Here is a 144179-nt window from a genome sequence, read left to right as displayed (position 1 = left end):
TTTCCAATGGCTCCATCTTAAGCATTACCTGTCTTGTCTGAGTGGATCCATTTCCTCTCTTGGAGATCGCAGTGCAAATAATGTTTAGTTCCGGTTATTCCAAAGGTAACTTACACTTCTTGTAACATCCTCTCTTCTAAACCTTCTCTGCTTGCCGTCTACGCTCCCTTTTATGATGTATTCAGTACATCTGCATCCAAAAAGTTGCCACTTCTTCGCCCCGGGACTGTCCTATCAATCTTATTCTGGGTAAACCGATTCCTAAAGGAAGATCTTATCCCGTATCATTTCCTGAGATGCAGGCTATGTCACAATATATCTCTGAGAACTTGCAATGGGTTTTTATTTGTAAATCTTCCTCTCCCACGGAAGCTGGGTTCTTCTTCGTTAAGAAGAAATATGGTTCTTTACGACCCTGTATTGATTATCGTCATCACTATTAAGGAAAGGTACCTATTAACGCTTATCTCAGAATTGTTTGACTAGATTAATGGAGCCAAGATTTTCCTAAAGCTTGATCTCAGAGGTGTCTATAATCTCATTTCCATGGATGAATGGAATATTGCCTTCAATACTCGATGTGGTAATTATGAGTATTTAGTCATGCCCTTTGGCTCGTGCAACACCCCAGCAGTTCTTCAAGCCTTTGTTAATGAGATTTTCGAGGATCTGTTATATCATTTCTTTGTAGTCTACCTAGATGATATCCTGATATTTTCTCAAGAACTACCTTCCCATTGGACCCATGTAAATGAGGTTCTCACCTGTTTATGCCTTTTCGAGTCTTCTCAAGTATCTTTCTTAAAATATCTCATCTACAGTACTGGCCTGCATATGGATCCAGACAAGTTTGTGGCTATTCTCAAATGGCTCCAACCCCAGGGGATGAAAACTGTTCAGCACTTTATTGGCTTTGCTATATACTACCGTCCGTTTATAAAGTGCTTCTCACACTCATCGCACCTATCTAATCTTACACATAGAGGTGCCAATCCCAGGTCTTGGTCCCCTGAAGCGGTAGCAGCCTTTGTATCATTGAATGCAGCCTTCTCTTTGGCCCCAGTTCTGATCCAGCTATATCAACACAAACCCTTCTACCTAGAATTTGATGCCTCTTCGGATGGAATTGGAGCAGTCCTGTCACAAGAGTCCTCTCTGGGAAAATTTCGTCCATGTGATTTAATTTCTAAGAAGTTTTCCACACAATGAAAAGAACTATGTATTTAGCGATAAGGATCTTCTGACCATAAAATCAGCCCTGGAAGAGTGGCGGCACCTTTTAGAGGGGGCTGAGCATTTGGTCAATATTTATACAGACCATAAGAACCTCACCTACCTTCGTTCTGCGCTGTGTCTCAATCTCAATAAGGAGCTTCTGACCATAAAAATCAGCCCAGAAAGAGTAGCGACAACTTTTCGAGGGGGCGGAGCATCTGGTCAATATTTATACAGACCATAAGAACCTCACCTACCTTTGTTCTGCGCAGTGTCTTAATTCACGCCAGGCCAGTTGGTCGCTGTTGTTCTCTCATGTCAATTTCACGCTTTCCTTTGGTCCTGGTTCAAGGAATACCCATTCTGACGCCTTTTCTTGGTCCTTCAATAATTCCGATTTACTCTCCTCCCTGAACCTTGACCCACTAACGATCCCACTTGCATCGTGACTTTGACTGGTGCTTCTGTCAAAACTCCATCTGTTGGTTCTTCCTTCCTGGAACCTCATTTAGCTCTTAAGGCCTTAAAGTGGGCATACAACTCTAAGCTTTCTGGTCACGCCAGAGTCAAGAAGAACCTTGCTCTCCTTTTTCGGCTTTATTGGTGGTATACACTCCGCCTAGATGTCCGTAAGTTTGTTATGGCCTATATCACAATTCTAGCAGATCTAGTGGATTCAATTTCACCCACCTGGATTAGCACTGGCAGTAACAGGATGCGCAGGAATCAGCCACAATATGCACAGGAACGTGCATATTGTGGAGTAAAGGTATGGAGCCTAATATTCTGGCACAGGCCTGTGCACTGAGTAGGTTTAAATAGCTGAGCTGAAGTGCAGGGCAGATTTCAGGACAGAACACATGATCACAGGCAGAGGTGGAAGTAGCAAGCTGTGAACCCCAGTACAGGGAAGAGGGAAGGAGGGAAGCAGAGCCACAGCTTGCTAGTTCCCAGTGTAGCAGGCACGATTATCTCCATGGGCCCTGGTGCACTGCACCTACTGTGGGGATCTAGATTCCAACAAACTACACCCATTTAAACATTTAGCTCTATCTAGAGCCTTGTTTAATACATCTAAAGGATCTCTCTTGATCTATTAGCATACACTGAACATCACTTGGATTGAACACTACTGGGACAGCACCTCATGGTTTATTAAAGCATGGAAGGCGGGAATTACAAACCATCCCAAAGAAGGCTGCACTGAAGTGGGAATCAGTTCCTTTGTGAGATGTGGGTAATTGAAAATTTATTCATCATCATCTGTTCCAAGATGCTAAAAGTGAGATATTATGTTTGACAATCCTGCAAGGGAAATGCTTCTTATCTACCATACCTACTCCTTTGCCTCCTTTACCTATTTTATTTACAAAGGTTTTTGCTTTTATATCCGCTTCATGATATGGATATCAGAATAACTATCATTTTAAAGTGAGGTAGACAGCAAATAAAGTTTTTGACACACAGTATTTAAGACTCAATTATTGTCCTTGTAGAGACGTGATTTCCATACATTTTAAATTTTGGTTTGTGTCACTAATTAGGTTGTATATTTTATTCATACTTAAGTTACGAACTAACTCATGTATCAATCATTGTTATATTGAAGTCACAATTACATAAAAAAAACAAAACTTTTTTTTTTTTTAACATAAATTACTGCAGGAGACTACAAGAAACAGTTTGGTAATAACCTTTTTCCCTTTGTTTGTTTCTTCAGACTGCTATTAATACATGCTAATTCTTCAGATTTCCCACAGTGTTATTGACTACCATGGCAACATCAGTCACATGGCACATGATATAGTGAGTAGAGAGGCTTTAACATACCACTTTGAGTACTCTTTTCACTGTAACATCATCTTTGCTTTTGTCACAGTGCTGGCAGCTCCCAGAAATAACCACTTGGCTGGGGTAGCTATCAGAAACCCATCATATCCGGCCAAGCCGCTTAGTACTGATTGGATTGGTTGTGAGGTACAACCTGAAGTCAAAGGATTTTGGAAGGTAGAAAAGTGATGGACGAAACCAACATCAAAGAATTGGAAAAATGTAGAATTGTGATGTACAGTCAAACAAATCATATCTTCTTCAAAGCACAATCAGAGAAATCCAAAGTAAAACTTTGCTCCTGCAAAGGTTTGGTAGAACTTAGGGGCTTTATAAGGCTACAAACAGGTGCGATAAATTGTTCTGATTGACCTGTATCTGTGTACCAAACTGTCTGTGTCTGGCAACCAATGTGTTTTGTGTCTGCTCTGTGCACTGTGACATCCTCCCTCTGCCATATGACATGCTGAGAGCTTTGACCTTTTGCCAGTCGTTATTGTTTGCCCTCCATGCAATTGTGTGTGTATGTTAGGGAATTTAGACTGTAAGCTCCAATGGGGCAGGGACTGATGTGAATGAGTTCGCTGTACAGCGCTGCGGAATCAGTGGCGCTATATAAATAAATGGTGATGATGATGATGATGAATTGATGCCAGTTGTTTTCATAATTGTTTTTAGACACATCTAAGATGTTATATATGAAATAAAATTTCATATATAACATAAGTTTTTTTTTGTTAGTATACAATTGTTTGGGAATGTGAGTTATATGTTTTTTACAAATAGGTACCTTAGCCTATTTTGCTCTTCCTTTTCTTTTATAAATGGGATTGCTTTTTTAAATGTTAAATTTAGTTTTTACAGAATTATTCCTTAGAATTGTTATAGCACCATTAATTATTTAATGGGCTACATCATCTTACTATATTTTCATATGATTACTATTTGCTACCATTACCTCTAACATATCTATGTTGTTTTTATCATATTGGTATTTTAGTGGGGTTGGCATATCCTGTTTTGGTTTCAGCGACTTGTTTGTTGTGATGCACTAGCGACAATATAGGATGTATTTTAATTTTATTTTTCAACTTGCTAATGGTTAATGACCAGTGGTGTCTAAGATTATATCAGCACTGAACTCTGAGTGAAAAACATTACCAGCAATTGACAAAAGTGAATAATTCAGAATAGTAATATCTGTGCAAGGCAAACAGGTGAGCCACTGAAGATCATTTGGCTTAAACATTAACTGCAAGAATATCCAGTTTCATAACAAACATTCTGAGAACTCTACGGGGCATTATCATAGTTGAGTTGCACTGCATACACCACTTATTACACTTGTCAATGTACATTTGCAAGTTCGGAGGTGCAAAGAGTGCAGGCAATAGACAAATGAGCAGTGGAGGAAGATGAGATGGTCAGATGAATCGTCCTTCATCATGTTTTTGACAAAAAGACAAGCAGTGCTTGTGAAGGGTTGTGGTTGCTCCATAATGTTGCTGGCTACATCCATTTTCTTAGAATGCATAGGAAGGAAAACTAGATGAAGAAACAGAGAGGTGGTGATGGCACTATGTAGGTCATTGGGGAGACCATATCTAGAATACTGTGTTAAGATCTGGAGACTGTATTTCCAGAACAACATAAATAAATTGGAGATTGTGCAAAGAAGGACTTCTAAAATTATACATGATCTACATCACCAAACTTACCAGGAAAGACATAAAGAACATATTGACAAACGAGGACACTAGAACGCTTAAATGAAGAGTTCTGGTTGTTCCATACTGTTGTGTTGCACATTTTTCTGGTGTGCTTTATGTGCCCTCATCCCCTTAGAAGACATGGTCAATGCTAATCACAGTAGGATTTAGTGATCATTTTCACCCAGTGTTGTAGATGGGAAGGCTATCTGCAAGGATAACAATGCCAACAACCACAGAACACTTGTTGCACAATGATTTGATGAGAATAACCTTGATGTTTTCTATGTCATTGCTTTCTCAGACATCTGATCTGAACTGAATTGACAATTTATGAGATGTTCTGAAATGACACATGAAACAATGTTTTTAATCACCATAAACCGGGCATCAGTTGTGTGAGTTCCTTATGGAACAATGTTGCTGCATTCTGACACAGTACATATATATTTTACCAATTGGTAAGAGTGAAGTGTCAAAAGGGCAATATGGAAAAAAAACGCTTTAGGGAATTAGCATGTAGTCAAGTACAAAGGCATTATATTATGCAAGGCTATCTCCTCTGTGTCTCCCAACTTACCCATGTCCCTTCACTTCTCTCCTGTGTCCTTCTGCCTCCCCCACGTGTCTGCCCTTTCTCTCTTAACCTCTCTCATGTCCCTACATATCTCCTTCATATCTTCCTTATCCTTTCATCTTTCCTTCATCGTCCCCATAATAGGCCTTCATCTGATTTCTGTTCACCCCATAACAGATTGCTCTCTTCCTCATATTACATAAACCTTTTCAACTAATATCATTATTATCATCATCACCATTTATTTATATAGCGCCACTAATTCTGCAGCGCTGTACAGAGAACTCGCTCACATCAGTCCCTGCCTCATTAGGGCTTATAGTCTAAATTCCCTAACACACAGACACACAGACAGAAATAGACACAGACACACAGAGACATACAGACACTAGGGTCAATTTGTTAGCAGCCAATTAACCTACCAGTATGTTTTTGGAGTGTGGGAGGAAACCAGAGCACCCGGAGGAAACCCACGCAAACACGGGGAGAACGTACAAACTCCTCACAGATAAGGACATGGTCGGGAATTGAACTCATGACCCCAGAGCTGTGAGAGAGAAGTGCTAACCATTTACTATCACAAACCATCCCATATTAGATCCCTACCTTACCACAAATGGTAGACCCTTACCTTCTGGCACCTGCAATCCCTTCATGAGTCAATGTGAAAACAGCTATGTTGCCATCTTTGATCATAAACAGATGTTTGGCAGTATTTGATAGGCAAGACATAAAGCTGTCAAAGATTTATTTTGCCTCAAAACTTCTATTGATGTGCTGTAGTGTATGATGCTAATAATAACAGGTAAGGTAGTACTAGTGCGCCACTGAGTAGATGATCTATGGCTGGGTTTCTCAGGCTTCCCACTCATGTTCCTACTGATTAAATTGCTCAGTGAGAAAAATGAAAGATCAGTCAGTACAAAATAGTAAAGAGTTGCATGCCTTACATACATTCCAGTGTGCTGTGCAGCCCACTCTCCCACCCCACACACACATAAACACTTCAAACTCACATATTACATGTCCACTACACCAATCTCCTCACCTCCAACCCTCCTCCCTCCTGAAATAAAACTAGATTGTAATTTATACTTACTGCTTCTATGGCAGCAGAGGAGAAAAACAGAATGAACAGAGAGTTGGAAAAGCAGTGGTGGAGTTATAGAATGGGGAACAAATATATATTTTGGATCCCCCCCTTACATCCCTCAACCCCATTCCAAAAAATACATAAACAGTAAAGTGAATTTATTGACAGTATATCAAAGTTTTGAACTCTCAGGTAACTATATAATTTTTATTGAAAAAGTTCCAAAAAAATTAGAAAAATGAAACCCACGATTACATTTTAGAGAATGTCAGTGCTACCCACCATCGGGCCCAGCCCGAACAAATGATTGGACACCTAGAGATTGCTGGCCCAATGCTGAGAAGCACTGGGCTTCTCCTGGTACCCCTGGTAGGTGGGTACCAAGAGAAAATGTTAAAAACTAGGCAAGCATTTGTGACACTACAAGTGTCAGCATGCACTTTAAGTCTGTGAATGTTCATGTATGCAGGCACTAGTAGAACTACAAGCACCTGCATGCATGAACATTCATGTCCTCTTAGCAATCCAATCTAAGCCTTTAATAAATATATTTACTATCTACCCAACTGTTGGGGCACAGATTGTAGCATATATGTCCAGAATAACTGGGCCATTATGATCAAATCAAGTCTGTGATTTTACAACCTAGGAGGTCCAATATTTAGTCTATACTCCCAACATAAGAGATCAAATTCATAGCACTGTTATACAATACAATAACCAGGTATTTGATTAACCACTGTAGCAAACCTTATAATCGATATTCAAGACAATAGTAAAGGTCAGTGGATATGGTGCAGTAATGCGGCTGGGCAATTAATTTTGTCCTTTTTACCAGTCTTTATATCCAGGGCCGGTGCTAGGGTCCATGGCGCCCTAGGCAAAATCGGCGCCCTCTCCCCCCCCCCGCAAAAATCGGCGCCCTCCTCCCTCCTCCCCCCTCACCCCGTCTTTTCTTACCTTGTCTCACCACCACCGCCTCTCTGCTCCGTCTCCTCCCCTCCACTCACTGACACTAGTGAGTGGAAGGGAGGAGACGGAGCAGAGAGGCGGCGGTAGTGAGCAATAGCCCCTCCCCCATGCATCTGAGTGCGGCGGCTTTGACAGGTATGGTCAGCGGTCGCCGCACAGTTTTAAAATTAATTTCCTGTTCTGTGGCGCCCTCCAGAGCCCGGCGCCCTAGGCAAGTGCCTAACCTTGCCTAATGGGAGCGCCGGGCCTGTTTATATCCCATTAGTTTCATCCATTATTCACGTTTTATATTTCACTATTAGAATGTTTTAATTAATACCAATAAAGAAGTATTTAACAGAATCTAATAAATATTTATTATAACTTTAATATTTAGTTCAATTGAGTGCCCCACTTGATCATCCTTTCTTTTCTCTTTAACTGTGATTAGTACATGAATGTCTGCTCACACAACAGTTAATTAAAGAATGCACAAGTTATTTATGACACGGAAGAAATAGTTTTATAAATTGTTTTTCTTGATAATGTGTGGTAACAACTGTATATTGCAATTAGGATTTGCTCAGAGTGTTTTATTAATGTTAGATTATTTTAAAAGCTGCATGAGCGGTACACAGATTTGCTCAAAAGTGAAGTGTGATGGATCCCTCAGTCTAAACACTATAAAGCTCAAATACCAGTTTTATAAACACTGTATGGGCAATGAATGTAGCATGTTGATATACATTATCCATCTGGGGTTTGTAAAAACTGCCATTAGTATTATGAACACAGTGCTTTTAACAGTAATAAAAATATCATTCTGTGTATGTTCTGGTCAAGTAACACACCAGCAGTGGATATACCACCATCTGTCACTACGTACATGAAGACTGTTTTCTTCAAGTACTACCAGATCCTTCTACGTCAAAGATTCATTGAACAAAGTACCATTCAATTCAGTACATTAATTGCATGGATTTTGGGTGCTCAAAGTACCTAACTTTGAATTTAAATTGATCCTCATCTGTCATTTAAATTATAAAGTTCCATCATTTTAAAACTGCTATATGTAGAGGTTGTGTCATCAGGCAAACCCAGCGACATTGCTTTCAAGCTTTCTCTAAGTCATTTATAAACAATTAAGCCTGGCCCTAATAAAGAGCCCTGCTGTATCCCAACAAATCTAGTCCAGTTCCACTATGAACCACTGATAACTACCCTGTATAACATATCTGTCAATGTTTTTTTTTATCAAACTACATGTCCTTAGATCAACAGATTTGTAGTCTGTTGATCTAAGGACACAATTGCCCGTCAGACAGCATTTTAAAAGCCTTTACAATCATCTAAGATCACATGCACTGTAATATAGTGTCCAGATTTTTACTTCACAGAAATCAAGTACAAATGTTTCATAAGGCTCAACTAGAATATTTTCATGAGGGGGTAGTTTATATATTGGAAGATCCTTATTGCATGTAGGAACTCTGTAAGTAACTGTTCTTGCACAAGCATAATGTTGCAGATTATAATTATTTTAACATTTATTTCAGCTTCTTTTTCCTTAATTCTTTTTATATTGTATTCCTCTCCGTTTAGCTCAATTTATCTTTATACGTCTGCTCCTGTTGCCTTTTAATTGTATGTTCTTCCAGTTTTAGTCTTGTCTAACTCGGAGTGTTTGTCAATTGCGATGTTATCAGAACATGGGTAGTACCACATAAACATTTTGTATTGTAAAATCATTTTTATTTCCACTAATATCTCGCTAATTCTATGGTCTACAACCTTCCCCCCTTGTTGGTGATGAAACCAACACAATACGTTGAAGACTGTCCGGGCAACAAATAATTCTGCACATTGGTACTTGAAATTTTAGATCTAGTATCAAGAAATCTTTTTTTTTTTTTAAAAAAATCTTTAATTATGACCTTTATTCCATTTGAATCGGATTCCAGTGCTGGAGTCTCTTTTGCTAAAACAGCCACTTGACTGTTAATCGATCCACTTGCAAGTGACATGCTTTTTTGCATTTGTGTCTGTGATGGACTTTGTGTATATATCAGGTAGTAATGCATTTCTTTATGAAACTGTTATTATTCCCTAAAGGTTTCTCCATAGGGGGAGCTGTTGGGAATGCAGACCTTTGCCAACTTCCATGTTGGGCACAGTGGGCATTTTTTACGGGTGTTCACCAGTTGCATCCTGAGCTACTAAGTTTTCCAGTTTTTTTTGCTTTGCAACAAGCTCGTTCTACACTCCTCATTTATTAGTGCTACTTTGAGAAGTGAGATCTCCTTGTATATAGTGATACCTGGATCCCTTTCCCCAATAAAGAATAAAAATATGCCTGTAACTATACTCACTTCACCACTTAACACCTCTCAGGAATTGCTGTAAAATGCACTTAGAAGCACTAATGAGTGATCCGAAACCAGCCAAGTTTGCGCTGCCTATTCCCCGGGTGTGAAGTTTGTGGCGCCGATGGTCCCCAGAGTAAGCACACCAATAGAGAAGTACTGGAATTAGATATAAGAAAGACATTGGCGGAATAAGGTGCTATAGTAGTAATAACCAATAGGGTACAGTGCCAGCAGGAAACAGCACCAGGGGTAAGCGATGTAGGAACTCCACCAGGATAATGCAAGCAATATAGAACTGCACCAGGATAATGCCAGAGATATAGGACTACATCAGGCTAATGGCAGATATAGACCTGCATCAGGATACCAGCGGTCTGGAGTCTACAATAACTGGAGATACAGGGGAACCAGGTATCTAATATAAATGATCTGGCACCCTAAAGGTGCACAGACAGGTTTATACAGTGCAGGAAGGTACAGGGCCACAAAATGGTCATGTATCCGAAGATATAACAGGTGCATGTGTGCACACCGGAGTCTGGGACCGAGAGCGGACACCACCAGGTGGTACCACGAGGAAACAAAATAATAGTGCTGGATTGCGGTGAGTCCGACGCGTGATACTAGACTAAAAGGGGACAGTTGCACAATGCATTTTCTATCAGGAGATTTGCAGCAGGTGGTCCTACAAGAAACTTTCTTCAGCTGGCCATTAATTGTCCTGTAGAAATATAGACACAAGGTACTATGATACAAGTACCATAGGCAATTGGAAGAAATGCTTGTGACATTGATCGTGTTCTCAGAGCTGGATTAAGGCTTCGGGGGGCCCGGGGCACTTAAGACAGTGGGGCCCCTAAGATCTAAAATTAAGGGCATAGTGACACATCCTGATTTACATCACCTACAGCCCACAGTATGACACTTACAGCTCTCCCAGAGGGCTCGCTTAGGTTGTCTGCATAAGAAAAATCATTGCTTCCACAAACTAAAATACTGTACATTAAAACAATCATCAAAACACCACATTAAAATGGGTATTGACACCACACATTAAAACTAGCAATGATATCACACATTAAAAATACCATTGATAATGTACACTAAAACTAGCAATGATACCGCATGCTAAAACTAGCAATGATACCGCACTTTAAAAATAAAATGTATAATGCACATTAAAACTAGCAATTATACCGCAAATTAAAATACCATTGATAATGCATCACTGGGCATGGCCAGGCCACCTTCCAACAGACAAAAAAACTGCATTGTTGTGTACACCATTGAACGGTCACCAAAAATTGGGATTGTCCCACTAGAATCACAACATTTCACAGACTTTGCTGCTCTCTCCTACCTGTTCTTCTCACTTTCACCACCTGTGCTGCAGGTTTCTTTAGTTGCGGCTTGTCTGGATCCTGGAATGTTAGGGGCCCTATTTGAAAAAAAAAATGGGTACATTTAGAAAATTACAGCCACCCCCGGCGTTAAATCAGTACCACCCATGATTAATAATTAGGCCTTCCTCCAGCCCCAGCATTAAAATAATAGTATTCACATTTAATAAATAAACCTATTTCCCTCCCTACAAACAGCCCCAGCAATAAATTAATAGTATTTACATTTCAGAAATATACCTATTTCCCGCAACCGTCACTGCCATTAAATTATTCATAGGCACATTTAATAAAGGGACCTCATTCTCCCCAAACCACCCTATCTTAAATTAATTGTCCCCACTATTGTGTCTCCCCCCCCTTTTTCCTCATGCTGTGTCTCTCACCCTTTTTTCTTATACTGTGCCTTTCTCCCCCTTTTTTCTCATGCTGTGCCTCTCCCCCTTTTTCCTTACTGCCTCTCTTCTCCCCCTTTTTCCTCCATAATGTGCCTTTCTTCTCCCCCTTTTTCCTCCATACTGTGCCTCTCTTCTCCCCCTTTTTCCTCCATACTGTGCCTCTTCTCCCCCTTTTACCTCCATACTGTGCTTCTCTTCTCCCCCTTTTACCTCCATACTGTGCCTCTCTTCTCCCCCTTTTACCTCCATACTGTGCCTCTCTTCTCCCCCCTTTTACCTCCATACTGTGCCTCTCTTCTCCCCCTTTTACCTCCATACTGTGCCTCTCTTCTCCCCCTTTTTCCTTCATACTGTGCCTCTCTTCTTTCCTTTTTCCTCCATACTGTGCCTCTCTTCTTTCCTTTTACCTCCATACTGTGCCTCTCTTCTTTCATTTTACCTCCATACTGTGCCTCTCTTCTTTCCTTTTTCCTCCATACTGTGCCTCTCTTCTCCCCCTTTTACCTCCATACTGTGCCTCTCTTCTCCCCCTTTTACCTCCATACTGTGCCTCTCTTCTCCCCCCTTTTTCCTCCATACTGTGCCTCTCTTCTTTCCTTTTTCCTCCATACTGTGCCTCTCTTCTTTCCTTTTACCTCCATACTGTGCCTCTCTTCTTTCATTTTACCTCCATACTGTGCCTCTCTTCTTTCCTTTTTCCTCCATACTGTGCCTCTCTTCTTTCCTATTTCCTCCATACTGTGCCTCTCTTCTTTCCTATTTCCTCCATACTGTGCCTCTCTTCTTTCCTATTTCCTCCATACTGTGCCTCTCTTCTTTCCTTTTTCCTCCATACTGTGCCTCTCTTCTCCCCCTTTTTCCTCCATACTGTGCCTCTTCTCCCCCTTTTACCTCCATACTGTGCTTCTCTTCTCCCCCTTTTACCTCCATACTGTGCCTCTCTTCTCCCCCTTTTACCTCCATACTGTGCCTCTCTTCTCCCCCCTTTTACCTCCATACTGTGCCTCTCTTCTCCCCCTTTTATCTCCATACTGTGCCTCTCTTCTCCCCCTTTTTCCTTCATACTGTGCCTCTCTTCTCCCCCTTTTTCCTCCATACTGTGCCTCTTCTCCCCCTTTTACCTCCATACTGTGCTTCTCTTCTCCCCCTTTTACCTCCATACTGTGCCTCTCTTCTCCCCCTTTTACCTCCATACTGTGCCTCTCTTCTCCCCCCTTTTACCTCCATACTGTGCCTCTCTTCTCCCCCTTTTATCTCCATACTGTGCCTCTCTTCTCCCCCTTTTTCCTTCATACTGTGCCTCTCTTCTTTCCTTTTACCTCCATACTGTGCCTCTCTTCTTTCATTTTACCTCCATACTGTGCCTCTCTTCTTTCCTTTTTCCTCCATACTGTGCCTCTCTTCTCCCCCTTTTACCTCCATACTGTGCCTCTCTTCTCCCCCTTTTACCTCCATACTGTGCCTCTCTTCTCCCCCCTTTTTCCTCCATACTGTGCCTCTCTTCTTTCCTTTTTCCTCCATACTGTGCCTCTCTTCTTTCCTTTTTCCTCCATACTGTGCCTCTCTTCTTTCCTTTTACCTCCATACTGTGCCTCTCTTCTTTCCTTTTACCTCCATACTGTGCCTCTCTTCTTTCATTTTACCTCCATACTGTGCCTCTCTTCTTTCCTTTTTCCTCCATACTGTGCCTCTCTTCTCCCCCTTTTACCTCCATACTGTGCCTCTCTTCTCCCCCTTTTACCTCCATACTGTGCCTCTCTTCTCCCCCCTTTTTCCTCCATACTGTGCCTCTCTTCTTTCCTTTTTCCTCCATACTGTGCCTCTCTTCTTTCCTTTTACCTCCATACTGTGCCTCTCTTCTTTCATTTTACCTCCATACTGTGCCTCTCTTCTTTCCTTTTTCCTCCATACTGTGCCTCTCTTCTTTCCTATTTCCTCCATACTGTGCCTCTCTTCTTTCCTTTTTCCTCCATACTGTGCCTCTCTTCTCCCCCTTTTTCCTCCATACTGTGCCTCTTCTCCCCCTTTTACCTCCATACTGTGCTTCTCTTCTCCCCCTTTTACCTCCATACTGTGCCTCTCTTCTCCCCCTTTTACCTCCATACTGTGCCTCTCTTCTCCCCCCTTTTACCTCCATACTGTGCCTCTCTTCTCCCCCTTTTATCTCCATACTGTGCCTCTCTTCTCCCCCTTTTTCCTGCATACTGTGCCTCTCTTCTTTCCTTTTACCTCCATACTGTGCCTCTCTTCTTTCATTTTACCTCCATACTGTGCCTCTCTTCTTTCTTTTTCCTCCATACTGTGCCTCTCTTCTCCCCCTTTTACCTCCATACTGTGCCTCTCTTCTCCCCCTTTTACCTCCATACTGTGCCTCTCTTCTCCCCCTTTTTCCTTCATACTGTGCCTCTCTTCTCCCCCTTTTTCCTCCATACTGTGCCTCTTCTCCCCCTTTTACCTCCATACTGTGCTTCTCTTCTCCCCCTTTTACCTCCATACTGTGCCTCTCTTCTCCCCCTTTTACCTCCATACTGTGCCTCTCTTCTCCCCCCTTTTACCTCCATACTGTGCCTCTCTTCTCCCCCTTTTATCTCCATACTGTGCCTCTCTTCTCCCCCTTTTTCCTTCATACTGTGCCTCTCTTCTTTCCTTTTACCTCCATACTGTGCCTCTCTTCTTTCATTTTACCTCCATACTGTGCCTCTCTTCTTTCCTTTTTCCTCCATACTGTGCCTCTCTTCTCCCCCTTTTACCTCCATACTGTGCCTCTCTTCTCCCCCTTTTACCTCCATACTGTGCCTCTCTTCTCCCCCCTTTTTCCTCCATACTGTGCCTCTCTTCTTTCCTTTTTCCTCCATACTGTGCCTCTCTTCTTTCCTTTTTCCTCCATACTGTGCCTCTCTTCTTTCCTTTTACCTCCATACTGTGCCTCTCTTCTTTCCTTTTACCTCCATACTGTGCCTCTCTTCTTTCATTTTACCTCCATACTGTGCCTCTCTTCTTTCCTTTTTCCTCCATACTGTGCCTCTCTTCTCCCCCTTTTACCTCCATACTGTGCCTCTCTTCTCCCCCTTTTACCTCCATACTGTGCCTCTCTTCTCCCCCCTTTTTCCTCCATACTGTGCCTCTCTTCTTTCCTTTTTCCTCCATACTGTGCCTCTCTTCTTTCCTTTTACCTCCATACTGTGCCTCTCTTCTTTCATTTTACCTCCATACTGTGCCTCTCTTCTTTCCTTTTTCCTCCATACTGTGCCTCTCTTCTTTCCTATTTCCTCCATACTGTGCCTCTCTTCTTTCCTATTTCCTCCATACTGTGCCTCTCTTCTTTCCTTTTTCCTCCATACTGTGCCTCTCTTCTCCCCCTTTTTCCTCCATACTGTGCCTCTTCTCCCCCTTTTACCTCCATACTGTGCTTCTCTTCTCCCCCTTTTACCTCCATACTGTGCCTCTCTTCTCCCCCTTTTACCTCCATACTGTGCCTCTCTTCTCCCCCCTTTTACCTCCATACTGTGCCTCTCTTCTCCCCCTTTTACCTCCATACTGTGCCTCTCTTCTCCCCCTTTTACCTCCATACTGTGCCTCTCTTCTCCCCCCTTTTTCCTCCATACTGTGCCTCTCTTCTTTCCTTTTTCCTCCATACTGTGCCTCTCTTCTTTCCTTTTACTTCCATACTGTGCCTCTCTTCTTTCATTTTACCTCCATACTGTGCCTCTCTTCTTTCCTTTTTCCTCCATACTGTGCCTCTCTTCTTTCCTATTTCCTCCATACTGTGCCTCTCTTCTTTCCTATTTCCTCCAAACTGTGCCTCTCTTCTTTCCTTTTTCCTCCATACTGTGCCTCTCTTCTCCCCCTTTTTCCTCCATACTGTGCCTCTTCTCCCCCTTTTACCTCCATACTGTGCTTCTCTTCTCCCCCTTTTACCTCCATACTGTGCCTCTCTTCTCCCCCTTTTACCTCCATACTGTGCCTCTCTTCTCCCCCCTTTTACCTCCATACTGTGCCTCTCTTCTCCCCCTTTTATCTCCATACTGTGCCTCTCTTCTCCCCCTTTTTCCTTCATACTGTGCCTCTCTTCTCCCCCTTTTTCCTCCATACTGTGCCTCTTCTCCCCCTTTTACCTCCATACTGTGCTTCTCTTCTCCCCCTTTTACCTCCATACTGTGCCTCTCTTCTCCCCCTTTTACCTCCATACTGTGCCTCTCTTCTCCCCCCTTTTACCTCCATACTGTGCCTCTCTTCTCCCCCTTTTATCTCCATACTGTGCCTCTCTTCTCCCCCTTTTTCCTTCATACTGTGCCTCTCTTCTTTCCTTTTACCTCCATACTGTGCCTCTCTTCTTTCATTTTACCTCCATACTGTGCCTCTCTTCTTTCCTTTTTCCTCCATACTGTGCCTCTCTTCTCCCCCTTTTACCTCCATACTGTGCCTCTCTTCTCCCCCTTTTACCTCCATACTGTGCCTCTCTTCTCCCCCCTTTTTCCTCCATACTGTGCCTCTCTTCTTTCCTTTTTCCTCCATACTGTGCCTCTCTTCTTTCCTTTTTCCTCCATACTGTGCCTCTCTTCTTTCCTTTTACCTCCATACTGTGCCTCTCTTCTTTCATTTTACCTCCATACTGTGCCTCTCTTCTTTCCTTTTTCCTCCATACTGTGCCTCTCTTCTTTCCTATTTCCTCCATACTGTGCCTCTCTTCTTTCCTATTTCCTCCATACTGTGCCTCTCTTCTTTCCTTTTTCCTCCATACTGTGCCTCTCTTCTCCCCCTTTTTCCTCCATACTGTGCCTCTTCTCCCCCTTTTACCTCCATACTGTGCTTCTCTTCTCCCCCTTTTACCTCCATACTGTGCCTCTCTTCTCCCCCTTTTACCTCCATACTGTGCCTCTCTTCTCCCCCCTTTTACCTCCATACTGTGCCTCTCTTCTCCCCCTTTTTCCTTCATACTGTGCCTCTCTTCTCCCCCTTTTTCCTCCATACTGTGCCTCTTCTCCCCCTTTTACCTCCATACTGTGCTTCTCTTCTCCCCCTTTTACCTCCATACTGTGCCTCTCTTCTCCCCCTTTTACCTCCATACTGTGCCTCTCTTCTCCCCCCTTTTACCTCCATACTGTGCCTCTCTTCTCCCCCTTTTATCTCCATACTGTGCCTCTCTTCTCCCCCTTTTTCCTTCATACTGTGCCTCTCTTCTTTCCTTTTACCTCCATACTGTGCCTCTCTTCTTTCATTTTACCTCCATACTGTGCCTCTCTTCTTTCTTTTTCCTCCATACTGTGCCTCTCTTCTCCCCCTTTTACCTCCATACTGTGCCTCTCTTCTCCCCCTTTTACCTCCATACTGTGCCTCTCTTCTCCCCCCTTTTTCCTCCATACTGTGCCTCTCTTCTTTCCTTTTTCCTCCATACTGTGCCTCTCTTCTTTCCTTTTACCTCCATACTGTGCCTCTCTTCTTTCATTTTACCTCCATACTGTGCCTCTCTTCTTTCCTTTTTCCTCCATACTGTGCCTCTCTTCTTTCCTATTTCCTCCATACTGTGCCTCTCTTCTTTCCTATTTCCTCCATACTGTGCCTCTCTTCTTTCCTTTTTCCTCCATAGTGCCTTTCTCCGTTATTCCCTTTTTTTTTTTACTTACCTTTCTGTTAGCTTCATTCTTCTCCTCTCTTCTGTCTTATTTTTTCTTTCCTGGTCCTCTCCGCGCTGTTCCTCACTGAAGGACAGGCGTGACTTGATGACATCACGCCTGTCATTCAGTATCAACAGTGCAGAGAGGAGGGAGGAGGAGGGACGCCAGTGCCGCGGTAAGGTGAGTAGTGTATCTTTTTTTTTTTTTTTTACTACCCGGCTCCCCCCACCAACGAAGGGAGCCCCGAACCCCCCCCTCCCGCCGGCGCCGCCACCGCCACCGCTGCCGCCATTAAAAAAAGAGAGTTACATTTTTTTGAAAAAAAAATCTGTAGAAGTTATGCGCGCTGCGGCGGGGGGCCCTCAGAGAGAGGGGGGCCTGGGGCACGTGCCCCCTGTGCCCCCCCTTAATCTGGCTATGCGTGTTCTTACTATTTAAAAGTGAATGCGACTGTGCTACACTTTGAATTAGCGCATTCAATAGTAATATATTAAGGGTATTTGTTGTATAACCTGTTCTGTAATAGTCTCTCATTTGATATCTATTGCTGTTCACCTTGAAGGTGCTGGTCTTCTGTTGTTTGGGGTTGTTTATCCAGCCTCTTGATCTTTTGGCAAATATTGAGTAGACTGAGGTGCAGGGTTAGTACCATAAAAATAACGAAAAAGCAAGAAACATTGTTATGATCTTGGCCGCCATTGTGAAAGGTCTCTTTCCAGTCTATTTCATATTGTTTCTTACCCTGCCTGTCTAATACTTTCTTGCCTTGCGTATCCACTGATGTGTGTACTCCTACTCACAGTTCCTCATTGCTGAAAGCATAGACCAGAATTACACTGTTGCTATTTGTATCATTTCCACTGAAACCTGGGCTGCTACCTCTCATAACACACGTCAGTAACAATACTTATGTAAATTGAAGCCAAAAATATTGCCCAGTTTTTCCAAATAACTCACAATTTCCTCTAAACATATCTTGAAATTATCAAGTGTTTGATTTCCACAATAATTTAATACTATATACCCTTTCAAATCATAAAATTAATTTAAATGACATTGACAAAATTGTTGACACCCTACTTAATATTTGGTAGCACAGCCTTTGATCAAAATAACAGCAATCAGTCACTTCCTATAGCCATGAATAAGCTTACTGCACCTTGCTGCTGGTAGTTTGGCCCATTCTTCCTGTGCAAACTGCTTCACTTCTCCCAGATATGAAGAGTGCCTTCTCCCCAACTAATGTTTTCAGATCTATCACCAGCTGTTCTATGGGATTTAGATCTGGATTCATTCCTGGTCACTTCAGAACAATCCAGTGTCTTGTCATGAGCCATTGTCGTGAGCCATTCATGGGTTCTTCCTGCTGGAAGAACCCATGACCTTCACTGAAGACCCAGCTTTCTGCACCCCAAAATGGCCTGGTAATCTTCATGCATACATTCAAGGTACCCAGTGTCAGATGCAACACCACAACCCCAAAATATCATTGAACCTAAAAATAATTCATATTTGACTGTAGGGAAAGTGTTCTGTTCTTTAAAAGCTTGATTTTGCTTTCTGTACACATATGGATGATGTACTTTACCACAAAGCCCCAGTTTTATCTCATCTGTCCATCAGACATACTCCCAGAAGGAATTTGGTCTGTTCAGGAGTGTTTTGGCAAACTTCAGTTGCTCATTTTTATGCCTCAGCAGTAGGACCCTCCTGGGCCTCTTAATACATAACACCCTTTCATTGACTTGACAATGGATGGTGCTTGTTGAAACTGTCGCACTTTGTCTAAAGGTCAGCTTGAATCTGTTGATCTTGGTGCTTTCTCCACCAATCGAACAATCCTGCGCTGCCATCTACTATCAAGTTTTCTACAGTGCCATGGGCCTTAGGCTGGGTACACACTACAGAAATGTTGTCCCAATGTGTTATCTATAACGATTTTACCAACAACTGATAGAAAAATGTCACGATCAGCATACTGATTCATGTGTACATGCTATTGATGTTTTACAAGATTTACCTTCAGATCTGTGCTCTTCATCTGTCATAACCATCGGCTGAAAAGATCATGACTCTGTAAACTCTATGGAGATCCTGATCATGAGTGCACACTCACTGCAGAACTGGAACGACATTGTTCCATCGTTGAATGAAATTTTTAGTCCGGTTTAAAAATCAAATGAAATGATAGGATGTGCTTTGGAATGATATTCGTTCTTCATTGCAGTGTACACTCTAAATCAATATCGAGCCAAACAGTAGTTTATTGGGTGATTGGCCTGATAATCCTCTGAAAACAGTGTAGTGTGTACCCAACCTTAAGCTTCATAATAACATTGTCTACAATGGGAACGGGAACATTATGTCCTCTGGAAATTTATTTGTAGCCTTGAGATTGTCCATGCTTGACTACAATTTTCTATCTGACATCCTTAGACAATTCTGTGGCTTTCTTTTCTCCATCCTCATTGCAATACACACAGTGACACAAAACTGCAAAATGAGTCATTTTCTCTATTGAAGCTCAATACTTAGTGATTGTTATATTGCAGGAACCTGCTACTTAGCAGATAAGTGTTCAGTTCCAAAGTGAAGAAGAATCACCTACTTGAAATCTAATTATTTCTCACTACGTCTAAAAGGTATCAATCATTTTGTCCAGTTCATTTAAGGGTTTCTGTGTGGAATAAATAGTTCTGCTTTCATAAATTTTTCTGCTTTTTTTGTGTTTTGTTCCACAGCAACCTATATGTGGATAGCTAAATATTTTTTTAATTGAAAAATTTCCAGGAAGAAATGGTGCATTGTTAGAAAAAACTGCAAGAATGACAATGTTTTTGGCTACAACTGTATATGAAGGGCCGTAGGGATAAATCGCATTACACAGGATCTTACATCCTCTTGCCCACACTCTATACATCTGCTTTCCGGAGCATGTGCAGTAGACGGTATCACCCATGGCCATATATGAGATCCTGGTGCCTGAAAGTCTTCTTATTGCATGACATGAGATAAATATTAAACAACAGAGGTGACACTTATTGTTTCCTTTTCAGTGGTAACACCAACACGTCTTTAAAAATTAGGTTACTAGCAGGCACCTCACTCCTAAATCTACTTGAAGTATTTCCAATATGATCATATTGTCATACATCCATTTTGGGGCTATGTAGGTTGAGATTGTATATGATTTTATACTGTCCTTGGACATTCCAACTGTTTCAGACCTTTGCACATTTACAAAGTGTTTATTATACCCAGTAAATATGCAGAAGTGATAAGTGTTAGGGTTGGGCTCAGAGTCAGGTTAATATTTTAATCCGCTATGTCCTAATTAACATTTTGAAGTTGGAGAGTATTTTTTATTCATTATTGAAATCCACGTATCCCCATTGGCAGCTTGTTAAAGCATGGGTTTGGAAGTAAGCGGGCTGTAATGATTCACCCCCCTATTGACTAGGCATGTTGCTCAGTTTCACAGAGTATAAAAGTGATTTGAACCTTCAGATAAATGTATTGACATGTCCTCCTGTAACTTGGACTAAATACATTGATTTATAACTGTGCCATATTTGCATTTAAGCCATATATTTATTTCATCATCATCATCATCATCATCAGCGGCATTTATTTATCAGAGTTTAGTTCTGTTGTTTTGGATTGTGCAATAGTTCTTTTTCCCTGTAAATCAGGAAACTATCTGACGCTCTGACAACGGTAGGTCATCACTGAAAAGCTGGGTACAAATTGATGCAATTATCATGCAGATCACAAACAACCATTTGGTCAGATATTGCAAGAGTGTGTACGCTCCCATGATCATGTTTTATCTTACATCTTACATATCTTACACATCGCATCTGTGGATTTGGTTTTATAAACTTCAAAAAAATCATGATCAATGACAAAATGATGTTGGGCAAATGTGGAAGTGTGTACGCAGTCATGACCAGCAATGTAGGCAGATATCTATGGACTATATAGAGTCACAATCTTTTCAGCAGATGGCTATGAGAGATCAAGATCACAGATCTGAAGATAAATTGTGTAGGTGTGTGATCATCGGGACTTTCAGAAATCATATCTGAGGTAAACTGCAATAGTGTGTACTCAGCTTAAGCTTGACCCTACTTGGACCTGTCTTATGATTGTCAACACTTATCCCTTGTAATCACGGTGGCTTAGTGGTTAGCACTTCTGCCTCACAGCACTGGGGTCTTGAGTTAAATTCCTGACCATGGCCTTATCTGTGTGGAGTTTGTATGTTCTCCCCGTGTTTGCGTGGGTTTCCTCCGGGTGCTCCGGTTTCCTCCCACACTCCAAAAACACAGTAGTAGGTTAATTGGCTGCTATCAAAATTGACCCTAGTCTGTGTGTGTGTGTGTGTGTGTATGTTAGGGAATTTAGACTGTAAGCTCCAATGGGGCAGGGACTGATGTGAATGAGTTCTCTGTACAGCGTTGTGGAATCAGTGACGCTATATAAATATATGGTGATGATGAATTATAATAAAATATTATTGCCTAACAAGTATAAGTGTTCTGTCTTACTATATAAAATGTAATCCCCTCTGAATATAAGAGCAGTAATGGAACTCAAGGAATCTCCACAATTTGCAGAATTTAGCATTTAAAATTTTGTTTGAAACACAATGTAAGCACAAGAACATTAGATCATAGTTTTCAACATTGTTGCAATTAGAAATTGCAAAAGACAAGATTTTATTTATTTTATGAAAATCTATTTTGTCATTAATAATTCAACCCTAGTTGACTGATATTAGGGGCATGTTGACACAACATTTTATATTCCATATTCCCTTCTCCCCTTCCTTATCAGGAAAAAAAAAGAAATCTACATACTGGTCTAAGCTACAGAGGTTTGGGTTGAAGTGACCAATAAGAATGCAGGAAAAGTCTCATTGTGACTGACATCACAATAAATAACATTGTTATGTGATGTAACTTATTATATGCAGGTAACAGAAAAGTTGTGTTCTTGTCACACACCAGGCACATCTAATACTGTCAATGAAATGACAACTCAAAACCAAATGTTTTCTTGTTTTTCTCTTATTACCTGCTACCACGGGAACCATTGCAAGAAGAAAACTGTATATCGGGAAATCATCACTACATCTGGCATCAGCATAATAGATACTATTGTTTCTATCTATAACCATGGTTTTCAGTCATCAGTGCATTTCACAATGATCTCCAAATGCATGCAAATATATATATATATAAAAACCTCTTGCGTCTGTTGAACAAACGCAAGAGGTTTTTGTTTTGGATGTGGATTTAATTTAAAACTGTGAAAAATATGTAAAATAATGTCATTTTGAGTTGTTTTAACCCCTCTATTACTATTTATAGCATAAACATTAACTACCAGTCATTTTCAGTCTTTTTTTCTAATAATTCCTTCACAACAGTCCCTAATTTTCACTATTGTTGGCCAAAGTCTGCAGCGAGCTGTCTTCATGAAGGTTTTGGTAACTTTGCCATCATTGCATTTGCTTTCTCTGATTCAATTAAAAAAAATAATAAAACCTAAGAAGAAAAAAACCCACGCTCGGTATATCCCATATTATACATGGTATCAGCTGCATGACAATAAGCCCACACTCGGTATATCCCATATTGTATATGGTACCAGCTGCATGACAATAAGCCCGCACTCGGTATATCCCATATTATACATGGTACCAGCTGCATGACAATAAGCCCACACTCGGTATATCCCATATTATACATGGTACCAGCTGCATGACAATAAGCCCACACTCGGTATATCCCATATTGTATATGGTACCAGCTGCATGACAATAAGCCCGCACTCGGTATATCCCATATTATACATGGTACCAGCTGCATGACAATAAGCCCACACTCGGTATATCCCATATTATACATGGTACCAGCTGCATGACAATAAGCCCACACTCGGTATATCCCATATTATACATGGTACCAGCTGCATGACAATAAGCCCACACTCGGTATATCCCATATTGTATATGGTACCAGCTGCATGACAATAAGCCCACACTCGGTATATCCCATATTGTATATGGTACCAGAAGCGTGGCAATATAAATGCCCAAATATGTATACAAAACAAAAACAAAAAACAACTGTGTCTTTTTTGTTTTGTAAAAAATAATAAACGTAATTGGGTTGATTTCTCCCTTTCATTGCACCCAAACCTCCTTCACATGTTCAGACTTATTATTATTGTAATTGAATAAACAAATAACCATACAGACACCAATGTAAATTTGGCAAAAGGTCACAGTTTTTATTGAAACAAAAATGGTGGCGGATAGAGTAATACAAATCAGCAAACAACTTATAGTAAAACCAAAGAGTGGAAAGTCAGATTGCCATTACACCACTGCTCCCAGGATATAATCCTTTATGATATTACAGCTTCCTTGTGACTGTCATAAGCTTTTAGAACTAGCTGGGGAAGTCTTCACCTATAGCAGCCGCCTTTCCCATAGAGTTGGACAAACTCACAGGTACTTGGATGCCCCCAGGATATAAAAGCTAATAAGCAGGAACCGGTAGCATGGAGATAGGAGAAATGGGGCCAAGAGCATGTCCCCATGTCCATTTAGAAGGCAGCAATAATTTAATTTAAAATGCCGCACGCCCCTGCTGCTTGTTACCAGCCGGGAAGCAGCCCTGGTGTCAGAGTGAGTACAGCACTTCTTGGAGACAGCCTCTGCTACAAGATTCAGACAGCCCCCTTTACCCCGGAGTTGGACGAAGTTTACCCCGGGGTAATGATTTTTCCTCCCTCCCTCCCACATAAATATTTACGAGTCCCATGGTTTGAGTCAGAATGGCAGCATTACAGCACAAAACATATAAGTAAAACAAGGTAGGAAAGCACTGCTCTTGGCTACTGATAAATGCTCTGGCAATGTAATCTAACTCCATCATATAACACAAATCATCATCCATCATATCTCCATCTATACATGTATTCTTTGTCAGGTCCAAAATCTGTCCTGTTAATTTTTCAGAATTTGGGCTTTCAATTGCATCATCAAGAAATGTTATGGGCATCCAAATCTGCATCAATGTAAGTATTATACATACTTACATGTGTGAGAAGGGCAACTATTGGCCTATCTGAACTGTCTCTTTTATATACAGTATTTTTTACATGTCAATAATAGAACATATAAATATCATTTATATACATGTTATATTTATATACATGGGTCTTGGGGTCCATCTCCGCTGCAAGTCTTGGGCAGTCCACTTTACCCTGGGGTTGGACGAAGCTTACCCCGGGGAATTATTTTTCCTTCCCTCCCCATAAATATATACAAGTCCCCTGGATTGATTCAGAAGGGCAGCATTATGGCACAGAGCATATAAGTAAAGCAAGGTAATGAAAGCCATGCTGTTGGCAATCAATGAATGATCTGGCAATGTATTGTGTGCCTAATCTTTGAATTTTTGTAGTATGGTTGCAGGCCACATTTATCTCTCAGCATCCTCATTTATTTATATAGCGGCAAGGTATTGAAAGCCTTACTCTTGGCAACAGATGGCATTGTATTGTGTGCCCAATCTTTGAATTTTTGTAGTAGTGGTGCAGGCCATCTTGCTCTCTCAGCATCCTCATTTATTTATAAAGCAACAGCACATTAGGTAGCTCATTACAATTGGGTATCTTCCTGTCTAAATATCTACTGATACCTCTGTCCACCTAACAACATTAGGGGGTAAATGTATTAATGTCCAGATTCTTCAACTCCGGCGTGTTCAGCGTCTTCGGCGATTAAATTTAAAGCGGCGCTGCATTGTAAAAGGAAGTTTCCATTTACAATGCAGCGCTGCTTTAAATTTAATCGCCGAAGACGCTGAACACGCCGGAGTTGAAGAATCCGGACATTAATACATTTACCCCTAGATTGTTACTGCCTCTTCACTCTACATAATGCCTGCTGTATAAAATTTCAAATTTAGTGTGTGTGTAGCGTTTCAACATTTTTATCTCTTGCACCTTAAACTAAATTTTGTTTGTTGTTTAATGTATCCATTGGGCTTGCTTCAGTTGGTGGTATGGCAGATGACATTTTTTTTGCAGCCACTGCAATGTTCTACATGCGGTCACTGGATGTCAAAAATACCCATAAAAACCTTACACCCAAACTCCTTTTTAAATATATATTTCACTGAATGACCCTTCCAAAATAGAGAAGTATTGAAAAAATAGAAAAGATTTGAATATATAGCTTTCTTGGGGTGGGAGGAGGGGTTGAAGCTGCGTGCTGACCCTCACAAACAGATTTTTTTAAAAAGAGATTTCACTGAATGATCCTTCCAAAATAAACAAATATTGAAAAATAGAAAAGATTAGAATATAATATTATTGTTAGGAACTCCCAAGCCAGTACAGTGAAACCCGGGGACTACTCTGAAGGCCCGGTGTTCGCTGGAGCCCCTAGTGGTGGGGACAGACTTGGCTGCGGGCCGACCGAGGGTCGAGTAACGTATACTGACTTAAAGGAGAACCCAGGAGTGGAGTGATTGGCAGGCCGTAGTGAGGAGGAGATCCAAGATCAAAGGTCACTAGCACAGGTACGAAATCCAGGGACAGGCGAAAGGTCAGGTGCACAGGCAAAAGGAGCAAAATCCGGAATTCAGGCAAATGGTCAGGGTCAGAAGCGAAGGTTCAATGGTCCAGAAACAAGCAAAGGTCATACACGGGTAGTCAATCAAAGGTAATAATAACCAAACAGGGAGAACAAGCAGGCAGCAGAACTGAGGACAGAACGCTATAACCGGCAATGAGGCATCAGCCCTCATTGCCTTAAATGCAGCCAAGAGCCAATTACAAACAGAGCCACAGTTGCAGACTAATTGCCAGATACTAAAAGGCCAATCAGAGCTTAGCCCTGAACCTCACACCTGCAGGCTAAAGTCTGCTAATTCAGCCACAGGCAGAATCTAACTATTAGCCCCTAATGCGCAGGTGTGCCTGGCTGCCGCGACGCTGCCCGGCCGTTGCCTTGGCAACGGTCGGGAGCTGGAAGGAAGTGACGTCCCGGTCGTCATAGTGACGGCTGGGACTCTGGGACAGACAGGATGCGAGCCGCGGCGGCTGTGAGTACCGCCGCGGCTCGTGCCAATTATATAGCCATTTTTGGGGTGTGCAACTGCTGCTGAATCTCACATGTAAACACTCAGTTTCTTTCAAAATCCTTTCAGTTGTCACTGCCTCACACAAGATTACTTTCACTAGAAAAGTGTCAATTTTAAAAGAAAGAGATCTGATTATCTTTTGTATTCTGCTGCCAATAGTCTGATGGCAAAAGCACACTGTTTTCCTCAAATAATATACAGAATGATAGCTCAGTCTGTATGTACTGTCTAGTACTAATATATATATATATATATATATATATATATATATAAATAATGTGTGTGTGTATATGCAATGCATTGACAACCACCAGTAGCCACTGGTCTGTGTATTTAAGAGTGAAATTAAAAGCAATTGATCAGCAAACTTTTGTGGCTGACTATCCTCTACAGAACTGCTTTACAATGATGACAGGATTCTACTGCTTTCCTATTTTGCTATTTTATGAGCAGAGCATTGCAGCTAACCTCCTCCCTACACACTCTGTTCTAAAATGGCAGGTGAGAGAATGAGGATGGACCTCATATACAAACGATGGCGATTCAAAACTTGTGGGAAGTTTGCAAAAAAAAAATCACAGAAATAACGTTTCGCTGCGTTTTGAGATCCGAGTTTGGTGGGAGAAACTGAGTCATGATTTTGTTTCACTCGTATCCCCAACGTCGGATTGGAAATTTAGAAATGGCGGTATGGAAGTTTAGCAGTAAATTGGAAAACGAAGTGAAAGAAAATGTGAATGGAATTTGATAGTTTTACAATGAAAGCAGTAGGGGAAGTGGTGGTATTGATACCACCGTATATATCCCCACTTCGACCACTGTACATATGTACATATATAATATTAGCAATAATAATAATTTTAAAAAGTCTCATAATACGCATGTATGTTATAATGTCATAAATGTAAACTGCAATTGATAATTTTTATGTACACAGATCTCATATGTGAAAATCTTGGATTAACATGAAATGCACATCATTTGCTGTAAGAAAGAGATTTGCAGGCTATATATGGCACATATCAGTTATCAAAATAATAGGATGCAAAGTACAATAAAAGTAATGGCTGTTAATTGAGTGTGGTGTGGTGTTGATGTTTCATGAAGAACGGGATATTGGTATTTTTCAAATTAATCCATTGCCGGAATTCACATCTTTTGGTTCTGCTCCATTATACATATACAGCAGCAAAACTCATTCCCGTGCTCCTCTGTCTCGCTGATTTGATGTGATCATTTCCTAAAAAAAAAAGCAAAGGAGTTTATAAGCTAAGGTAAATGTGGAGGAAACTGCGGCATATTTCCACTTTGCCAAAGTCCATGAATCCCAATGTTCCTCTCTGCTTCTTTGTGCGGCAATGCCGGGAGTGAGAATGGGGATTGGTTGCGAAGCTAGAGCGCACATGCATGGTAATGAGATCAATCGTTACCATGCAGCGTGTGCTCCGCTCACACCCCTCCTCGGTGCAGCCAAATTCCATTTGAAACTGAGCAGCATTGTGGTACCAAAAATGGAGCATTGCGGTGGCTTATGTACATTAGAATGCAGTCCAATTGTTTGGAGCTTGTTAGAGATAGTGGTCTCGGAGAGGAGCAGTACACATTGAATTGTTATTTTTTTGTCAAATATCCACATTCAGTTGACAGAAGACAAACAATACAAAGCTTCAGGGTAAATAGAGATGCATAGGGAAGCAGCACTAGCAGGATTTCTGAAGGTCAAAGTTATGTGTGTGGGAGCTGTACCATTGTCTATCATTGAATATATGTTTGATTCAATTATGTTTATTAGTTTTTTGTGATGTTAAGGTCATGTCATGTACGTAGCAGAACTTGGCAGCGATAGCTTTGCTTGTTTGTTTATTTACTACTAGTATAAAAGATGCTTGTCAAATTATTTTTTTAAGTGATATATGGCTCTTCATAACTTAACCAATTGGAGTAATGTAAAGCTATTACCTACTTCTACTACTGTTAGCAGTATTATCTACTGCAGCTCTGAATGCCATAAAATAATGGTCAGGAGAAATGTCTTAATTTTTCACTTTTGCATGTCTAATTTTTAGAAAGCAAAGACAGTGGCTTCAAACAGCAGTGTTTTGCCGTACTGCGTAAAAATCCTTACCAGGAGCAACACTGTGTATATCTCCCACTGCTCTGCAGCAAGCACACAGAGCTGCATCTGTTCACTGTGTCCAAGGACATAGCTAGGTCACTGTTTCCGAGGTAGGACTGGAAGAAAGAGGAGTGGCTTGGTAATGATGCCTTTCTCGTTAAACATTTTGAAAATCTATGTTCGCTTCGCATGCAGCTGACAGTAGGTTAAGACAGATTTAGGGAGGACATGTCAGTTTTTAGATTGCTAAAACCAGGGATGCAATTAAAAAGTTGTTTATTTAATATGAGGCAAGGCTCCAGTACAGCAGTGTTCTGTCTTGGGTAACTCTGTTGTACATCGCCCTGAGAAACGCAGCAAAATTAATCTAAATTTGCCTATATTTTTTGGTGACATTCTTTGCTATGATTTTTATAAATGATGACAACAACTGCTTTTATATTTTCCAAGTAATAATATTTTGGAGTGGATTTGTGCAAATCAAAATGGATGCTGAATTCCGTAAGAGTGATAACACAAATACAGTATACAAGAAAGTTCAAATCTGGCCATAGTTAGATAACCATTATAAATCATGATTAAAAATAAACATAATGTCATAGCATAATAAAACCATCAACATGTTAGTTACTGCAGTAATAATGAGCTTCAGATGCATGAAAAGAAATAAATATGCAGTAGTGGAAGTAAGGGGTGTATACTGTGGAATGCTACATCGCCACTTCTCCTATTGTAAAACTATCAAATTCCATCCACTTACATTCCCATTACATTTTTCATACCGCCACCTCTAAATGTTCACTTCGACAACTATATGTATGTGTGTATGTGTAATACTTGCCCACTCTTCCTGAATGTCAAGGAGACTCCCTGAAATAGAGGTGATCTCCCTCACTCCCTGAAGAGTCTGGCATTCTCCCTGATGCTGAGCCAGTACAAGACGTGGTTGGCTTTGCCATCTGTGGCATGATGACACAGTTCAGAAATTGTGTCCTATGTCCATGTATTGATGCCTATGGAGGTGGCCATTTTTATGGAGACCAAGATTTAATCAAAGACTAACAGGTAAGACAACATGACTTCAGTAATGGAGACAGAAATGTAAAAGACACTTCAGTCTCTAGAGATGCATTTGCTACCTTTCTTTAACGCATAGTTGCCATTCTCCCGGGAGGTCTCTCAGAAATGTGGGAGTCTCCCGGGAGAGGAGGGCAACCTCCCTGGTTCTCGCCCCTCAATAGATAAGGGGCGGGGGTAGATTAATGACGCAAATATCGCACCGTCTTAGTCCCTCCCCCTGCTGTAATTGGCTAAAATTGTGACAATCGTCTAGGGGGGCAAGACCAAAATGATGCAATTCATCAAGCCCCACCCCAGTTCGCCCACCTGCCCCAGGATCTTCCTGAAGCCAACAAGGAAATGTTGGCAAGTATTGTATACATATATATATATATATATATATATATATATATATTATATATTACACACACAGTGGTCAAAGTGGAAATATAGACATGGCTTATGGAAAATGAAGTGAAAGGAATTTGTTAGTTTGACAATGAAGGCAGAAGGACACATTGCAGGATGACATTCCATTGCTTACACCCCCACTTTGACCACTGTATCTTTATTTATATGTAAATACCTATAAATATATATATATATATATACACACAAATATATATATATATATATATATATATATATATATATATATATATATATATTTATATATATATATACACACACACACATATATTAGCAATAATACTAATTAAAAAAATACCTATAGTACACATTTCTGATATAATAACGTAACTGTAAACTACAATTGATGATTTTCCTGAACACAGCTCTTGTGGGGAAATTCGATTGCCTGCGGTGTGGTGCGCGGACATTGCGCTGCGCACATTGCCGGCAATTGCGGTAGGAATCTCCTCTCATTTTTGGTGCGAGGTAAAATGAGCGGAGATTTATCTCAAAATCTCCACCGCAAAGTGTCTCTGGAACGTCTGTGAGACACTTTGCGGCTAATTGAATCCAATACCATTTTATCTTAATGACATTGATATTTTGTGTTGTGTTTAAAAATGTGCAAATATCATGTGTGTTTTTCTTTCAATGTGTGTACGAAAAATTTTCAGAAGCGTGTGGAGTTGTGAAACCAATTACCATCTTATTTTATAAAGCAATTTGCTGTGCAACTTGCAGTACATGTGACAATTATGTGCTAATAAAACAAAAACCTGTATAATAACTGACAATTCTAATAAGGTAGATATAAAAAGCCAGTGATACCTAATGATCGAAGAAGTCCATATATATTCATTATATTTAATCAAGTAGTCTAAATACATGTGTTATATTTTTACTTGAACATCTATTTCAATGGCACTCGCACATGGCCTCAGGCCTCATCACCATTTTGTGTGACCATCACACAAGTGTGTATATCAGATGCTAGTTATTATCTAAATTCCTTGCAAGCCTGGTATGTATTTCATGCGGTTTTGAATAGTTTTTTATTTTTTTTAATTGGCGCTGGTCACTTTTTTCCTTCTCCAGCCTATACTGATTATTATTGGAGGTTTCGCGTTCCCCTGTTGACCTATCAGCTTTTACTCTTTTATTTCTTTTGTAGTATCACTGCAGTTATTTTTACTGTGTTTTACACCAATTATTTTATCTGTTTTACAAAGCTTTAACAGCTTTTCCATTGGTCATCTAAAAACAAAAAAGAAAAATTGTTTATCTGTACATCCTCTTTGGACTAGACTACACTAAGGATAGTTTGTCATGGGACATTGGATTAATCATATCACATGGATCACAAGATCTCTGAGTAATTCTTTTTCTGGGATGCCTTGTACATATGCAACATTTATTTAATAGCATCCATTCAAACGAAAGGGAATACACATTTCAGGGACTATTAGATACCAGGAACGTATTGCAGAAGATGACAAAATCCATATGCAACTATTTGCATAAAATATGACATGATTAGATGCATGCGATTTAGTTGTCATGTGTAGTGTGGCCTTTTGAGCTTGCCTATAGCCCACTTTTTTCTAAACCTACCTGTCTTGCATTCTGCATGGTGTAAATCATATGCTGTATCACATCAGTAGGATTCTTAGGGGGGAATTCAATTGACTGCGTTGTTCGCAGCCTCGGACTGGCCTGCCGGGCAGCCGGACTAACCACCGGTAGGCCCCGCCGGATGAAGCTCCGCCCCTCCGTTGTTAGGGCGGAGCTTACCGAACAGCTGGTTCCCGGCGGCGGCGACACTTAGGTTAACCACACTACCGCACACGTGCAGAGAGCCATGTCTGGGCTCTCTGCACCTGCGCGGTAGTGTGTTTTTCCACTTTGCGCAGGGGAGAAGGAGTTCCTGTCCGCCCAGAGGAGCAGGAAGAAAGGACGCTGGCCGGAGCTAGATTGTTGGAACAGTATATTTCTTCAAAGTTTTCCACAGCCCACTAGACCGGTAAGACTGCTCTGTAAAATGTTCAGAACAAACCCGGAACCGGTCATTAGTTTTCCCCTCAAATATTTTTCCCGTCATATTATTTCTACATCCATATGGTTTTAAGTGTTGTTTTCACTTACCTTTCTTTCATGTCCATTTCTTGCCTAACCTCCCACCCAAAAATCTCAATAAATCCTGTGTGCTCTCTCCCCTTTACTGACCCCCAGGTGTACGACATCACCAAGCTCATCAAACCCAGCTCCCATTTTTTGCCCATATTCCCCTCACACCCACTTTCTCCTATCAGTATATTATCTCCCAATGCCTAACCACCCAGAATGAAATCTCCAGCACTATGAGACCACACCCATTCATTAACTCTGTGTGCACTTTACCCTTTAGAACCCTTATATCTATCCTGTGACCCTTATACCACAAATGTATACTATCCATCAGTTCATGCCCAACACCCCAGGATAAAGTCTCCACCACTCCATAATGTCCCCTCCCCTCCATCAACCGTGTGTGCAGAGCATTGTATGCCGTATCCCTCAGTTGTGACCCTTACACCCCCAGTTTACTCTAAAGGTCTACTTACATGACCCCTCTCATTCAGTAATCTAGTGTGCAAAGCATCACACACTTTATCGCTCAGCCACCCTTATACTTTCCTGTACCCCTTTAACCCTGATTTACCTATCAGTATACTTTAACCCCCCTCATTTCATTTTATCTATCAGATACTTTTATTTTACCCCCCGAATAAAATCACTAACACTACTATATGCCCCCCTCCCCTTCATTAACACAGTGTGCAAAACCTTGTACCAAACACCTATTTTCCTTTCCAAGTGTCCTTTACACCCCATCTTTTCTCTATGAAAATCTACACCACTCCTACGTGCCCCCTCCCCTTCATTAATACTGTGTGAGCAGAGCATCACACACATTATCCCTCAGCACCCCTCATTTCATGCCTATCCACCTCCCTGAGGAAGAGATGACCCCTCTCTCAACCCTGTGTGCAGATCTGCCCATCTGTGAACAACTCCAGCCCCCCCCATATAATATCATGCCTAACCAGAGCCAGAATGAAATGATCACGGCTCCTAGGTGCCCCTCACCCCTTTTATTATCCATGTGTGTGCCTTCACCCACCAGGATGGTGGGTGAAGGCATCTCCATCCCTCCATTGTGCCCCCTATTCATTAACCCTGTGTGTGCTGTGGGTAACAATAATAATCCTACAGTCCCGTTTATCGAACCCGCCCAGCGCTTACTTCTTATATACTACGTTTTATATACTACACTATGGTGCTAGCTGTCCTTCGTGGGCTGACCACTTCCCCTCTAGTGTCTGGTCTTGCCTCTATGATGGCTGGCCACACCCCCTCTGGTGGGCCCCTAGCGGTGCAGTCCCCCGGTGGGTCCTTCATGCCCCAGTCCGACACTGGTTGTTCGTGAAAACAGCGTGGACTGCGCACTATTACCGTTAGTACTGTAATTTTAACTCAGATTTCTCCTCGTGGCTCACAGAGATGCGAGAAGAAATCAGCATTGAAATTTCCGTACTTACAGTAATAACGCGCACTATTACCATAGAAACGGTAATAGTGGGCGGGCCGCGTTGTTTATGAGAAAAATGCAGTCAACTGAATTCCCACCTTAAACTGAAAAAAAAAATGCAGGTCTGGAAAAAAAATACATAAATTAAACACAGTAATAATGTAACCAATAGCCCACAACGACGCTACGTATATGGTCTCTGTATAATACTTTGCCTCTTGTGGCCCAGGATGATACATGCATTTTGACCTACCCTCTCTGTTTGTTTTTCATTAACTTAATTAGAGGGAAGGGATCTCTTCCTTGTCTGTATTATATGTTGTCCCCCCTACTGTATTCTTGAACATTTTGTGCTGCAAAATCCAGTGACGCTATGGGGTCTCTTTATTATTCAACAGTGGCACCAATAATTATGTATCGCTACAAATTGCAGCGACACACAAAGCAGTACCACTGCAATTTACCATGCCGGGGCTGCTCTGGGAGCCCCAGGGAAGACCCTCCTCCTCTTCCATGGGCAGTTTTTTTGAATGGAGAAAGTGCTATAGTGCTTTCTCCCAGGAGAGATCCTGCGAAGCTGGAGAAGTTTCAGCTGGATCCCATTGAAAAAGACCAGTAATGCCATCCTGAACTGGCGGTACCTGGCTGCGAAAAAGCTTTTCGCAGCTTGATAAATTGCATAATGCTGCTGTCCCCATAGAGGTCCTCCAATTAGGTTAATGTCAGAGAAATCTATGATTCCTTCAGCATTAACCTTTTGATAAATAAGAATAGTAGTGAAAGAGTCTTTTGCCCGCAATTATACCAGTATTTTGGATCTTTGCCACTTGTTAAATAGACCCCTATATAAGTAATCTTGTACATACAATTGCACAGTTACCAATATAGGTGTTATGCCGAATACAAAGAGATGCTTAGAACTGTAAGCAGGGCAAGAGGTGACACTGTACAGTTGCCAACACATACAGCGTAAATGGTACAACCCTTTCTAATTACTGTTATGCTCAAACTCTGATCCTATATTATGTCCCCCTCCCCCTCCTTGGTTTAAAAATAAGTGCATATATAATGCTCCAGCTGCTGTTTCATTAATTATCAGAGGATTGACTGTACATGTTGTAAGACAGGAACTGTGAGAAAGATTCATTCACGGTTTAAGTCTTTGTAATTACAGGATTTCAACTAAAGAAATCGTAGTGATTTCTGCAGTTTCTTTGAGGTCTAGATTCAGTTTATGGATTGTCATTTGGGCAGGATTGTTTTAGATTATTGATGCCTATGTAAATGTCTCATTGTGCTAATTATTATTAAATAAACATGAGGGGCCTGATTCATTAAGACACACACACTGATTGCAAAATGCATTTGTTTTAAAAACGCTCTCCCAAATACATCAAGGAATGGACCTCAAGATATATGCGATGATGAATTTGGGTGTAGGTCTGTGTACTGTACTACCCAAGACACAGTAGGATACATCCAAAGCCTAGGTGGGTTATAACATAGGCTTTTGGATATAAAATTAATGCCACCAGTTTGGCATTCATGATAAAACAGTAAAATCAAATGTTTTCTCCCCCATGAAATACATTTATTAGGATCTCCTTAACGTCTGCTGAATATAATAAAACATTTTTACAGTTGCTCCTGTTTGCAAACACATGTTATAGCATGCATATGTAACTGTCATCACTAGTGCTGAGGACTTAGACTAGCCCTGTAGGTGGAGCAAGAGATGCGGCAGAAAAACAAGTAACTTTGCGATGGCCAGAGCTTGATTCGGACGTGGCTGCGTGTGCTTGAGTTTGGCTCGCCCTTATTGTAAATTGACTACAGCAAAAGGCCCCTTCCCTGCCCCGTTCACTTCCTGAAATCATAGGCTGTAGTAAGAGTCCTTAGCACTCGAAGAAGGAGCAGACAGGGCGGCATTTACTGGCATATGGTCTGGTTCTGGACAGAGTGATTTTGCATACAATACGCTCAAAATCGGCAGATAAAACGTTTCTCATACTAATCAATAGATGACTATTTTTTGGTCCATTTATATCTGCTCTGAAGGGGAATATGCAACAGCCTTTGACTAGAACACCTGCTTTTTCAGAATATGCCTCATGTTACCTTTAGATTAGTGTTGATTAGAGGCAACTTTAGAACACCCAAGCTCCCTCCTCCCTATCCTACTTGTTTAAACATCGACATGGGGTTGAGTTCGGCAGCACGGACAGCTTTATTCTCTCCCTGTTGTCAGTGTTCTACACCTGCAGCTACTTTCCAGTAGCAGTGGGAGTCCAGTTTTCTCCAATTCCACCAAAGTGTTGCATGGGACTGTCCATAAATTGCTAGGGTTTTTATAGGTCTTTTACTGCTTTAAACATGGTTTTACTTTGCAAATTGTTCACAATTTTCCCAAGGGTTGCTAATTAATGGGTAGGAAAACTTACTATTAAATAAATAAAAATCCTCATCCTCAAACACCCAACCCCACGTCTCTAAAGTTCCCATTTCATTGTTATTTGTCTTTATCTTTCCATTTATATGTTTAGATCTCCTTTCCTCCCTCGCTCTCTCATAAATTAGTACCAAATTTTCGGTAAACGATGAACCAAAGAATACACACTTAACCATGCGGTTTAGATGTTGCTTTATTTAGGTTTTCAACTTTACACATGTTACAATCTTCAAATAAAAAATATGTATTGAAAACATCCATTACCTGTCATATTCCTTGGAAAGTCTCAAGTGTGACCTGATTCAATTCTTAAACTGCCATGTTAGTATGTGTGTGTAGCACATTTGTATTATCTTATTTTGCAGTTTAGATATAACAGTATAACACTTGCATAGGTGGAAACACCAGTGCAGCCTGGTTAGTAGGTTTTGGTGACATTTTCAGAAGCATGTGGAGCCGTGAAAACCAGAACTCTATAACTGATAAAGATATGCCGGTATTTCCATGGCCTTATCTGTGAGGAGTATGTATGTTCTCCCTGTGTTTGCGTGGGTTTCCTCCGGGTGCTCCGGTTTCCTCCCACACTCCAAAAACATACTGGTAGGTTAATTGGCTGCTAACAAATTGACCCTAGTCTGTGTGTCTGTCTGTGTGTGTGTTAGGGAATTTGGACTGTAAACCCCAATGGGGCAGGGACTGATGTGAGTGAGTTCTCTGTACAGCGCTCCGGAATCAGTGGCGCTATATAAATAAATGGTGATGATGAATGGTGATGATTTCCGCAGTGGCTGTGCCCAAGTGCTAGCTACTACTGCACCTGCTGATGCTATGCCACAGTCATCTACCAATCAGCAATTACTAAGGCCCTGCAGCTGATATGTTAGTATACATTACCATTTATCAATAATATGCCCTGAAACCCTCTGTCACTTCTCAGAGGTCAGCTCTCTGAGCTGAGTTACGAAACACATAAATGTTACATATGGAGCCGCTATATACATTAGTACATACAGCCCTAAATAATTCTATCTTGCAAACATTTGTTCCTACCAGTTGACAGAATAGTAACAACACTATGTAAATTTCTATTCACCTATTTTTGCAATGAAGGGTTTTCAGTATTAGCATGTTTAAGGCAATACAGTCATGTATTACGCTATCCATAGAGCTGTTTATGAAAATCTAAATGTAAAAAGTAGATATTGGTTCGTTTGTTTCACATTATTGCTGCACAGTAAAATATCTTCATCACTATACAAGAATAGCCATCAGCTTTTAAAAACTCATGCAGGGAAGCAGCCATGCTTAAATATTAATTACTTCCCAGGCTCCTGAGATGAGATGGTGCTAGTGAATATATTAAGAAGTTGTGATAAATAATACCCAATGCACTGTGAACACATTTCAATCTTTGCAATACAGTTTTGCTTATAATATACTTTTTCTTTTAATTGCGCAGCAATTGAGGACCCAAAGAAAATGAAAATAAAGCAGCTTGATGTTTATTGAAATATTACAATTAGGATGGTAATAATGGTTGAATCTGTACATTGCACTGAATGTGTTATTTATGCTTTTGTGTCACATTTAAGTCTATGTTCCTTTTTCTGTTTTTACAATGAATCAATCTGTTGTAGAATCAAAAGTCCCACAGGACCTGGATCCACTCTTCCCTGATGACTTGGTCCTTTCCCCAGTGTTTATAGACTGGTGGTGTCTATTTCTGCTGAAGGCATCCAACCAACTGCAAAACACAGCCAGATAATAAGATGAATATATCAGTATTCAGGTCAGGAATTCAAGGACATCTTTTACAAGTTCAAGTGTTTGAGCTTGAAGCACCATTAAAAAAATACAGATTTTCATAATCCTTATTTTAGGAGAATGCACAGCCAAAAGCATGAATTATTAAGGTTAATCGTATGAAAATGCCATTTCCATGCCCCTTCTTAAAAGCTTAACACAATTAAATATTTAAGTGGACACCGTAGCAAGATGTAGCCATGTGGACTTTATGATTTAAGATGCAAAATGAATAAGGGAACCGTGTGTTAATCTGGGCTGTTTAATAGATACTTAGAGGGATTGTAGAATACCTTAAAGCTGTTAAATTAAACTGTTTCTCTGTTTAAAGCTGTTTGCTTTTGGTATACTTAGATTGGGGGTCATGTACAAAGCAAAGATTAGCACAGTGCGTATTATTATTTTGTATGCTGTTGTACTTGCATTTATGTGTTAAGCATGACAATACTTAACGCTAGAGGGGAATTGCACAATCCATCTGCTCAGATGCCTTAAACACGTTGAACATACGTGTAAAAATCCTGTTGCAAAAGAAATGTTTTACTTGTGTGTGTAGGTTGTGTTGAGCGCATCTCAAGATATGTTGAAGTGAAAAATCAGCAGTATTTCTGAGTCAGCATACAACTGCATATACTAATACCCCACGATAGGGTAGAGATGCAGGTTTACAGTGTTAGTGCTAAATGTGAACATTGCCTCCCCTATATGCACTCAATGTAATGTAATAAAGTGTCTTATACATCAGGGAGGGTCTTAATGGTGTTATTAATAACTGCGAGTTAAACTTTTCATGTAAAATCTAATTAAAAACACTCCCACATCCGTCGTTTACACTAGGCCTAGAGTACCTACAAAATATACACCTAAAATGCATTTTGGGTATGCGTCTATGTTGGTTATACCTTCTGATATTACTAAAGGTGTCAGCAGTGTTAATGTGGATGTGAAGCCACAGCGCTTTTGAACTTAAACAGGTCGCTGTTTATTGAACTTGAATAACAGTAGATGTATGCAGGTACTCACAGTTGGTTTGTAACTTGTAGTACAGCAGGCAATAACAGTTGAATACAGTTGCACTTTACACTCTTGTATATAGATATGAAGGCAGGTTGGTAATTCACTCTTATATAGATATACAGATGCAGGCTCTCTAATATACTGTACGTCCGTGCAGGTTTATATTGTGGCACACAGACTCTCCTATATTGCTGTAGGGAGCCTCCGGTTACTGTTTTAAACACTTTGAGGGCTTTATATTATACTCGCTACGCAGCTCCTAACGCTGCGTCCGTTCTCTATACAGTCTGGATGGAAGTAACGGCGCAAAGCCGAAGTTCTGGTTTCTAGTGACTGTACATGCGCAGTAGTATATTCTGGACATTAGATTTTGCCCCACTTCTGCCTCCACTAGACCACCGGGGATAGAAAGGGTTGCCTAGGGGATGGAGCATAGCGCTCCCGAATACTAACAGTCCAAGCCTTAGTAGATCGCATCTCCTGGGAGCGTGAACATACCTTTACTATATTCAACCTATGCCTACCAGGTGTTCTGCTTCTTTAGATGTATGGAGCCACAGGTCTAAGATATGAATGCATGCACACTACATATTTATGTCACAAAAATGAATGTTTGCCCAACCCTAAATGAGACCCAATGTGTGCAATAGCTGTTTCATAATGTCACATCGGCTGTTGCTGGAATTTTATACTGTGCCATTGGTTTATAAGTAATCGCCAATGTAGTATATGTATCATTTTAGTAATTGTTATAAAAGAAGTGATATTATGCATGTAGGATAGTAAGGCATGGGAGCCCCATTTACATTATACTACTTGTAATGTTCACTGTAATTCCATCATATTATTATTTTTTTTAACTTGTATTGGAAATATAGCTTTTTGTCTATAAGTTTAAATCCCTGCATGTTATCCACTTGGGTTCGAGTTGATGGTTAATTTAGAATTTAGCTTTTAAAAGTCCAAGTTCGATTCATAGAGCTACTATTATATTTGCAAGTCAAATTCTAAGAAGAGGAAGTAACTGAATTAGACGTCAATGGCAAGTCTGACGTATACATGTCTGTTTCCTTGAATTCCAGCCAATCTAACCAAGTGGACATAAATCCTGTATATCTATCTAGAGCTGGAAGTGTAGTAACTTCAGTGTTCATCAACCCATCTAATCCAATCTGCTATAGATGGGGGTTTATCAGATCTACAATGGGCATGAATAAATACTTTAGAAGCATTGTTTACTTTTTCTAGAAGTGATTTTTTTTTGGGGGATAGCAAAATCAGAGTTTATGTATGTATAAGAAGCCAGAAGCCTGGGCAAAACCTCCTATAATTTTTGGTAATATTTGGATGATGTTTTGCCAACAAGAGTAGATCAAAACCCAGTCCCAGCAATTGTGTATTGAGTTACATCTCCAACAAGTAGCTGAGATGCTAAAGGAATTTTTATTTAACACACTAGGGCATCTATACCATCTAGAAATAATGTTATATTGCATATTTAGTTGTACAAATAAACGTGTAGAGCGTGCATTTATCAATTTAAAGATATTGATCCAATGAATCCCTTCCAGAATTTCCCCCAAGTCTCTATAAGAAGCCCGAATGTACTTGAGCATAGATCTATGTGAGCTCTTAAGTATAATTTAGTAAATAGATACAATGCAATGAATAGGAAAATATTCCCTACCCAGGTTCTATCCTCTGCCCACCATTAGCAGAAAGTGTTTTATTTGTAAGTAAAGCCATTGTTCATGTATAGGTAGGGAGAGTAATCGCTGTATCTCTGAGAATGGACACACACCAGTTAAACTTGCCAACTGACTGACTGCCCGACACCGTCCCTGTGTCTCTGCTTCCGCACAGGGGCGGACACCTGCCTCCTATGAGGTGCCCGTGCCTGGTTCTGGCCACCCGAAATTGTGCTCTGAGCAAGCGCGTCCTGCCAGGCAACAGGATGCTATTCCAGAACCCAGCAGCAGCTGCTTGTGTCACTGCTGCCGGTAATCATGTGGCCCCTCTTTTCTATTTATATTCAGCTCTGGTACCACTAGGGTGCTAGATTCTTTATTTGACCTTGGTTTCCCTGTGATCTCACTTCTGCTTATTCCTATTGGTGTGATACGGACTCCTGTGTTTGACCCGGCCTGCCTGACATGCTTTTGGACCACTCCTGTATTTGCTCCTGCCCACACGCTTTGACCCGGATCGCCTGACTATCCTATTCCATCTGCTGCTGCGTTGGTAACTCTTTTGGAGGACCACGACCTGCGCGTTTCCTGCAGCAAAACCCAAACTCCCTTGAGAAGTCCCTTGAGAAGACCAGAGACTCCGCACCTCACTGTAGGATAGCATCAATCCCAGTAAGCAGCCATCTCAATTCCAGATAGTGTAACACTGACCGAAGTCCCCTCTCTACACCACCACCTTCTGGATGTACACCTGGAGGGAACCTGAGGAAAGTGGTGAGGTGTTTGATAAGATATATTTACATATTTGCATTGAAAAAACAGCAGGCAGTCACTTATGCTCCCAGTGCACCATTCCCAGTAAATTATTGGAGCCAGCCTCTCCCACAGCTGCACAGATCCCATCACAGTTCCAAATGCACTGCTCCCCCTCCATTATGGGGGCCAGACACTCTCAAAACCGCACAGCTCCCTTCAGTCCAAGCAACAGGCATCGGTCAAACTTCTTGGACATCTATAGTCCTGCACCAGTGAGACTCCACCAACCAGGCTTCTGTTCCATTTAGGGCCTGCATTGGACCTCTGCACCATCCAGACCTCCACCTACTGGTATATAGTGATAAGGTATCTCAAGGCGTGGGAAAGACGGGAAGAAAACAGGGACTGTTATAGGGTAAAAGGTATTGTAAGGCACAAATATAATTAGAGGAGTAGCAAGATCATGCAATACGTCGGGAACGTGAATTACACACTAAATTTGCTGGATTTACAATAGGATGATGTAGGCAAATATAGCTACTTTCAATCTAATAAACAGATAATGCACTTCAGTGAAATAAAGTGACACCTAGTACACTTTAAACAAAATCACATAAATTAAATATATAATAAACATAAGCAAACAGAATATATTATGTAAGATCCACATAGTATTGGTAACAAACTTTGGTGATAAGGAGTGGTCCTAAGTTATGTACAGTCAATAGTGAATTCAAAGAGAAAGTCCGATATTCAGGTAAATCTGTTTTTGAAATTGTTAAAATGTTATAGAGATGGTCTACAAAGCTGTTTGCTTATCTTCAATATTCGAATAACATGGAAATGTAAATGCTGCGTGTTAGAACACCTTCACTCATATGTACCTCTGATATCCAACATGGTTCTTTCTTTATTCCTTCTCCCCCGTGGTGGTAGTGGGGGGTGGTGCCATTTTCAAAGAAAAATAAAAGGAAATTGTGGGTCACAGGTCTTAGTGGTTAGTGCTTCTGTCTCACAGCACTGGGGTCATGAGTTTGATTCCCAACCATGGCTTTAACCATGTGGAGTTTGTATGTTCTCCCTGAGTTTGCGTGGGTTTCCTATGGGTGCTCTGGTTTCTTCCCATACTCCAAAAACATACTAGTAGGTTAATTGGCTGCTATCAAATTGACCTTATTATGTGTGTGTGTTTGTGTGTGTGTGTGTGTGTGTGTGTGTGTGTGTGTGTCTGTGTGTGGGTGTGTGTGTGTGTGTGTGTGTGTTAGGCAATTTAGACTGTAAGCTCCAATGGGGCAGGGACTGATGTGAGTGAGTTCTCTGTACAGCGCTTCAGAGGGGCACTATATAAATAGCTGATAATGATGATGGGTCCGTAGGTCAAATAGTGTTTTGTGCTTGCTAGTGATAGTCTACCCGTTTCTAATATCAGTCTCCTGTAGCAGTGATATCTTAGGGGAATTTCTAGACCTATAAAACTATGTTAAAAAAGGTAAACACCAAACGAGGAATTTTATGAAACAGATTTATAGAAACACCTACATCCCTTCTTCCAGCAGTCACCACAAGCATTGATTAAACAACATTCCAAAAGGCCAGTTCATGAGGGTTAGGAGGAATTGCTTGGACATTTCAGTTTTTAACACTCAAGTCATCTCTTTGAAAGAAAGGTTCAAGGGCAAGAACTATAACATCTAAACTGTGGAAAAGGCATATAATGAGATTAGGACACTAGACAGAGAAAGCCTTTTGACATGTAAAATTAAGGAGGACAAAAATAATACCAAGAGTGAAACCCTGACCTTCCTCAAGACATTTAATAACCATTCAAAATCAGTAGAAAAAGTAGAAAAAGCACTGGCCAATTCTACTAAAGGACGAGAATCTTTGCAAAATTCTACTGTATAGACCTAAAGTAATTTATAGAAAGGCTGAAAACCTAAGAAACAAACTAACAAGCAGCTCCGTGCCTCTAAACACCAAAGACATGAATGAGACATAGGCTGGGGGAGCAAAAGAATCGATTATTCTATTGGAACTGGTGGCAAGCATGCAAGAGCACCAAGCAAACAGCCACCAAACCAGTCACGAGCTTCATGTCCAAAAACATGGACAAGACTTTCACAATTAAGGAAAGAATCTCCTGTGAAGCTTCAGAAGACATTTACATACTTGTACCCCGGTAGGCCACACTATTAAAAATCTGAGGAAAGAGGAACATATCCAAAACATAACAAATGAGTAAGAGGCATATAGCGTATCATCGCGCTTCTCCACTGACCACATACATGACCACTATTACATTAAGTTTTTAGACATCAAAAGGGTCCAAAAAACCTGGAGAGGAGGAGACTATGTTGCCACAATTTCTAAAGAAGAGGCAAATGGATATACAATCTAGATACATTAAACATTGACTTTGACCATGGCATATTCCTAGAAAATGAAACCCCTTCTCTACCATCACCACTCCGCACCTACCCCCATATCCCACTGTTCAGCTGTGTCTGTCACCTTTTCTGGTCAAGACTACAGTAACAGAGCTACCTTCCCTCTCCCGAACCTACAGTCATAATAAGACCCACTTTACCAATGCTCCCAGCTAGCCTGTGAAATCTTGAAGTATGCACATGTTCCCACATGATTTGCTGAACCTACAATAAAATGCAATGCCACCGCCCCCTTTTGGGGTTGTTTCATAAAGATTCTAAACATCTTGAATGTATATCCACAATTGTACCAAGGAGCAAGCAGGAACAATGGAAATGTAGCCAAAGTCAGGGTCACAGATAAAGGTACAAACTGGAGTCTGATACAAGGAGACAGATCACAGGAGTCTTGAGAGTAAGACCAGGAACATTAAACAATTGATGAACTGGCACCAGACTGCTGAAAAAGGCAGGCTATAAAGGCGGGACACATGTGTTCAGGGACCAGGACAAATAATGAGGTCTTAATCCCTTGCAGTCAGGATCTGGTACCATCAAAGCAGCGTCCAAAGAGGAGATGATGTATTGCAGACAGAGGCAGATTGTGACACCTACAGATAATTTAACTATGAATATATGAAGAAGTGATAAAACCTGCCTTTTTAGAAGCTACAATAACAAAGTTGGATTACGATTATCTTCAGTTGGAACATCCAAAAATTCCAACTTTCTACTTCCTCCCTAAGATTCACAAAAATGATAATTGTCCTTCCAGATGACCAACAGTTTAGGGAATAGGGAGCTTGACGGAGAAGGCAAGTTAACATCTTCACAAATTTATTTCAGAATTGTCTAACATTTAAGAGATACTCTTGATGAATTAAGTAAGATACAGGATATTATCTTAGGACCGGATGCTTGGTTAGCAACCTGTGACATAGAGAGTCTCTATTTGTGCATTGACCATGACATGGTTATACAGGCCATAAGGTATTTGCTGAACATGGATAAAAACTATATTTAAACACCTTTTTTGCTGAAATTGCTGATATTTATATTAACCAAGAAATAAGATGTGTCTATGAAAGGTTCTTCTCACAAATACAACTAAATATGAACTTCAATGGGGACAACCTGCGCTCCCACATGCAAGCTTATATCTAGGCTGGTGGGAGAGGGAGTAAATCTTCCTAGAGGTTAACAATAAATATACAGACCACATTTTGATGTAGCTAAGGGATATTGACAATGCTTTCATCATATGGGAAGGAGAAAAGCCACTATTTGATGAATTCATAGCTAGGTTGAACAACAATAAACTCATTCTTAGGTTTCCATCCAAAATTAATCCAAGGATATGAAGATTTTAGACCTCAGAACAGAAATCTCTGATAACACAAGACTACTGACAGATGTCTTTCAAAATCAAATGCATTTTTCATCAACTATAAAAAGATTTCCCAAGGGGGAATTCTTATGGATGAAGTGAAACTGCTCATAATCTGAAGCACTTGATGAAAGAGCTATTGAATTACAACGGGGATTAAAAATCAGACATTACAGTAACAGTGAAAAGTGAAAAAAGGTGCCTTTAAGACTTCCTAATCTGGAGATTGGAATTTTCTCATCTTTCTCTCTTGTAAACCTGAAAAGGATGAGGATAAAAATGAAATAAGAATCATGGGGACATTTTGCAGTCAGTGGAAAGACATAAAAGAAGCATAACAAAAGCACTGGTAAATTTTACAGACAGATTCTGTTCTGGCAGAGATAGTGGGAGATGACATCTCAATCTGCCGGAGAAGATCACTGAATCTCAAAGATAATTAAGTCCATTATCTAATGAAGATAAATCCTAGATAGAGAACTCCTCATAATTATATATAAAGGTTTTCAAAAATATGGAAATAGTGGTGCCTCTCAAAATACAGGCCAAGTCGACCCTTATAATAAAAGATGGGAAATCAATGAGTTCATTCATATCGCATATTGCAAAGTTTGTATGGCAAAGTTTACTGTCTCTTTTGCCCATGTAGCAAACATGCATTGGAATGACAAAGAAACTTATGAAATATGTTGGTAAGATTTGCAACACCAAGTTGGACTAATTGAAATGTAAAACTTTAATAAGTATGCGAGCAAAAGTAATCTTAAGGATCTGAAAGCTTTTGGATTGAAGAAAATCAAAATAGGAAGAAAAGAGTCATTTTTTGATGAACATTTTTGCTCCATTTGGTCTCATAGAGAATAACAACTTTTCTGCTTTTTTATAATAAAAATATCGGTGATATTAGAATGTTGGTTGTAAATAAAATAACGATTATAATAAACATAAGGAAAAAAATATAAATTATCATGAGGCTACATATGGGTAATAATTATTCTGTGAAGAAGGTGCGTCTATAATACAGCATTTACATATTTTATACTACACCATGTAATAAATGAAGACAGCATAATGTAACATATACTTATTAAGGAAACTTAATTGGAAGGTTCATTTATTAATAAACCTTTATTATTATAATTATTATTATAACAGGGATGCTATGCATTTCTTGCTATTATGTTTATATCACTATCATCATTTACACAATTTCTGTTTTTATTCTCAACATTTATTACTCCAAGTTATGTATAGCAGATTAAGGGGAATTAAGTAAATGTTGAAAATTTATCATTATGACAATTACAAATTATGCTATTGATTTTAGAATTGCCATGAACATAGGGAACTTACAGTTATTTATAAGGGATGAATCATAACTACAGTGTAAAATATGTTATATCAAATGAATTCATTGATAAGTTTAGCTACAAAAGTGTAAAATGTGAAGACAGAAAGTCTGATGTAAATGTATTTGATGGCTTTGCACATTCCAGTGTGAGAAGATAGGAGTGTCACCTGTGGCAGCTTCAAAGAGCTCTTGCTGTGAGATATATCCTGACACAAATAGGTTTTTGGACTCCTGAATAGCCGGTCACAGTTGGACATCCTTGCAACCCAAGGTAGCATTTTTAAGGCCTATACAGGTATATAGAAATGCGAGCTTCAAAGGAAAATGTCTTCATAGTTCATATGTTGGGGAATCCGGATGCCACTCCATACTGAGGAGCAGAAATCATACCAGAGTTGTGAATGACAGGTACGGGTGGTATCCGGGAACAGCTAAAATCACATATCTTTGGAAAAGGTATGTCACATTGTCAAAATTTCATCATGTTTGGTATCAGTAAATAGACACATTCATAGGGGATTTATTAATGATAAAATTGGATCTGTGTGACGCTCCACAGAAAAGTTAGGTCACATAGTAGAATTGGTTAGTAAATCAGGCAACATGCAAATGGTGATTGAAAAAAGTGTCACAGGCCACAACCCCCTAGGGGTAGAAAGAGTTGTGGAAGTGTCTTTAAAAGGCTGAGACCAGGTATAGCAGATGGCCAGACTTTTTTGGGAAATCAATTCACATTGATAAGCTGTCCATCTTCCTAGCCAATTTCCCATGGCACAGATTATGCATCTCAAGTAAGTGCTATTCTGAATGTAACCCCTTTTAGTTTAAACTGTTTTGCTTGTGTATGTCAATCTGTTAATTGTTTATTCATAATTATTTTTATCTGTATGGCCTGTACTTTTGTATTTTAAATCTATAATTAAATATGTTGTGTCCTTGATACTCTAACAATTCTATTAGCCTGTTAAGAAGAAAATAGCCTTGCCAAGTTAACCCTTTGAGTGCCAGTGTCACAAACAGCACTCACCTGAGCCTGCGTGATGCGTGTGTGACACAGGGTTAACCAAAAAAACAACCATCTGGTCTGTCTAAAATGATTAAATCCTTCCCAATCTATGTCACACACTAGCTTTGCCACCACCAAGTTTTTTTCTGAGAAGAGCTGGCACTCTTATTTAGGAAGCCTTCGGTTCTCCCTAGAATTAATCTAGCACAATTTACTTTAATCAGAGTTCACATCAACCACAATGTTCTCCCCGTTTCAATTATGTAGCGTCTTGACCAAACTGTCTCGTGAATTTGTAAGAACACAGAGACTTGCACTTATTAAGTGCAATTTAATATGGAAAATACATCCACAATGCTTAAGATAAAACAGTTAATAAAAAGGCATACAAATATAACGCAATTGTTTCTTATAAAATAAAAAGGATAAAACACAGAATTGATACCTCACTTATAATCAAGTTTCTGGTGCTGGGAGAAGCGGGAAAAATGGGACCCTCTTCAATCTGAAATTGACTACCCAAGAGTGAACCAAAACTTACATTTACACTACAGTTATAAAACCAAGCTGCAGGCCCCCCAGCCCCCTTTCAGTGAGGTCAGAACCAGCAGGACTGTAGAATGCAAATTAGGGTTTTATGATTCTGCTGTAAAAACCTTCTAAATCAGGTTTTTGCCACTCTGTCCTAACTTTTCACTGGTATGACTTACAAACATGATTTTACCTCCACACGACTAGTCATAAGTTTCCCTTCATCTGCATAACACACATGCCTCTGGTAAGTATGATATTGGAGAAAATGATATAATATTTTCCTGTGACCCTATTCAGCTTGAAACTGTCATCAACATACAACCCTGTCTCTGCAGTCGGTATGTCTGGGGCCTCCCAAACATGTGTTAGATTTCATTGTCTTGAAAGAGATATCCTCAAAGGCTTTCACATTTGCGATCTGCCATAAATGGTACAAGGTGCTACCCTTATCTACCATTCACCTATAGGTAGTTTAACATAAACAAAACCCATTGATCTAAACAGCTTCTCTGAGACCTATGTCACACTATTTCTAGGAATTAATTCACAAACACATATTTGCAGATTTATGCCTAAAAATTAGCTTGCACATGACAGCCAGTGTGTGATTTGTTGATACATTTGATTAACAAGCTGTGTGTGCTTGCATTTGCATTTGTGTAACAGTCTGGAGGTGTGAAGAGTTAACCCTTTGCCTGCTGTTGTGGGTCTTGCTAGTCTGTGGATAGCTAAAAGCCTTGTGTTCCACTGTGGGACAGTATATTGGGGTCCTATTGCCCGTATTCAATAGGTGGTGGCTGTACCTGAAGTGTCTGGGGGTGTGAGAGCGCTGTGTTTGGGGGCGATTCAGTAGGTCTATAACCTGTGTGATAGGTAGAGAGAAACCATGGGCTGGAATTGTGTGTAACCTCATACAGCAATTCCCCCCCTAAAGTCACGGCAGCTGGGAGCATATTCGTGACAAGAATGATGAAGGCTTCTGATCACATTTAACGCACATTTTATAGATAATTGATTCACTAAATATTGTAGTTATTAATATCTTAGGATAATGAAATTAACACTTCAAGACTTTCAGCTGTTTTATCACTTTCATACCATATGCCAAGTATGGTTCTATTTTAGTTACAATAAATGATATTAATTACACATCCAGGGTGGATATTATATTTTATTACACACATTGTTAATAATAAACAGCATGACACCATAAGGGTTAATTTATAGTTACGTTTTTTTTTAAAAGCGTAATCATTTTTATTTTTCATAAATACTATATTTAATGATGAAATTAATTATTTAATTATTAAACAAACAGAAAAGAACAATAGCACTGTAAAGAATTTTGCTATTCACATATAGTATAATATAAATTAACCTAGTGCAGTCCATGAAATCATGGCGATGCAATGTTGTCACGTAAACAAACTTGCCCCATATACTCATCAATCTGATTGTTCAGCATATGTAAGAATAAATAGGTCTAAGAGACATGGATAGAATGAGATCTATACATTATACCAGTGGTTCCCAAACTTTTGCAGTTCGCGGCACCCTTAGAGTCTCCAAATTTTTTCAAGGCACCCCTCCAAAATAATTATTGAGCAGTCCTGTTTTAGAAGTAGTTGGGTCAAAAAATTGTAATAAGTGTTTAGGTCAGGACAGAAATACTTATTTAGTTGTATACAAAAATGCCCCCTCTGCATCCAGACACTCTGCCCTCAGGCACTCTGCCCCCTCTGCATCCAGACACACTGCCCCCTCTGCATCCAGACACACTGCCCTCTCTCACACTGCCCCCTCTGCCACGCTGTCCCCCCTCCTCTGCTCTGTCACGCTGTCCCCCCTCCTCTGCCCTCTCTCACAGTGTCCCCCTCCTCTGCCCTCTCACGCTGTGTCCCCCTCCACTGCCCCTCTCACGCTGTATCCGCCTCCACTGCCCTGCTGTGCCCCTACTCTGCCCTGCTGTGCCCCTACTCTGCTCCTCTGTCCCCATCCTCTGCTCCTCTGTCCCCATCCTCTGCTCTCTGTCCCCATCCTCTGCTCTCTGTCACCATCCTCTGCCCTGCTGTCACCATCCTCTGCTCTCTGTCCCCCTCCTCTGCCCCGCTGTCACCATCCTCTGCTCTCCTCCTCTGTCCCGCTGTCACCATCCTCTGTCCCACTGTCACCATCCTCTGTCACCAACCTCTGTCCCGCTGTCACCATCCTCTGCTCTCCTCTGTCCCACTGTCACCATCCTCTGCTCTCCTCCTCTGTCCCGCTGTCACCATACTCTGTCCCACTGTCACCATCCTCTGCTCTCCTCCTCTGTCCCCCTGTCACCATCCTCTGTCCCGCTGTCACCATCCTCTGTCCCCCTCCTCTGTCCCACTGTCACTATCCTCTGCTCTCCTCTGCCCCGCTGTCACCATCATCTGCTCTCCTCCTCTGTCCCGCTGTCACCATCCTCTGTCACCAACCTCTGCCCCGCTGTCACCATCCTCTGCTCTCCTCCTCTGTCCCGCTGTCACCATCCTCTGTCCCCCTCCTCTGTCCCGCTGTCACCATCCTCTGTCCCCCTCCTCTGACACGATCCCTCTCACTCTGCCCCGCACCAGGCGCCAGCCATTAAAAAAACAAAAACACAGAAACTTACCAATCCATCGGGCGCCGGGACCCAGCAGCCTCCTCTCTCCTGCAGCTTGTTACTGACGTCGATATTCAGTGACAGCTGCAGGAGAGAGGAGGCTGCTGGGTCCCGGCGCCCGACGGATTGGTAAGTTTCTGTGTTTTGGTTTTTTTTATGTCTGGCCCGCGGCACCCCAGTGACAGCGCCGCGGCACCCCTGGGAGCCGCGGCGCAAAATTTGGGAACCGCCGCATTATACAGTTATGTAGATAACTTTCTCCTCACTAACTATATAATTAATTTAGTTAAGATATGGATTAATAAATGGATTTTGAGGATGATGGAGAAGTAGATAATGGTGGAAAAGTAAACTTTCCTTTAAGACGCTACGTACATAAACAAAGCCTGCTCCGGTTACTCTGTAATGGGATTGGTTGAGAACAGGATGAGATCGTAATGACAATTCTGAACATGATATGCGAAGATAAATGTCGGTCAGTGTAAGAATAAGCTCTGACTGGCTGTTAAATTATAAATGATGGAATGACAGATGGTCGTATATTGCACAAAGAGCGTATTGAAGTCATTTTAGATAGTAGATGCTGATAGGTGGATAATTCTTTAAATAGTTCAAGTTCTCACTTGCAATATTTTTAAACCTTGAAAAAGTATACAGGAAACCTACATAGGTGTTCTTTGCTGTGAAGCCTAATCAATTTAAATTAATAATTGTAATCACTACATGATACATAAAAAAAGGTATCAGAGCTAGATTAAGTGAGTGAAAGAGGATAGTAGGTTGGATCATGTAAGATCAGAACAGAATGCTGCTGTGAATCTGTTGAGATACTTTACAGCAGGACAAATGGAATAACAGGATAACTGAAATAATGTAATAATGCTGCCTGCGCACAGTGAGGGGAAGACAGCCCTAGTTCTATACCCCACGTAATATATATATATATATATATATATATATATATACACACACACACCAGTCAGCCACAACATTAAAAATATTGACAAGTGAAGTGACGAGCATTGGTAATCTCGCTACAATGACACCTTTTTTTTAAGTTAATATGTTGGAAGCAGGAAAATGGGATTTGAGTGTAAGGATCTTAGCGACTTTGACAAGGGCCAAATTGTGACGGCTAGACTATTGGGTCAGAGCATCTCCAAAAAGGCAGTACTTGTGGGACGTTCCTTGTATGCCAAAAGTGGTCCAAGAAAGAACAACTGGTGAACCTGAGACAGGGTAATGGGTGCCCAAGGCTCACTGATGCACGTGAGGAGCAAAATCTAGCCCGTCTGGTCCAATCCCACAGAAGAGCTACTGTAGCACAAATTGCTAAAAAAGTTAATGCTGGCTATGATAAAAAGGTGTCAGAACACACAGTCTGATATTTGCCTTTATCAGTATGTCACCTTACCTGTTCTTGCAGTTTTTACTACCTGCGACTGCTGGTGTCTGAGCTCAGGTACTGCCTATCTGGATCCTGGAATGTTGGTGCCCTAAATCAATAACACCCATGTTTTAGAATTAGGCCTACCTCCCTGCAATCAGCCCTATTAAATTAAATTAAACTTACAGTATTTACACTTAATAAATAGGCCTATTCCCCCCAAACAGGCCCAAAATTAAATAGTATTCCCATTTAATAAATAAATCTATTTCCCTCCCCCCAAACATCCCTAGTTATACATTAATAACAGTAAATGTAATAAGTATACCCATTTCTGGCATTAAATAATTCATAATTACATTATAGTCCTCCTTTGCCCCAAACTTACTCACAGTCCACCATTACATTATTAGGCCACCTCTCATCCTAATTACATTCAGACAATCCCCCCTCTTCCCTAATTACATTAAGAAAACTCCCCTTCCCGTCATTACTTTAAAATAACCCCTCTTTCCATCATTACATTAAGACAATCCCTCTTGCCCTCTCTTAGTGCATTAAGAAAATAAACCCTCCTTCCCTTCCCTTACACTTACGTTCCTTCAGCCATGCTGTGCAGGAGAGGCAGACTTCTCCTAATGCCTCTCTTTCACGGTCTATGCATGTTGTAGCACTTTTCATAAGGTGCACGTCCCATCATCATCATCATCAACATTTATTTATATAGTGCCAGCAAATTCCGTAGTGCTTTACATTTGGGAACAAACATTAATAAAACAATATTGGGTAATACATACTGACGTGTGACTTGTCAGTTACAGATACACATAGGAAGGGCACGGTGGACGGACCTAGATAGATATAGGGAGGGCAGAGAGGATGGACACAGATACAAACAGGGAGGGCAGGAAGGATGGACCCAGATACACATAGGGAGGGCAGGGTGGACGGACCCAGATAGATATAAGGAGGGCAGGGAGGATGGACACAGATACAAATAGGGACGGCAGGAAGGATGGATCCAGATACACATAGGGAGTGCAGGGAGGGAGGACACAGATACACATAAGAGAAGGAGGGGGGAATACATGTAAGAGAAGGAGGGGGGAATGTATAATACAGCCACGGCTGCAATCTTATGCACACATGCTCTGCAGAACACGTGTGCAGCTTAAATAAATTGGGGAGCTATATCGCCCTACTTCAAGCACTGTCATATAACACACAGATATTCCTTGGATGTCATTAGATGATGTATCTGTGAAATTGGTACATTGGGCCTGATTCATTAAGGAAAGTAAAGCAAAAGTAAGTAAGTAAGGCAAAACCATGTTGCATTGGAGGGGGAGGTAAATTTAAAATATGATGGCAGATTTATATTTGGGGTAGGGCATGTCCTAGACCAACTTTAAATTTCAGTGTACAAATAAGCTATCAAGTATTTGTGTGCTACACGAAAAAATAGACAATATTTTCCTTATGTGCAAAATAATAAGCTAATGTGCACCTCTTGCATTAAAACATAGTTTTCTCTAGAGAACTTACTTAATTTTTTGCTTAACTTTCCTTAATGAATCAGGCCCATTGAGTCTAATAAAATAAAGAAAAAATGAGCAAGTACTGAATTATTAGCACACCTTTATCTGCACCTTGAAATTCATACCTCTTTGCGCCAGGTGTTGTGTTTTTTTTCATTTACTGAATTATTGTCTACAATATAATATTAAGCTTTGAGATTCAGATTTTATAACAGGTCACCACTCAATATTAAGGGATGATTTTTAAATTAACAAACCTTGTGCCACTATATATAAATACATTACTTCCAAAATAATAGAATATTGGAATTTAATAAACTATTTGTATCTATATATGTGATATCATCAGGGTACACATTTGTAATTCACTTAATTTCTATACTTTTGGCTTTGATTGTGCTGTTTGTATTTCAACCCAGTAACTAACCCTCTTTTTCTTAGTTAGAACTTGAGTTAAGGAGTTAAGGGATAGCTGTTGCTGTCCTTCCTATGAATAAAGTATCCTTTACACACACACACACACACACACATATATATATATATATATATATATATATATATATATATATATTATCATAGATTAGTAAGGCGCCAGAGTGCTCAGCAGTGCCGTACAATAGGAAAAACAGTGCATACATAGAACAGGGACATAAAAGGTACAACTTACAAGCAGACATGAATACAAAGGCTATGGAGGACCCTGCTCATTGGAGAACTTATATTCTAAGTGGAAGAGGGCACAGCTGAAACAAAAGGAGCAAAAGTACCGCCACTTCTAAATTTCCACTTCTACCACTGATCTAAAATATTGGACACATAATTTACTCCATTCATGGTTAGATATACTCAGAAAAATAAAATAATTTCCCAGATATTCCTTAATTTTCCAATTATACTTCATTTCATGTAATTCCTAATCATTAGTAGTGAGTATTTTACTTATTTCTTTAATGAAGTAATTAAGTACAATGCTTACATCATAACATTAACTTTTGAAGATTACTCAGATCCTTCCAATAACCCTGTCATATCTAAGTTTTTTACTTAAGCCAATGTTAATAATCCACATTGTTATCCTAGCATCTTACAATGAAGCCTAACCAGTATTTCCAATTGTGCCCGTGTGGCCTACGTAAACATTTTACAGGGTTAAAATAGTCAGAAGATCAAGGGGCAGCATGGTGGCTAAGTGGTTAGCACTTCTGCCTCACAGCGCTGGGGTCATGAGTTCAATTCACGAACATGACCTTATCTGTGTGGAGTTTGTATGTTCTCCCCGTGTTTGCATGGGTTTACTCCAGGTGTTCCTGTTTCCTCCCACACTCCAAAAACATACTGGTAAGTTCATTGGCTGCTATCAAAATTGACCCTAGTCTCTGTGTATGTCAGGGAATTTAGACTGTAAGCTCCAATGGGGCAGGGACTGATGTGAATGAGTTCTCTGTACAGCGCTGCGGAATCAGTGGCGCTATATAAATTGATGATGATGATGATGATGATGATGAAGTTATGCTTAATACATCTGTTAACACTTAAACATATCCTATACTAGAACTTCACAAAGACACCTGAGCAGTGTTGTTCTTAAGTATTGCTACAATTATTTTATCTCTGCCCTTTATTCATATTTCATATGGAACAGCTAACATAGGAAACCCTACCTCTTTATGAATATGGACATATACCCATACATAAAGCGTGTCCTATTAGAATACTGCCTTGCCAACAAAGACTACATATTATCATAACCATATAGAAACACAAACAATCTAAATCCAAAAAGTAGTGGCCCCTCTCCCTCTTATAGATTTAAAGGACACGTTTATTGTCTTTAGATATAGGTACATATTGACTGTTGGTTATGTCCTCTTGAACAAATCGAGTAGAATCAATAAATGAATATCAATACAAAACGATAAATAAAAAGGTGATAACTGTCACTGGCCATATGAAGAATAACCTTGAAAGCATGTCTTATTGAATTGTTCAACAGCATACATAATTTCAGCTTCTCGTGGAACATCCAACCCCATACTGTAATGCAAACAGCAGTATCAATTCTTATCAGACATTTATGGGAGTGCCCTCATAATCAATTGTGTATAGTTTTGTTAAGATTATTTCATGTGTATCCTATTATTTGTACACAGTCTAGCCAATAACATGTTTCCCAAAGGTAAATACAACTGCTTAAATATGACTGCAGTTTCTTTTCCTTCCAGATATAGAATAGTTCTTGCCATATTCCTAGCACAAAAACTATCACTTGTAATATGACACAACTAGTTTTTCCTCTGAAACCACAAATGTAAAACAATTTTTTAATTAATTTGGAACTTGTTTCCTGTCAAAGGATATCATTTGTTCTATGTCATAGCTCTCCCTGTAACTAATATCACACATTTGTACCATTACAACTAATGCTAAGGAGCTTTTATGACACCAAAGAACAAAATGTAAAAGCCATACCACCCATTGATCTTAAAGGGGCATGCTCAACTGTGCGTAGAGTGCCTTCACGCCCGTTCTAGAGGCACTCCGTGTTACCGGACAACATCGTCGATTTTCCTACGCCCACAAAGGGTTGCGAAGGGAAATCCGTGTTGTTGTGGTAACATATTAACTGATGGTATGCACAGCCACGGCGTAACCACGATACCCGCAGGTGTGGGCAGCACGGTGGTTAAGTGGTTAGCAGTTCTGCCTTACAGCACTGGGGTCATGAGTTCAATTCCCGACCATGGCCTCGAGGAGTTTGTATGTTCTCCCCGTGTATGCATGGGTTTCCTCCGAGTGCTCCGGTTTCCTCCCACACTCCAAAAACATACTGGTAGGTTAAATGGCTGCTAACAAATTGAACCTAGTCTGTGTGTGTCTGTCTGTCTGTCTGTGTGTGTATGTTAGGGAATTTAGACTGTAAGCCCCAATGGGGCAGGGACTGATGTGAATGAGTGAACAGCGCTGCAGAATTAGTGGCGCTATATAAATAAATGATGATGATGATGATCATCATGATGAATATGCCCCAAAATATCCTATCCTAATGATTTTGATTCTTTCAACTGTCCATCTGCCTAACACAATACTTTGGTAATAACAGAATAATAATACATGAGCAATAATAGAAGCAGATGAAGAGTCGGTGGCTTCTACTGGGACCCAATGTCAGGTACCTGTGTCTGCCCCTGTATACTCTCTTACTTCTGGTTCTTATATTACCAATATTAAGACAAATACTTTAATTAATGAATCCAGTATTTCCTATTTCTAGCTGTAACAAATGCACATACTTAATAATGTACAGCTTATTCTAAATCATATGCAGCTTCAACTACAATTCATTGTACTAAATTATCTACTGCAGATATCTTTTGCACAAACTCTTCAATCATTGAAATTATAACCTCCTTAGTCAAACCATTTTTAACTTTTCCCAAAACCAAACACCGTCATCTTTTAAAACTACCTTTTCTAACAATAACTTTCACCAACACAGCATTTTCATTAGCAAAGTATTTGACATCTTTTTTTTTCTTTTTCTACATAGAAAAAATACATTTATGTATATATGTATGTTTGAATCAGAATTATTAGGAAGATTTATCAGCTACAAAACTAATATCTTCCAATGACACTAAATACGTTCACACTGTAGACTTTGTCCTTTGCATAAAAGGCCCGCAGCTGTATACAATCAAATAGATATATAAATATAGGCAGTTTCAATATAAAAAGTAATTATCCTTCCACAAACTACTGCTGACGTAATCTTTGCCAAAAACATGCTTTTCAATTTTTCGCATTCTGATGAAAACCAATCACAATCAGTCCATGTAACTTTACAGTCAATCTCCTAAAAATTAACTGAATTTTTACACATCTTTGCCGTCCACTCCATTAATCCAATGCCTCCGTATAACAATTACGTGACTTCACTTTTTCCATCCGCTACATAAGGATATCTTTGTTTTCTTCTTATGATCCTTTTAGGGCATTTTTCCACTTCCCCAAAGGACCTCATACTTCTTGCAGCCACCTTTGCACCTCCTTGTCAAGGCTTGCCAATTATGTTGGAACACCTTTTTGGAACACCTGGGCTTTCTTTATCACCTCCAATGTAGAGATTTGACAACGGACTTTTATTTCCAAGACAGTGACAGCAAAAGATTTATAAGGCCTGATTATGCGCAAATGCCGCTACATTGCGTAATTTGTGTTAAATCGCACTGCGCATGCTGAGCATTCGTCTGAGAATGCAACAGTGCTCAATTCATCTTCAAGTGTAACGGTGTTACACTCACCCGCTCGGCGCGCCGCACTTCCGGGTAGTCCCGGCGGCGATCACCTGACCTAGGGGCGGGGATTTCAAATCCTATTTCCCCCTGCTCTGACACACTATCTGTTTCCTCTGGTACCGCTGCTGGACTGATTTCTGTGTACCGACCTGTCTCCCGACTTCTCTCTTGCTACACCCCTGGTGCCGTGACTCAGAGAGACCCCTGCATATCAACCCGGTGATACCTCTCTGGATACCACGGTTAGTGTGTCACTATTTACATCTTTTGTGCTACTGTTACCCTGCTGTCCATCTCATAGAACCTTATCCTTATGTTGGTAGGCTAACCTGGGGGCCGCAACCTGCTGTTCTCCCATCTTCCATCCTGCCTTGCGGCGGTTCTTGGAGAAGACCAGGAGGCCGTTAGACTCCGCGCCCTGGGAAGGCCGGCACAAATACCAACTAAGGTAATCCTGAATTGTAACAAACGGACACCTTTGACAGCTTTTGATTTCAGTGCCAGAACGGGGTGGGGAAGGGGCACATGTACGTAGTAAATGTACAGTAAAGGCATTTCCCATCAGATACGTGCATTTCAAGCTCTGGCACACACAGACGTATACTGATTGTTAGACGTAAGGTTTACACCTGTTCAAGGTCAAGTCAAGCTCACAGATGATAGTGATGACCAAACACAGCATTCCTCAACTAATGGGAGTATGGACTATTCACCTGCATAGCTGCACACCTGCGCAAACTTATCTAGTTATACAACACTATGGGGGGAATTGAATTCCCCCCGAAGTACCGCCGCGCTAAAACTATTACTGTTATTACGGTAGTTTTAACCCGGCTTTCTGCTCGCAGCTCAGGGAGCTGCGGGCAAAAAGCCGGCGTTAGAACTACCGTAATAAGGGTAATTACGCGCACTGTTACCATAATAGTGTAATAAAAACGGTAATAGTTTTAGCGCGGCGGTACTTTAGGGGAATTGAATTCCCCCCTATATAAGACCAACAGAGGGAGATTACTATGTTGACATTTCTTCAAACGGATTATTAAATTCTATTGTTTGCTGAGGACTACATTATTGTGACAAGCCAAAGAGGTAGGTGCATTCTTTTATATTTTACAAGCACTGCATACTTATATCATAGATATAGCTTACTAAAGTGCCACATTACCATTCTTGTCTGATGTAAAATGTTATATGCAGTTGTATAGTTCCTAGACGTTTGAATATATTTGCATTGCCTTTGTGTGCTTTACATGCTTTTAAAAGTCTTGCCTATGTCGTTCACTATGTATGCCTATGTAGTACCATACATTTGTAATGTGGTTGTTTGTTTTTATAATTTAATTAAATTGTCATGTTTCATAACTTTCATGTCATGCTTAATTTTATATATTTTTGGACTATTTTACAGAAGCTTGGTGATGAGGATTAATAGATCCATGCTAGTTATAAGCATGTCTACAATGTTTAATGTACAAGGAGACTACAAAATCTGCAGGGTACTAGCTATTTTTTTTTTCTTTTTCATCCATCTTTTTCAAATATAGCATGGGCATGGTGGAAGCCCGAAATCTGGAGGACAACAGGTGTCGTACTCTCTGAAACAAGAAACTAGTACATTGTCGCCAGCCCAGGGAGCGTGTCTTCAGGCCACGTGTCAGCCTCTTTGGGATGTCTGATGTTGAGGGGGTCTGTCGCTATCGGCTACCACCTCATGTCATCATAGACACACTGCACATTGTGCAGAGTGACTTAGACCAGAGTGGGTGTCGACGCAGGAATGTCCTAAGCCACCTTCAGTTGTGTGTTGAAGTTTGTGCTGCAGTCTTTTCTATAATGCATTCGGCACTTCATTCATCTGCCAGTGGTTGAAGTCAAATAATTGGATGTAGTCATTTCAAGTTAATATCCATCAATCTGGTTGTCTTTGTCTGGAAGGGCGTATTTAACCACAACACGTGCAAATACTTCTACACACATTTACACTTACACATTCACTTGTAAATAGTTCACCTTAAAATAGTTCCAACACACAGTGCTTTATAATCAAATGTAATAGAGGTAATAGCTAAATATAATAATGTTAAAAGCACTTTATTGAGATTTAAGGTCCAGGACACAGGAAACATATCATGTTTGGTATCATCCTAATCCTCTATTTATCCTCAGACATCCGTTCCTATCAGCCAAGAGATCGCACCTTGCGTATGTGAATTATGGATGATAGGGAATTATTGATCAGAATGGTATTGTGTGTGTAATGCAAATAGACCAGTTTGAGCCAGCTTTTCGGCAGGAAGATATGTATGCAGCTGCTGGAGAGCTGACCCCCCCCACCCTTAGAGGTCATCGTTTGAACTGACCTATGTCCTGCATTATACCGGACTGTTCTGAAGCCTGAACCAATGGAAACATGCTAAGTCATCTCTAGTGATTTCAATGTAACACCAACTGTATATAAACTGCGCTCTGGGACCATCATACAGTCTTCTTGACCACAGGCTTCAGGATTGAATGACTGTATGCAGGATCCAGAGCGCCTGCATATGTAATCGGCTGTACTTGATTTATTGAATTGTTATTTGTTGCATCTTGCTATTAAATCTCTTTGTGATTTGGAACCACACAAATTGCAGTGGACAATGTTTATTGGTAGGCGATAAAATGACTTTAATACACTCAATGAGGAGTCCATAAAGCGCCAGTTTTACACCATAGCCTGCTTTCCGCCTGTTGTAGGGGCAATAGATGTTATACATGTGGGCCTGGTTCAGTCAAGGTCCAGGCTATATCTGATGCATCTCTCCAGATTCGATGCCTGGTTACTGAGATGGCCGGGGGGAGCACCCATGACTCCTATGCCTTAAGGTAATCAGGCATGTTGTGCAGACTGCAATAGAGGCAAGGAGATGCAAGGCCACATGGTGACTCATGGCTATTAAGTACTATTTTCTATCACATCATTATTTACAATTTGGCCTTTGTTTTCCTAAATACATTGGGATAGATTTAAACAAAACATTAGTCATTGAAATTTTTTCTACATGTATTGCGATTTGCATTTTACCTGTGGGGGATAGTGGTGTGGTTAAGGGAGGGCTATCTCCAGTGTCAATGCACTCCACACCCTGCACCAATTGATCATTTATGCCCGACAATGCCGTGATCTCTAGGGGATTGAGGTCTAAGACAGCTGGAGGACCACCGCCTGTCCCCATTGCATGATATAAATATATTGGGCCTAAAGGAAACATACTAACAGAAAGCCATTGTTGCCATGTATGTATTTATCCATGTGTTAGGCAGTGATAACATTTAATAAAAAACTAATGTGCAGGAGGAGGCAGGGACATCCCAGGCCCCTGCAGAAGAATTTAAGTATCTTGATTAAATAATGTAGTATAATGTTCATACTAATTATGTTTTGCAGCATAAAAGTGTAGGCCTCAGCAAGCCTTTCTTTACTAAATGTGTCTTTGCCTAGACTATTCTACAGGTGTCTGAATTCATGGGCCTAATGAGTGTTTGTTGCAAAGAAATGGAGGCATGTGCCTCCATAATGCAGTCCTCTGACTAGTACTGTGTTCGGTATATGATAAAATGAACCTTGCCGAGAATTGCTCTTAATGCAGCACCTTTGCACTTCATAGAGCTAGAAAAATGTGGGAACAAACTACAGTGATGAAGATATGTTTACAAAATGTCATAGTATTGTAATTGCAAACAAAAATGTTTCCTTTATGTTTCCTTTATGTTCCAGGTGGTGAGGTGTTATGAAATGTTTGTACAATAAGGTAAATGAGAATAAGGAAGGAATTGCACTCTTGTGCATTCCTCTGTCTATAGATAATATAAATGCATCTCGTGCACAAACATATGTCTGAGAGTGAATTAACTGGAGGGGCAAATAGAAACGCACTTCTACGTTCACCAGTTTTTACATCAAGTGTCTTATTACCATATCTATCAAGGAAAGTATAGACTATATACGCTTGAATACGTATTCAACCGAAGACGTTTCATCAGATCCACTCCTTGTTGAACACAGACATTCGTGTGCCTGATATATGTGCATTTAAAAACACATTCATTTTGTTCGCTTCAAGTTCTTTGATGAATTAGGTTGTCACGGACGTCCTGCCGGTCTCAGATACAGCAATCTGAACAGCTGGCCGTGATTGGCATCACCCTAGTCACTTAGCAATGAATATACGGTACCTCTTCTGCCATCACAAACGATTTATTATGCTGTCCTTACGTTCACCAAAACCACTTAATAATGTTTCACACTTAAATCACATACACATGTAGCATGAGCCTCCCTGGGTTTCGTAAGTTCACAAAGAATCACGGAGAATACGCTAGATTAAATGTATTTTAATCTGAAAAATGTTTCCAAGGCTTAATTACAAAAAGTGAATAACAAGACATACAATAAGTTGCACAAATAAGTTTCAAAAATAAAATAGGAAATAAAACCAGAGTCACTACTTACTAGTGTGTGTGAGGGAGCACAATTGAGAAATATGCGACATTTCAGTCTTGACAGACCCCCTAATGAAAATGCACGTGTTATTGTCTAAGGCAGAAGATTTTAAATCTTTTTCCACATAGCTCTCACCCCCTCCCTTTGGAGTTTAGCTGTCAATAAGGATAGATTCATCTCCCAAATGTCACAGGGCTTTCGAAGTGAGCTAGGGATGTCCTGAGATCTGGAGTGTTCACAGGGCCTGAGTTCTCACCTCTGCTCGTTTGGCTTGGCTTGTCGCGTCCACATCCTCTGCATACCAAAAATAAAACTCCTCAGAGATACTTATCTATTTCTTTCTGGCTAATTTCAAAATATTATTGACACTTGCATAGGTGCAGAGTGATGTAATTTAGCAAAGCACATGTTAAGATTACATTACAAGGTTACATACAATATACATTGTAATACCTGATTATTTACGGAAAATAACAATAATACATAATCGTCACAGAGGCCCATAGAGTTTAATACAGCCTTATAATGAAATGTAAAGATGGTATTTTATTTACATCTTGCCTTCTGTGAAACTATCAAGTCCTCCTGTATTGTACAATTCCAATAATATTGAAGCTTATACAGATTAACAAATCACTCACCTAAAGGTTGTAATATGCAATGCACATGACATATTACTTCTCAATAAAAACAAATTTTGCATATACAAAGAACCAGGATAATTCTAAAACAAATGAAACATTTTCTTACACATAAGTTTGCAATTGATATTTCACAGGGTGTGTGGCCATAAAGCTGATAAAGAGTCTTGTAGATACTCAATCATATTACACCATTTACAAATGTGTGGTCATCCATTCACTGCAGTTTCGGTTCACTCAGTTTAGTCAAATGTACTCTGCTAAAGTAGTAACACCCAATTTTTCACTTAAAAAAAGAGGTTTCAGAATTTATACTCACACTACATTTGAAATTTAAACTAAGAAATTTTAGAATTCGTAATATATTGCTGTATTAATCATTGACCATTCATTGACACTGTACTTGGGTTACTCATACCCTACCCTCCCTCCTCCTGTCTGTCTCTCTGTGTAGAGAATAGTAAGTGAGAAATGCATCTCTAAATAGGAACTTACACGTACACATGCTCAGCACAGAAATGCATATTTTACACAAAAAAATCTGCAACTCTGTATCAGACACTCTATTGTAGATCACTAAAATAGTCTCTGTATTGGATAAATATTGCAAGTATCTTCTCATTATTGTTTAACTATCACTAGAAAACACTTTGTATTGTATCTAGGGCACTAGAATTATCTCTGTAGTCTATAGAGGTTACTAATATAGTCACAACATTGAAATATAGTCAGATGGGGCTAGTCGGTGTTGTATTTGGTTAAAGCTCTTTGACATAGTGATTTGTCATATATTTCATTGGCTATATAAAACCAAAGTCCATTTGTTAAAACAATCTTGGCTGCAGATTTCATCATTATACCCTTTTCTCAACAATGACTTGTCACTTTTTACTGTGCTTCAAATCAAATGTCTACAGACTGCGACAGGCTTCTTGAGTGAACAGTGCAAGACATTTAACTAATTTGAACCTGACTAATGTTCTAAGGTATTGTAGAGGCATAATAGAATACTTTAGCCGATATTCCAAATCAATAAAATAGAGAACTTAACTTGAACGTTAACTTGATTTTTTTTTTCAATTTGATTACAGGACAGTACACTATATGTATCTGTCTTTTAATGACACAACACAAAACATATAGTTTCATTAAAGGGCCCTATTAAAGCAAGGGAGGCTTTTTCCAATACAACTATACCATATGTGTGTGATTCCAGCTGTGTGCAGACCTCCTCGCTGTCTATGTGTAAAGCTGTGATTAAGTACTTGCTTTGTTTTGTTTTCTTGAGAGGAGAAATTACTTTCCACTTATGTTTTACAACCTTGGATCAACATAATGCTCCTGATCTTAGGGTAGTACTCCCATAAAATTATAGTGGCTACAGCACACACAAAGCCACAGACTTCAAAATTGTGGTATCTACCCTGTGATTTCTCTGTTTCTACAATGTGCTAAGAAAGTCAATTAAAAAGTAAAGATTTACAAATAGCAATTTAGAGACTGTTAAGTTGAACATTTATGTTGAGAAATAAGTAATTCTGCTACATGTTCTGTTTACTGCAGATCGTGGTGTAATACAGACAGATGACACCCACCCACTCAAATAAACTTTGCTTTCTCTCCACCATGATTCTCACTAAAAGCAGTAATCAAAAGCTGGAATGAGATGTTTAGGGAAGGAGGGATTTTTTTTTTTTTTACTGTTTTTTTTTTTTTAATGAATCCTTGTGTTTAATGAAAATGATAGCAACAGTACCGAACATAGGCTGAGCTTGGCCTTTGACCGTGTTTTTAGCGAGCCCCACTGACTTTCTTTAAACAAATCACTTGTATCTACTCACAAGATTTATCTATATTGCACATTTAGTAACTCAATGGTATTTACTATAGAAAATACACAGATGTTGTTTAAGCAGTGAGCTTTATGCTGGCAACATACTTGAGTGAATAGATGGCAAAGATCCGGATATTCAATCACCAAACTAAACAGCCAGATAATATTATGCATCTGGCCTCTCTTCCAGGTCCAAGTTGGCCAATAACCCCACCCAACTAGTAATGGAAGTCACATGCGGACACTATATTCCTTCTTGACAGATCAATTGTTATCTGTCAATATTATGGGCCCGTCATAATATTACTTACATAGTCTGATGCTGGGTCTAATTATATTACTGTTGATTGTAGTGTTGATTGTACTGTAACATTTATATTCCTTGCTAGCTCTATGATTTTGTTGTTGGTTATTCCATGTCATGTATGCCTACTTGTCTCAAGTTCATCATTCTTTTTTGCTGTCATCTGCAGCTCTATCATTATGAATTATTTAATTTAATTTTTCAATAGTGAAAGCGAATTCAAGAGATATGTGCATTTTCCACATCAACACAGATATAATGCATGCACGTATTAAATCATTGATAAATAATACATTAGACGGACAATTATCATTTTCAGTTTCACCACACATTTGTAGTTATTTCTTTCAAATTTTATTATTTATAGATTTCCAACCAATACATGTTCTGTTACCTGTCCATCTTACTTTCTTTCTGTGCACACAGTTTTTCTTCTTTCAACACCTAATTTATTTGTCCACTAAGATAGGGCCAGATTAAGGGCAAGTTGAACCTGCAGCAGAATATGATAGTTGCATCAAGCCTCAATAAAATATTTTTATACAGTGTCTAAAAAAATTGCAATTTTAAAAGAACTTTAATCAAATACAACACAGCCATATTCTGAAGGCAAGTATACAATGCAACGCCCCATTCAGTGACCCACTAAGAAACACAGATCCAAATTGTGGCAGCTATACAATGCAGAATCCATTCTGGTTTGCAATTATACGGTGCAGAGCAACATTTTGGTGACTACCGTACAATTCAGAGCCTCACCATAGTGACTACTGTGTAATGCAAAGCTATATTTTATTTACAACTGTACAATGTAGAGCCCTATTCTTGTGGCTACCATTCTGGTGGTTACTCTACAATGCAGATCTACCACACTGTGGGGTCTATTTGTTATAGGGAGAAAAGCCCTAGGCCCAGCAAAAATGGCAGTTTTTGCCAGATTTAGGTTGTCTCTCTAAATACCAAAGCTCCCACTGAAGATTTAATTTGGACAGCGGCTGTACAAGAAAGCAGAAAGATATAAACGACTCCTTTCTTGAAGAAAATGTCTTCTAATCCTTTGGGACCTGTCTACCACTGGTCTAGGGCAAGTGAAATTCACCTAAGGCTAGCAGATTTAGCAAGTGTAACACACTATGACTATATGTAGAACAAATGGATGTCAACAGCAGAAAACTTTGCCATGTTGTACATCTCTTGGGGCAGATGAAGCAAAAAATATGATGTAGCTCAGAAAAATGTTTATGGGCATTGTAATATAAGAAAACAAGATTAGATTACATTTTTGGCATTTTTATTTTCTTACAATACAAAACAAACTTTGCTGGCTCTAAACTAGTTTGGATGAAATTGCAATGGATGTTTGATTATAAAATTCTAAAACAGTTGTCTACCCTCAAATCTGTGTTCACTGTAGGAATGTTAAGGAGAGGGTAAAACCACTCACTAATATTTGGTATAAAAACAAAACTTAAACCCAAATTATAACGCTTTTATAAAATCAAGTGTTACATCTAAACATGAAATAAAAAACATAAAAGCAAATATGTGTTGGTTACTAGGGTGTTACAGTTGTTACTAGGGTGTTACACTGTATGAGGATTTTTAATCTGTCATTTCAAATCCATTTTCCCATTAGAATTATATTTTCTATATGGACTTTGCCTATGGAAGTTTCTTGATAAGGACTCCATTTAACAAATAAGATGGTCTGTAGCTGGACTATGTTGATATGTAACATTGTGATATGAGTCGTTATATTCCACCAACACATATTTGCTTTTTTATTTTTTATTTCATGTGTAGATGAAACAATTGATTTTATTGAAGTGTTATTATTTGGTTTTAAGTTTCGCGCTCTCTTTTGGTCTTTCTACATTGTATACATACAGGTCCCAGGGCCTGCTTTGAGAGCTTCAAATTAAGCAACTGAATTAATTTTCATTTTTATATAAGATCAACTAGCGCCCATAATATATTGTGAGTTGTATTTTGTATAACAGTCTTCTTACTCTATAATTTTGATCTGGTAGGAGAACTCCACCAGTACAAAGAGTTAAAATAAAAGTTAAATGCTTATTATTTTTATTATTATTATCCCTTATTTACAGAAATATTATGCAGAGACGTGCAGAGAAGTTATTCACTTGTACAATTGGTCCCTGCCTCGATAGAGCATGCAGTGTAATTTCTCTACCACATGCACACAAACATACACACACAGGGCCATCTTAACAACATTATGGGCCCCCAGGCAAAGCAGTGCACCGGGGCCCCTAGATATAGATATATAGATATATACAGATATAGATATATAGATATAGAGATAGATAGATGTACTTGCTCAGTGACCCTTGAAGGGTTTTTTTGCAGGTTTTTTTTCTTTTGCAGGATTATTTATTCTCATTAAGAGCCGTGCCTATGGAGCCCCCTTGCCCGTGGGGCCCCCGGGCAGCTGCCCATCGTGCCCAATGGAAAAGATGGCCCTGTACACACACTGAGGCAATAACACAGGAAGCCAGTTTACCCTCCTAGAATGGAATTTAAGTAATAATTCAGGTTTTAATTTAACTCTTCTAATTCACCTATACACTTGAATTACTGGTCAATAAGAATAACAACATGCTAATTGTTATACTAATTATGCCTTTTTGTGCTCTGTGCTTGTTTTGTTGTGTTTTGCAAAATAATGTAGACATTTGAAACCAGGTTTTGTTACTTTTTACAAGAGATCTGGGAACGCTGTGTTTTGATATGTTTTTTAGCAGCTGTGCTCTCATTCTTAGTAATTAGTGTTATTTGGCAAATACCTTTGTACCAAAGTTGTTGTACTGAGAAAAGACAGAAGTTTCAAAACGTTTAACAAATACTAACATAAAAAGAATGTTTGGAATGTTTGTTTGTTTGTGCTTTATGGAATATAGGGTAGTGAAATTAGTGTTACAAAAATACAATGCTATATCAGTGGAGGTCATTTAGAAAGGGCAAAACTGTTGCTTTGTAGTGCAAATACAGCTTTAATCTGCAGAAATGGACCTACATTTTTTGTGGGAGTGCCTAGACAAAATGACACTTTTAGGTAGTTGATGCCACTGCCTTTTACCATAGGACTTAATGTGATTGTGCACATATATTCACTGAGAGGGGTCAAATTGGACAGGTCCTACACAATGAATAAAACAGTTCAAAATGAACAGGTCACAACACAAAGGTTAGGGCAGTTGACAAGGAACAATGGTCAAGAGCAAAGCAAGGGTCAGCAACAGTAAATCCAATAGAAACAATACTGCTGGTGCTAAGTATCATTGCCTCTTTCCAACAAAGGCTCCACCATGCTCCATCACCTGCAAATTTTCATTGTAAGCTTCTTTAAAATAAATTGGGATCTTGCCCTGTCTCCAAGAAAATAAGTATCATTTTATGGGGAGGAAAAAATTATGGTAGATATAATAATAACATCTACATTATATTTCTATGTATAAAAGCTTTTATGTCTTTATTTTTTATAGCAGTGGAACTGAAAGCTCAAATCTAGGCTCTCTGTTCCACGGAACATGTGCAAGCTGACAAGCTAGTTCATTCATGCACACAATGATGGAAACTCACCAGGCAAGGTGGTATGTAACAATTAGTACTCCGGGCAAGCATCGCCAAGCCAGCTCATTCATGCACACAACGAAGGAAACTCACCAGGCAAGGTGGTAAGTAATACTTAGCACTCCGGGCCAGCATCGCCAAGCCAGCTTATTCATGTACACAACGACGGAAACTCACCAGGCAAGGTGGTATGTAACAATTAGTACTCCGGGCAAGCATCGCCAAGCCAGCTCATTCATGCACACAACAAAGGAAACTCACCAGGCAAGGTGGTAAGTAATACTTAGCACTCCGGGCCAGCATTGCCATGCCAGCTCATTCATGTACACAACGATGGAAACTCACCAGGCAAGGTGGTGTGTAACAATTAGTACTCCGGGCAAGCATCGCCAAGCCAGCTCATTCATGCACACAACAAAGGAAACTCACCAGGCAAGGTGGTAAGTAATACTTAGCACTCCGGGCCAGCATCGCCATGCCAGCTCATTCATGTACACAACGATGGAAACTCACCAGGCAAGGTGGTAAGTAACAATTAGTACTCCGGGCAAGCATTGCCAAGCCAGCTCATTCATGCACATAACAAAGGAAACTCACTAGGCAAGGTGGTAAGTAATACTTAGCACTCTGGGCCAGCATCGCCAAGCCAGCTCATTCATGTACACAACGATGGAAACTCACCAGGCAAGGTGGTAAGTAACAATTAGTACTCCGGGCAAGCATCGCCAAGCCAGCTCATTCATGCACACAACAAAGGAAACTCACCAGGCAAGGTGGTAAGTAATACTTAGCACTCCGGGCCAGCATTGCCATGCCAGCTCATTCATGTACACAACGATGGAAACTCACCAGGCAAGGTGGTGTGTAACAATTAGTACTCCGGGCAAGCATCGCCAAGCCAGCTCATTCATGCACACAACAAAGGAAACTCACCAGGCAAGGTGGTAAGTAATACTTAGCACTCCGGGCCAGCATCGCCATGCCAGCTCATTCATGTACACAACGATGGAAACTCACCAGGCAAGGTGGTAAGTAACAATTAGTACTCCGGGCAAGCATTGCCAAGCCAGCTCATTCATGCACATAACAAAGGAAACTCACTAGGCAAGGTGGTAAGTAATACTTAGCACTCTGGGCCAGCATCGCCAAGCCAGCTCATTCATGTACACAACGATGGAAACTCACCAGGCAAGGTGGTAAGTAACAATTAGTACTCCGGGCAAGCATTGCCAAGCCAGCTCATTCATGCACATAACAAAGGAAACTCACCAGGCGAGGTGGTAAGTAACACTTAGCATCACCAGACCAGCATCACCAAGGCAGCTCAGTATCAGGATGATAGCATATTACATTTACAAGGTGAATAATGATTATAGACCTGTTAATGTTATCTTATGCACAACCCCAATTGAGTTTTTATATTCGTTGGATAAAATTACACAGTATGTTTAAAACAGAGTCCCCCCCTCCACACGACTTAAACTTTCAATTGAAGGTTTAGATTTGTCCAAAACTGTTGGAAAGGTTTTCAGCGTTTGGACAGCAATGTATAAATATATGTGTGTACAATCAGGGCAGTAACATTGACGTTGCAGTCGGTGCGACTGCCCAGAGCACAGCTGTCGCACACTTTTTTGCCTTTGCTGCTCCAGGGGTATATGAATGTGGTGCTGACACAGGCCAGCACCACATATTAACACCTGCCTAGCGATGGATGATAGGGTGACCAGCTCCCTGCAGAGTAGTGACGTCACAACACTGTCAGTGGAGAGGAGCTGAGAGGAGCCGCATACGGAAAGAAGAAAGAAGCAGCATCAGAGAAACTGGAATTAAGAAAAAAGAAGAGAAGGTAATTATTTATAAAAATGCAGGGGAGAGGGAGCAGGAGAAACCGGGGAAGAAGGGGCTGGAAAAAACAGGGGGGGGGGGTGAGAGGGGCCATAGAAATAATGCTGGAGAGGGGGCTGGAAAAATGGATAGGAGGGGCTGGGGAAAACGGAGCAGCAGTGGCTGGAAAGAATAGGGGGATAGGCGACTGTAGAAAACATTGTGGAGCAGGGGCTGTAGAAAACATTCTGTAGAGGGGGGCTGGAGAGAACGGGAGTGGGGTCTGGAGAGAAGGTGGGGTGGAGAAAAAAATGGGGTAGGGTGCTATAAAAAACATGCTGGAGAGGGGCTAGAGGAAGAGAGGGCTGGAGAGAAGGGGTGGGGGGATGATGGAGACAACTGGGTGGAGAGGTGGCTGGAGAAAATATGGGGTTAGAGGGGACTGGAGAGAACAAAGGGGGATTCAGGGAGCTGCAGGTTGGAGAGAAGGTGGATTTTCTTTGTTGGCCACAAGTATATGCTACATAAAACATAATAAAAGTAATTAAATATAACTATAAAGAAATAAATCGGTAATATATTCCAATGATGATTACTTTATTAGCAATAATAGTCTCTATAAATGTGGGGGAAATTGTAGGCTATTAATTTGATTATGGTGCTCGTAAGGAAATGGGACTTTTTTATTAAACGCCTAGTGCACAAGCGCTGTTGTTAGTTTAATGCTGGGTCTAGTGGGAGTAAGCATGGGGTGGGAGTGGGATATGTCTGTTTATTAAATGGGAATGTTATCAATTTACTGTTGGTACTGCTGGTGGCAGGAGATTATGTTGGTGTACTAAATGGGAAAACTATTCATATAGTGTTAGCGGAGGTATATTTACATAATAAATGCTATTAATTTAATTTTGGGGCTGGTGGGAAGGAAGGAGGCTTATTATTTAAACGTAAACACTATTAATTTAATGTGGTTAAGGGGGAAGGAGGTATAATTATTAAACATGACATTATTAATTTAATGTCAGGGCTGTAGGGGGGGGGGGAATTGGCATATTTATTAAATGGGAACGCTATCAATTAAATTCTGGGCCTGATTGGGTGGAAGGATGCCTGTCTATTAAATTTAAAAAAAGCTACCGATTTAATGTCTGACTGGTTGAGGGGGAGGAAGGCCTAGATTGTTCACTCACTGCTCAACTTTCCAGGAGATGAAAAACAGGGCCCCAACATTTCAGAATTCGGCCAAGGAGCAATGGAGCTTAAGATACCAGTAGCAGCAGGTAGTCAAAACTACAAGAGCAGGTAGGAGAGCACAGCACAGTGGTGGAGAATGGTCTTGTAGAGGGCTAGGCTGGTCTCACCAGTGTTCTCTCTTGCACAAGGCACTAAAATATCTAGTTACAGCTCTGTGTACAAATGAGGAATTGATCTCCCGTCCTGAAACTCAAACACAAAATATTATGAGTAAAGGACTGCTCAGAGGAATTCAAGACATGCGTTCAATGCATTCTCTGCACACTGTAAGGGATTGCATGCTGCTTTATCTGCAGGTCTACGTTGCTTCTCTTTTTTGCACAAATTTGTCCATCAGCTGCATTTATGGGCACAAGCTAACTATCCCATCTTTATAATATCAATGTATCCCTATATTTGCTTGATTACAGATACCCCAAAAAAATCTGAAGAGGTGCACTCTGCAAAATGTCCAACCTACTTCCACCCTTTATTAATTTCATCTTTTATATTTTTCTCTTAATATACTACACATTTTTAGGTTATAAGGACTGTCTTTATTACTTGTGTCACTTTTGTGTGTTTAAATATTTTTATTAAACTAGTCTAAATGCAACTAGATATATGCTTTCCTGCAAACGTGTAATTGGATTAGTGCAAAATGTATCCCATTAAAAATATTGGGATGAGGTTGGATCTCTGTCATCTGCCAGATAATTCAAGTCCATTTGTGTAGTCAAAAATAAAACCTGCCTAAATGCACCTTCTACACACTGACAGCTCATTCAAAGAATCCTGTTCTGCAACAGAAAAACATGTTTGCAGAGCTGTGCTTAGAAATTTTAGTGTCCTGAGCCAGAAGGAATACTGGCATTCCCTAGCTCTCAAGTCTAACAAAATTCACCTAAAATATTCATTATCCTGCGCCCTTCTTCAGTTTTGGCCCTGGGTGGTTGCCCCCCTCACACAATCCTAGTTACAACCCTGCGTTTTTGTCCCATTAGTTGTAAAGATAGTGCCCGATCCATTAAATCCACCCAAATCCTTTTTTTTTTTTTTTTTATAATTTTTTATTTTCAGTGGTCAATCAAGACCAAATCCTCTTTTTAGAGGATGCAAACACATGAAGTATTCAATTTTCTGCCTCTTATTGGCAACACACTATCACTGACCACCCTCTTTATCCTCATCCTTTATCCTCAAGTCCAGGTGTCTCTTGTTGAAAGAACAACTTAAAAGTTATTTATTGCTCCGAAGTAGGCACCACAACCCTAAAAGATGCCACTCCTTGTACCTCCCTCAACCATACATACCAGATCTCAGCTTTTGTCAGCTACCAACATTGACTCCCCTCTTATAAACATCAACATCATCATCATCACCATTTCCATCATCACCATTTATTTATATAGCGCCACTGATTCCACAGTGCTGTACAGAGAACTCATTCACATCAGTCCCTGCCCCATTGGAGCTTACAGTCTAAATTCCCTAACGTACACACACACAAACACACAGAGACTAGGGTCAATTTTTGATAGTAGCCGATTAACCTACTAGTATGTTTTTTGGAGTGTGGGAGGAAACCCATGCAAACACGGGGAGAACATATAAACTCCACACAGATAAGGCCATGGTTGGGAATTGAACTCATGACCCCAGTACTGTGAGGCAGAAGTGCTAACCACTTCGCCACCGTGCTGCCCAAACACGGACATGCACACAGTGCTTTGTCACAAACCGTCCATCCACACCCCTATAAGATTCACCCTCACCACACTACATCCACTTCCTCATCTACAACCCACAATCCCTATAAACTACCACCACCCTTTGGGTACTAGGGCCATGTCTTTGTAACAGTAAGTAGCACTCTGTATTATTATTAAGGCAGAGCAGTTGTGGAGCACATAAAGGCTCATTGTGCAGGAAAACAACTGTAAAAGGCGCTTTGTAACCAACGTGAACACTGGACACCTTTACAAGTCATCTGTCACAGAACATTTATTGAGAAAGTGAAATCTAAGCTCTACTAATAAATATTGTGTATTGTGTCCTTTAATAGCAGTTAAGTAATGTAAGGCAAGATAAGGAAGAGGTGAGATCTCTGAGATGTGTACATTAACAAGTCCAGAAGGAATGATAACTAATAAATGTATGTACACTTGAAAGGCATAGCTTGTCATGATCACCTTTTCTTTTTACAAGGACATGTTAGCTTACCAATGGTGACACGGAGCAGTAGTGACTTGTCAACACATTATATAAGCATGGTATGCTGACATTAAATCATCCATAGCTAGGAATACATGCAGTCTGTAGTTAAAGTGTGAGTCTGTGTTTATCACACCAGCCAGCTATGTCCTGTGAGCATAGCCTACATGTAAACACTCATGGATATAAAAAGATCAGGGGGTTGAGGAATTTTGAACTTCAAATAAATTCTAATGGTTCACATAAATATAGTTAAATGCATCAAGTGCTGAATATTCACTGTAGAATAACTGCCTCTTGCCCAAAGAGCTTTAAATCTATATGAAATATGTATACATTTATAGCCAATGTAACAGCAGACTAAATATGAAAAGGAATAAGCAGGAATTTACATTAATCATTTTCTACATTTTGTATTCTGTCAAGCAAGGGACATGAACATAGCACAGGGATCATCTATATAATGAGAAATGGTTCTCATATTATAGAGGAGAAATGGTTCTTTCAGGCAGGACATGGTTAATCCCTTCACAACGGGGGATTATTTCTTACCTTCAGCACCAGACCTCATTTTACAGTTTTACTATGTGTTGTTTAAGCCAATAATACTTTTGTATTGCTTTGTGTACACTAAGATATTCACTTTGGTATTTCTGGACCGATAAGGCTTTCTCTCGTTAGTATAATAAAATAAATAACTTGTTTACTTTTAGTGCAATACACAGGGTTAACAAGAAAAAATACAAAATACTTCCAAGCGTTTCTTTAATGCTTCGCATGGTGACTTTTACCTCATTAGTGCAACCCTACAAATTTCCACCTGAAATGAATTAGCATAGCAGCAACCGGGGCTTTTCTACACTGAACTTAATCTCATTATGTTGTCACTGGATGCCCTGTGCTCAAAAGGCTAAGCCTAACTGATAGTGTACATTGTTAGCATTGATACACCTGAAAAGTACCACATTATTGACATAACTTTTTTTTTTTGCAAAATATCAATACATAACAAAAACTAGTTACTAGTTACCCATTTAGGGGCTGATTCATTAAGTAAAGTTAAGCAAAAGTAAGTAAGCAAGGCAAAACCATGTTGCATTGGAGGGGGAGGTAAATTTAAAATGTGACAGCAGATTTATATTTGGGGTAAGGCATGTCCTAGATCAACTTTAAATTTCAGTGTACAAATAAGCTATCAACTGTTTGTGTGCTACATGAAAAAACACACAGTAAACTAATTTGCACCCCTTGCACTGCAACATGGTTTTGTCCAGAAACCTTGAGTAAGAAAATGTACTCAATTTTTTTCTTAACTTTCCTTAATGAATCAGGAGCTTAGTTATCGAAAATAAGTAACAGGTGATTTACTAAATAATATTGTTTGAAACAGTGCTACGGATTTGGCTCAAAATTAACATTCTTTTAGTCAGTGCCTAGTGTTTACAAGCAAAATAAGTAACTTTACTTGGCAAACTCAGAAGTTGAACATAAAAGTGCTATAAACACAAAGTACATTAAAATAACAAACACCTATCCACCATTTAAGGCACTGCCTCACTTCTTGGCCCCTCTCTAACCAGTGGACAACCAGGTCCTTGTACAGTTGGGGCTCCCTCCTCAGCAAGTCATGGTTGTCTGTCTATTTGTAGTACAGGACTCTCCAGATCTCCTCTCCTGTGGAAACCACTCTCAGTAAACAGACCACCTATCTGTCTCCAACTTGTCCGGGCCTGCAGTTTCTCTCGTCTGCAGCTTTTCTCATCTGCCGTCCACAGGTCATATCTCAGCCCCTCACTCAGCTTTCTTTTGAGCTCTCCTCTGAACTGTGTCCTCAGCTCCTCTTTGAGCTGTCTTCTCAGACCTCCTGCCAAACAGTGTTGCCTAGCCAATGAGAAGACATCAGCTAAAAACGTAATATCCCATTTTGCTGGTGAAAAAGATCACATCTGGTCTCAAGGACACTGGTTGCCCTCTGCTTCTATGGGCAAACCTCTGTATTCGTTTTCCTTGTATTTTTATTTTACGACTTTCAGGTAAAGTTACTCTTATCTCTCTCATTGTATTAATCTATCTGGTCATATTGTTAAAACATTTTTATACATAAACACACATATATACGCTAAGTGTCCACTTTATTGGGTTTACCTGCTTTTTAATGCAAATGTCCAATGAGCCAATCATGTGTCATCAACTCAATGCATAAAAGCATGCAGACATGGTCAAGTGGTTCAGTTGTTGTTCAGAGCAAACACCACTATGGAGAAAAAATGTGATCTAAGTAACTTTGATTGTGGAATGATTATTGGTGCCAGGTGGGGTGGTTTGAATATCTCATAAACTGCTGATCTCCTTAGATCTTAATGCACACGAGCCTCTACAGTTTACAAATAATGGTTTGCAAAACAAAAGCATCCAGTGAATGAAAATTCTGTGGGTGAAAGCACCTTGTTAATGAGAGAGATCAGAGGAGAATGATCCTACTGGTTCACACTGAGAGGAAAACATAAGTAACACAAGTAACCATGCGTTACACAGTGTGTCGAACCTTGCAGTGGATGGGCTACAGCAGCAGGTTCTACTCCTGTCAGCTAAGAACAGAAAACTGACACTATAGTGCCCACAAAGTCACCAAAACTGGACAGTTGAAGATTTGAAAAACACTGTCTGGTCTGACGAACCTCGAATCCTGCTTAGGCCTACATATGGTAGAGTTAGGATTTAGTATAAACAACATGAATCCGTGGATCCATCCTGTCTTGTGTCAATGATACAGGCTGGTGATGGTGTAATGGTGTTGGGAATGTTTTCTTGGCGCACATTCGACCCCTTAATAACAATTCAACATTGTTTAAATGCCACAGCTTACCTGAGTATGGAACAGAATATTTAAGAATGAAATTAGGCTGGGTACCCAGTAATATAAAGGTGCAATGAAAGTGGCTATCTATCTATCTATCTATCTATCTATCTATCTATCTATCTATCTATCTATCTATCTATCTATCGATCTAACTCTCAAATTCCATTTACTTACATTTCCATTCCACCCCTCCGCACTGCCAATTACAAATTTTAACTTCGACAGCTGTATGTGTGTGTGTGTGTGTGTGTGTATGTATATATATATATATATATATATATATATATATATATATATATATATATATAATTATATATATGTTTAATCAATGCATGTATCACGTCATCTTACATTGTAATTATCAAGGCAAAGGCAATGTTAGCTATATATTGTGCAAATATTAATAATAATTTCTTCACCTATACTGCTTTGTCTGAAAACCATGATTTTCTCCGTAGAAGGCATCATAACAAAGGTAGCAAAAACTCATACATGAAACAATCAAAACCAATCATCTTCCTGTTCCATAGTAATTGATTTTCCAGGTTTTGAGATAATACAATCTGGTAGCTGATGCCAACACACAAGCACCTGTCAACAGAGAGGAAGATGAGATTATCACCTGGAATTTGGAACCTGCACCAGAGGGAGAAGAAAATGGTGCATCATTCATCAGTCAGATAAACGAGAATGACAATGTTTTCTCTTGTTTAGCATTGGCAAGAGATCTCCTTACAAAACTAGCAGACCTTGCATCACGAGAAACACCTGTAGGCAGAAACATGCATTCTGTTTACAGATACAATGGTCATGCAATTGTTGGTCTCCAAGCAGTGCCATAGATATACAGGCTAAAAAGATAAGTAAACAATGAACAAATAAACTTTAACAGTTAGCAGTCTATAAATTATTGAAAACCATAGCCAAATAATAATGAAATATTGTGGAATCAGAAACGGGCAATTTATAAGATGCATTATTGTCATATTTTAAAACAAAAATAAAATATTATTGTGAATCATTACTAAAATTTAGATGTGCACTAAATATGTCCCAACATATTACAGACAACCCCAATACCAATGGTGATACAGACATGTATCTATAAATGCTGTAACATGCCTCTGAATTACCTGTCTGATGTTTTCTAGGATTTGCTAATTACTATCAACAATTCACCAATAATGATTACTCCATGGATGCTCCCGTTAAAGATGTTACCCAAAATGGGACAAATTTTTAGGTCTGGTCATCAGAAGCTGTGACGGTCTATAAGTTTCTAAAAGAATCCTACACTACTGCTCAAAATATCCAGCTACCAGCATGCCTTTCTTCCTGCAGGTAAATGCCTCCTCTTTTGATCTAGGGGCAAAAAAACTAAAACCACTATTTCCTGTCGTGAATCTCTTCCACTGAACGCTTTATTTTGTATATTAGAGATTAGCGAACTAGTTCAGACAAATTTAGATTTCAGATTTAGATTGCTGGATTGCACAACAGTCAAATGAAATGTTGATTAGGCATTAGACATTATTGGGCCACATTTCTTTCACAATGTATATTTACACCAGTTGACCACCTTTGGGTATAAATACGAAGTATTTGTATATAATGTAACTACAGTTCATTTAAAAGAATAAGAAAAAGACATGAGTTCCGAAATTTAAGACCAATTAATTCTTGCATTACTTCACATAAAGCTTTGAATGTTGGTAATTTGTTCCCCTGGCATTTGGAGATACAAATGGAAAAAAGAATCAAAAAGACCATTTATTTTAGTTGTGGATAAAGTCAGGCTGCTTCCTAAGGCGAGACGTTCTGAGACATTTTTTTCTTTTTCATTTGCAAGCAAGTAATTATAAACGCGAGGTCACTTCTAGCAACACTAAGTGTAAGTACAGAAAACAAAAGATCAATAACAGAAAACAGCCTTGAAGGAGGTAAAGTGTCGGTTAACCACAAAACAACAAAGAGACCAGAAATAGAAACAGCCTGAGCTGTCATCACTCTTCCAGGAAATTGAGAAATAAACTACATGTACCAAAATGAAGTCATAGGCAAGGTACTGTGGAAACAAATGTATTTACATTTCTTAGTAGCCAAAAGCACCGAAAGGGAGTGTGTTCTGTTGCTAGCTGACACTCTTGTCACCATGTGGGTCTGTGATCATCTACTCTCTGAAGCCTCTTCTGCAACGAAGCCATACAAAATACTGTACATAGGAAACAAAAATTATTTCTCTAATTTTAAATTTGATTTGTCTCATTTTCGTCAACCACTTCTTTGTTGCTAGATGAATTTGTTATATTGCAAAATGATTTGATACAGCTGTCATTACTGAGATACAGACTACAGGAACAGCCTAGGCATGTCATCTGGAGAATTGTCAGTTTCATGACAAGTCCTTTCTCTTTAGTATACTTGTGTTGACCATAATAGTCTTGATGGTCTAATGTGTATGTGTATCTTTGTCTGTGTTTTTATGCCCATTCCCTATAAGGAGCAAATATCTATCTTTTATTTGTTTTTGGTTTTTTTATTTCTAATATTTTATATGTTTACATTGGCTTTGGTGGCCATTACCCCATGGTTTTTGGAGCATCTAGAGCCTTTTCTTTCTGTAAGGAATTAAGGGGACTGAATCATTAAGGAAAGTAAGGGAAAAAAAGGAGTAAATGTTATACGGGGCAAACCATGTCATAATGCAAGGGGTGCAAATTAGTTTATTATTTTGCACATAAGTTAAATACTGGCTGTTTTTTCAATTAGCACATAAATACTTAATAGCCTTATTTTTACACTGAAATTTAAAGTTGCTCTAGGACATGCCCTACCCCAACTATAAATCTGCCATCACATTTTAAATTCACCTCCCCCCTCCAATGCAACATGGTTTTGCCTGGTGCAAAGTTACTCCTTTTTTATGCTTTGCTCTCCTTAATGACTCAGGCCCATGATGTCTGATGCTGTATGACTAGAAATAAATTATATCATCCAAAATCAATGATCAATGAGCCTCTTAATTACAGGCTCTGAAAGCGTTACATGACAGTGCATGAAGCAGTACAAATAAGCATATGGGTCTACACATATCTAATTAAAAGTTTCAGTATCAAACCAGAACTAAAGAGTTTACAAATGACTAAAGACTAGCAAACTGCCAGAAATGCAGTGCCCAAAAATCCTTCTGCCTGCCAATCTCAAAATTTAATCTTACAGAGGAATTTTCATCCAAAACTTAACTAGAGCGTTGTTTGTAAATTCATAACTCAGAATTTCTGAGTTCTGAATCTTCAAAATGACCAATGCACGTATTACACTACTTTCTGTTAACACATTAACAACTATGCAGGAATCCAGCACCAGAAACGTTCCCTGAAACCTACTCACTAATGAACTAGGAAGCTTCATGCGACTGAGAATGAGGATATTAATGTGAGAATGGCACTAAAATTTTGAATGCATATCATCCTCATAATTCTGACAATAATCTAGCTTTCTGCTGCTTTGAAGCCTAAGCAGCATTTCCAATTGTGCCCGTGTGGCCTACGTAAACATTTTACAGGGTTAAAACAGTCAGAAGAGCAAGGGGTAGCATGGTGGCTAAGTGGTTAGCACTTCTGCCTCACAGCGCTGGGGTCATGAGTTCAATTCCCAACCATGGAATTATCTGTGTGGAGTTTGTATGTTCTCCCTGTGTTTGCGTGGGTTTCCTCCGGGTGCTCCGGTTTCCTCCCACACTCCAAAAACATACTGGTAGGTAATTGGCTGCTAACAAGTTGACCCTAGTCTGTGTGTGTGTGTGTTAGGGAATTTAGACTGTAAGCTCCAATGGGGCAGGGACTGATGTGAGTGAGTTCTCTGAACAGCGCTGCTGAATTAGTGGCACTATATAAATAAATGGTGATGATGAAGGGGTATACTTACTACTTACTTGGTTTGAAAAAGTGGAGATGTTGCCTATAGCAACCAAGCAGGTTCTAGCTATCATTTAGTAGAATGTACTAAGTAAATGACAGGTAGACTCGTTTTCAAACATGCAGTATAGTAAATATACCCCCGAATCAGGAGATCAATGACATTTTCTTAGCAGCCCTTTATGTCAATGTTATACTGTCTGGGGTTTCAAAACATGTGACAGGCAAGTACTGACACAGAATTTCCACTTGCAGACTGTTCTGCCCTTTTTTTGTATTTATCATTGCAGGATATGGTTTCTGCTCAGACTGTGAAGTGCTAGCCATTTCAGTTCAAGGAAACACATGGCAGTCCTTTGAGTCATTGCTGTACCTCCTAGGTTTACAGAACATGAAACCTAAGAATGACAGTGAGTGCAGAGACAAAATTGGGAAACACTATCAGTAAATCTAGCTGCTATAGTACAAAACAAGCATTCCATGAACAAAAACTTATTTATGCATATTATTTGTAATTCTTTGACAGTGTATATAGTCATTTGTATTTTATTTAGCCAATTTACTGTGTATACATGAAAAGGTCTTCACCATCTCCATTACTTACTGAAATTTACCGAAAATGGGGCTCGTGCAGAGTTGGACGTAGGTCCAACTTTCAAGCACAAATTTTACTGTACATACGTAGTAAAACAATGTTGAATGTAGATATTTAAAGTAAGTTGCACTTGCAGTCCCTACGCCCGCATAGGTGGATGCATGCAAGTGGAATCGAAGCACAGTAAGGGCGTGCACACGTGAGTGTGGGACACCCCATGAAGATTCCTCCTATGCTAAATAATTCACATCTCCAGCTATACCTGTTTCTATGCGTATCTCTTGTGGGTGGGTGAACCCTAGTGTATAGTTCAAAGCTGATGATAACCAGCATCATTATGGATGTTTGCATTGTTGAAAAAAGAAGAAAATTAAATAAAAATATGCCATGCCCCTAAAGGTGAACCAGCCACCATCTCTCATAGGCCTAGGCTGGTTGACACTTGGCTCGTTTCTTGACGATTATTCATACTTGCCAACTTTGGAGATCACCCACATCTCCAAAGTTGGCCATATCTTTGGGGTGTGGCCACGCTAATCACATCATTAGGCCCCGCCCCCTGCTATACAATACCAATTTCGGCCAGGATGACACGATTAGCCCTGCCCCCACCCACCTCACCAACTAAACGGGCAGGTTTCGTTGGGTTGCCCTGCTCTCCCGGGAGTCTGGAAAAGCTCCCAAAAATTCAAGAGTCTTTCAGGAGAGTAGACAACTATGCATTTATTAAGGCCACAATTAATTTAATATTTGAAAATAAGGTATAAGTAAATAATATAATAATATAATATATTCTTCCAGCGACGGTATTACACTATTTTACACATGACTGACTGATACCTTGGGCTACTTCCTATAAACAGTGGTAGGTGTTCCCTATTTGTGACTGCAGGAAATGTCACAGAAGCAGCTAAGGATTAATATTTTGCAAGCAGCCCACTCAGGGAAATATACCTAAAACATGGTTTGTCTGAGGGCAATAAGTAGTGTACATATATATTAATAGCCCAGTTGCCATAGTCACATACAACTTATAGAAAAACAGCAGCATATATATATAAAATTATAAATGAATAGTCTTCAAATTTGAAGAAGAAAAAATTATACTCTCATATACACTATTATGACATTGCCAGTCCCAGCATGCACCATTACTACGTTATTATTTCTAGCACACAATCTTATCTCACTATGCCACAATTCCTAGCACTGACAATAACTACACAATTACTCCCAGCCAGGGGAGGGCTTCCAAATTTTAGCCAGGGGCAAAACTTGACTCAGCAGCCTATTTTAATGGGAAAAAAATGCAGGTGGACCAGTGACCCAGCCCAAGCTAGTGCACTATGGGACTGGCCGTGGGGGCTGATGCCCCCCTGCACCCCAGACCAAAGCCCAGCCTGCCCCTGCTCCCAGCATAAACTCTCACTGCAGTAACATTCCCAGCAAATGTCAGCCTATCACCTTGCTATGGGAAGGAGAGCAAGGGGTATTGGTGCACTCTGGGTGCTGACAGATGATCCCCAGGTAAAATCTCTCACTCAAATACACTAAAACATTTAACATTGCACTATCCCCAAACACTGCACAATTAGAGAATTCACTAAGCAACCCTACCTGGAGCCTGCAAACCACAGTACACCAAAATGATCTTATGCTTACTTTACAGCCAGGAAAGCACACAATATATCTCTATGCATGTACCAGCCTCAGTGCTTAATACTTCTCTAGATAAACACTTTACAGGACTGTACTACAACAACACTGCACACCAACATCCATCAGCCAAATCTCTATAAATCTCAGATAAACATCCCACAACAGCAGCTCATGTTTCCTTACACACTGATACTTTATGCACACCTACGACAGCATTTTTAATACTGATGCCGTCATCTTCCTGTTGCTTTTCCTGCATTACCGGGCTCTGCACCCTGCAATAACTGACTGCAGAAAGATGGACGGGCTCCAATAGTCATCATTCTAAGTGGTGTGTCACACTGTACTTTTTCCTGCAATCCATTTTGTTTCCTGGAAAGGGAGAGGTTGGGATCAAGAGATACGGTGAGAACCATCCCTGTAGTATAAGGATTGTGGCCTGGGGCGAGGTTCTAAACACACTACATAGGATAGAGGGCCGTGATCCACAAGCCTCAGTTCTCCTCAGCTCACTGAATAACTTTCCCCTGAGAGAGAGGCTCATTTGAACAACTTAGAAAATATGTTAACAAGGATGACAAGCCACAAGGGAATGGGTACTTTATGGTAAACTATCCAGTCGAGAATGTATTGTACAGCATTATATGCTGGTCACAAGAATGGGCTCTACACAGGCTCACAGAGTTGGTTTCTTGTGTGATGCTTTCTAGTAAATCCATATTAAGGTCATGTTCTACCAGCAGCAGAGGTTAGCTAAGCAAAAATGAGGTGGTGGGATCTACTGTATCCAGGACTGCCAACCAGCAACCTAAGACCTCTCCGTCTGTCCGGGCCCCTGGACTGTTCTTGACCCTCAGTCTGACCTACCATGCCCCCTTCTCCTCCCTCAGCTCTCCCCTCCCCTATCAAATTAATAACCAATTACTTCACCCTCTCCTCTGCTATTCTGTGGCTCCCAGGCTCTGATAGGCTGGAAGTGCGCGTTGCGGTGATGTCATCACTGCGTGCCGCGCTCCCATTCTGTCAGTGACAGGGAGCTACCGCATTGTGAAGGAGAAAGTGAGTTAATTGGGTATTAAATTGATTGGGGAGATAGAAGAGGGGGACATCTTTTGGGATGTGATTGTGGAGAGGGGGACATTTTCTTGCATGTGATTGGGGAGAGGGGGACCATTACTGGGATGTGATGGGATGGAGGAGGAGAGAGGAACATTTACTGTGATTGGAAGGGTAGAGAGGAACATTTATTGTGATGGGATGGGGGGACATTTACTATGATGTGATTTGGGGGAAGGGGATGAGGGAGGCATGTATTGTGATGAGGTAGTGGGGGAAGGCATGTACTGTGATGAGGAAGAGGGATGAATGTATGGCGAAGAGGGAAGGGGGGACATGTATGGGGAGGGGAATGGGAGGCCCTGACGGATTAATTAGTACAGGGCTCCACAGTTTCTGATGGCAGCCCTGATTGTATCCATAATTCAGAAGACATAATAAACTGTAGGAAACAACTCAACAATGTTGGAAGGGGAAGACAGTTACAGGGGAAAGCAATCAGTGATTCCACTGTATGACACACCAAAACGAACTTACAATAAATTGTATGTAGGGAGATAAGCATAGCCTATACTTAGTTCCTACTTAATGAGAAGGAAAGTGTGGCGGACTCAACACGAATCAAGTGGGAAGGAACTTGATGTAAAATCTAGAAAGCACCTAACTTGGCTATATTTACTAAACTGTGGGTTTGAAAAAGTGGAGATGTTGCCTATAGCAACCAATCAGATTCTAGCTGTCATTTATGCACATTATTTAGTAATTTCTTTTAATGGATTTATATCCAACTGGAACAGCAAGCCACATTAAAAAAAAGTAGGAAATTATCCTTTCTGAAAAGAAAAGAGGATGACTAAAAATATTATATTTTCTTAAGAATGTACTGAAAAAAGTACTTTTTAAAGGCCTTACAAAGGACAAAATATAGTTTTTGTTTGTATTGTAACTAAATAAAATAATATTTTAATAGAGAATGGTGTAGTATTGTCTAGTTATATAGTTTGTAATAACATTTTCAGTTTACTCCACTTTTATAGACTATACCGTTACTGTTTCATTGCCATACGCTATTGGAAATAGTTTATTTTTGCTTGAATCAAGAAATCTAAGAGTAAGCAAACAACATTCTATTGACATTCATTTTGAAACTACAGCATAAAAATGGCTTCCTGTAGCGTTGCCAGTAATATTGATTGTAAAACATTAGAAGGTCACTTTTAAAACAGAAACAAAGGAAAATTAAGCTGCTCACTAAGCATCTGGCCACATTGCAGTTTATTTCCTCTCTTTTGGTAAATGGGATTCCAGGGGTGCTTGGTAATAACGGGAACAACAGATCGAGCTATTTTTGTTCTGTTTTTGAATTTTTTATTAAATGTAACCTAAATTCTTAAATACATAAATGCATACCCTTTGTTGGAGAGTCAGTCCTCTCTCTTCTACAAACCTTGGTCTAGCTTCTGTATTTTCTGAAACATCATACAATTTGTACCTTTAAAACTCTGTTTGACTTATTAACCCTAGAAGATCCAGGGGGGGGGGGGGGGCAATGAATAATGTCCACAGTCTTATTGTAAGCCTCTCTTTCTTTTTAACAGTTATATTCTTTTGACTTTCAGACAACCTTTTGGTATCATATTGCTGAACTTTGAAATATGTTGACTACAAGATGTAAATTCAGTACCTATATAAACTGGGTACAAGTGTGTAGCTGATAATGACAATTGCTGTAGGGTGGTTAGATTTAAGACTGAGGGCGACACAAGGTGTGGAAGCCTAATTGTGCAGACTTGTCTGCTGTAAACCAGCATGTGAATGTTTGTGGGGGTAACCTTGTGATTATTTGGCTACCTGTGCTCAGTTTTCTTGGTCTTTATGTAATGCTCGGCACAATATTTTGATTTGTCTTATTTATAGAATTTGGAAGTTCTGTTGTATATGTTTTATTTTATTGTACCTAATGTACCATGTTCTGTTTTATATATGTTCTTAATATTGAAAAATATAAGTTGGCATTCCCTAATTATGTAGAGTAATCCAATGGAATAACGTTACAAATCAACATGGAATCTCTACAGACATCCAAAACCATTTATTTCTCTAAAAGATCAAGGGGTATATTTTCTAAACTGTGGGTATGAAAAAGAAGATGTTGCCTATAGTAACCAATCAGATTTTAGTTATCATTTAGTTAGTACATTCAACAAAATGACAGCTAAAATCTGATTGGTTGCTATAGGCAACATCTCCACTTTTTCAAACCCACAGCTTGATAAATTTACCCCTGGTGTCCCTCTGCTCTCTTATGATTAATTTAGAAAATGGAAATGTTTTAATTAATAAAGTGGTAGAAGGTTGAACTTTTGAAGTGACTTTTGCACAGTGTACTTTCAGACCTTGCCACCTTTACGCAGACCTGGACGGACTTCTCTCTGTGGAGATGTCTAGAGTAGAAAGTAGATGTGTGTTGGATTTATGGCTTAATAAAGCTTAACTAGCATTGAAACACAATTTCTTTTGACTGCTGCTTTTCCTTCTATTCATGTTATTGAATTGGGAATGCTCTCCATTAAAAATATGTAAATAATTATTATATATATTGTATGTATACTGTAATGTGGTATAAATACCTATGCTGGCTTCACATGCTGTAAAATTGCAGCCAATATTGGACAATTGACCTGTTTGTGTGGCCTGAAAATGGTCAGGATGTCCATTAATCTAACTGATCAGACCATTATCTGCTATGTTGGCAAATGCGGTTGAAAGATATGCACAAATGACCGCTATTGGGATGTGAGTGCAGTGATCCTCCAATTGCTGTAACAGGCCTAAGTCATGCCTGTTCCAGGTAGTAAATGTATTTAAAACTCACCCTGGTGGTCCAATGGGGATAAAGCACATCTGACGTTATTGTGTTGCCTCCCCAGTACCTTTGCATGGGAACCGTAACGATGTGGAGCCAGAGAGTCCTCCATCCCTGAAGAGTCATTGTAAGTCTGGCAGGTCACAGTTGTGTTGAGCTGCCTTCCTCACTCCTGGGAACAGGACAAGGCAGCACGGTGAGCCCCCATCATCGCCTTTAAGCTCTGCAGGAGCGAGTGTAATAGAAGGGGGTTGTCAGAATTTGGGCTGCTACAACTTGGTTATCCACAAGGCACTTCAGGGTTACTTTTATCTTCTTTTTGGCCAATGAGAATTGTCCTCCAGGCAATGCTATTAATAATAATATTAAGCAGCAAGATTAAATGATAATGCTATAAACGAAATCCACAATAAACTTGGTCAATTAAATATATATCCCTCCACCAAGCATCCCGTTAGACAAACAGTAGACATCTGGGGGATCACCATAGCTTCCACACATCCAGAGGGGTTTCAACATAAGAACTCCAGCCCAGAACCAACACCACCATAACCAGCCAGGCAGTATATTTGTGGTCCTCAGTTTCAAAATTTGATGGGAAATTCCTTGAAGCTGCTCTGTTCCGACACTAATTCAATCGTTGTCCTTTGCCTGGACTTTGGTCTTTATTTATGCTTCCTGTCTTTCCCAGGTTGCTGAGTTTTTCATAGCAATCATCACATTCTTGCAGTTGCAACAGGTTAAAAGCTGCAAAAAACTAGTCGTTTAGCAAGCACTCTACACTGTTATTGACCCATCCCAGGTTGATCCCAAATGGAATGTGCCAGTGTATTTTGCAAACAGATGTCAAATGGAAAATAGTTTAGTGCACATGAAGTCTGCCACCTCCTTTGTTCCTGAAGTCCCAAAATGTTTTGGATACATTAAATCTGCCACCTGCAAGACCAAATACAGTTGTGGTAACCAGGTCTACTGCCACATAGGTAGCAGATTTTGATCAAAGTCATGCCATGACTAAAGACAATAATCCCTTCCCTTTAGGACATGTATGCTCATTCTAGACTTGTTAATTTAAGTTCTCACACGTGTCATATTTTCAAGTAACTTACTATATGGGAAAATGGGGCATAATTAAAACCCGGTCAAACAGATTAATTTACCTGGCCTAATTAAAGAAATGTTCAAAACATAAGCTGTTTGAAGTACTTAAGTATATGAGTTTGGAAACATTGCTTTAAATCCCTCTATCTGATTAGCAAAATAAAAACCCTAACACTAACAAAAATACAGGCACCTACTCTAGATAAAAAAATAAGCCTGGGCTCGGCATATGCCCTATTATATATGGTACCAGCTACATTGTAATATAAATGCCCATATATGTATTCAAAAAAAGACAGTTATTGTCAGCGCTTATCCTTAACACTACATATATGAGTGTATCTAGCAAAATGAAAACATGTTTGTCCACCCGCCTCAAGAGGTGGTTGGACAAACAAAAAACCCACAAGTTCTGACAAACTCCAAGCACTGATTAGGCAAGAATGGGCGGCCGTCAGTCAGTATGTGGCCCAGAAGTTGATTGACAGCATGCCAGGGCGAATTGCAGAGGTCTTCAAAAAGAAGGGTCAACGCTGCAAATATTGACTCTTTGCATAAACTTAATGTAATTGTCAATAAAAGCCTTTGACACTTATGAAATGCTAGTAATTTTACTTCAGTATACCATAGCAACATCTGACAAAAAGGTCTAAATACACTGAAGCAGCAAACTTTCTGAAAACCAATACTTGTGTCATTCTCAAAACTTTTGGCCATGACTGTAGGACCTGCAGACAATGAGGTGCCCTTAATGCTGGCATGCAGGCTTAAATATTTTGACCAACTCTAGATGCCTGAGAGTGTACCTTGAGCAAAGAAGTTAAAGAAAATGGCAAAATGAATCCATAACCACATATTCTACAAGGTATAATCATAATATTCATTGGAGTCATACACATTTTTTTCTTTATGTTAACTATAAAATTATTTATGGGCAGGTGGAAAAACGTGTCATATTAAAAAGGACTATTTTATATTTAGTCATATTTGAGACTACACATTATATTGAAAATGGCTTGGTAACAAGATTTTAGATTTTTTATTATCTAATATTTCCCTCTTATTATATCAGATCAGATACATCTATAATTTGTATAAACAAAAGAGTACACAAATGTATTGATGGGAGAATAAAGTCAATATTTTCATACATCTCTCAAGTCATTAGCACATTAGTGCAATAAGAAGCACTAGATCCGAGAACTGAATGCATTTATATTTCGTGTTATACATATCACTGTTAAATATCACATTTCTTTCCAGGTTTTTGTTCTTGCTGAAGCAGCGTTTTCAAATAACACAAGTCCTTAATCACATTCCATGAATTATGTTGTCCTCTAGAATGTGTTACATTACTCTGGGCTGTGTTTAATGTCCCAGTAGTAATATTTCCATACTTAGGCATGAAATAACCTTTATAAATTACCAATAATACTCTTACCATTGCCATTCCCCAAAACTAGGTTAATTATTTTATTTTCAACATTGGTCATAAATTTTATTCCCAGCATTAATTATGCAGAGACAGATTGCAGATCTCTGGATAATTTAGACTTTCTTTCCATGTTATAGTTTGTGATTAATTATTTTGAAGATTGATTGCCCAAGGTGTGCTAATATGACAGCAGATAATCTTGCTTGGCTTCCTGCTCCCTTGTGGACTGTGAAAAGGGGTTTAGCAGTGTACCATTAATAAGGGACATAACAATAGCGATTTTTGGCATTTCCAGCCTGTGACAGAGTACAATTCACATTGTCATTAGAAGAGAAGCTTGGGTATAATATATTCATCACAACTGAAGTGTTCATGTTGTGGGTGAAGTATAAAGATGTGTAGAAGAAGGTAAGTGAACCTGTTATCTCCACATATAATCACGTTATTACCTTTAAAACATCAAACAGGGTTGTGGATAATGAAAGGTAGCTTAAAAAACACAGGAATTATTTTCCTTTTTTTATGATGCTGTATTTAATACAAGGTAGAACAGTCCAGCATATATAAGTAATAAAAATCATAGCAAATACAAGACCAGTGGTTACATGCCTGAGGAGACACAATGACTGTGATTGGAATGAATAACTCTAGAAGGGATTATGAACCAGGGTTTTTTAGTTTCAAAAGAAAAATGGAAGGCAGCAAAGGGAGGAGCAGGGGGAGGACACATGAAAGGGCAGATAAGTTAGGAAACTAGAGGTAGGTGTAAGTTGTTGTGTGCAGTCCAAGGCTCCCAAATCTTTGCTGAGCTATTTATAATTGATATCATGCATTCCATTTAATACACATACCAAATTAGGTATAGTTTCCTTGTAGGTTCATCTCTCCCTTAAAAGATACACAGGGAGACTATTTTTTATGTTTAAACTATTATAATGCTCTTTAACTATATATGTATATATATATATATATATATATATATATATATATATATATATATATATATATATATATATATATATAGCATGCCACATCTGATACTGTGAAAGCCAGGCAATAGATAAAAAGCATATAAAATAAATAGTATATTTATGGAACAAATTGAATCATAGTATGTCGTTTTTGACCTACAAATAGAAAAAAACCTTGTCTTTATTGCACCTAAATAACTAATTAAGAATCAGGCAAGCTTTAGGCTCCTTACTTCCTTACCCACTGGAAACCACTTGTGATTGGCAGAGAAGAGATGTCCTGGAGATTATCTACTTTGAGTATTTAGCGGCGGGCAGGGCTAGCATTCAGACATTGTTGATTCTCCAGATTTTTTTCTCGTTCCCATTGGACTATGACGGATTAAGTCTAAACATTTTTTAATCTCATTGGACTTTGACAGATCAAGAATGAAGAAAGAGTGAAGGAATTGTAATTGTCAGTGGACAACCATTGATCAAAAAAAGAAACAAATATTTTTTATTTTATATTTAATCAAGTTGTAAACTGGTATTTTTTTGTATAATGCACAGGGGTCTTAGGGTCCTCAGTGCTTTGTTTTTTTTCAGCCCCACCATTGCCATATAGAGTTCAGTCCTATACTGACCAACTTGGAGCTGGTTTCTGCAAGACAGAGGTATCATCACATCATCATCATCATCACATCACAATTTATTTATATAAATGGTAGACCACCTTCGTGATCTCCCTCTTTTCGATGGATCCAACCCAGGCTATCTAACACTAGAGGGTAAATGTATCAAGCTGAGAGTTTTCCAGTGGGGTTGAAAAACCAATCAGATTCTAGCTATCATGTATTTAGTACATTCTATAAAATGATAGCTAGAATCTGATTGGTTGCTGTAGGCAACATCTACACTTTTCAAACCCGCCGGTAAACTCTCAGCTTGATACATTTACCCCCAGGACTGGTTGAGGAATTTGTGGTGGAGGGGGCATGCTGCCCAATATTTTCATAATTTATTTATTTGTTATTTAGCTTTCCCATTCATTAAAATGACTCATTCATTTCAATGGGATTTCTACACGTACACACGGGAAACCCCATTGATATTGCATGGCTATTACTTGCGTAATGCAAGCACATGTGAATGTGTCATGTGAATATCAGCTGCATATGAACACATCTCAAGTACTTATCAGATGTATGCACAAACACATAGCATTCACATGCAGTTTTCATCTGAGGATTTTGGCAAAAATTCAACACACTTGTTTGTAACACTGCTTATTTTTTCAACTAGGATCTCCTTGCTTATAAAGGGTACTCTTTATTTCTATACACAATTTACAAAATTATATATTTTTTTATTGTTTTATTTGTTGCTTTTGTTATCCATTTATTCAGTTGTCATGTTGGGGCTGTAAGTATAGTGTTTTGGCTTAGCTTGCTTTAGATAGATTGACTGCACCTACTACACAACTTTTATTTGTTAACCTTTCAATTGTTATAAAAACTGTAATTATAAGTCTAAACTGATTTTTTTTATAGGCATTGTGAGCTATTTCCATGGGAATAATAAAATATTAATGTCAACCTATGTACGTTTTCTTTTCTTTTTTTAGATAAAAAAGACTGTTCTGATATCTCTTACAGCAATAGAGGGGGCATTAAAATTTCATGGATCATTCATTTTTAATAGATCCAATTCACCAGGAATGTATGTGATGTCATATACTGTATATTGTCTGATTTCCACAATACAGTATACCATAATGTAAAGTATAATACATTTTATATATTTTGTAATAATATGTGATCTTACTGTAGAAAAGCAGTGAATGTATGTATGTTCTTGTTTAAAAGGACCTGACTGCATTGGATGGAATATTCATACACACAACATGGCACAGACACAGCATGTTAGCTGTTTGTTCCACAGGATCTCCGGTCCTGCAGCAGAAACTTGATTAAACAGAAATCATTGATACCTAGAGTAAACAATTTATTAGTACAAACTAACATTTCCAAATGGTTGATGGACCAGTAATGCAGCTTGTTCCCTTTTTGACTTGGCAATCATTTGGAAAGTGTCAAGTGTATACTGACAGGAGGCCTGATTCATTAAGAAGAGTAAATCACAAAAAGTAGTAGGTTTTCTCCTGGACAAAACCATGTTACAATGCAAGGGGTGCAAATTAGTTTATTATTTTGCACATACGATAACTACTGGCTATTTTTTCATTTACACACAAGTACTTGAAAGCTTTATTTGTACACTGAAATTTTAAATTGATCTAGGACATGCCATGAGAAATTATAAATCTGCCATCACATTTTAAATTTGCTTCCCCTCCAATGCAACATGGTTTTGTCAAGGTCTAAAGTTACTTTTTTTTTTTAATTTACTTTGCTTAATTAATCAGGCCCTGGGCGTTTTCTATATGGATCATGATCTCTGTTCTTATAGCCAATTAAGCTGTAGTGAGCACAGACCAGGTGGGATATAGATCAAAGTGTTTTGGAATGCACAACATATACTCTACATATGTACAGGTTAGGGGAACATACAGTTATTTCTAGAAATTAGTGTATCTGAAGCAGTGGCGGATCCAGGGGGGGGGCGATCGGGGTGATCGCCCCGCCCCTAGCAGACACTTGCTGCCGACGGCTGCACACTATGTGCAGGTCCGTCTAGCCGTGACAGGCAGGGACAGTGTGCTGCCCGGCTGCTCTGACCGACGGCTGCACAGTATGTGCAGGTCCGTCCAGCCGTGACAGGCAGGGACAGTGTGCTGTCCGACTACTCTGACTGTGTTTAAAACACAATCAGAGCAGCCGGGCAGCACACTGTCCCTGGCTGTCACGGCTGGACGGACCTGCACATAGTGTGCAGCCGTCGGCAGCCTAAGATGTTAGAAAGGGGCTGGACCTAAAACGCCCCGGATACAGCATTTTTCTAGATCCGCCCCTGATCTGAAGCTAGTTTATATCCAATTTACTTGACTCCTGTTAACCAAATTTGATGAGTAAAAGCTTCTGGTTGTCTTTTTTCTGGGCCATTGAAAACCTTGCTGACGTTCATTGTAAGTCTGATTGCTTTCAAAAGTAATAAAGTGGTTCTGCATAAATAATTTAACAGTATATTTGTTTAGAAACAAAGGTAAAAAAAAAATGCACTTTAGTAATGATTTTACTACGACATTCTCTAATTTCCTGACACTAAGCCTAACTTTTCAGCTCTATGAAAATAAAATTGCTTTTCACAAGTCTCTCATTATTGGCAGTCGATGAAACTTAATGTTAAACATTAATTAACTGCTGCAAATTGGGTTGTCTGTTAGCAAAACACAGGGATTATATATAACCCTTACATTGTTTATCATTGATGCATCTGTTAGACCAGCACCAATATCAATTACAAAAAACAGACCATTCTTTCTTTGATGTTGTCAACTAACCCTATTTTTAAAGTTTTCCCATATGATTCATTTGGAGTTATAAATAAATGTATTATTTTAAAAATTGGCATAAAAAAACAGTACATTCAGTGATGACCGTGATTGGCTGCCGGGCTATGGCATTGGTATTAGTCAACGTTCCTCAGTGCCAACAAGGGACTACTTACCATAAAGGCTTACCTAGAAATAGCACATTTGATTTCCACTCCAAATGGAGAAATGGGGCCCCTCTTTCCCTTATACAAACTACTATAAACATTTGTGTAGGAGTTGTGAGTGCTTCCAAAGGCAAATATTGTAATATTAGTACTTATTAAATTAATTCCCTTTATTTTTCTTTCCCCCAAAGCTTGCTGTCTGAGAAAACTGCTCAAATTGCCTCACCCCTGTGTTTAACCTATTAAAAATAATTGAAGGTGTGTTATTGGAACACTGGCATGTAGGATGCACAATTACTAATTTAGTGTATATTAAATCACAATGTCTAAGCAGCATCAATTCTAAATACAGCCCTGTGTGCAAAGGCATTTTATTTGAAGACTGGTTTAGGAATGAGCACCAAGTCATGTTCCAATCATAGCATCAATACTGTTATGTAAATCCAATTATGAGACATCAGTTTAAGAAAGAGGGATGAACACATATATTTAGAATACACAGCCAGCTAACCAAATGTCTATTTGATATTTTTTTGATCATACATATGATTTTGATGAGTGTGATATGTTTATTTTATATGAAACAGCTTCCTCCTTAATATGACACATTGTCAAGTACTATCGTGACCTTTTCAGATACTGGGTCAGGTAGTAACCAGATCATGTAATGAGTATATACATTATTAACAGTCCACTCAGACTAAAACAACAGTAGCATGTGGTATTTGCTCTGTAGAACAGATTAGAATTTGGAGATGGATATAAATTAAAGAAGCGTGAAATGTGGGTACTCACAATAACATACGACAATGAAAAGACACTTTGAGAAAATCTAAGAATTTGGGTATTAATTTTCAAACGTTATGTGCCAAAAAATTTTTATTTATGTTTAGGTTGGCGTGGAAAAGTAACAGAGAAATTCAGAGTGAAATTCGAGTAATAATGGTTATGCGGCAAGAAAATATTCCACAAAATAAACTCTATAGTGAGAATAGTATAATTACAGTAGTAAGAACATTATTTTGTTAGTGCTCTATCTACCTACATAGCATTACAACAGTGCCCCAGTGTACACTAGGTGCTTGAATAGATTCCCCTGTCTCTAAGTGCTCACCCTATCTTGTGCCTCTACCCTATTTTCCGTTGTTAGACCATCTTGTACAGGGCACAACTATGCTTGCTTGAAGGTCTTTACGTGCCCAGGGCTGAGTTTGTGTAAGGCCATGTAGATGCAGGTTTAGGGTCAAGCAGATACAGGGATGGTACTCTGCTTGCTGTTCAAATCATTATTTGGATTGTTTTTAATATTGTAAATTAGTAAAGTGGACCGATTACCCTCACACATTGGAGGCAGTTGTAGTTTAGGCCCATCACTACATTAAGAACTTGTGACATCACCAAGTCCTGACAGCTCAGTTATATCACTAGTTCTTAGTGAAGTATGGGGTGATTTCTCATGAAATCATGAGCTGTTCCTATGTGCAGGTGATGAGTACACATTAAGTATTGAGGATTCTGATGGGCCCAGAGAAAATGACAAGCATGCCTGCCACATCATCATTTATAAAGTGCCAACTGTACAGAGAACTTGCTCATATCAGTACTATTAAAGTAATTTTATCGCTTACAAATAAAACATTGACCGATGCGATTCTTGTGGTTCCAACGCACAAAGATATTTAATTGCAAAATATAGCAGGATTTACAGCAACCCATTATTACACATTAAAGATGATACAATAAAGCAGGAAAGTATAAAACACCGAATACATAACATTTTCCTTATAGTGCTTCACTCAGGTCCATGCATGTTGTCTGTAGTCAAGCTAAGATAGAGAGAAATCCTTTGAACTGACCTATGATCTGCATTACACTGGACTGTCCAGAATCCTAAACCAATGGAAACATGCCATGACATCATCAGTAGTTTTTCTATACTGAAACTGGATACTATCAAGCTGTTTTTATCGGCTAAGGTTTTAGCTGATAAAAACACATTACATTGACCTAGTCACGAAAGTGTGGTATCTGCCTTTTTGTCTCCTGTGTAAAATGTGCCTCTATATGCACAAAGGGTGGAAGGAAGGAGACAAGAGACTCGTTGGAGGATAAACATACAGATATGCATCTCTCTGTGTAGAACATTGGAGTAGGATTTTTGCCACAAGACCTGACATAAGTGAGACCCTAGAAAATATAAATTGTCATGTTTTTATATTTTTCACCGTTAGACATACATGTACTGGATACTGTTATAATTGACGAAATGTTATAGTACATAAGTAGAACACTCACATTACATGTAGGACTTGTTACAGTGACACAGTTGCCAGCTGAATTAGCCGTTAGTTAAGTTAACACTTACACACATGACTTTCACAACAGGGCAGACATAGCTGTCAAATGGATAGCAGAGTTTTATGTGACAACCAACAAATCAATGTTTTGGTTTGTTTTTCTTTGTATTCTTTTAAATTGTGTATACACGCACACACAAATTAGTTAATATATAAGATTTGTGTTGCCTGGAGAATAAACAGTCTGGAAGGCGAAGGGCAGAGGAGACAACACCCGGAGAAGTTTCCAATTACACTCGTGAATCTGTTCTGGGGGACCCCAATTGCAGTTAACAACACCTGAGTAAAGGACTTTGAAAAGACAGTTGTCCAGCATGGAGCAGCAGTTTCTCCTATTTTTCCCTGTCCCATGTTTCTCTCATCTCATTCTCTTTTCAGGACAGTCAATTCTTTCAATTGTAAACAAATGACAGATACTGGTTCAGGTAGTGATATTGAGGAGTTGGGGTTGAAGGAGAAGTTGTTAGCACAATCGGTGCCAATTACTCTATTCAATTCGGGGGTAACAGAAAATTTGCTAACCTTGGAGCTTGAAAAAAGTGCGAGGGGCTATTGTCTGAGGAGTATTACATCCATAAGTACGTTGACCCCATAGTAGAAGAGAGGTGCATCCAGCGATGCCAGTCCAGTAATATTCAGACTTGAGCAGGCATCCTTGAGAATGATTATCATTCTTGGGTGGGTAAGGTTATAGACCAATCTGAGTGCTGGGTGTGCTCTCACATGTCTCAGAGATTATATCAAGTAGGGCTAGTTCTCTTTCCACTAAATATTCCTGAGGTACCTGAAAGGGTGAAAGGTAAGACCCTTAGTTTGGAGTCTCCCAATATTTGGCAGGTCAATCACTGTTTCACGTGCAAAGAAACCTGAGTATTGGGAGACTGGGAAGAACGAACAGACAATAGCCCGCCCCACAAGTGTTGATGAAAAACCCGTTGATAATATTAGAGTGTATTTACTAACACAGGTTGAAGGAGATCATAAATGACATTGTTGACCTAGAATGATGTTATTGGTGAACATGCATTGTTTAAATGTTGTCAAATCTAAAAGACATGCTTCGAACAGATGAACATGCTAGGCATGAAGAACGGTATTAGAATATTCTATATTGTAGATACCTATTCTATCGTACCCTATATCCTTCCAGATAATGTATTACATGTGTGGGTGAAGGGCATGCAAAAGGTTATCTCCAAACTGCAGAGGTATATGTTCCATACTAAAAAAAACTGTTTCTAGAATTATGACTCTCTTTTATGGTAACCTGTCTGAGATCTACAGACAGTGTGGTCATACACAAAGAGGGACTTACATTACTGAACAATGAAACATACTACTGAGATCCTGCAATAAAATCTTTAAGGTGATAGTTTTGTGTACTATCAAAGGGTGGAGCTGTCAACGTTGAATAATTGGATGATATAAACTATATTGACTGATATTGTTTATTTCATCCAATTATTCAACTTTGACAGTACCTGCCCCAATAGAGCGTACAGTCTAAATTCCCTAACACCCACACACAGACAGACTAGGGCCAATTAACCTACTAGTATGTTTTTGGAGTGTGGGTGGAGCACACAGAGAAAACCCATGCAAATATAGGAAGAATGTATAAACTTCACACAGATAAGGCCATGGTTGGGAATTGAACTCATGACCCCAGTGCTGTGAGGCAGAAGTGCTAACCACTAAACCACTATGCTGCCAAACATCAATGCCTGATACTCCTCTGTAAAGCCTTATATCAGGGGTGGGCAAACCTGTCCTCAAGGGCCATATCCAGTTCATGTTTTTAGGATTTCTTTAATCATGTACAGCTGAGTTAATCTATTTGGCTGGGTCAGTAATTATCCCACCTGTTTCTACAGACAGAAATCCTAAAAACATGAACTGGATATGGCCCTTGAGGACAGGTTTGCCCACCCCTGCCTTATATCCTCTAAACAATTTAATTTATGCTGAATTCTTTGGATTTGTTACTTACACCATGCTATTAAATAATTGTGTGCTCAATCAGTTAAGCCTTTCACTTTTACTATCCTTAAAATAAACTTCCTCGCTGTTACAGTAAACATCAAGGATTACATTATATGTGTCTTTTTAGGACACTAGCAGAGCACAATTTTTCCAACCACAAGTATCTGTCTGTTAATTAATATAATCAAAAGCTCAAAATGGTTCTTGAGATTTATGGCAGGTAGGTTTCACTGGTGCATTTTAGATGCTTCTTGAATAATACATAAGTGGTATCTTTTGAACACTTTGTTTCAATAATGCTCAATCAATATGCTTTGGACTCTCAGTTCCAATTAAGAGACAATGTGATGGAACACAAAATTCTACTCAAATGTTGAGTTAACAGTTAACATGAAGGCACAAAACATTGACCCTCACTGATGATAGATATACATTTTCAAGCGTTTTTCATTTTATATTTAATCACAAACACAGGGGCATAATTGGTATTCTACTTAGAATTACTATTATTATTAGTAGTAGTAATAGTAATAGTAATAGTAGTGATGTTATTCTATTTCGAAACACTGCAATTGTGTTTGCACAACTGATTTCAAAAATTAAGTTTGTTGTTATTGATAATTTGGGTCAATTGTAAAATATTTTGTAATCCAGATTAATTTTATTTAGAAATTGTGTAATTGAAAATGTCAGGAATTGCGTTTTTAAACACCTGATGAAACAGAACTAATCATGTGCTGACCTCTGTGTTTTAACATTTGTGTCTATTTAACAAGACAAACAAATTAAAGTGATATATTTATTGGCTAATAGATTTTAGTTGCAAGATTTGCAGAATAGTGGTATGGCATAACACTAGAACTGACATGTCACATATTTATACCCATAGCGGTACAGAGCAAATTAAACAGCTAAGAACACACCTCACCGGTTTAGTTCTATTCTGATCCTTATGTACATTGGTTTCCCTTGGTTACTGCTATCTGTTGTACAGCCTGGCGTTCTCTATCCTCGAACGCCATCTTGCCAAGTTTTCTGCACATGGGCAACCCCGGGAACCTTTAAAACTTCTGCTTCGCAGTGATTGGATGATCACCAGCCAGTTCCCTTTATAAGGGTCCTCCTCCTTTCTATGGGTGTCAGATCATCAGGTCCCCCTACCTGATAGGAAGCATCACCTCTGACTCCTGTTTGTGCTTATACTTACCTCTGTTCCTGACTTTGTAGGTTAGGCCGTTCATTCATCGGTTGCAGCTTCACTGGTTATCGGTCCTGTTCCAGAGTTATAACACCTGTGTGGGTCTCAGTGCTTCTGTCTCTGCAGTTCATCATTTCACAGTATTACCTGTTCAGCTTATTCCACAGTCAAGACCTGTGGCCTCACTGCAGAGCATTGCTCATCATCGGTCCTGTTCCAGAGTTATAACACCTGTGTGGATCTCAGCACTTCTACTCTCCGCAGCTCATCACTTCACAGCTACGCCTGTTCAACCTGTTCAGCCTAACCCGCTGCTAAGACCTGTGACTATACTGCATCACCTAGCATCTATCCTGTTCCTGAATTACTACACTAGCGTATACCTCAGTCCCTCTGAGTCCTGCAGCTCATCTCTTCACAGCATCATCGTTCAGCTTATTCTGCTGTTAAGACCTGTGACTATACTGCATCGCTCAGCATCTGTCCTGTACTTGAATTTATACACTAGTGTATATCTCAGTCCGGCAGCTCATCACTTCCCAGTACTACCTGCTCAGCCTAGTCCGCTGTCGAGACCCGTGGCTATACTGCTGATCATCGCCCAGCATACATCCAGTTCCTGAATTTCCATATACCTGGGACTACATTCCATTCTGCCCTATAGCTACTTTGTGGTTCTCCTAATTATCTGCTCTGCACCCCCTAGAGGACAGCGACCTGTGGTTGAGAGCAGCTAAGACCTTATTCCCTTGCGGGAATCCCTGGTGAATACCTCTGTTCCGTCTGCGCACCTCTCTGGTGGTAAACTGTCACTCAAGCGCAGATCAAGACCATTCCCACTCTCTGGCTTTTGTGACAACACCAAAGAAAGAAGGTTGAATTGGTTACTAAGGGAGCTGGGGAATGGTGATAATTGAATTGTAGCTCTCTTCTCAAATAATGAACTATATAACTGCACTACTGTATATATCTGTCTCTCCTTAGGGGACAAAGTCACACTGTCCTACTTCCTACTCAGCCAGCCTATAGAGGAGAAAACTAAACAGGGTTTAAAGAACAAGGCTTCATTTAATCTGCAGCCATGAATTTGTGGTCTCTGTCAGTTGACTCAGAATGGTGAGCTAAGTTAAATTTGATAAAAGAAATAAAAAAAATCTAGAGTTATTGGTAATATAGGTAAGTACTACGCTAACTGTAAGCTTGTCCCAGGCCTGAATCCAAAGCATTTTGCTGGTATGACCAAATATAACATCTATGTCCTCTATAATGTGACTCTTCCCCCCCTTTGCTGCTTTCTGAGATACGTTTATTCCCTGAATTACACCACTGGACACCACCATAGTTTTCCCCACTTGAATGTCTCTATGGACCTGATCTCTACCTTATACCACTTGCTGATCTCTCATTATTAACCTCTCAAACACTCTCTCAGTTAGTTAAATGAGAGAAAGACACAGGGGATGTTTTGGATAGAATGGAATGGATAACCACTAGAAAAAATGCCATCAAGAATTCCATCTGTTTAAGAATAAAGGAGAATTCCTATAAAATACTACATAGATGATTCTTAATCATGACGTGCATTCGTTCCTTGGTATTTCCAATCTTTGTTTGTATTTATGTGACAAACAAGAAGACAATCACACATTGGGTGGAGCTGCCTCAAAGTAAATACAATGTGAAAGAAAGTGCATCATCTTATTTCAACAATCACAGGAATCAACCTCACAGTTTTCCCCAAAAATGTATTTGGCATATTTTGAATACAACCAAAGGTCAGATAGCATCTAACTGGAAACAAATGGAGCCCCCTCCCTAACATCTATTAACAATCATGTGTCATACTTATGATATGGAACACATACCAAGTATACTATGATATACCTTACACCAAATGGCAGGTGTGTAGATATCCTGAACAACATACTATGAGACCTTAACAACATCAGCTACTATAAATTACTGAACCATCATATTGACCAAAATTATATCTGCTGAATATATCTCTGATACCTACCCATATACCCTAATGTAATTTTTCCTATTTCTATGCCTCCCCTTTCCTTCCTTTGTTATTTTATTATTAAAACACTCAAATAAATATAACTAAAACAATATATTGACTGATAATCATATACATCATACAAATTAAGATAAGGGGTATTGTGCAATTTACCATGTCTAAACAATATTGGATAGCATATCCCTAGCATAAGGAAAATCAGTCTATTGCTAGACTTTAAAATGACGAATAATAAAATATCCCACATCAAAAACAGCTGCACTGTCAGTAGGGAATACTCCGGTCTTCCCCAATTACACAGCCTCACCAGGGAAAGCTAACAGTAGTTACATCTGGAAGACACTGCAAACAATAAACAGAAACAGCAAATATATTAAGAATAATACATTAATAATGATAATAATAATAATAATAATAGAATATCAGTTATATATAGATGATAATACACAAGCAGTAGGACATTTTTAGACTGCCCCCTACCCAGCCAAAATGTCACCGTTCTTTCAGCAACATGTTTATATGTTTCAACGTTAAACCTTTTTTTTCTCACAACATGAGTGTGAGCCAGGGGAAGGTGCTAAATAGAAGTGAATCACTAATTAACATATTGAATTGGCAATGCTTATAGAAACACCAAAAAGGATCATCAAGCTCAGTAACAAATAATAAAATAAAATAAGCATCACGTAATTAGAAACATGACGCAAATTTAAGAGATTAAAAAAGCAGAAATACTAAATGTTGCAAAAGCCAAAACTATAAGGACCACCACACATCCTAGCTGATTAGCTAATTAAGAATACACTGTGCACGTTATATCTACTGCTAAGGTAGATCAGACACCTATATAGATAATATATTTATTAAATACAAATCAACACCTCCAATAAAACTTATATAGGTAAATAATTTTACTAGGGGAATATAACCTTACTACAAGAATAAAAAGAAATAAAAAAGAAAACAACAAAAAACTCTTAATGGAGTATTTTACTTTAATTTAATTTAAAATTGATCTATCTTAAAATGCATTAATGTCATAAACTATGTTACAGCCAGCTAACATCATAGTGCTCGTGGTGGAAATCCAATAGGTTTCCCTTGTCTCTACTCTATGTCTTAAATGTTTAAAGAGATCTTGTCCTTGGGGACCTAATTTAACTCATTCAAAATCATGCCCTTTCAGGTTAAAGGGTTATCATCGTGCTGTTCAGTATAATGTTAGTGATGTTGTATCGATGTTCATATACAACCTCATTTAGAGTCGGATGCAAAGTCCGTTTTAGGCGCATACAACAAAAAAACACTATCATGCATGTGCAGAAAGCACCAAATCCGCCTGCATCTTGGACGCAATTAACAATTGCGACAGCTTGCGACTCACTACGAGAGAATGGGAGGAACGTGAAATTGTGAAGGTGTGACCATGTAAATAAATCCTAGTCACAGTGAGGCGCAGACGCAACACACGTCAAAACAGGGCTAAAGCTGTGCGGCAGTAAATTAGGTGGCGCAAGCAGTTAGCTAGCTGCAGGAACTGCTCGCAGCTCGGTAGGGTATTAAGAGTGGGACGCAACTGTGATTGCTTGCCACTCGTAATACCCTACCAAGCTGAGGCACACTCCCACTCCTACACTTCTTAAACGGACTTTGCGTCCAACTCTAAATGAGGTCCATAATCTTTTAAAAGTATGAATCCTCTCAATGTATTGGAAGCCACACGCACAATAAAGTAGATACAACTAAACTCACCTGGGCATGTGTGACTGGTGGGTGTGAAAGGGTTAATCAAAGCTACATGGTCTGCCTAAAATGACTAAAATCCTCCAAAATTATATCTCACAGTCACTATTAAACATCTAGTTCTGCCACCACTAAGATTTAGTTCAGAAGCTGACACTTTTAGGTAGTCTTCAGTTACTGATTACTGTTCCCTAACTGTAATCACAACCTAATTTGACCAGTTACTATAAACCAAACAATCCCCTGCTTTAAATACAACATTATAATAACCAATATAGTACTTAAATTAAGCACAAAGATAGAACATTATTAAGAGTTTACAATGCTTATTTAATGAAAATGGTGATAACAAATTGACATAAAACTAAATGCAAAACAGTTTCTCTAAAATAAAACATAAAAACGACACTCACATATGTTTCATATAATCTGTTGCTTGGAGAAGGCTGCACGATTGAAAGTTTCTCAGTAGCAAACTGGCTCCCTAAAACTGATAATTTCTATAATAATTTCCATGTTAAACATTCACTTCTTTTCCCATCCTCTACCCCCTATTACTTGTCAGGCAGGAGAAGTGCTGGAATGCTAATCTGTATTACGGCTGTTTTATTGCCCTTTTGTTCCACAACACTTCTAGTAATTAATTCTATAACTAATATTTCTCTCTTCTGGAACATAACAGAGATATACTATTATGTCCACTGAACAAGTTGTATTTTTCTGCAAATATGCATAGAAGCCATGAATATGTTAAGTAGATTCCTTCGGAAGTTACATTATCTCAGTGGCTTCCTAATGGTGCTGGTATCTATTGATGAAACATGTCATGTGGCTAGTTTTTACTATTTATAAATATATAAAGAGATCTTGTCCAAACATGGATTATGGAAGACAGTGCTTTGATGTATTATGTTTCCTATATAAATACAGATATTATGCTTTGTGACTACCAAGGACTTCCCAATGTTTTTGCATCGGTGCGACTGTGCAATAAATCATAGTTGACTGGACACTCCTGCCTATCTGCATAAACACATACAGCTAAGTAACACAAAGCAGGCATCATCTGGACACATCGATCTATTGCGTTTATAAAATTCTTCATAAGACCAAGCTTTATATGTAGTGAAGCTATATATAGTTTTTCTGGATCCAAAAGTGGTGTACTGACAACCAGTGGCGGATCCAGGGGGGGGCGATCGGGGCGATCGCCCCCCTAGCAGGGGCTTGCTGCCGGCGGCTGCACACTGTCAGTGTGCTGCCCGGCTGCTCTGATTGTGTTTTAAACACAATCAGAGCAGCGGGGCAACACACTGTCACTGCCGAGCGGACCTGCACATACTGTGCAGCCGCCGGCAGCCTTAGAAATTAGAAAGGGGGCGGGGCCTACATCGCCCACCCTTAAATCGCCCGGGGTATAGCAAAAGTCTGGATCCGCCCCTGCTGACAACATTCTTCATTCCTGGGGTTAGTGATGTCCACTTTGGCCCCTGCTTCTGAGCATAATGTTTCTCCAGTCTCTGCTGTTCCACTCACAAAGAAAACAACAGCACTTTGTGAAAGCAAGTTGTCGTCCAAGCAAAAGAGCAATAACTTTTAAGTCACCACGGACATTCCATGTGTAGTTTCATGCTTGACTTTATCCAGCAGGGGTTTCATGCTGTCATATGTTTGTTCCCTATCAGCAGCATGAGCTAGTGGTAAGGATGGAAATGTATTTCCATTGTGGAGAAGCACAGCTTTCAAGCTAACTTTAGTAGAATCGATAAATATATGTCAATCTTCTGTTTTGTACTCGTGACCAAGTGCTTCCATAACAGAATTAACATCATTGCAAAAAACAAGCCCATCTTCAAGGGAAAATAAATCCTTAAAGTCACTATGCCTATATCTGAAAACACATATTTTTTTATCTTTGTGGAGGAGATTTCCAACCTTTTAATCTGGGGCCTAAAATTTCTGCTTGCCTTTTAGATAGGATCAAATCTTGGACAAGGTCATTGAGATCTCCTTGGGTAAGTAAATGTGATTCAGAAGACGAACAGGAAGCTTCAAAGATTGGATCAAGCCTTACATGATCATCACCATGCTCTACAGGCTGTATTTCTTGTTCATCATCACTTAGTATGATCTTTTCTGGAGTCTTTGGCACAGGCAATTCTTCACTATGAAGCCTTATGGCAGATAGTAAATTAGGTTATGTCACAGGGTGCTTTGGCTTAGAACTGTTGCCTGGAATGTTTATAAGACAAAAGTAACAATCCATACAGTGTTCTTTTGGTTCCAGTGGAATCATTGGAACAGCAAAATTCATGTGCCAAGAAGCCTTTGACCAACCTGTGAGAAGTCTGACATGAATGATACAACAAAAATAAGGGGCCCAATTTATATCTTGGTCTCCAATCTTGCATCCAATTTAAAGCTCATAACACTTCATCATCATCATCATCATTTATTTATATAGCGCCACTAATTCCGCATCGCTGTACAGAGAACTCGCTGACATCAGTCCCTGCCCCATTGGAGTTTACAGTCTAAATTCCCTCACACATAACCACAGACAGACTATGGTCAATTTTGTTAGCAGCCAATTAACTTACCAGTATGTTTTTGGAGTGTGGGAGGAAACCAGAGCACCCGGAGAAAACCCACGCAAACACGGGGAGAACATACAAGCTCCTCACAGATAAGGCCATGGTCAGGAATTTAATTCATGACCCCAGTGCTGTAAGGCAGAAGTGCTAACCAACTTAGAACACTTCTTAATGAGTGGAATAAAACAATATTTCTGAAAGTTAAATGTTCCTCACCCAAATGTAGCAAAATGAGTTTGGATGGTTAAAACAATTTCTAGCTATTGTGCTACTTGGTATTCTAAACACTATAAAATATATACTGAACTGTCTAGATATCAACTTATGACAGAGAAACACACAGCATTAAATGTTTACAGAATAAACTCTGACCACCAGCTGGCTAGGAATGGTTCATGTTACCCATAGCATCCAGTCAGCATCTATCTTTCATTTTATAGAATGTATTATTATTATTATTATCATAGATTTCTGTGACTCAGCATTTGGGCGTATATATGGTATTTTTACTTTCAGCTTTTAAGAGATTTTGGAAACATGCACATTCAAATCAGTATAAGCCCCTATGTGTTCTTATAAAGTAATTATTTGTGGCCATGCAGTATATGTATTTCATATTAATATGTCTGACCACCAGGTAAACCTAATCAATGGTCAAGGAGCTCTGTTGTCTACCCGTCAAACTCTACTGTAATAAATGAATTTTGGAAAGGTTGATGTGGGTTCCAAAACTAGTACCTGTAAATTCACTTTCCACACTTTGGCTCCAACAGACAAGTAAATCTATTGAAGACAACTTTAATTTGTGCACTATTTCCAGCAGATGAAAAAGGAATAAAAAGCATTCAAATCATTTTATTATCAGTTGGGAAATATTAATTTGAAAACACTTTTTGGGTGGAATTCCCTATTTTTACTTCCTGCAATTAACATAGTTACATTAATCAACGCCACCCGATTGTCATATTGATACTTCCAGGCATTAGCTGTCACTGTAATTTACGCAGTCTGCATCTTACACGCGATGTATTTTTTTGTCGCTGAAAGAAAAATTGTAACATAAAACTAACTGATCAATAACTAGGTTTTTATAGCTTTGTGTTAAAGTAATGGATACAATCCAAAATAGCAAACAAGGCAAAATACAACCCAAGGGCCGGATGCAGTCTTCAGCACCCTTTTATTTAGACCATAACGCTTCTAGACAAAGGCTGACAAAAAGTGCTTTCTTCCTGCATATGGGACTTATAAAGGCAGTCAGAAATATGCATTGAAAGCACTTAGACTGAAACTGCAATTGAAGTGCTGCTTACTTGTCATAATACTGGGACATCACATTTCTGTGTATGTATAACTGTCACTGATTGCCAGGTTTTAAATATTTGTCCATGGAAATATTGTGCCTTGGATGTATCTGGTTTTCAAACTATGCGACTGCACAATGCCACTTCTCTAGCTGAATGCAAATTGTTTAGCTTTTTTCTGCTTGTACATTACATACATTACTTTACTTCATACTTACCCACTACCCCGGAATGTCTGGGAGACTCCCGAATTCCGGGTAGGTCTCCTGGACTCCCGGGAGAGCATGAAGACTCCAGCATCCAGCCCATTGGGAGGCAAAATGATACAATTCGCGGCCATTTTGACCCCACCCCTGCGAAAAAATTTTTGTCATCTTGCCACTGAGTGCATGGCCAAAATGACATGCCCTGCCCCCTCCCACCACCCCACGCCCCCACTCCAAGATCTCCCGCAGGCCAACTGTTCAAAGATGTGAAGTATGACATACCCTGAATGAGAGTATTTTAGCATACAATAAAAATATAGTTGATTCATTATGTAGAATTTATAGGTGTAGTGCTCCAAAAACTAATTTTCCAAGTTCAAATTGTGAGTTTAAGTGGGTTGAAGGAATATTGTTTTTGGTGCAGTCTGAAATTGCAGAACATTAGGTTATATGAAGGCCGGGCTAGTTGCCCAGGTAGATTAATCAGGTAGTATAGAATGTTGCTTGTGACGAGTCATAGGTAAATGTTACTGGACACCACAGTTACATTTTGAGGGTCTTCTTAACCCTGCCTCTAGCACATTTTGTACAGTAGCAGTGAGTATGAAATTATGTTTAATAATTTCTCCCCACACCTACTCCTTTGCTAATCCCTTATCATTCTTCCCCAAAACCAGACACTGGTGATAATTTATTGATTTGTACATTAAGGGGCAGATTCAATTCCCCACGTTGTTCTTGAAAACTACGCGGGCCGCACACTATTACCATTACTACGGTTATTTTAGCGCGGACTTTTGCTTGTGACTGTGAATTTAATCAGCGCTTCATTTTCCTAAGCAGATTGTTCTTTAATCAGTGAATGAATGATTTTCACCCGTTCATGACAGTGGCGCACGCAGGGGGGTTTCTGACCCCCCCCCCCCGCTAAAAAAGTGCCCTACATATCGGCACTGTACTATATAGCAGCCGCGGCGCTGTCTAAGAAGCGTCCGTGGGGGTGCTATATTGTATACAGCACTGCCGCGGACGTTTCTTTGACAGCGCCGCGGCTGCTATATAGTACAGTGCAGCCGAAACGGGGGTGGAGGAAACCCCCCCTGAAAAATCCTCCGTGCGCCCCTGCATGACTAGGCCAATTTTCATATTTTGGCTATGTGTCCGTATCACAGGGAACAAGTGAATGTTATATTTCATTAGCACTGATAGACCTTCCTTTTGATAGAAGAATGGAATAAATATATTTTTTATACTATGAACATTATACAGGGAAAAATGGGTAAAAATAGGAAAACAATCCCCAATTAGAGCCACCCCAAAATTCAATCATCTAGTTCTCCTGAGTACATAAATATAAAATCTGTGCATTTATACAAGATATCACACTGTTATAGATGCAGGGAAAAAGATTTACGTTTCAGTTTTAGTTGTTTTATATGCATACTGTGATGTTACCACACATGGATACATGTGTACAAATACAAAAAGTGAAAATAAGTTGGGATAGGGTCATGGTTGGTTGTACAAACATGGTGCTTGTACAATTTGGACAATGTGACTGTCACAAAATAGTGTAAAGTGGTTTTATCAAATTGGGGAGGGTGTTATGAAACAAATTTTTTTTTTTTTTTATAATTATTTTACTATTTTAAGACTTTACATTTTTATTTATTTATTACATTTAGTAAACCACTTATAGTGAGGAGAGGAGGATCTGATGGAGCTTTCCTCCACAATAACACTATTAGATCTAGTAATATATGTATCTCATGTCATTACATGTAAATTGGTCATGGTTATAGTTGATCTAGTTATGTTAGCGTTAGGGGGGATCTGATCTGCAATATCAAAGGATTCCCCACTCCACAGGGAATGCCGGTGATGTCACTATGAAAGTGCTCTGGCTCACATTAAGCACCAAATCAATTGGGAGGACAGGAAGTGAATCAATCATCTCCTGCCTATGTCATCTGAGAGCAATACGGCTACCGTGATTACTTAGAAAGGGAATGGACAGTCAGTTAGATAATAAAGGAGCAGTCACTTTTGTGGATTTTCCTTATAGGTTAAATGTGCAAAATAGACCAAGAGGGTCTGTTTCGAGGATATAACCGCTATCCAATCATTAACCTGAAGCCAATGAGATCATCAGAATGTTCTCAGCAGAAAAGAGTGTTTTAGGAATAAGGGAGCTGATATTATGGGTAGCAGTAACTTGTCCATGCGAGTGTGTAAGTGAGGGCATGGCTGTATGTGACAGGGGCAATACCATGATGTCTGAAGGGAATGGAGGCAAACAGGTATCTGGGCAATGAACATTTCATAGAGGATTAAGAGCAGAACAGAATATTGATGTGAGCCGCCTTTCAAACATACAAAACAAAATTATACATCCATCTTGTTGAAAGTCAAGAGAAGAGGAAAAATGTTTTGGGTAAACAGATAGGAAAATGACTTTGTATGTGTTGATGCAGATAGTGGTGTCTCAATGCAGAACAACCAAACCGTAGGGACAAAGTCTTCAGCACTGTCTACACCAGACATGTATAGTACTTAGTTTTTAGCACTTCCATCTGTACCCCAGCTTCATCTGGAGAATGGAGTTGAAGAAATGTGTTATGGGATAAGGGGGAGTCCAACATTTTTAACTTTGCTTTTCCCCAAATAATCATAGTCTATATATATACCTGCTGTACAAATAATATATATATATATATATATAATATATATATATATATATATATATATATATATAGATAGATAGATAGATAGATATAGATAGTTAGATAGGTAGATATATGGGTAGATATATAGATATATATATAGATAGATATAGATAGTTAGATAGGTAGATATATAGGTAGATATATATAGATAGATATAGATAGTTAGATAGGTAGATATATAGGTAGATATATAGGTAGATATATAGATATATATATAGATAGATATAGATAGATATAGATAGTTAGATAGGTAGATATATAGGTATATATATAGGTAGATATAGATAGTTAGATAGGTAGATATATAGGTAGATATATAGGTAGATATATAGGTAGATATATAGGTAGATATATAGGTAGATATATAGGTAGATATATAGATATATATATAGATAGATATAGATAGTTAGATAGGTAGATATATAGGTAGATATATAGATATATGCACACATCTGTAAATCCTCTCATGGCCTTGCCTGGAATCTTATCCGATGTTACCCACAGTGAGATTTCTACATGAATTAGTGGTGCAGCAAGCAGGCTTAGCAGCCAGCATAGTAGATATTGATATCAGAAGGGACATGGAAATGGTGCCGTTGTCTTTTGTTCAATTACTATGTGTCAGTTGTATTTCCCGTACATATCACAAAGGATCATTTACAACTGTAAAAAATAGTTTGCATTTATAATTTACATTTGTGTTTTGTTATCATATCTCCCAATAATAGGGTGTCTCTCCCCCTGTGCTGGCGCTATGCATCTTACACTATCAACTCCAACATCTATTATTTTTCAAAGTACAAAAGTCAAGTCAAGTATAGCTTATAATCACAGCTTCTTTCCCAATATCCTGCTCGTTCGTTCATTAATATCAAGCTAGATAATTACCATTTTAAGTATTTTAAGACACAGAATGCTTATATTGGACTGAAATCATTAAGTAGAGCAAATCATAAAAAACGAGTAACTTTGCACCTGGGTAAAACCATGTTGCATTGGAGGGGGGGGGTAAATTTAGAATGTGGGGACCGATTTATAGCTGGCATATGGCATATCCTAGATCAACTTTACATTTCAGTGTAACAATAAAGCTATCAAGTATTTGTGTGCTAGATGGAAATACAGCCAGAATTTAACTTATGTGCAAAAATAATAAACTAATTTGCACCCCTTGCATTGTAGCATGGTTTGTCCCGGAGAACATTTACTCCTTTTTTTTGCCTTTCCTTCCTTAATTACTCAGGCCCATTATGTGCAGACATGGAGTAAAAAAGTATTATACATTAGAATAAAAATAAGGGAAAATGCCAACTCTGAGGTGGTGTTAAAATTAAGATCTTTTGCATGGCTTAGACTGCCCCGTAAAATTTAAACCACTTTGAAGTAAGCTTCATCATTAGCCCATATAGTTCCCAATATCTTTTTAGCATCCAGTACATAATTGCAACTCTGTCTATATCCACAATGGACTCTCCAATAAAGCCATGTCCTGATGAGAAATGACTTCCTAGGAGAGACACAATCTCTTCAAGTAAAGTTCTACATTGCACCAGTAATTGCATTATAGTTGTCTAATTATGATACACGCAGGTAGCAACTGCATGCTCTGCCAGCTATTGGATTTTCTCACGCCCTTCAATCTCCCAGAAAGTCACTGGCGGGCATCCACTTCTCATTATTTATTTAACAGGAGACATACAAACCTAGGATTTAGAAAGCCAAGTTCCTCTTTAATGATATCACTAAAATGTTAATGCATTTAATGTTCTTTTTAAAAAATAACAACGGAGGAAAAGCTCTCAATTTCTTCTCAAAAATTACCATTTGATAAGTAATAGGTGTAAATGTGTTTTGTAAGCAGTCTTCTTAGCAGGAAGAGAGGAGAACTGAGAATATTAAGGTGGTTTATTTTTTTCAGATCCTGTACTTTGTTATAAACATTTGTCATTATTTAAAGACCACACAGATTTTCTTTATCCTATTACTGATTCAACAGCTCTTGAAATTCAATGAGACTATACAATTCCCTGAACATAGAAACTGTTGCTAAAATACCTTAATTCAGCAAGATAGAGTGTGGTGTGATATTCAGTTCTTATAAATCATAATAATTATCCTGATTCCACTAAACCAGAGCAGGGCAAGCGAAAGAGATCTCACTTGATAGGTTTATTGCAAGGCTGCAAGAGACCCAAAGCCAAAACGAAAGATGTGCAAAGGGATGAAGCTGAGTTTGTGGAAAGCTATGTTGATCTGTGTTATTGATATGTGTCGGCTTTTGAGAACTGGAAAAAGATAAATATCTAGGGATATCCAATACTGGTTGCAAACAGCTAACAGCGTATCCTGGTTTTCTTGAATTAAGCAAATAGCATTGGGAGAAGCTATAAGTCCATGTCAGATAATGTATCCTGCCATATGTGTGCAATGGTGGGAACACCCTGGGGGTGTAATGACCAGGAAAGATATTTAGCGATGCCATTGACCATTATATGCTATATCTTATCACAAAGCGGAACAATTTTCTACTCTTTTTTCCCATGGAACTGTTATCCATCCTTTTTTGTAACCAGTTCCATGCACATGTAAGTATTAGTTATTTCATTTTATTAAAGTAATTTAGCTGGATGTTTAACCCTTTCAGTGATGCAATCTCCATTGTATGCTTTAAGAGATGATCTAGGTAACTTAAGACACAGATCGTCCCTTCTGCTGTGTCCTTTGTATTACAGCATCTATAATATAAATGTCTAGTGGCGTGTGTTAGTCTGTCTGTGTGTGGAAAATATAAAACCAAGCTGCAGCGCCACCTGCTGGGCGGAGTTATACACTGACCTACTAAATTCTTAGGGCTAGATTTACTAAGCTGCGGGTTTGAAAAAGTGAGGATGTTGCCTATAGCAACCAATCAGATTCTAGCTGTCATTTTGTAAAAGGTACTAAAGAAATGAAAGCTAGAATCTGATTGGTTGCTATAGGCAACATCCCCACTTTTTCAAACCCGCAGCTTAGTAAATATACCCCTTAGTGTGTGTGGAAAAAAAAATTCAGAAAGGGCTGAAATTTGGTATACTAAGATGTTTTTAATTTGTTAATTTAATTTGTTAATTGTTAAAAGTGTTTATAAAGATTTAAAAAAAAAAAATATATATATTTCTTGAAGGAGAAGTGACAGTTGGGGGTGGTTGGTGGTTGTCGGGGGTGACAGTGGGGAGTGGTTGGTGGTTGAGGCCTGGGCTATGGCCCAAATGCATGACAAGAACCTTTTTAACACCTTAAGTAGCTTGATTAGACTAGAATGCATGAGTATCATGCACGGGTTAACTTGTTTGTCTATATGCTGCAACATGTTAGTGAAACTCAAGTCTATGCCATCACCATCATCATCATCATCCACAACATTTATTTATATAGCGCCAGAAAATTCCGTAGCGTTTTACTACTGGGGACAAACACAATAATAAACAAACTGGGTAAAACATACAAAGAGGTGAGAAGGCCCTGCTCTGAATGTTAGTGCATATTTCAGCGATAAAAAAGATGCTAAAAAAAAGAAAAAAACAGACATTACTTGCGCAAGACCACTAATATACATTTTACATTTAAATTTTTTTTCTACCAGTATTAAATGTTTTCCACATTTAATTCATCAGCACAAATGAGTATTACAAGTGCCCAAAATTTCCCCTCAAGACCAGCCATTTCTGGCACCCACATATATATTTGCACTGACTTCAATTACAGTGCAGTGTGGTTTGTAGGCTCTTTAAGAAATTGTGCTAATTTTGTAAAAGCATCTAAGGGAAAATGATGTTATAACCAGAAATTAAACATTTCAAAACGTTTTATTTGCATTTTCCAAACACAAACCACATAGTAGATATTCAATAACTGGTATTGAATAACTGGTATAGCAGAATATGTATAATAAACAACGAATGTATGTATCAGATAATCATGTAACAATAAGAAAAGGGAATAATAGGAGATACAAATTTAATTTGAAATGGGAGTTGTTTCCATTAAGGGAACATCTACTTGTTATCAAACGTAACTTAGAACAACCAGAATCAAAATCAAAATCAATGCACCAGGCAATAATCATTCAATTTATACAACATTTTGTACATTGTAAATTCTAATTATACTGTGTATTAGGTATTAGGTATTCTGTCTTCAAGAGGCAATATATAAGTAGGCTGGACAGAGTAAAAGATATAATAAAAAATAAAGAAGTTATTAAATCATCTTGGCACTAATGGTGAGGACAAAGGTGTTGAAATAACGTAATCTTTGAATGCCCCTTCACACCCAGGGGAAGGTAGGGCTGGGGGGCTGGGGGGCATCTGCCCCCTGGACCGGTCCCCTAGTGGGTCACCTTGAGCTGGGTCACTGGGTCATCTGCATTTTTTCCCTTTAAATTATTCCCAATAGGTTGCTGAATCGAGTCTTGCCCCCCCCCCCTCCCCGGGCTAAAATTTGCCAGCCCTCCCCTGTTCACACCTATCCCGATGTTTGTGCTTTTAACATATTACTAAACGCCTGAAATGTGCAATAAGCATTAGTTAGATACCAGTCATCAGTGCTGTTCCCACCTATGTGTTCTAAAACTTGAATGCCACGTTTAAAATTTTAGAACGTGGCATCTCTCATGCATCACTAAAACACACCTCAAGCTTTTCATTTGGTTTTTACACATGTGTAAATAAGATCAGTAATTGCATTACTCCCAAAGTAAATTAGATGGAAAAAAACAGACAGTTAGAATAAATCAAAGTATCAAAATGCTATATAATAATAATAATAATAGTATGTATGAAATGCTTCCAATCGACATTAAAATTGAGATACTCAATCAGATCATATAATAAAATATTTAATAAAAGATTAAATAATCCTACATCAACAATAGTTATCATGTGAGGCCCTACAAAATATTTATATATCCGTAAACCAATTAGATGGAAGAGCATGGAACTGAAATCATAAAGAGTAAACAAGATATTGAAAATTACAAATAAGTCTAAGCGCTCCCTTCATAAATGAAAGAACTTCCTACCAGCTGTTTTCAGAACTTTTGAATGATACACACACATTCGGGTTGATAGTGGTTACCATTGCTTGAGTAAATCCCCAGTTATGGATTCCTGTTACTGGCAGACGTATCATCATCATCATCTATTTATTTATATAGCGCCACTAATTTCGCAGCGCTGTACAGAGAACTCATTCACATCAGTCCCTGCCCCATTGGAGCTTACAATCTAAATCCCCTAACATACAAACACACACAGACGGAGAGAGACTAAGAGCAATTTAATAGCAGCCAATTAACCTACCAGTATGTTTTTGGAGTGTGGGAGGAAACTGGAGCACCCGGAGGAAACCCACGCAAACACGGGGAGAACATACAAACTCCACACAGATAAGGCCATGGTCGGGAATCGAACTCATGACCCCAGTGCTGTGAGGCAGTAGTGCTAACCACTAAGTCACCATGCTGCCCCCAATCTCATATTAGGCGTAGGTGACCTCATGCTGATATAATAATAGTGGCAAAGGAAGCTCCAGCCAGCAGCCTTAGATTTATTGGTACTATGTCACTAGTCCAGTCTCACTCTAGAAAACGCTTCAATACTGGGCTGGGATACATACATCAAAAACGTTAAAAAAAATATCAACTCCTTTCACGGGCTAATTGTCCTCTTCCTCAAGGCTACCTGTTCTCTTCTGCAATAAAAAAAAAATGAAGGTAGCAGAAAGCAGACTAAGATTGTTTAGTCCAGCAGTGATAAGAAGCAGATACAATGCAATGGAGACAATATGAGAAAGGAAACAAAGCATGGGGGGAGAGAAGGGCATATGTGAAATGATGGGGACAAAAGAGATCAGAGATGAGGAAATGGAGCAACAAGCATTAATGACATGGTGACAGTGGACAAAAGAAGAGGCAGTCATTAGGCAAGGGGCAGACGTAAAGCTGGCAGAAAGTTACTTTTGTAGTAAATTGCTCACTAAGAACTGCATTTATTGTAGGTTTATATAATTGGCAATTATTATCATTCATAAAATATCAGAGATATATCTCAAGCCACAATGTAGTGTTTTTGTTCTTTTGCTTTTCAGGGATCTATCTTCATGGCTTCCGGCAATCATATATTAAACTTTGCAATTTAGAGTGAAAAGACAGTTTTGCTTTTTGTCATCATCTATTTATATAGCGCCGCTAATTCCGCAGCATTGTGCAGAGAACTCACTCACATCAGTCCATGCCCCATTGGAGCATGGAATAATTTGTGAATTCTTACCTACAGAGCAACATGAACTACTCTGTAATGTCAAGTAACAAACACTCTAAAGTTTATTCTTAATTAAAAGTAAAAACACTGGCAAAAATTGATTGCATAAGTATTCAATTAGCATAAATATTCATCTTGTTTAAACACTTGGTAGAATCACCTTTAGCTGCAATTACAAATTCTATCTGGATAAATTTCTACTAGTTTTGTCCATCTGGGGATATATTTACTAAACTGCGGGTTTGAAAAAGTGGAGATATTGCCTATAGTAACCAATCAGATTCTTTTTACCTTCTAGGCAAACGCACCAAACACTGATTCCGAAATTAGTGGTTTGTGCTCATTCTCAGATGTAAAAAAGGTACATTATACAGTAAGAACACAATTAGCGTTCAACCCCATGGGATCTCAAATAAGGTTAGGGGCAAAGCAAAGAAAAAAAAGGTGTAAATTTGCTTCTGGACGCATGTTGCAATATACGGGTTAGAAAAGACATTTTTTATTGTAGGAAAATACTAGCTATAGCACCCAAATACTGATAGTACTAGTATGTAGCACCCAAATACTGATAGTACTAGTATGTAGCACACAAATACTGGTAGTACTAGTCAGGACCGGACTGGGACTAAAAATCAGCCCTGACATTTAAAGCACACAGGCCCACCTGCTGTGAGCTCCATGCACGATATTGTTGCACGCTGGCGTGGCATTGAGACAGTTGCACATTGTTTTTAAAGGGCCTCTGTTGCCGGGTACATCTTGGAATGTGCTCCAGCGACAGGAGGATTAATACCCCAGCGCTAGGGGATGTAAAAATGTATTAAAGGGAATGTTTATTAATTTAAATGTATATATTTGATATATGGGCGCAGTGGCGCAGGTTAGCAACCGTCGCGCAGCGCCAGAAAAGGTTAAGTCTCGGTATTAGGCGGTAGGTGAGTAAATGCATTTGGTCATGTATTGATTTATTATGAGATTATGGAAGAAATTTGTTTCTGTCACTCTTCTGAAGAAAGGAAGACCCATACATCCAAACCAACACATCTTTTTAGCTTGAATACACAGCAGGGGGTCATTACCTTTTTTCCCTGTGCATTCGGTCCTATTAAAAAGATAGGAACAATTTGAATAAGCAAGTAATATGGGAAATTACAGATTGATGTGAATTTTGTTAAGTTTAAGTTCTGTTAAATCCAAGTTTAGAGAATATATTACATCCTGATGTTAAACATTGAATGTAATATATCAGACTTTGCGGTGCCAGCTAGGATTAGGTGGCTGTGTTACCCCCTGCCAACATGTGTGTCAAACAGTATTTAAAGAGCTGTATTTTGTATTTTAACTGTGCTATACCATCTAAACTTCTGGAGATCATTAATTAGACTAAGTGTTAAAACACTTAGTCTGCGGGGTCTAGACAACGTCGCTTTAAATTAACATTGATGTAAGTCGCACTGACGTCACACTGAAGTGCTGGAGTCCTGTGTCTTCGGAATGACTGCCTGTCAGCGTGCCACTTCCATCAGAAGCGGCATGCTGACAGTGTTCAGGTAAGTCGGTGTTCAGCTTCGGTGTTCAGGTAAGTCTGCTTATATTGTATTAGTTTTTTGGGCAGAGTTTGTTTTTCTTTTTGTACGACTAAAGCCTGTTGGAGTTTTCAGGTTTGTTAATATGTACCCAGCCCCTTTGAAGAACCTGTATGAGGTTATACATGATGATGTCTGTGTTTATTCGGTTATCAATGGTCAGCAGCAGTTATTGACTTTATATTCTTTCTGGAGAATGGGTTTCTTAATAATAGATCCCCTACCTGTATGTCAAAATCTAAAAGGCTTTTTATAGCATATCCCTAATCAGACCCTTCCTCTCCCAGGATGCCACCAATCCACTCACTGTTTATTTCTCGTCTTGACAACTGCAACCTTTTCCTTACTGGCCTTCCCTGCTCCCATCCCGCTCTTCGATCTATACTTAATGTTGCAGCTAGACTTTTCTATCTCTTTTGCTGCTCCACATCTCCCTCCCCTCTCTGCCAAGTCTTACAATGATTCCCCTACAGAATCCTCTTCAAACTTCTCTGAAGTAGAGACACAAAATCCATACTTGGAGAGACATGGAAAGCTAATGTTGCCAGTGGGTCCAGTTACTACTCTTCAATTGCCAGATATGCATGTCCTTAATGCTGGCCTTGGGTGCTCATGGCCTTCACATAGCAGCTGATATAAGCTATTTTGGCAAGAGGGCCAGATACGCTTCTACCCGTCTTGAGCATAAGAAATTCTTTGCACTCTTTGTCTGGGCAAAGTTAGCTCTGCTTCTAAAACTTTAATTCGCCTGTTCTTGTCAGTATAGAGATGTAGGGAAAGAATTCCAGAAAAACACTAGAGATAAACCATTAGATAATCCCATGGCGCAGTGTCAGTAAATGTAAATGACAATAAGTGAAACAATTTTATATAAATCAGGAATAAAATCTAAAACAGCAATTTGGCAAATTAATCATAAACTTCCAATGTCATAATATCAAATATTAAATAAAATATCAGCATAATACTCAAAATAGCAATTGCAATAATAGTAGTTCTGGTCAGAACATAGCTTTGTTAGTACTGCTGAAACGTGCTGATTTTTCACAAAGTGATCATAAATCCACCACAGTCCATATCCATAAGAATGTATAACCAGTTTGGAACCAAAATTTGTCCAGAATAACTCTAGTCCAATTTCATATATAGCAGGATCGAGCAAGTCAAATAACTATGTATGTTAACAATATATGTGGTAATTCAAATGAAAGTCCTCCATAGCGCAGTACTAAAACTTGGTTCAAGTCTCTAACTCAAGTGGTTAAACTCACATTTCTGTAGACTCTGATGTTCTCCATTGGCTGGTGTTATGTGCCCAAAGTGAGTTTTCCCTACCTCTCCTGCCCGGGAGGCGGCTGGAGCCAAAGACGCTACTGTTAGCATATGTTCCAGACCATGTTTATGTTTGCGCATGAGCAGTAGGGGTCAGAGTCTCCGTTATGTTGTACCTGTCAGGCTCTCCTCTGCCGTGACAAGCGGTTGTTTAGGAAGAAATTAATTAAACTCTGCCCGCCGAGCAGAACACCGAAAGGTGCTGCTGCTCGAGCGGGCCTGTGGACGCTGAATCGGCCCATCTTGCCATCAGCCCTTCTGGCATTTGCCAGAAGTGCCAGATGGCCAGTCCGGCCCTGGTACTAGTATGTAGCACCAAAATACTGATAGTACTAGTATGTAGCACACAAATACGGAGAATACTAGTATGTAGCACACAAATTCTGTTCCAGCCCCATCCATTTCAAAGCTGTATATAAACATGGACTACAATGTCAAAAATAAATGAGTGCCTTTGGCACTTACACCCCAGTGAAGAGCACTTCAATGTTTGGACACCTCTGTGATACAAGGATTGCTCACTCCACAAAATATAATGTTTGCTTTTTGTTCAAATGCAGAAACAATGTTCCAGGAAACTATTCATACTATCTCTCTTAAAATCTATCAGGAACCTTTTTTTTTTTGGAAAATGTGCATTATGAAGTAAAGATTTCTTATTGACCTTTTTAATGTGAAGAGCACGTCGATACAGATTCCATCTCGGGTAGTGGTGCCAAGTCTACTTCTCATGGGCAGACACAGTACCTGTCCCTGATGTGCATCCATCTCAAAATGCTTAACCTTTAAGGGCCTGATGTAGAGTTGGACGCAAGTCCAACTGATCACAGCAAAAAGCACTTTTGGCCAAGGATCGGTCTCAGCTTGCACTCAGACTGATCTCCCCCTTGTACCTCTCTGCGCTTAAAGAGGAGGAATGGGGAAGTTAGTGGGTGAGCCTAGCAATATAAAGTCGTGGTCATGCTCTTTACATACTATGCTAAGTTGAAAGCAGACACACATAGGTCTCTAGGAGATGTATCTTTTGCGTCTGCTTCCTCGTGGTGTAACAGACCTTGCTGTATAAAAAAAAGAAGTAAAAAAACAATTGAATGTTTAAAAAAGGTGTGCACCCTCCCCCGAACATCTTAAGCAACCCATGAGTTGTTTGGGGGGGATGCAAGATTTTTTTATTTTTTTTTACATTAATTCATTTATGTATCTGCTTTACAGGACCGCTGTTACCGATGCCACCTTACACTGTGCAATATACACTTAAGTGTATATTGCACACTGGGCCATAAGGCAGATAAAGAGTTGTGTTTGTGCAATTTGCATAGTATTCTAATTTGCACTGAATCAATGATTCATGCGACTTCGAATCCTGGGTAAATAACGGGATGTAATTTACAGTTACTTTGTTAGTGTAAAGGGACAGATTCAACAGGTGTTATAGTCAGGGGCGGGCTGGGACGGGGGGCAGGGGGGCCGCTCAGAATCACGGCTGTTAGGGCCGCCCGCCCCCCGGTCATTGGTGACGCGGCCGCATCACGTGTCATGTGATGCGGCCGCCTGTGCGGCGTGTGCCCCCCGGGCTGACATCCGTCAGCCCGCGCCTGGTTGTAGTGTACAAACAAATACAAAGACTGTAGTTTTGGAGGAGATAAATGAAAATACTGTACATTTGCAATAATTGCTCCATGTCCTAAACCCACAAACAACTAAAAAAATCCTTATTTGACAATGTAAAGGAAAATTACATATAGTTTTGTGGAGATGACAGGTCCTCTATAAGAAATCCTTCATGTCTTATGATTTGGGACTGCACAACACCAGTCTACACAGTTACTGGGGATCAAATTACTTGCTTGTTAATACCTTGCTGGCAAGGACTTCAGGTAGAGTTAAGTGCACATGTCTGTAACCAGATTGTGCTTGGGATGTTAAATTTGATTATGTGTGAGATATGAGTTATTTTTGTAGTGAGTGCTTACAAGTGCATAACCATTGTACATTGGCAAGCAAAAATAACTTGTCTATAAGGCAGAAGAGCTTTACTAGTGAATAATTGATATGATGCTTTGTTATTTGCACTCTTAAAAAAGAGAAAATAAATGAAAGGATGCTCTGTGGCAGGGAAGCTTCTTTTGATCAGTGAGCTGAAAAATGCATAGTTAACCACGCTGTGTACTGGAATATGATTTGCTGTGAATTGGTATACTGAAATTTCTGAAAGGAAACTTTGTTATTCTATTTTTTAAATCAGATATATAGAAACATAGAAACATAGAATTTGATGGTAGAAAAGAACCGCTTGTCCCATCTAGTTGTTTTATTAACCTATGGTAACCTCAAACCCTATTTGATCTTTTATTCTTTATAGGGATATTCTTATGTCTATCCCAAGCATGTTTAAACTGCTGTACTGTATTAGTCTCTACCACCTCTGATGATCCCAGGACTTTTCCTATGATATAAAGTAAAGGAACTCATACTGTTTCAGAGTATTCTGTGACAGTTGAGTAGGTAAATCTGTAAGGCATGTGCGCACTTATGGGGAGGTTTCTGTTGCTCAGAACCCCTTGCATGCTTGAATAACGTGACCTGCCAGCAGGGCCGGACTGGGACTAAAAATCAGCCCTGGCATTTAAAGTACACAGGTCCACCTCAGTTCTTGCAGGAAACAAACTTTGCGCCGCCGCTCAGCGGCGGCACTGAAAAAGGCGTGACCACATTGTGTTGTGGGTGTGGCCAAAATGGGGCAATGATACATACATTAAAATAAAACAGTACATTTATCACGCCATCCCCCGATGACACCCCCAGCCTACTGTACTTATCTCTGCTTCTGGTGCTGCTGACATCCATCAGGGTGGGAACTTCCTGTAGAGCGAGCAGGGAAGCTCTTAGTCTCATGAGATTACCAAATCTTGTGAGACTTAGAGCTCCTCGGCTTGCTCTGCAGTCTGTGTCCTATCCATAGACTTGGAGCAGCTATCCGCTCCCTCCTGCTAACCAGAGCTGGATTAACACTTGGGGGGCCTGGGGTATTTAAGACAGGTAGCATCTATTATGTAACATGGCTATCGTTTTAGACAAATGTTAGACAAATACACAGGCAATACTGTGTGAAATACTGTTATTTGCACACAGCTCTGCCTTCACAAGCAGTACAGTGTGAAGTGGGACTTACCTCCCAACTGTCCTTGTAGGCGGATCAAATCTCACTAAACGAGAAAGTCACCAAAATTCAGGACTTCCCCACCAGATTCAGGACAGTTGGCAGACTGTCCTGCTCTCTCCTACCTGTCTTGTTACTTTCACCACCTATGGCTCCTGGTGTCTTTACTTCAGTTGCTGCTTGTCTGGATACTGGAATGTAGGAGGCCCTATTTGGAAAAAAAATAGGTACATGTAATTTATAAAACTCCAACCAGCCCTGGTGTTTAATCAATACAACCCATGTTTTATAATTAGGCCTCCCTCCAGCCCCAACATTAAAATACTAGTATTCACATTTAATAAAAATAGCTGCTGCTGCTGATTATGATAAATAAACCTATTTCCTTCCCTCCAAACAACCCCAGCAATAAATAAGCATTTACATTTAATAAATATACCTATTTTCCGCAACCATCACTGCCATTAAATAATTCATATTCACATTTTTTTCCCAAACAGCTCCACTTTCAATTAATAGCCCCCAAATCACCCCAGCATTAAATTAATAGTCCAATAACCCCATCTTAAATTGCTAGGCCCTAATATTAAATTAACCCACATCACCCCACAAATAAAATAGCACAAATTAAATATTTAGCCCCCACCTGAACTCCACTATTAAATTAATAGCCTACCTCCCACTTTATATTAACATTTTCCTCCTTCCCTCATGCCTGAGTACATGCACACAATTGATATTATGCCACACAGCAGTGCCCCAAAATCATATTTTACCACACAGTAGTGCCCCAATATCATATTATACCACACAGTAGTGCCACAAGTTGATATTAAGCCACAATAGTGCCCCAGTTGATATTAAGCCACAATAGTGCCCCAGTTGACATTATGCCACAATAGTGCCCCCAGTTGATATTATGCCACACAGTAGGCCAAATCATAATATCCCCTGTTTTCTGTGTGGCACCCTTTCTCTTCCCTCCGTTTTCTGTGTGGCACATTTTCTCTTCTCCTCCATTTTCTGTGTGGCACCTTTTCTCTTCTCCTTCCCCCCCCTTTTATGTGTGGCACCTTTTCTCTTCTCCTCTGTTTTCTGTGTGTCACCTTTTCTCTTCTCTCCCCCCCTGATTTGTGTACTTACCTTCTCAGCTCCTTCTCTGGTTCTGTCTTCTGCCCGCTCTTTGTCAGCTGCCTTCCAGGATCTGTTCTGATCACATTTGCTGCGTGCAGCACATGTGACCAGGAAGTGTCGGTGTACTGACTGCTCGAACCGGCCCATCTGGCATTTGCCGTGCCAGATGGCCAGTCCGGCCCTGCCTGCCAGCCAGGGAGCGAACAATCGCCTGGCAGGCATTCATTTTTTTTATTCTTTCTTCCTTCCACTCCCAGAATAGTGACCATGACATACCATGCCTGGTATTCCCAATGCAGCCAGCTTGTCACAAACAGGAGCTACTACATGGTAAACCATTACACCAGGGTTGGCCAAACAGAGATAAAAAAATGTCTATAGATTCCGGAAAGAGTCAACTTTACCTTTTATTTGTGTGTGCATATACATAGCCACGATATAAACACACACATATATTGAAAACAAGAAAGAGAATATCACATATTGCCAAAATGTTCATAATAACCATCAAATCAGGGCCTTACCACATGCCCCTTACATGCCCATCAAACCTTCCCACAAGCCATCAGCTCTCCCTACATGCCCCTTTCATGTTTAACAGACTCCCCACATGCCATTAGACCTATCCACATGCTCATCAGACCTCTCCACATGCTATCAGCTCTCCTAACATGCCCCTTACATGCCCATCAGACATCTCCATATGCCCATTAGACCTCTGCAAATGCTCATGCTTACATACCTATCGGCTCCCCAAATGCCAAAAGACCTCACCACATGCCAACAGAACCGCCCTATATGCCATCAGACTTCTCCACATGCCCTTTACATACCCATAAGACCTTGTCACATGCCCATTAGAGCTCCCACATGCCAGCAGCTTCCCCTACATGACCCCTTACATGCCCATCAGACCTTACCACATGCCCCTTACATACCTATCAGCCACCCCACATGCCATCAGTCCTCCCCACAAGCCCTTTACATCCCCACAGGCCCTTTACATGCCCATAAGACCTCCTCACATGCAATCTGATCTCCCTACATGCCTCTTACATGAATTCATCCTCCCTACATGCCCATAGACCTCTCCACATGCCATCATATTCTCCCAACATGCCCCTTGTATGCCCATCAGTCTCACCACGTACCATCAACCTTCCTGCATGCCATTAGGCCTCCCCACATACCATCAGATTTTACCACACATACTTTACAGACCTCACTCAACTCCTCCACCTACCTTTACTGCTGAAGCCCGCGCGCAGAGGAAGGAGGGAGCAGGGAGTTCAAACTACACTCCCCTGATTGAATACATTGTTACAGTGTAAACTTCTTGCCTTGTGTAGTGGATTTCACGTGAGGCGGACTCCCAGCTGCTCTTAGTCAATCTTCACTTCAGTCCCATCCATCCCTGCCGGTGCCAGGAGCACCATGCTTCAATCTACTTCTGGTTGGGAGCCACATAAAAGTGCAAGGAACCACAGTCAGCTCTGCAGTACACCATGGTGCTAATCAGAGGAAGCAATGTGTTCTGTTAGGTACTTGATAGCAGTACATAACAGTAATAACTTTAAAGACTCAGATTCCTTAAGTTCATACCTGCGAACTAAGGGCGGAACTATAGGGGATGCAGTGGGTGTGGCCAGGGCCATCTTAACAACATTATGGCCCCCCTGGCAAAGCAGTGCACTGGGGCCCCTACATACATATATATATATATATATATATATATACATACATATATATATATATATATATATATATATATATATATATATATATATATATATCTATATGTATATATCTATAATATAAATGTCTAGTGGCATGTGTTAGTCTGTCTGTGTGTGGAAAAAATAAAACCAAGCTGCAGCGCCACCTGCTTGGCGGAGTTATACACTGACCTACTAAATTCTTAGTGTGTATGGAAAAAAAAATTCAGAAAGGGCTGAAATTTGGTATACTAAGATGTTTTTAATTTGTTAATTTAATTTGTTAATTGTTAAAAGTGTTTATAAAGATTTAAAAAAAAAAATATATATATATTTCTTGAAGGAGAAGTGACAGTTGGGAGTTTCTGAGATAGTGGAACCACTTTCCCTTGCTGCAGAGTAGAATATATATCCTGTATCTGTACCAAATGTTTGCTGTTAAAAAAAGTCATTTTTCAAAGTACAAAATATGTATAAGTCCATAAATAACATAAGAGGTGTTACATTTTGGACAATTTGTTTTACTACATCATTAAAATATCACATAAAGAGACTGTAAGCTCCCTTGGCTGTAGATGGATGATTTGAAGATCCTCCACACACAACAAACATAAACTTTCCGCCCTGCCTTTGAAAATGTCGTACTTTGTGACTCTTTGAAGTATTAAAGATCAAACCATTTCCTCTTGCAGTCTGAAGACAGGCTTGTTCTCAGCATGGGACTTTTTATTTTTCATTCTCAAACCAACGTAGGAAACAGATATACCTCTCTTGTCCCGTAACCTCCCTCCCACCCTCATGTCACATTTGCTTGCTCAGATCTTGGTCAGAAAAAAACATCATATCACAAAATGCTAATTATCTATGTCTTTGTGTGCCCTTTGCTGGTGCTTAATGTAACCAAAATTTTGCTGAGTCAGCTATACAAACCAGTGGCTGTTTTCACACCATATGCTGCAGTATATAGCATACATTTGACATTTATAACACTATCATCATCTACATCATTTATATAGTGTTTCTAATTCCGCAGCAATGTCCAGAGAACTCACTGACATCAGTCCCTGCCCTTACAGCCGAAATAATCTAACATACACCCACACCCACCGAGAGAGACCAAGGTCAATTTAATAGCAGCCAATTAACATACTAGTATGTTTTTAGAGTATGGGAGGAAACCAAAGCACCAGGAGGAAACCCATGCAAACACAGGGAGAACATACAAACTCCACACTGAGAAGGGGGGATTGCCCATGTTGACCAAACATGATGTGATGCCCTCTTTGGTGCTGGCACACATCCCTTTTCCCGCTCATCTATAGACGTACTGGGGCATCAAATTCCTCTTGGTGGCCCTAGAAACATACACCCATTACCCTACTGGCATGTTTTTGGAGTGTGGGAAGAAACCGGAGCAACTGGAGCAAACCCATACAAACACGGGGAGAACATACAAATTCCACACAGACAAAGCCATGGTTGGGAATTGAATTCATCACCCCAGTGCTGTGAGGCAGTAGTGATAACTGCTACATTTATGGAGGATTATTAAACTTAAAAAAGGAGGAAAAAATATTTTTGTTTACTTGAATATAAGCAAAAAAAGCAAAATAAAAAAATCTGAGACATCAAAGAAGAAAAATATATAAAACTGTGATCTTTAGATTTCCCCCTTATCTATAAAGCAACATGCAAGAGTTCTTAGTTGGGAAAGATCAGAGTGAGCTCCTTACAGACCAATACATACTATCTACAAATTTTATAATATCTAACTAGCAGCTGGAGTATGAATACCTCATCATTGTAAGCAGAGGTTTCTTTCACCATTTACACAAACTTACACTCAAGACCATAATGCTAAAATATCATCATCATCATCATTTAATAAATGAATCATCTACAAATTGGCAATGTAAAAAATATCAAGCAGCATTTTGTTTGCAGTGTCACGTTGGTTACACAATTACTGATTTAGGATATATATATATATATATATATATATATATATATAGTCACGGATCAGAGTAGAAATACAGCTGAGGAGTCATGGATAGGTGAAAAACAAACAATGTTTATTGCTGGAGAACAGTTGATGTCATAATATCTTGCAGAGTTTACCAGATATACAGCTGATGCAGGTAAATGGGAGTTGAGGAAATATTCCAGGCAGCATGCACAGGGAAATGCACAGATAAGTCCCAGGTACAAATAAGGAACAGGTCAGCAGATTGTATGCTGAGATAGATCCCAATGCAGCATAATCACAGGAGCAAGGCAGGAGAAAGATTCCACAGGGTGCAACAACAGGATCTGACATCAGGATAGGACAACAATAACCAGCCATGTGTGCTGGGGGAAACAGGTTTAAATGGACCACACCCAGGTCCATGGAATGATTAGTGGACAGGAAGGTTAACCCCTAATGCACACAATAAAGCACAATAGCAGCACCTCTGGTGAGTGGAGGTACTGCCAATACAATACAATAATAGGACAAAAAGGCAGGAGCTGCCATGCAAAGCAGCATGTAATGTATAAGCTTGCAGGCAGATCCTGACAATATATATATATATATATATATATATATATATATATATATATAAACAGTCATGGCCAAAAGTTTTGGGAATTACCCAAATATTGGTTTTCACAAAGTTTGCTGCTTTAGTACTTTTAGACCTTTTTGTCAGATGTTGCTATGGTATACTGAAGTAAAATTACAAGTATTTCCTAAGTGTCAAAGGCAGTTTATGTAAAGAGTTAATATTTGCAGTGTTGACTCTTCTTTTTGAAGACTTCTGCAATCCGCCCTGGCATGCTGTCAGTCAACTTCTGGGCCACATAATGACTGATGGCTGCCCATTCTTGCCTAATCAATGCTCGGAGTTTGTCAGAATTTGTGGGTTTTTGTTTTTCCACCCACCTCTTGAGGATTGACCACACATTCTCAATATGATTAAGTTCTGGGGAATTTCCTGGCCATGGGCCCAAAATGTCAATGTTTTGATCCCTGAGCCACTTAGTTATCACTTTTGCCTTATGACAAGGTGCTCCATTGAGCTGGAAAAGGCATTGTTCATCACCAAACTGTTCTTGGATGGTTGGGAGAAGTTGCTTTTAGAGGATGTTTTGGTACCATTGTTTATTCATGGCTGTGTTCTTAGGCAAAATTGTGAGTGAGCCCACTCCCTTGGCTGAGAAGCAACCCCACACATGAATGTTCTAAGGATGCTTTACTGTTGGGATGACACAGGACTGATGGTAGCGCTCACCTTTCCTTCCCCAGACATGCATTTTTCCAGATGCCCCAAACAATCTGAAAGGAGATTCATCAGAGAAAATGACTCCATTCCTCAGCAGTCCAATCCCTGTACCTTTTGCAAAATATCAGTCTGTCCCTGATGTTTTTCCTGTAGAGAAGTGGATTCTTTCCTGGCCTTCTTGACACCAAGCCATCCTTCAAAATTCTATGCCTCACTGTGCGTGCAGATGCACTCACGCCTGCCTGCTGCCATTCCTGAGCAAGCTCTGCACTGGTGGTGCCCCAATCCCAGAGCAGAATCAAATTTAGGAGCGGGTCCTGACGCTTGCTGGACGTTCTTGGGCACCCTGAAGCCTTCTTCACAACTATAGAACCTCTCTTCTTGAAGTTCTTGATGATCCGATAAATGGTTGATTTAGGCACAATCTTACTAGCAGCAATATCCTTGCCCGTGAAGCTCTTTTTGTGCAAAGCAATGATGACTGCACATGTTTCCTTGCAGATAACCATGGTTAACATAGGAAGAACAATGATTTCAAGCACCACCCTCCTTTTAAATCTTCCAGTCTGTTATTCTAACTCAATCAGCATGACAAAGTGATCTCCAGCCTTGTCCTCGTCAACACTCTCACTTATGTTAATGAGAGAATCACTGACCTGATGTCAGCTGGTCCTTTTGTGGCAGGGCTGAAATGCAGTGGACATGTTGTTTTTGGGATAAAGTTTATTGTCATGGCAAAGAGGGACTTTGAAATTAATTGCAATTCATCTGATCACTCTTCATGACATTCTGGAGTATATGCAAATTGCCATCATAAAAACTGAGGCAGCAGACTTTGTGAAAAATAATATTTGTGTCATTCTCAAAACTTTTGGTCATGACTATATATGCATGCGGCCCTCAAATGTCTATTTATGCCCTGACTACTGGACATTTTATGACCAAAATATACAGTGACCTATACACATAACTATTCAAAGTTGATGCTCTCTAAATGTACATAATTACAGTTACACTACATAACCGCTATTGTTCTCAAAATGATCAATAGATTATAAATACATTTAAAAATTATACAAAAATTGGAAATTCCACTGTGGCTCATTTCTCAATCTCCTGCCAGTCTGTCTACATCAATACAGTTTATTAAGAGTAAATCTGATATAAATAAATCTGACACATGAAACTTATGTTTAACCACAGAAAACTTGAAACACAATCATATATCTGTCCCTGATTTCCCTACAGTATCCAAGTTACCAAATTAAATATTATATTCCAATGTCTTTTGAGATTAACTACACCTCCCTATGTCTGAATGAATCCTTCTGCTGAGGATTTTGATTCTAATAGGATAAAGTTTCATTGTAACACCTAAATTCCCTGACTTGAAACGTTGCACAATTTGGCTATAAAGAAAGTTGGTTGATGTAATGTGATACATGTGTTACACTTCAATGTTATGAGTGTTTTATGCATTTCATTCATAATATTGTGTTATTTGTTCTAGAGATTAAATTTATGGCAACATTTGGTTTCTGGGTAACAAGTGTAGCTGTTTTTCAACCAATACACTTGGGATCTGGTTGATTACAATATGAACCGTCCCAGGTCTGACAATTGCTGCTTTTAAATACTATTGCTATGTTATATAATGCAGCATTCTGCCATTATCCAAGGTAATTAAATCACTGAATGGCATAGGGATCTATTTATTGTTACTAAGGGGGAAGTTCAATTGGCCGCGTCACTCACGAATGTAACGTGGCCTGCACACTATTACCGTTCGTACGGTAATTTTAACCTGAAAATCAGCATGAAAAATGATCATACTAAAAGTGATAATACGCACTATTACCATAGTAACTGTAATAGTGCACAGGCCGCTTCGAGAGTAAATTGAATTGCCCCCTGAGAATAATTTTTTTATTGTGGCAATAATAAAATTATTTATTGATGGAATTTAGTAAAAAAAAAAAATTCTGGTGATACGGCCCCAGACCGGTAAACGTTTAAGAGTTGCTGGTTTGCACACATGCACTGAAATCCCATATTTGGGCTATCATGTCCATTAAGAAAATTAAAAAATGACACTATTCTAAAAAACATATTGTATTTGTTTTATTAATATTTAAAAAAATATCTTGTTGCTTTAAACAAAATGCTGCATTCTGTATTTTTAAGTGGTTTTGTTCTGTTATCTCCACCCTGAGATGGAGATATCAAAACTGTAATCGCAGCTGTACTTGTTAAACAGGCTCTCCCCGTGCACCGGCAGGAAGGCTTATTATAGGCAGTGACCCCGTTGATATATTGGGTCAAGCAAAAATATTCTCTTTCGGTGGCTAAAACGCCTGTTTTCACTGGGAATAGGAATGTTCGCCCCAATAACTATGCCCCATAGTTTTATCAATGTATAAGGATGATCTTTCATTTTAGCTTAGAAAACTAAGCCAGATAATAGATCCAGTTTATTTTAGTGCAGATTTGAAGGCAAATAAGTTTCCCTGTGGAGAAGGTTATGTCCATATCATGTTTTTATCAATATTTCTATGATAAATAAAATGCATAAGCAGACCCTACTTAATAGTTTGCAACTTGCATTTCAAGTTATATTTTTAGCACGAGCAATGTCAAAGGTAGCTTCAACAAATAAAGGTTAATTCCAATGGTTAAATCAACCTTTATCATGGTATACTTATTGTTTGAGTGCCTTTCTTTTTCAGATATTTTGTGAAAGGGGACATTAAGGCAGAACTTTTAGTGGCAAGTATATTCATCAATCATCATCAAACATTAATAAAACAATACTGGGTAATACATACAGACAGAGAGGTAAGAGAACCCTGCTCGCAAGCTTACAATCTATAGGACAATAGGAGTTTGACACACAATTCCTCTTGTCTACCTTCTGACTCCCCCTGTCCTCCTCTCCCGCCCCTCTGCTTCAGACGATTCTTCAGTCCCCTCTACTTCTTCCACTCCTCCCCCACCCCACCATGCCTCCCTGTTCACTTGCCATACCCATACTCTCACCTCGCCCAACTTCTCGCTCCTGTCCCCGCACTCCCCCGCGCACCGCTAACCTTGCCAACCTTATCCCCATCTCCCCTCCCTCCCTTTCTCCTGTGCCCTCTGGAATGCTAGATCCGTCCGCAACAAACTCCCCTCTATCCATGACCTCTTCTTATCTAACTCTCTTAACCTTCTTGCCATTACCGAAACCTGGCTCACCGATTCCGACACTGCCTCCCCTGCTGCTCTCTCCTATGGCGGCCTCTCCTTCACCCACTCCGCCAGACCTGGAGACCGCCCAGGCGGTGGAGTGGGTATTCTCCTATCCTCCACCTGTACTTTCAGATTCATTCCTCCTGAACCCTCCCTCTCTATCTCCTCTTTTGAAGTCCACTCTATCCGTCTCTTCTACCCCATCCATTTCCGCGTCTCTGTCATATACCGTCCCCCTGGGCCCTCCTCCCTTTTCCTTGACAACTTTGCTGTCTGGCTTCCACACCACCTCTCCTCTGACATCCCCTCCATTATCCTTGGCGACTTCAATATCCCTATTGACAACCCCACCGACCCTGCTTCCGTCAAACTCCTTGCCCTTTCTTCCTCCCTTGGCCTCTCCCAATGGACCTCCTCTTCTACCCACTGCCTTGGTCACTCCCTTGACCTTGTCTTCTCCCACCGTTGCAGTCTGTCCGACTTCTCTATCTCCCCCTTTCCACTCTCGGACCACCATCTCCTCTCATTCTCTCTCTCCTCTACTCCTCCACCCCTCCCCCCACCCAAATCTACCCGGTCCAGGCGCGATCTCGACACCCTTGATCCTGCTATTCTATCCTCTTCTCTCGAAACTCTCCTCTCTCCCCTTTCCACCCTGTCCTGCCCTAATCAGGCGGCCTCCCTCTATAACCAAACCCTCTCCGCCGCCCTTGATGCGGTTGCCCCTGCCCAGCCCATCCACCTTCGCTGCTCCAATCCCCAACCCTGGCACTCCAAACTTACCCGTTTCCTCCAAAAATGCTCTCGTACTGCCAAATGCCACTGGAGGAAATCTCGCTCCCTGGCTGATTTCCTCCACTTCAAGTTTATCCTCTCCTCCTACAGCTCTGCCCTCTCGCTCGCTAAGCAATCCTTCTTTAAATCCCTCATCTCCTCCCAGTCCTCCCACCCCCGCCGCCTCTTCGCTACCTTTAACACTCTCCTGTCTCCCCCACCCCCCCCCTCCCTTCCTCCTTATCTGCCAATGACTTCACCTCCTTTTTCTCCTCAAAAATCGCGGCCATCAGACTTGAAATCTACTCCTCCACCCACTCTTCCGCCACCCCCCTCTCGCCCTTCCTCCCCCCTCCACTCTCCCCCCAGCCACCAACTACTTCTCTCCTTCCGCCCCACCTCGGTGAGGAAGTCCACTCTCTCATTTCTTCTTCCCCCCCTTCTACCTGCCCCCAGGACCCCATCCCTTCTCACCTTCTTCGCTCCCTTTCCGCCTCCACCTGCTCCCACCTCGCTCACCTCTTTAAACTGTCCCTCTCCACTGGCATCTTCCCCTCCGCCTTTAAACATGCTCTCGTCTCACCCATTCTCAAGAAACCCAATCTTGACCCCACCTCACTCTCTAATTACCGCCCCATTTCCCTTCTCCCATTTGCCTCCAAAATACTCGAGAGACTTGTCTGCAACCGTCTCTCCACCTACCTCTCTGAACACTCCCTCCTTGACCCTCTCCAATCAGGCTTCCGCCCCCTCCATTCCACTGAAACTGCCCTGGCTCAAGTTACGAACGATCTCCTCTCGGCTAAAGCCATGGGCCACTACTCCCTCCTGATTCTCCTCGACCTCTCAGCGGCCTTTGACACCGTTGACCACCCCCTCCTGCTTCACTCCCTTCAGTCCATTGGCCTCTCCGGTACCGTCCTCTCCTGGTTCACCTCTTACCTTGCCGACCGTTCCTTCTCTGTTTCCACCTCTGATTCTCTCTCCCCTTCTTCCTCCCTTCCAGTCGGGGTCCCTCAGGTCTCTGTCCTTGGACCCTTACTATTCTCACTATACACCTCTTCTCTGGGTGCACTCATCAGCTCCTTCGGCCTCAAGTACCACCTTTATGTTGATGACACTCAACTCTATCATTCCTCTCCTGATCTCTCTCCCTCCCTTCTTTCCAGGGTATCCGCATGCCTCTCTGCCATCTCCTCCTGGATGTCCTCTAGATTTCTTAAACTCAATCTTGCTAAAACTGAACTCATTGTCTTTCCTCCCACTCGTACCTCCTTCCCCTCTGACCTCTCCATCACTGTTGACAACTCATCTATCTCCCCTGTTCCCCAACTCCGCTGCCTAGGTGTCATCCTCCACTCCTCTCTCTCCTTTGCCCCTCACATTCACTCTCTCGCCAAATCCTGCCGTTTCCAGCTTCGCAACATTGCCCGCATTCGGCCCTTCCTCTCCCAGGATGCCACCAAATCTCTCGTCCCCTCTCTGATTATCTCCCGCTTGGACTACTGCAACCTTCTCCTTATCGGCCTCCCCCTCTCTCATCTCGCTCCCCTTAGATCTGTACTTAACGCCGCTGCTAGGCTTATTTTCCTCTCTCGCCGTTCCACCTCTGTATCCCCACTCTACCGAGCCCTTCACTGGCTCCCCTTCCCCTACAGAATCCTTTTCAAGCTCCTCACTCTGACTTACAAGGCCCTCGCCAACTCCACTGCTCCCTACATCTCTAACCTTATCTCTATTCACACTCCCTCCCGCTCACTGCGATCGTCCAATGACCGTCGCCTCTCTTCCCCTCTGATTACCTCCTCTCACGCACGTATCCAAGACTTCTCCCGCGCCGCTCCCCTCCATTGGAACAAGCTCCCCCGCTCCATCAGAACTTCCCCTAATCTGTCCTCTTTCAAACGAACATTAAAAACCCACCTTTTCCTTAAAGCCTTCCAATCTCATGCCTAAATTCCCACCGGTCGGCTACCTCTCTTTCTCATCCCTTCTTCCCTTCTCCCCCTTCCTCGACTCCGTCTCCGTTTCTCCTGTCTCTCCATCTCATCCATGTGTCTGTCTGTCTTCCCCTCCCTTTAGATTGTTCGCTCCTTTGAGCAGGGCTCTCCTACCTTCTGTTTCCATCACTTTTAACTGCGCTCTCCAGCTACTCAGCTCACCTCCTCTCAGTCCCTCTGCCCTCTGTCTCCTCTCGTTTCTCTCCTTCTCGCTCCCCTCAGTGACTCTCAACCTGTCATCCGTGCCCACCCTCTTGGGCCATAGTTACCTGCCTATACTCACTTTTCCCCTGCCTCCCTCTCTTTCATGCTGTGCCTGAGCCCCCAGAGTTATAGTGCTTACTGTTACTTGTACTGTGCTGTTTCACCTTGTACTGTGCCATTGTTTGTCCTTGTACGGCACTACGGATACTTTGTGGCGCCCTATAAATAAAAATTAATAATAATAATAATAAAAGGGCATGTGTAACATCATATTGCACACTGGACGAAATAGAATGCAAAGGTAAAAGTACTGAGTGGGCTGTGTGTGTAGCAATGTTGGTCAGAGGGTTGTTGGCTTGTGTTAGCTGTGTAGAGGATGGTAATAGGGGAGATTAAGATGCTGGTTGAGCAATATTATAAGCTTGTCTGAAGAGGTGGGTTTTCAGAAAGCGCTTGAAGGTTTGGAGACTAAAGGAAAGTCTTACTGTGCGAGGGAGGGAATTCCACAAAGTGGGTGCAGCCCAAAAAAAGTCCTGTAACAGAGAATGGGAGGATGTGATGAGGGTGGAAGAGAGACGCAGAACTTGTGCAGAACGGATGTGTCGAGTTGGGAGATATTTTAAGACAAGTGAGGAAATGTATGTCGGTGCAATTTTGTTGACGGCCTTGTATGTAAGAATTTTATATTGGATTTGTTGAAATGCAGGTAACCAATGTAGAAACTGACAGAGTAGCTCAGCAGAGGAAGAACGGTTTGCAAGGAAAATCAATCTAGCCGCTGCGTGCAAAATAGATTGTAGGGGTTCAAGTCTGACTTTGGGAAGACCAGTAAGGAGGGAATTGCAATAGTCGAAGCGGAAGATGATGAGTGCATGAATTAAGGTTTTTGCAGTGTCTTGTGTGAGATATGTGCGTATTCTGGAAATGTTCTTTAGGTGTATGTAACCTGATTTAGATATGGAGTTGATGTGGGGAATAAATGATAGTTGTGAGTCAAGGATAACACCTAAGCAACAAGCTTGCGGGGTGGGATTTATGGTCATGTTATCAACAGAAATAGAAATGTCAGGCAGGAAACTTCTGTTTTTGGGTGGGAATATTATTAATTCAGTTTTTGAAAGATTGAGTTTGAGTTGATGAGAAGACATCCAAAATGAAATGGCAGAAAGACAATCAGTAACGCGAGACAACACAGATGGTGAAAGATCAGTAGAGGATAGATAGATTTGTGTATCATCTGCACAGAGATGATACTGATATCCAAAGGAGCTTATTAGTTTTCCAAGAGAAATGGTGTAGATAGAGAACAGCAGAGGACCTAGGACTGAGCCTTGCGGTACAACTGATAAATAAAGGGGAGCAGAGGTGGATCCAGAGAAATTAATACTGAAAGAGCGATTAGATAGGTAGGATGAGAACCAGGATAGGACAGTGTCTTGAAGACCTAGGGATTGATCGAAAGCCTGTCTGAAGAGGATAAAATAGGTTGTTTGCTGTAAGAAAGTGTGTGAGGCGAGTGTAGGCAATTCTCTCAAGAAGCTTGGAGCGGCACGGGAGCTGAGAGATGGGGCAGTAATTTGTGAGAGAGTTTGGGTCGGAATTTTGTTTTTTTTAAAATGGGAGTAATCACTGCAAGCTTGAATAGCGATGGAAAAATACCAGTAGAAAGAGAGAGATTACAGATTTTAGTTAGAGGGGGATTGAGCACAGGAGACAGGGACCTACTAATTTGTGAGGAAATGGGATCAAGAGGACAGTAGGTAGAGTAGGAAGATGAGAACAGAGTAGAAACTTCCTCTTCATTTGTGGGATCAAATGAAGAGAGAGTGTTAGAGGGTGCTACAAAGGAATTGAGCTGATTGCTTGTCGAGGGAGATGATACCATTTCAAGTCTGATCTTATCTATTTTGTCCTTGAAATAGGAAGCAAGATCCTGGGCACGGGTGGTAGTTGGAGGATTTGGGGTTGGAGGATTCAGAAGAGATTTAAATGGGTTAAAAAGGCATTTGGGGTTAGAAGCCTGAGCTTAGATGAAATATTGGAAGTATGTTTGTTTTGCAGTGTCCAGGGCATTTCTATAGGAGTGGTAGATACCAGTATATGTGATAAAATCATTAGAGGTGCAAGATTTACGCCAGTGACGTTCTGCTTTACGAGAAAGTTTTTGTAGAGTTTGTGTTACTTTATTCTGCCACGGTTGGCAATGTCTACGCGGAGTCCCACTCCTAAATATCTTGTTCTGCAAAAAAATATAATTCTGAATTGAACAAATAGCGAGACGCATCATTACCTACAGAATTACGAAGACCCAGAATTGCCATAAGCCTGTGCCCATTTCCCTATGCCTCCATCCTGTGCCAAATTTCCTCCTCTGCTGTCTTGTCACCATCAAACTTAACCGATTCACCTTGTAGACAACGGTCTGCTCCCCATACTAAATTTCCTATTGCTACACATGGGTTGAATTAATTACCAGTATCAACATTTATACCTTCAACAAACTACTCATCAAAACACTATAGATGAGGTATCATAAGTAAACAGTAAAGAAATGTATTATCTCTATAAGATAGCTAATAAATAGAAATTGCAAAATCTATTTATACAACACAGCAAACATTTAATCATCATTTTCCTATAAACCCTGACAGTTTCCTGTGTATTTCAGTGTACGAGCAGATTTCTTTTACATGATGCACTCACAGTTGTCTTGTTAGCTTGCTAAATATGGGAATTAATCATTTATTTTTACACAACGCACATGACTAGCTCTCCCTGAATTCTTCGGGGAATTTAGGAAAGCATACACAAATCATTGTCCAGTGAGTGAAAATCTGCTGTTTAGTCTTACACTGACTAAAATTAGTTTACAGAAGCCTAACACTCATGTGAGTGGAAACGTGCTACAGCAGGGATGCTGCTTCTGCACTATAGACAGATGGTAGCTCGCTATGTTTCATGGGAAAATGATTAATGATGATGTCAAAGAGAGAAGAGAAAGCTTGTATATCTGGATTCTTTCAGCTCATGTGCTTGGTGTATGTTCTAAGCAGCACAAAAAGCTGTAGGTGTTTAAAGCACATCAGATTATTTCAAAGGGCTCTCCTTTGCTTTGCTAGTTTATGCTTGGTGATAAACAGAGCCTATTGAAATCCTTTATTCTGTAAAACTATTATCAGACAGAATGATGCCTATACTGTACAGTATTCCTATGAAAACCCTATTCAGATTAAATTCCTTTCTTTTAATAAACCTCTTAAGGTAGTTCAGTTGATATGTCACAATGAGGATTGGAGTGCACTAAGATTCACCTAGACAGTACCACCAATGATTTGCTTAGAAGCATCAACTCAGCTACAAAGTGTCATGGGAAATTATTTTATATTGGCAACTATGGGTAATAGTAACCATGGCTACAAGAGCCTTTGGTATCATTATCAACAATGTTAGAAGCTATGACAAAGTATGACACTAATTGCACTGACTGTCCTGTTTCATTGCATCCCTGCTATGTACAGTACTACTACTTTTTACCCTACATTTAAGGGCAAGTTCATCATCTTCATCATCATCATCATCATTTATTTATATAGCACCAGTAAATTCCATAGCGCTTTACAATTGGGAACAAGCAGTAATAAAACAATATTGGGTAAAACATACATACAGAGAAGTAAGAGGGCCCTGCCCGCAAGCTTACAATCTATGGGACCATGGGAGTTTGATACACAAGGGTTAGTGCTACATCATATTGCCCATTGGTCCAGCCAGAATGCAAAGGTAAAAGTATTGAGTGGGCTGTGTGATCAGTCACACAGCAATGTTTGTCAAAGGGTTGTTGTCTTGTGTTAGCTGTGTAGAGGGTGGTAACAGGGTAACCTACAGCTATTAAGATGGTGGTTGAGGAATATTATAAGCTAGTCTGAAGAGGTGGGTTTCCATAGAATGCTTGAAGGTTTGGAGACTAGAGGAAAGACTTATTGTGTGAAGGAGGGAGTTCCACAAAGTGGATGCAGCCCGAAAAAAAAGTCCTGTAATTGGGAATGGGAGGATGGGATGAGAGTGGAAGAGAGACGCAGATCTTGTGCAGAACGGAGTTGTCGAGTTGGGAGATATTTGGAGACAAGTGAGGAGATGTATGTTGGTGCGGGTTCATATAAGAGCAAAGTTACGTAGGTGATAATGTGTCCTTATCAACCTTCACGGTACAGAAATCTTCGCTCATTTTTGTTCACTCCTCTATGAGCTGTATAGCGTAGCAGCCAGCAAGATAATAAGGTAGAACCATCACTACTGGTAGAAAAATAAAAGAGATAGGATTTGGAATGGTGCAGTTTTCACAACTGGATCAGGAATACAGAGAAATCAATGGCATTCACTGTCAAAGATGGTAAAGTGTACTGAGAAAAGCATACTTATCCATACTATGTAGGCAATGCCAACCTGTCAATTCTTGAACAATTAATATGACTGCTTTTCAAAATGAGGGTAATGCATTAACGAATGTTATGCAAATTGTAACACAAGCTCTGCCCAGTTTCTACAAACCCGTCACCAATCTGCATTTTTGTAATCTCACAAGAGGACTGGCGCTATATAAATAAATGATGATGATGATGATGATAATGATGATGACTATGGACATTCTTTTTCTTCACCTATTTTTGTGACATTGCAAGAAACCAATCACAATCTGCCCTTATCTCTCTCCCCTTGTCTCACACAGACATCCCTGAAAATGTTTATTACTTTTATTGAGAGTGTTTAAGTTGAAAAAAATAACAATAAGAGTTTAAAGAGAAGAGATGGATGCCAGGAAACAATTAGAATTGGAATTCAATGCTAAAAAATTTTTTAAATAGGAAAGAAAAGAGATCAGCAGAGATGGGAGAACCAATTCAGACAAGTTACAGTTTTGTATGGATGTGGTCAGTACATATGGTCTGAATAAATCTTCCAACAGGTCCAGATTTAACTTCCTTCTCCCGGGCTGCGGTTGCTTCTCACTCCTGTTCCCATCTCCACAAAGCACCATGACTCCAACCTCCACAATGTCCCATCTGTATGGAAGAAATAAACGTATTCTAGTAAATCAAACAAGCATTGCATTTTCTATGGGATGAAGAAAAAAATGGCAGCCTGCAAACCTTATAATCCTGCTGCCCTAGGCCTGGGTCTAGGTGGCTTTTTCATAAATCCTTCCACCATCTGCACCTAAGCAAATTTGTGCATAAAGTCTGATTCATTAAGGAAAAAAAATGAGTAATTTTTCACCTTGACAGAACCATGTTACATTGGAAGGGGGAGGTAAACTTAAAATGTGATGGCAGATTTATAGTTGTTGGTAAGGCATGTCTTAGATCAACTTTAAATTTCAGTGTACAAATAAGGTATCAAGTATCTGAGTGCTACATGAAAAAACGGCCCGTATCTAACTTATGTGCAAAATAATAAACTAATTTGCACCCCTTGCATTGTAACATGGTTTTGTCCAGGAGAAAACTTACTCATTTTTTGTCTTACTTTCCTTAATGAATCAGGTCCATTGAGTGAACATTTTCTAAGAGGACATAAGATAAATGACATACTGATAAATATAGATGTGGTTACAGCAGGAACCCACCCTTTTATTGTCATAGCCGCATCAGCTCAAGAAAATGCTCCAGATAATAGCTTTAACAATCTACTATAGTGCTTCTTGGACTCAGCACATTCAGACATGAGGTTTCCTTAATCAATAAGGTTCATCATGGTTGACTCTTCTCAGGAATTTGAAGAATAACAATGGATGTTGTTAACAGTGGTCTTGGTGACTGCTTTGGTTGCTAGGATGCACCACAGCTAGGACATGCTTCATTCACCGGCCGCATTTATTTCCTTAGTGTGTATATGTGTGTGTGTGTGTGTGTGTGTGTGTACGTGTGTATGCGTGTGTGTCTATATATATATATATATATATATATATATATAATTTTTTTTTTAATGTTAATAGTGGCTCTTTTAGAATTAACTTGTACCTCATTTGATAGGCTGAAGCACCCACTGTATCTGGTGTGAAGTATACCTAGGGTGTACATGCTATCGACTGAGAACATTTGCCTTTTGCAAACGTGATCTTAGTAAATAGTAGTTGCTCTATATGAACTTGATGGACCACACAACCAGTTTGCTATAAGCCTGCAGCATCTTGTTCCAATTTCAACAGGGCAAGTCTGAATGTTCCAAATGTATTCACACAGTAATCAGCTATCTCTGTACTTGATTCACTTCATCTATTTTAAGTAATGAGCGAGATGAGAAAAAACCCTATGTGAACCACAGTGCATGAAAGAGTTATTGATATAACATTTCTAGCAGAATGATGGCACTGTTAAGCTTGCTTGTGTAAAAGCTACAGTTGCTTATAGATTGAGCTTTTCACCTCCAGTGTTCCAAGCTACCTTAACTGCATGGAATCCTAAAGAATCCTGGTACACAGCATGGAATGTTCCATGTTGTGTTTGTCCAGTGTCCTAGAATGTACGGTGAATATGTTTACCAGAAAAAACAGTAATCATCAGACAATAGGCATTATAACGTTTTTAAGCAAGTGTGTATGAACTTGATTTCTGATCTTTTATTATGCTTTTATAATTATTTTATTATCGTTTAAAAATCATTTGTAAGTAATGTAAGATGTTCTCTTCTTAATCTGAAGGGTCTGGTGACCTTCACTAATAATATTTAGTCTCATTTATAGAGAACCAGCTCATGCGTTGCTGCAGTGCAGATGTCAGACACAGATATTTTGACATTGGAAATTGCACTGCAATGACCAAGGGCACAAGACATTGTTGATGGTCCTGATCTTTGAGAAACATTGCAAAAACACTGAATTCAAAAAAGTTATTTTTTTGCCCAAACATAAACTCAATTTATAAGCTGCTGCTGAGTCTGGAAGTTAATTCATTCATTAAAATAATATATAGCAGAAAAAAAAATTGCTAGATTATTTTAACTCTCAGTGCTAAAGAATGTTTGTAGGTATGATGAAACAGTAATTATATAACAATAGGATGAACAGATAATGAGTATAAAGTAGTAATTAATGGAAATGTTAGTTATTTGTAATTTGACTGAATTGAGAAATAATGGAATTCCACCCACACTGTAATTTAATTGAAATATATTTATTAACTTAAAATATAAACTATAAAATATAGAAATGAGCGGCTTTGATTCTGGTCAATCCAATAATTCACATATCTAAGTCAAACCTCGGATTAACTGCAAAATGCCAGCGATCCTTGCATCTAAAAGGAAGAAAAAGCGACATCTTCACATGGTCGATCCTTGGCAGATTTGGTTGCAAACAGATCAGGCTTCTAAGTTTTTGCAGATGTAGTTCTGCTCACATCTCTGTTCATAACACAATGTCAACTCCCAGAAGCCAACACACAGGTCACATGGTATTACTGAGCCAATTGGTGAGATGTAACCACTGGACTCCTAAGAGACAGCAGTTGTCACTAGTGATCAGAAATATGGCGAGAACCTGCCTAGCAGTAGAGCACCGCATGCTGCAGTAGGCCCAGCGTTTCAAGCTCGTACCACGGTTTAAGCAAGGCAAGTGTGTGTTTTATTATCTCTCTATTTACAGCAGTCGTTAACATGTTTGATGGTCCATTTGCTAGCATGGGTTTTTTAAATAATTTAGCGGGACTGTTTGCAAGAGTAAAGCTTCCCCATCCGTATGTGACAAGAGGAGAATGTTGGGGAACCATATGCAACAAAGGGAGAGTGCAGGGGCTGGCTGGGCTAGGTTGCATTGGAGCATCTGGCCCCTGGGCCAGTCCCATAGTGGGCAACCTTGGGCTGGGTCACTGGGCTACCTGCATTTTTTTTTCCTTTAAAATGTTCTTAATATGCGGCATAGCTGAGTCTCGCTCCCCCTTGCTAAAATTTGCCAGCCCTCCCCTGGGAGAGTGGGACTAGCATATGTGACATATGCTTTCTCCACCCTCTACTTGTCACACATGCTCCCTGACCACTCTCTTCATGTCACGTGTGCCACAAGAACCCCCCACCAACAGATTCCTACCTGCTGCAGTGTCTGGTGGATGAGGGTTCTGGTCTTCACAGCAGATCTCACCACTGCTTGCTCTATGTGTCAAAAGTGCTGTGCACAGATTGCACACATCACGGACCAGAAGTGTGTGCAGTACAGTGCAGCACTCTATTTCCTCCTCCACTGGCACTCCACACTCCAAAAACATACCAGTAGGTTAATTGGCTGCTATCAAATTGACCTCTCTCTCTCTCTATGTTAGGAAATTTATACTGTAAGCTCCAATGGGGCAGGAACTGATGTGAGTGGGTTCTCTGTACAGCGCTGCGGAATTAGTGGGGCTATATAAATAAATGATGATGATAATGATTGTTCAGCAGAACTATAAATCTCTTTTAGCTAGGGAACAACGTCCTTCCAATTCTGCAATGTGTATGCACCAACGATCAGGATCTCCATAGTGTTTACAGAGTCATGATCTTTTCAGCCAACGATTATGAAGAGCACAGATCTGAGGGCAAATCTTGTAAAACATGTATAGTGTGTGCGCATTGAATCGGCAGGCTGGCCTGGACTTTTATTTTTTCAATCGTTGGTACAATCATTGTAGATAAAATAATGGTTGGAAAATTCTGTAGTGTGTTCCCAGCTTTGGTAATTCTCCTTTCCTTACTTAAGATATCAGGAATACAGAGTTCGTATAGTAAAATCAAGCAACACCTGCTTTAAGATATCCATATTGATATATGTGTGTCCAAATGTGCTCCTAATACAAACACAATATCTGGGGGTAAATGTATCAAGCTGAGAGTTTTCCGGCAGGTTTGAAAAGCCAATCAGATTCTAGCTATCATTTATTTAGTACATTCTACAAAATGAAAGCTAGAATCTGATTGGTTGCTATAGGCAACATCTCCACTTTTGAAACCCTCTGGAAAACTCTCAGCTTGAAACATTTATCCCTTGATATCATTTTCTAACAGACTTAATAGACCCCCATGTGGTCTGAAAGTGATCTGCGTACCAAACATTCAGATTTTATCCAGTTTGCCCTCTCTTATGTACGACCAAATTGGAAATCGATATTGTTGCTGAGCATGTGTGTAGCCAACTTTCCTTTAACAGCTTGCTCATATAGGGCCTGATTCAACTTGGAACGCAATGTGAATGCAATTTGTGTTTTTTAAAATCGAACATACGCCTGTATATTTAAGTGCAAGTGGATCTTAAGAAACATTTTCATTTGAATACAGATATAAGTACCCTCTAGCTATACAGTACTTGATGTTTGCAGACAGACAGAACACAATATAAAGTCTTATCAGAATGCATGAAAAAAAATAAATAAATTAACAAATCTTAATTCTATAAT

This window comes from Mixophyes fleayi, chromosome 9 (assembly GCF_038048845.1).
Source record: "Mixophyes fleayi isolate aMixFle1 chromosome 9, aMixFle1.hap1, whole genome shotgun sequence".
NCBI lineage: Eukaryota > Metazoa > Chordata > Amphibia > Anura > Limnodynastidae > Mixophyes > Mixophyes fleayi.
This window is presented reverse-complemented; position numbering follows the sequence as displayed.